The sequence below is a fragment of the Gopherus flavomarginatus genome, chromosome 3, assembly GCF_025201925.1.
Source record: "Gopherus flavomarginatus isolate rGopFla2 chromosome 3, rGopFla2.mat.asm, whole genome shotgun sequence".
NCBI lineage: Eukaryota > Metazoa > Chordata > Testudines > Testudinidae > Gopherus > Gopherus flavomarginatus.
The window spans coordinates 234,713,703-234,857,881 of record NC_066619.1 but is presented as its reverse complement, the minus strand read 5'-3'; the positions used below and the strand labels follow the sequence as shown (position 1 = coordinate 234,857,881).

General features: G+C 41.9%; 2 protein-coding genes and 2 long non-coding RNA genes across 15 annotated transcripts; 3 read left to right on the top strand and 1 right to left on the bottom strand.

Annotated features, from left to right (window-relative positions):
• The first annotated feature begins 4,179 nt into the window (after window positions 1–4,179).
• CWH43 (cell wall biogenesis 43 C-terminal homolog) lies at window positions 4,180–43,374 on the top strand. Its single transcript, XM_050947606.1, has 15 exons — window positions 4,180–4,348; window positions 11,408–11,528; window positions 11,720–11,874; window positions 12,519–12,720; window positions 13,772–13,860; window positions 16,554–16,808; window positions 20,549–20,674; window positions 23,910–23,989; window positions 26,997–27,102; window positions 30,765–30,900; window positions 32,772–32,921; window positions 38,036–38,180; window positions 38,829–38,890; window positions 40,056–40,211; window positions 43,278–43,374. Exons 1-15 carry the CDS (start codon window positions 4,195–4,197, stop codon window positions 43,372–43,374), a joined length of 2,034 nt encoding a protein of 677 aa, XP_050803563.1. The 5' UTR covers window positions 4,180–4,194.
• Window positions 43,375–70,468: 27,094 nt separating this feature from the next.
• Window positions 70,469–143,954, top strand: DCUN1D4 (defective in cullin neddylation 1 domain containing 4). 7 transcript variants are annotated; one of them, XM_050947984.1, is made up of 11 exons: window positions 70,469–70,679; window positions 86,775–86,845; window positions 100,847–100,886; window positions 110,137–110,251; window positions 125,503–125,594; window positions 128,174–128,244; window positions 130,836–130,927; window positions 133,590–133,698; window positions 139,078–139,182; window positions 139,511–139,613; window positions 139,709–143,954. In XM_050947984.1, exons 1-11 carry the CDS (start codon window positions 70,655–70,657, stop codon window positions 139,762–139,764), a joined length of 879 nt encoding a protein of 292 aa, XP_050803941.1. In that variant the 5' UTR covers window positions 70,469–70,654; the 3' UTR covers window positions 139,765–143,954. The 7 variants fall into 7 exon arrangements, with proteins under 7 accessions (XP_050803941.1, XP_050803944.1, XP_050803948.1 ...); XM_050947991.1 differs by having other exon boundaries at window positions 70,616–70,675; XM_050947988.1 differs by lacking the exon at window positions 70,469–70,679 and adding an exon at window positions 108,729–108,810 and having other exon boundaries at window positions 86,818–86,845.
• Window positions 70,863–77,995, top strand: LOC127048375 (uncharacterized). Of its 5 annotated transcripts, XR_007773603.1 has the most exons (5): window positions 71,471–72,715; window positions 72,893–73,615; window positions 75,304–75,403; window positions 76,671–76,724; window positions 77,455–77,995. It is a non-coding gene; the product is annotated as an uncharacterized LOC127048375 (long non-coding RNA). The 5 variants fall into 5 exon arrangements; XR_007773601.1 differs by having other exon boundaries at window positions 71,471–73,550; XR_007773600.1 differs by having other exon boundaries at window positions 71,471–73,615.
• On the bottom strand, window positions 88,136–102,155 carry LOC127048380 (uncharacterized). Of its 2 annotated transcripts, none has more exons than XR_007773618.1 (3): window positions 100,845–102,155; window positions 94,569–94,688; window positions 88,136–93,111 (listed from the first exon to the last, which is right to left on the bottom strand). It is a non-coding gene; the product is annotated as an uncharacterized LOC127048380 (long non-coding RNA). The 2 variants fall into 2 exon arrangements; XR_007773619.1 differs by having other exon boundaries at window positions 88,136–93,093.
• Window positions 143,955–144,179: the final 225 nt, after the last annotated feature.

Below are 144,179 nucleotides of genomic sequence, written 5' to 3'. Positions count from 1 at the left end.
TCCCACGTCAAGCCAGCCGTAGTGGACCACAGTGACGGACCAGCAGCTCTTGTCACCACTGAGGACACTGCCTTCGACCAGTGGACCAGCTTACCTCTCTCAGACATTAGACTTAAATTGACTCGAAAAAAATGAGAGGACCCTTTATTCTGACAACTGTATGTTTTTTTATGCTTTTTTAGTTTATTTTCTGCTTATGAAGAATGCTGTGTTTTTGTAAATGACACCTACTCTAACACTTTTCAACGTACCAAACACCTAAGGGAAATGGCTAAAAACTACTCCTCTGGCCAGCCACCTTATAATTGGTGGGGAGCCTTATGAAATTGGCTGCCTGGATTTGGGTGGGTTAAAAAAAAAAAACTCTTGGTGGGTGTTCTTGGGGCCATAGTAGTCCTTATAATACTGTGTTGCTGTATTCAGTGTGTCCCCTCCCTCATAAACTCATGTAAGTCAGTTTATTCTTTTCCCACTTCAGCTAAAAGCCTTACTCTCTTCAAATTGGCCCAGGCTAAAATTGCCAAGCGGCCCTTGAGATCTTAAAATAGGGTGTAGCTTTTTGATTAATAGTTATCTCAAAGCTACAAATGGAGGAATGTTGGGTCTAAACTTTTGGTGAACTTTGGGGAGCCAAAACACACCCAGACTGACTGTCTCTGCATAATCCTTCCTGAACCCTTTTGAACAAAGCACTGACCTGCAAACTACTCATGACACCCCCTTTCCCTAGTAGCCATTAGCCTTTATCTCTATGCATTTACTTGTTAACTTGCTTTTCCTGTAAAATCTTGATTAATTATGCATGACCATTATCTTTTGTTAATCACTTTGTTTACTTCTGTGTATAAATATTGATGCTCACCCCTAATAAAGGGGCCACACTTAATCTAAAGCTTTTTAGAGCTAAGGATAGTGTGAGCCCGTTGATCAACGCATTGGTGTCTGGTCTCTGACAGAATTGTGTGCCCCATACCAACTCCGCACGAACTCGGGTGCTGGAGAGGTGAGTGAGGACTTGCTTTATTACCTAACATTGACACCTCCTCATCAATTATTGGGAGTGGACCATATCCACCGTTTGGCAACACAGTTGGATCATTTTGGAAACACAGTTCTGTCTGCTGGATGCCTAGTCAGAGTGAGTGTGTTCATGTAAATACAGTCTGGACATGAAGCCATTTCGCCTCCCCAGCTAGCTGTCAGGGAAAAGCTCATTCAGACTTTGCTTACATATTAACTTTATTGCCTTCTGCTTACAGATAAGAAGTTGCTGAGGGTGTGTGCTCTTTGTTTTACTTAACCCAAAGCAATAGTGACAGGAATGGAAAAACTCCACAACCTGCAAAACCAGCTGAAGAAAAAACATGGTGCAACAACTTGAAGGAGGTGGACAGGAGCAGACTGCAAGAAGAATGAAAAATGGGTTGTCTCTGTATCAAATGAGATCTAGCAATTGCAGTTGTAGTAATGCAAGGGGGGCTGGTGTACCTTGGGGAAAGGCGGCAGGAAACACTGAATGATTTCTGCAAAATTCCAGGCTTCTACCTGTGGTCAATGTGACAACTTAATGGCTTGCACAAGATGGGATGCTGCCACGGAAATAGCAGCAGTAGTGTTTACTCCCTATTACACCAGATGGTGCTGTTATGCTCAGCCCTCCTCCTGTTGCCTCTTCCCGGGGAGCAGGCTCTCAGCAGGTGGTGCTGGCACTCAGAGCAGCAGTCAGCTTAGAGGAGGCTTAGCTGTTGAACTGCATTTTTTTCAGTCACTAGGGATATAACCAGTTTCCTAAAAGAAAGAAATCATCTTTTTCTGGAGTGATGTTTCTCATTTGGAAAGAAATTTTGACGGAAACCTTATTGGGTAGGTGTCTCTGACTCTGGATAGGAGTGCAGATGTTTAATTCATTGCTAACTGTTTCTTATGCTCTTATTCTCTTGTTTTAATTCATTTTACTTTTGAAGCTTGTGATTAGCTCTCAGACATGGGTATCTTGTCAAAAGGACATTGCTGCAGCAAACTGCTTTGGAGATTGAGGGATAATGTTTCCAGCTCACACCTGCCAGGTCTCACTCATTGAAGCTAGAGAGAAAGTTCCTCATTTTAAGACTAATGTTAAGGGCAGTGTTTAAAGTCTTTCCTCTTGAAAATGGAATAGTTTCTGTGGGTGTTTTGATGAGATATTTAAAATCATCTGCCTTATTCAAATTGTCCTGGCTTCAGAGTGATTTCAGACAAAGAACTAGAAACAATACCCCCTACAATGAGGAAATAACTGGTGGCTTTTTAAATACTGCTCACAAAATATACTAGAAGAAGAAAAAAAAACTTTTTACCAGATGGTGGTTTGAATAAATTGCTTCTTCTGATGCTCTGTAGTTTCATAGGGTCAGAACCAAGATGAATGTGAGTCACTTGACTAGGTTTCTTTATTGGCTGTCCTGGATTTTTTCTATTGCCTGAAAGCCAATTGAGGTTAAGTTTTATGTTTTGAAAAAACAACAAGCCTATAATGTATGGAATTGACAGAAATAAAATTGTGTAAGGCTTCTGTCTGTGTCTCATGTTACTCTATACTGGGGTGTTCCTCAGAGGTGACTATATTTCAGTGATCGTCTCTAAGGTTGACAGAGTACATTAACGGCTTTAGATGAAAGATACAATGCATCATTTGAAAGCTTTCAGAATAGGTTTAAGTAGGCCATCACTCTATGACTATGTGTGCAGAATATTCATGGCAGCACTGAGTGGGAGAAAGTGCCCAAACTGGTGTGCAAATACGTGCCTTTCTTCTACGACCTCATTGCAGGGAGCAGCTAGTTTTCTGTTTTAGTAGTTAGTGACTTGCAGAGAGCATATGAAAGAGAGTGTGCAAAAGAAAAATGTTGATCTAGTTGATGGTGGGAGAGAGGGAATATTGTGTTCATGGTGTTGTTATACAAATGATTATGGTCCATTTCTTCCTTGGCTGCTCAAAAATAAAAATGGAATAAATGGGATTCTGTCAAGCTCAAATTTGGCTTCAAATTTAGAAAAAGAAAACAAAACCCTCAGCTTTTAAAAACTTTAAATCCACAGATAATGTTTATTGAAGGTACTTTAAAATAAAATAATCCAGTGGAAATATTAATAATAATAATTAATAATAAAAAGACTCCTGCAGAGTTTGTGCCCAGAATCTTACTGGTTCATGAGAACTTGGAAGTGACACTAACTATAAAAATAGTGAAACAAAGAACCTCCCTCTCAAAACAGCATCTCCAAATTGTGAAAATTTTAAAAAGAAAACAGCATGCCTAGTGGAAAAGTAGATTGAATTTTAGTTTTAATGGGTAAGTAAACATGTTTTTAGTAATAACTTTGGTTACAATATCACTTTTTTTAAAAAAGGGTTATGCTGCTTCATCTTAAACCTGATGAAAATGAAGGGAATTGAACTTGCACCATAGAATAGAATTATCACACTGATAATTTTGGAATTTATACACCTGATATCATAATTATTGGAAAATATTTTTAGATCATCCTATGGTCTTCAACTGTTTCCTATCAGTCTGAATCTTTTTAATCTTTTAGGCACAGTCAGGGACTTTTCACGTGCTTCCAGTAAAGAATGTGCATAAGTGTTTGTAAGATTGGGGTCTTACATTTTGTGGGCAGCTGCAGTGTCAGTGCCACACTCTCACAGAATTTCTTTTACCTGTTTAGTATGGTTGGTGTAAACCAAACCATTAGACTCATGCACTGGACCCTGATCCTGCTGTCAGAAATGCTGGTACAGATCCCAGCACCTGTGCAGCGCTTCTGAACAGATTCTGTTTGCAAGATTGAGGCCTTGGTCTATGGTATGACTCTTCTTCATCTGTCTGCATTCGTTATCTGATAGAACAATTGTCAGTTTGAGGTGAAATAGGGTGGCCAACTGCCCATCAGTGTGTCTTCTGATCTGATGAACTGTTAATTGTTTCTTCTCTATCCTTCTAGTTTTTATGGCAAATATAGTTATTTAACATGAAATAAGAAAGTATTTCTCTCCAGAAAAGCCATTGTTATCTAGTTAAAGTTCAACTTTCTGAACTCTAAGCAGTACTTTTCAGGTAATCTCAAATTAGACATGATATGGGAAATATATAATGTATTTTTTTCTTTATTTTAGGCTACATTTCCTGGTCACTCTACCATGCTCTTCCACCCATGATATATTACTTTCCTCTACAAATATTGGCACTTAGTGGTTTGGAAGTTTTTGCTGTTGCTTTCTTTTCTCCAGTATTATTAATATTCAGTCCTTTATGGAAACTGGCGAACAACAAGTACATCCTAGCTCTGCTAAGGCTGACTATGGTTGGTAAGTATAATTTGTGGTTTGCTTAACCTATAATCAATATAAAGTATTTCTAATGCATCCATCACCATAGTATCTAGGTGCAAGACCAAACATTCCAAACTGTCTTAAATTTTAAGTGACCCTGAAAACACATAGACATGGACTGCCCTCTCTGCCCACCCCTCTTTTTCTCTTAAGCTTTTCAGTAAAATATGAGAACTATCTCAGGCATTCATGGCATTAGTTTTTAGAACAGTACTACATAGCTAAAGACAAAGCCAATTATAATTGTTTGTAAATAGAGCCTCTTATTTTATCACAAACCCTACTTTGTAGGAAAAATGCTTTTTAAACTCTATTACAAAAAAGAATTGGCATGCCAGATGGTATCAGTGGTCTATCTACACCAGTACCATGTCTCTGACTGCAGTCAGGGACCGGATGTTTTAAAGTAAGGTGAAAGAAATCCAGTGACGGACAATTACGAAATAATCTGCTCAAGGGAAAAGCTTCTTCCTAACCATCAGTTAGAAGCTGCTTTATGCTCTGAAGCATGAGGGTTTATTTCCCCTCTTTATTATTATTATTATTTATTATTTATTATTATTTATTATTTTTATTTATTTAACTGTGGATGTTCTCATTCTTTGTATAAATATTTAATCCTTTTCTGACTGCTAAAGTCTTGTTTTAGTGATATTTTGTGGCAAACAATTTCTGCAGGTTTATTAGATAAAACGGGGTAAAAAGTATTTCACTGATCATCTTTAAATGTTGTTTTTCAGTATAATTGATGGTCCCTTCCTTCTTGTATTAAGAGAGAGGGTAAACAGGACATAGTGTTCACTTTCTCCATACTATTAATTGTTCTGCATATCTCTATCATATCGCCTGTGTGAAGGGGTATATAGACCCCACACTGATGAGGAAGGTGCCAGAGCAGCCCTATGTGCGAGACTAGCCTTGCCCTTGTTGATCGTGTATGGCAGATGTAGGGAAAAGACTTTTAAAAAGGGAGGAAACTGCAGTCAGCTGAGGGAAGAGATCACCCTGAGCAGATAACTGCTGGAGCAACTCCTGAAGCCACAGGGGGAACTCCCATCCAGGAGATCTCCACCCCAACCCTGTGGGGAGTGCAGTGAACTTCCAGGGTAGACCTGACAGAATGCACCCAATTCAGCAGCCTATCCAGAAGGACTGCTCGATAAACCATTGTGTGGACAGCCGCTGAAGTAAGATACTGTTGTCCTTGTTTTCCCCCTAGAGGGGCTCTGGGAAGAAGTTATTCTCGAGTGTGTGGGGACATTTAATGTTCCTTTTGATCTCACACCAGAGAAGACTTAAGAAGGCCTTCAAAGAGCAAGGTCTCCTTTGCAAGAAGTAAGGAACTGGGGCCTGTGTATAAGCTTCAGTGTTGCCACGCGTATGGCTTTTGACCAGAATGCCCAGTCCAAAAGGGACCCTGGTGGCTCCAGTCAGCACTGCAGACTGAGCCGTTAAAAGTCCGGTCAACAGTGCATCAGGGCTAAGGCAGGCTCCCTGGCTCTGCACGGCTCCCAGAAGTGGCCAGCATGTCCCTGTGACCCCTAGGCGCAGGGGCAGACAAGGAGACTCTGTGCATTTCCCCCCCACTGGAAACCGTGGCCAGTGGGAGCTGTGGGGGCTGTGCCTGCGGGAGAGGGTAGCACTCAGAGCCCCCTGGATGCCCTAGCACCTAGGGGCTGTAGGGACATGTTGCTACTTCCGGGAGCCACCTGAGGTAAGTGCCGCCTGGAGCCTGCACTCTGAATTCCCCTCCCACATCCCAAGCCCCTCATCCCCAGCCCCACCCTAGAGCCTGCACCCCCAGCCGGAGCCCTCACCCCCTTCTGCGCCCAAGCCCTGTGAAAATAAATGAGTGAAGATTGGGGAGAGCAAGCAATGGTGGGAGGGGAGATGGAGTGAGGAGGAGCGAGGCCTGGGAGAAGGGGCAGGGCTTGGGGGAAGGGGCGGGGTCAGGGCAAGGGTGCTCAGTTTTCTGCGGTCAGAAAGTTAGCAACCCTAAGAAGCCACCCAGTGTAAATAATTGGGTGTGGCCATGTTCTCCCACCAGCTGGAAGAAAACCCCAAGGAGACTCTCTTACAGCCTCTTGCTCATCTGTCCTCTGTACTGAGCAACTTGTCTGTTCAATCTCTGATTAAATGGAAGTTGCTCCAGGCCTCTAATCACTTTGTTGCCCATCTCTGAACCCCTCCCCCCTTCGATTTCTGTTGTATAATTTTTAGAGATAGGGCAAGCAGAATAGGACATAGTATTCTAGGAGAGGATTCCGCATCACTTTAGACACATGGCATTATGTTTTCTATTCCATTCCTTTCCCATCCTGATTTGTTTGCCGTGTTTTAGCGGCAGCTGCATGCTGAACAGAGACTTCAGTGAGCTGTGGTGCCCTGGGGGATTTTCCTCCATGATTACTGTTAATTTAGAGCCCAACAAGAACATAGATGTGGTATAATACAGAAGAGCTGTGCTTTAAAGAATTATGCTATATAAACACCCTTCTGAGCATTGTTACAGGGAGGTAGAGAGATTAATCAACTTGGTTAAGGTCACACACAGAAGTTCTGTGGCAGAGAATAAAACAAGAACCTCCTGATTCACAGTCCTGTGCTTTAACCTTTGCAGGTTTATATAAGTCAGCCAGAATATCTGTGACTGGTACAAATAAAGGAAAAAAGGACTCTATTTGCAGTGATGAGTGACCATGTTTTTGCTTTTAAGTGGTGGAATCACAGAACTCTAAATGGAAAATGTGCAGGAGAATAAATTTGAAAAATGAAAAGTATTAGTTAGGAAGGGAGGATTAAAGGCAATTCATAAGAAAAAATGAGAGAAGCTTCTCAGTCCTGTTTTAAGGCATCCTGAGGTGCTGCTTGTCATATGCAGACAACAATGCAGACAACAAAATTGTCTCCCACAAAATTTTACACTGTGGCAAACTGGCAGGGTGCATCTAGTGGAGTCCTGCAGGGATCAGTCCTGGGTCTGATTCTAGTCAATATTTTAATTAATGACTTGGATAGTGCAGAGGAGAGTATGATGATACAATTTGCGGATGACATCAAGATGGGAGGAGTTGCAAGCACTTCGTGGGGACAGAATTAGAATTCAAAATGACTGACAAATTGGAATTCTGTCAAAACTGTTTTTCAGTGAAAAATTGGACTTTTGATTAAATGTAATTTTTCACTGAAAGTGTCTGTTTTCCACAGATATTTGATTTTTTTCATAAAAATAATATTTTGATGTTTGTTCAAAAACATCTTTGTTTTTGGCATATTTTTTGGTAATGAAAAGCCAGTGTTTTCTTTGGAACCTTTCCCCCCACCCTGCTTTGTTTTTTCAACCAGCTCTACCTCTCTCTTCATTTCCAGATCCACCTGACTCACACCTTGGGTATGCTATTTTTAAAAAAAATCCTATATAATATGAGTCCATTTTTATCTATGTATATACACAACACACAGTGTACACCTTCTCATATATTTACACTTAGTAGTCCAGATAATAGTAATGTTAAAGGAAGGGTAAAATTATTCAGGAGTAATTAATACTGCTTATACCAGAGAAGAGATATTTTTCATGTGGAAATTCTGGATCATAACCATAGTCATGCAGTTTTAGTAGTGGTATTAGACTAGGAGAATCTAGAACAATGCTTCCTTTCTACATCTTTGCATTGGTCAATATTTATCTCCTTCATTCAATAAATCTTAATAGTCAAATCTACAGAAATCCATATCTGTTTGATTTGTATAATATCAGAAGTCCCATTTTGCTGTACTGCAAATAGTTGGGATGGGGATAGGGAGCATATTTATCAAATCCAACTTTTTTTCTTTCTTTAAGATATGGATTATAGGTGCGATATTCCTGTCAGATTAACAGTTTTTCCTCCCTCATTTCAACAATCCACTCGTGTTTAAAGGTGGCATAAAAACATTATGGTAAATGAACAAAGACACATTGTCCAATGCAGGCAGACATATGTAACATTTTGAAAGCTCTCTAAGAAATTATTTACTTCACTCTACATACAGAGTAGATTGGAAAAATAATTAAAATCCTAAGATTGTGGTGGTTCAGTAGGTGATGTATGAGCCTTAACAGGGAGCATTATGCAGTGTGCTATGGAAGTTTGCCAGATGTGTAGGACTATACTATTCCATTATGTGTTTCCTTTAGTGTTCCCAAAGAATTGGGCTAGCTAGAATGTGTATGAGTCAGAATCTATATTATGGTATCCACACATGTACCTAAATCTGTGTTGCTTTTCATGGATAAGAGGAACTGTAGTGAGGCAGATGGGCCTCCCTCCTCCGGGGTGAGTGAGGGAGCATTACAGGCCCCTTGGAGGGCGGAGCCTAAGCCTCCCCTGGGGTGGGTACCTCCAGCATCCAGGCTCCTCCTTGTAAACAGCAGTGGGCACTCTAGGCCAGTCGTCATCCGTGTCTGGAGTGTGGACTGAGCTAGGTGGGGGATCCGCCTCGAGCTGCTCCAAAACCAGCGGGACATCCTTCTTTGCAGGTTTCCCCCAGAATGGGCTGTGGGTCTGGTCTTTTATACTTCTGGCCCTGCCCATCTCCTTCCGGCAAGCTGGGTGGGGAGGCTTAGGCTCCACCCTCCAAGGGGCATGTAACACTCTCTCATTCACCCCGGCGGAGGGAGGCCCGTCTGCCTCACTACAGGAACTAATTAATTCTCCCAGGTAAAACCAACCCCTCCATTGCTGGTATGAGAGTCTGCTCTGTTGAGCAATTTTTGCCAATTAGGGCAAGCTGTCACTGTAGTGGAAGACATCTGTAGAGCCATTAGAGGGAGTTGGGAAAGGTAAATTCTTCTAGGTGGAGAGGAACTGAGGCAGGGTTAAAGGCTGGAGTAGGTATTCCTGGAGTAGGGATGGTTCCAGGGGACTTTTGGCCTACTGGGGAGGAAATGAATAGGGTTTGCCTGCTGGGAAAGAAGAGTAGGCTGATACCAGAGCAGGTGAGTCAATGTGTCAGCCTTGTCACAGGGAAATGCTCAGTTTTGTTTCATAGGAAAGCTATCCTGCGAAGAAGCTTCCTGACCTTGGAGAGCTGTTAGAAGGACAGGGAGAGATTAAGTTGCCTTTCTGCGAAGGGGAAGAGCAGATCAAGAATGGATTTAGGTGAGTCTAGGGAGGATTTGCCTGGGAGGATAATTATAATAGGTAGAAGGAACAAACCAGCCTCCTATGAATAAATATGCGAGGTGCAGCCAGCCTTGGTGTTCGAAGGAGCTCGACGGTCAAAAGGGCTTCAGTGTCGCCAAGCTGATCTCACAAAATAAATGATTGAATTGCATGGAAATGTGTGCAGCCCTAACTGGGTGAAATCCTGAGTAACCCCTTTCAGATAAAGCCCTAACCATGCAGTTTTAGAGTTTACTTAGCTCAAGAGTTAGTTCTTTTTAGAATGTGTCACTTATGGAACAGCTGGCAGAACAGATAAGCACCAGATCAAATTGGCAAATCAGTGTGATAAAATCCATGTCTTTGAATGAAGGCTATTAGTCTGTTAATGAAGAGCTGACTAAACAAAAAATGTTATTTTGTGTACTGAAGTTTCAAACAAAGCTATCCTTGCTATTTAGATAATAACTAAGTCTCTTGGTAGCAATTTATCATTTGGCCCTGTGACAGGCTGTAATAATGGGGTTGTCACGGCTAGTTTGGGATTGGTATAGCTCAATACTGCAGATGCCTCTTCCTTTATTATTTGCATGGGGAAAGATGTAAATTGTAAATTTTACGTCCTTTCAAGTGTAATAATATATCGGCCTTTTTAAAAACATGTATTTTAGGGGCATCTTTATTTCAGTTGCAGTACAGCATGAATTATATAAAAGGACATTATACAGTAGAAGAATTTCCTGGTTCCTCTAAATGTGTGAAAGCTGTCTTTTTATGTATACCAGTGTCATGTCCCTACTGCCATATACCCTTGTGCAATGTACTGTCAGTCTCTGATGTATCTTCGTATTATGGAATTATGATGAATTGGCTTTTCTGGCTCTCTTGTGACTGCTCTTTCTGATTCCATTCCTCCAACTCCACTTCTTAAATCAAGTTCACAGTCTGATTGCACCAACATTTTTTTCCATCTTGTAACTATGGTGAATAAGGAAATGTTTGGCATCTAGTTAACTTTTCTGTGCATGCTTACACTTGAGTAGTTTTTGAGCTTCATAATCCAAATGTTCAGGAATAGTTGCATGAGTCAGCAGTGTGCCCTTGTTGCCAAGAAGGCCAACGGCATATTGGGCTGTATTAGGAGTAGCATTTCCAGCAGATTGAGGGAAGCGATTATTGCCCTCTATTCGACACTGGTGAGGCCACTCTTGGAGTATTGCGTCCAGTTTTGGTCTCCCCACTACAGAAGGAATGTGGACAAATTGGAGAGCGTCCAGTGGAGAGCAATGAAAATGATTAGGGGGCTGGGGCACATAATTTACGAGGAGAGGCTAAGGGAACTGGGATTATTTAGTCTGCAGAAGACAAGAGTGAGGGGGGATTTGATAGCAGCCTTCAACTACCTGAAGGGGGGTTCCAAAGAGGATAGAGCTAGGCTGTTCTCAGTGGTGGCAGATGACAGAATACGAAGCAGTAGTCTCAAGTTGCAGTGGAGGAGGTCTAGGTTGGATATTAGGAAACGCTATTTCACTAGGATGGTAGTGAAGCACTGGAATGGGTTACCTAGGGAGGTGATGGAATCTCCATCCTTAGAGGTTTTTAAGGCCTGGCTTGACAAAGCCCTGGCTGAGATGATTTAGTTGTGTTGGTGCTGCGTTGAGTAGGGTATTGGACTAGATGACCTCCTGAGGTCTTTTCCAACCCTAATATTCTATGATTCTATGAAACAAATATACCTATTTTCTATCAACGTGCATTTCTGCTGGTGATTTAAAAGTGTATTGTGCACATGTGTATGTGCAGTTGAGCAAATGCATAGGAAATCATTATTACTTGATCTCTTTTGAAAATACAGCCCTTTAAAATCAGTGTGTGTGTTCGTTTGCAGGAAGTGTAGCTTCATACCAAGCTCCAAATGCTACACTCCGAATACTGATCTTGGCTCCAGGTGTTTTTTCCTCTCTCGTGGTTCAAACAGTAACATGGTGGTCAGGAAACAGTTTACAAAGGTATTGTCCATATTTATAAAAATTACATGACTGTAAATGGCTTCTCTTTATTCATAAATTCATGAACTAAATATCAGTTGAAAAATGCTTAAAATCGAACGTAGCATTGTGCAATAACTAAGGCCTAATAGTCACCATAACACTTGTTACAAAATGCATGAGGTACTCGAGAATTTATTCTGTATTTACAGATACAACAGGATCTGGGGATTCATACTGGGGAAGATTCTTCTACTGGTGCTTCGAATCTGGTATACTTCACTAAACCCAATCTGGAGCTGTCAGACTGCCAACACCATCATACTGATGTTGGGTTTCATAGTAGCTGTTGAGCGAATTTATGCAGGTAAACATATTACAGTAAACAAAAAAACACAACTTCTGACAATATCCAAGGCTTAATGCCGCACATAGGCAAACTTTAATGTCTTTTGTAAAATCAGCTCCTGTGCCTTAATGCATCAGTACATTTGTGTACTTTATAAAGTTCTTTTACCTGGTTTCAGCTGACAGAATTAATCCCTCAGTAAAGAGTGTTTTGGTTTTTTTTCATTTAAATGGGCTGTAGTACATGGATGCTGCTAGTGGCTTAGTCCCAGGAATGGCTGACAGCTATGGGAAGTGAGTCTGGCACCTTTCATAACAACTAAATCTACTTAGAAAAACTTTTGAAAGAAAAAAGTTGTTAATATGTGCCATGTTATCCACATAAACTACCTCCCTATAGTAGATAACTGCACTTCCCAAAGCTTCCTATGCATGACAGATTTGCCACACATTGTTGGCCTCTTCTCTGTGCTTCCTATTTGGTGTCCTGCCACTTGCCTTTTGACTAGCTACATATCATGTTGTGAACAGATTTTTGTGCCTAAGTTGGTAAACTTTCAGGACTGTTTTGCAATCCCAATTGTTTCTTCTTAATAAACCCTGCTAAAAAGATTTTAACTTGTTTGCACACATGTAAAGTGCGTGTTCATGTCCTTATTCTAGGCACAGAATGTATGAAGCAAGAAGCAAACAAGACTGGTGATGCAGCAAAAGAAACCATTCCTAGATCTAACTGGCTTTTGTCAGGAGCGGCTTTTGGCAGTCTGATGTTCCTCACATTATGGATTTTTGGAGAGGTCTCACTCGTTTCTAGGTGGGCTGTGAGTGGACATCCACACCCTGGGCCAGATCCTAATCCATATGGGTGAGAAGCGTTTGTTTTTTTCATTCTTTGTAAAGTAGTAACTAAAGCGCCAATCCTGCAATGAGATGCATGTAGGTGCAGGGTTGTTCCCACACAGAGCTCATTTCAGGATTGCAGCCCATATCTATTAACTGGAGGCGGTAATCAGAGAAGGAACAAAGTCCTTCTCCATTATTCTTGTTCTCAGATATGAAGTGCCTAGATATGACCCTTACTGGTCTGGTCTGAACCCCAAAGCGTGTCACTAGCACAATTAGGCTCTGATCCTTGATGGGGCCATCTGGGTTCTACTGGAATATAATTTGGTATTTCAGCCATACATCTGATTTATGACACTAAAATATTTTAAAATTAAGACACATCATTCAATGACTTATTAATGCAAAAGACTTTGCTATAAGTAAATTAACCCAGTTCTGCTCTTTGTAATTTAAAATGGGAACAGGATCAGGCACAATATAAGTAAACTCAAGAAGCAAATTTATAAGCTAACATGAAATTGGATCACTTTCGAAATACAGATGCAATAAAGTTTGCTCATCAGAGTTCCAAAATCGAGAAGAAACCTGTATTAGTTATCTTGTTAGTTAATTAGTCAACTCAGTGTAGTAGTGGTTTTAGTGTCTTTGATAACTTGTGGCTTAGTGTGCAAAAGGGTCACACTATATGGTCCATTTGTAGAAACTATGAAAATATTTCTCCTCAGCCTGGATTTCTCCCCTTCCCCCCTCTTCTTTTCTTTTTTGTACCTGATCTTGCAGTGATGTGTTAATGATGCTGCTGGACCTGCCTCACATGTATTTCTGTGATTAAAAACCCCTGGATACTCTAAACCGAACACTTTTGGTTTCACTGCAGGATGAAATGGAAAGCGAGCTGTGTCCAGGGTAAAGATGTGTGTGTGCTCAAATAAAGGTCCTCTAATAGCAAAAGAGTCATTAAATATTATTGGTAATTTTTTTCTGCACAAATGTTCTGTTTAATCTGAAAGTCCCTCTTTCAGTGCCATGTATTACAAGATTATAGTGATGTGTATTTTTTTTTTTAACAGAGGTGCAGTTCTGTTGGGACTGGCCCATGGAGTGATGCTTTCCTTTTTGTCTTCGTCTTCTATCACCAGTTTTGGCTGGTGTCTTACAGGTATGAGCAAATCTGGTGTGGACATGCTGCGTTTCTTTATTTCCAATACTTCATGTAAATCCCTCCCTTTTTGTTTGTGCCCCCATGCCTAAAAAAGCATTTTATTTTTCTTCCTTTCATGAGTAGATGCTAAAGAAAATAGTTTGATTAACAAGTGGCATTGGTTATCTATGCGCTGCCTATCTGATCCCGCCTTTCCCCTGTACCAAATCTATCACTTCTATTGTTCCTGAACTTTGTAGGCCAGTGGATAAGAATCATGAGCCAGAGCTCCACCCTAGTGTAAATTACTCCTTCTGTAATTTGCACCAGCTGGGGATCTGGAGCCCTTGAGTGAAGTCTGTTTGTTACCTTTCACAATATGTGTGCACTGTGGGGCTGAGCCAGCAAACACTTAACACAGAGTGTAGTTGTACTGCAAAGTCAGTGGGGCTACAGCTGGGAGTGAATGTTGAAGGTCTCCCCTCACAGGTTGCCAACCACTGGGCAGTACAATAAATGCAAACACTTACTGTTTAATCAGAAATTCACTTTGGGGCAAATCCAGCTCCTGCCTCCGTGGCTGCAGAGATTGTGTCTCTGATTCTGCTGGCATACAGTGAATCACTGGATGCTGGGAAGGCACCAATGGCAAATGGATGCTAGGGAGGGGCTGTTGGATCTAGACCAGGGGTGGGCAAACTGTGGCCTGCGGACTGCTTCTAGCCCTCCAGACATTTTAACCCAGCCCTTGAGCTCCTGCTAGGGAGCAGGGTGGGGCTTGTCACTCCGGACAGCTCCCGGAAGTAGCAGCATGTCCCTCCTCTGGCTCCTACACGTAGCGATAGCCAAGAGGCTCCGCACGCTTCCCCCACCCCAAGCGCTGTCCCCGCAGCTCCCACTGGCCAGGATCCATGACCAAAGGGAGCTGCAGGGGCCGCACATGCAGACAGGGCAGTGTGCAGAGCCAGTTGGCCATGCAGGAGCCAGAGCTGGGACATGCTGCTGCTTCTTGGAGCTGCTTGAGGTAAGTGCCGCCTAGAGCCTGCACCCCTGACCTACTGCTGCGCCTCAACTCCTTGCCCCAGCCCTGATCCCCCTCCCGCCCTCCAAACCCCTCGGTCCCATCTTGGAGCACCCTCTCGCACCCTGAACTCCTCATTTCTGGCCCCACCTCAGAGTCTGCACCCCAACCCCCAATTTTGTGAGCATTCATGGCCCGTCATACAATTTTCCCACCAAGATGTGGCCCTCGGGCCAAAAAGTTTGCCCTTCCCTGATCTAGGCTCATGCAATCCAGTGGCTAGCATCTCCTGCAAACGGGTGACAAATGACATTCTAGAAACCTATGGGAGACCCTGGAAGGGCTGCACTGCTCTTTGGCTGCCTGCTCACTCAGGACAGGCATATGAAGCCCATTCAGCCTTTCTAGAGACCTTGAGAATTTCATCCATAATGAATGTAAAATAGTGTCGAAAAATGATCCCTACTTTATAGATCTCTGTATAACTCTTCCTAGATGTATTTGGAGAGAAGACACAACCATGTTGCCAACCCCGAATGTTCAAAACTAATATCTCCCCTACCCTTTAAGGAGATTTTAAGAAATAATAAAAAGAATCCAGGGTTTAATTTGTCTTCTGTTTTTTAAGCTGCATAGTGCTGTAGGATCACATTTTCAAGTTGTTTTCCACAACCACGGGGGCTAGAAACTTATTTTTATTTTTAATGGAAGCTGAGATTCTTCCTTAATCACTTATCTCCAGGAGCTGGGACTTTTAAGTAAAATACCAAACGTCATGAGTGTCACAATAAAATCTTGAGATGGCAATGCTGCAAACAGAAGTTGTCCTAATAAATTCTATTGTGTTGATGACATTGGTATGGTAAAACAAACACATTCTGGCTCTATTGTTAATATTTTATTTGTGTTGTACCTCCATAACTTGTTCTGTTCAAACCCTGATTGGCTCTTGAATTATATCATGCACTTGCACTGTTAGAAATGTTAGTAATCCAGATTATCATAGAAAAAAGTTACAAACTTTTACTAATATTCATTATCACAAAATAATAGCTGTTTGGGTAGAAAAATATTCACCACCACAAAAATATTTTTAAAATAATATTTTACTTTTATAAGCATATTCCCTGTTATTAATATTGTGTTTCAGGCCAAATCCTACTGCAGTCAGTGGCATGTGATAAGGCAAGTACACTGCAGTCTGTGAAAGGTTAACAGGTTCCTGGCTGTCACATGGCTACTCAAGTGGTGTATGAAAGCAAGGAGAAGCCCAGTGGAGGGAGAGAGAAGAGGAAGGGTGCATTCTCTTCCCACCTAATACATCCTGCACTGCCCTTATGTTATCACAAGGAGTTTTTCTGCAAGACAAACTATATGGCTTTAGCTCTTGATATTTTCTAGATCCTCTTACCCAGCTGAGTGAACAGTTTTTAAGAAAATGAAGTCAGAGTGTCTTTCATTGACTGGCTGTAAGGAAAAGCCATCCCTAATACTACTATATGGAGTGCCCATTCTCACTCCAACGACACTTTATTTTCCATTAAGTACTGTATAGTATATTTCTGGCTGGTACAGGTTTTTTTCTAAGCCTTTTAGAAAACTGAATTTTTCAAAGCAAGTGTGAACATGAGGAGGAAATTAAAGTGTAACTGATCATGACTCACTGATGCCCTTTTGTGTCCTTTCACAGGCATGGCATCTGCAGCTGGTCTCCTTTTCTTAGAGACCTGGGGTGCAGCTATAGCAGGCAACATTCTTGCTGTCTTTACCATGTGTATGTGGCCTCGACTGACTGGACGTTTTGTTAGCTGTCTGCATCCTGGAAAAGCCATGAGTACAGCTATGTTTGTCTATGTCCTAGAGATATTCTTTTGTGTGTGGTGCACAGCTTATAAATTTGTACCAGGAGGAATTTATGCTAGAGAGAGCTCCCATCTTCTTTTAGGTATGTCTGTGATCCTGAATTAAGACAACTAAGAAAATATACTTTTTTTTAGCCTCAGGCAGTCATTTAAAGCAATAAATGGTCCTCTCCATGCACATCTCCCATTGACTTGAATGTGGTGGGAGTTATCCATGTGGAAAGAGCCAGATAAGAAAAATAATTAAAAATTGCAGATCAACTAACTTCTGTTTTGTTTAAAATTAGTTTAAAATATGGGCAGAAAATAAAATATTCAACTTGGGGAAAATGTAAAATGGAGTGGAAATATTCAATGGGAGAGAGAGATCTAGAAATGTTGTAAAAGAGACCTAGAGGTGATAGCTGCCAGTAAATATGACTTGAGTTTGCATGGCAGCAAAAAAGGCCAGTACAATGTAGGCCTGGGTTAATAGGAATGTGATCTCATAAAGCAGGGAGGTAAGTCTGTCTTAATGGCCCTTGTGAAAGTTACATCAGGCCAACCTCATCTTTGCTGTAACTCCTCACCAACTCAGATCTGTGTCAGAAAGATACAGACCAACAGGCAGTACATCGTAGAAGAAGAACAAATGTATGAGCATACGGAGGGACTAGCTTAAGAGTGAAATTCTAAATGCTAAATTTGTGTCTTTTTACAAAGTGACTTTTATGTTAAGGTGAGAAGGGGGAAACAATCTGGTAAAGTGAATGGTATGAACGGGTAAAAATTTCTAAAGCATTATTTAGCACCTATGGTAGACAAAGCAAGCCATGTTTAAAAGTGCTAGCTGGCTACCTACGGCTAACCATGGCCAGGGCCAGGTAAATGGTATTCAAATGTAATTGATTATATTATATATATGTATTCTTTATATACTTTACTTGATTCATGATTGTCCAGACAGTTTTAGGGTGCAGATATGCCTTTGTTATCGCTCTCCACCTTTTTAAATTCTCAGGCTGAATGTATGCTATTTCAAATACTATAGGAATAATTTTCAGCTTTTTATTTATATATGTTTTTTTTTCAAGCTTTCTTTGCTCTTGGAATATGCTGGAGATCAGGAGATTCAGCCTTCACAATTCATTTAAATTTTATTTTAAAAAGGTGTTTGTGAAGAAAGTGCTTATCAGAGAAGTGTCAAATACTTTCAGAAATAATGCTTTTACAGAGCACAAATGGTTATATAATCAATCTCTATGACACTCCCTTGGAAATACACATTTGTGATTCAGAGGGCATGGCCACTGGGTGATAATATAGAAGGGGCCCCAATTTACAGTGCCTTCAGTTGGCAACATCAAAATTATGAGCTGGATCTGTGGCAGTCAGTGGAGCTGACTACATCAATTTACATTAGCTGAGGATCTGGCCCTCTGATTCTTCAGAGAAAGATCTAGGGAAGATATGGTTTCTGGGTATTTAGCACCACTCTGTTGCTTATAAAACTTTTTTTCGTCGTATATCAAGAGACTGTTTACTACTGTATTTCCTCCCTAGCAGCATGGCTTTCGGCAAACGTCTTGTTTCTTCTGGTTTCTTTCAGGTGTCAATGCTATTTCCTGCTCTCTGCCCCTGTCCAATATCCTGCCTTTTTCTCACTGCAACTTGGGTAGGGAACTGCCATTTGGGAAATAATGAAAGTAAGATTATTATGTTCATTACTGTGGTTCTTCAAACTGATGAAACTGACCAAAGGCCTGATCCCAGGCCTACCAAAGTCACTCACTCTCTCCATTGACTTTAATGGACTTTGGATCAGTCCCCAATTGAGAGGGTGGTAGTGTGCCCTCTCATTCATTGAGCAGAAAACTAGCACTGTGCTTTGCAACATTTATAACATTAGTAATGTTCAAAGACAGCAAGGAAGTTGATGGACTGTTTTACTTAAAGCAACAACTCTGCTATTTAACAGAAATGAAATGTCACTTCTTGAGCTAGTTAACTACAGCACAAACATCTTAAGGATGCATGTTCCCTTTAGTGCACATTCTTGTATCCCAACAGAACCCTATGCTGTATGCTTTATGCATCCAAATTTCCATTGCAGCCAGTGGGATTCTTTGATGTATAAGGGATGCAGGATAATGCCTATAATGTTAATCTAAATTACATATATTGAGAAGAAAATATGCTCCTCAAATTTTATTGCAACAGTAAGCAGTTTGAAGCTTCATCTTGGCCTTTTAAATATGTCAATATGTAGTTGTCTCTTCTTAAAAAGCACAGCTCCCACTGTTGGCTGTCAAGAAGAACACAAATACATTGTTTGCCACATTCAACTAGCCTCGAAAGTTGGCTGTTACAGATCACTTACACAAGGTTAGACATAGCTGAAAAGCTGGCCCTGTCAGTTCCTACATAAACAGTGTCTTGATGAGCGAGCAGTGGATTTGTAACTCGTTCTGGATTCTAAATATCCATTATTATTTTCCAGCAGGTTATTTTAAGGTAAATCAAATTTTAAGGTATAAGCTGTTGTTCAAATGAATTCTAGTAAATTTTAAAAGGATTGGGCTGATGTGGCGGTTGTGTTGCTCAGCAGAACCATTCAGTATCATTTATTCAGTGCGTATTAGAACATAAAATCTAAGGCCCTGATATTGCATTTGGACATGGTACCCTGCAGTGCTCCACTGAAATGGTTGGGACACTGCAGAAGGTGTTAGTGGAACTTGATGCAGACTCAGGGTGTAATTTGGTTTTATAAAAAAGTCTCCTTAAAAAGAGCATTGTGGTAATATTGCTGTTCTCCCAATCAGCATATATATGGTGTAAGATCAAATCAAACTTGTACCAGTGTTTTTATAGCAAAGTGAACCTGATAAAATACATTAAAGTTGGAACAAATAGCACCCAAAAAGGCTAACGTTGTCTCAGCATTTCCATTTTAAATAATGAGCCAGATCCTCAGGACTGGCCTTTTCGCACCCAGATGCAGTGTAGACTTGGGGGCTGCAAAGCTTGCTGTAAATTAACTCCCTGGTCCCTGGGCTGCTGGGCATTTGTCTGGTCTTAAGGAACAAACTAGAGCCGCTCTCAGTTGTATAGGCTCCAGCAGCTCCCAAGGGATGCAGAGGAACTGTCAGAACCCAAGGGATGTTGCAGAGAGTAGTAGCTGGGATTTCTCTGTGTAAAGTGATCTTTTGCGGGCTACTGCCAGAGCAGCACAAAGCTGTCTTAAAAGGGATGAGGCTCTGCCTCATTGTCTTTTTCCCAGGAGTTCTATAAATTGGTCTTTCCGTTTCTTCTAGGCATGTTAAATCTTATCTTAACAGGAATTTATTAAAATTAGAGAATATCATTCTGGCTCTCCTTATTTTTTTTGTTTAGAATAGGGTACCGTGAGGTTTTAAATAATTTGTTGGGATACTCTTATTTTGAAATATTTACAATTTGTGCAAGTTTAATTTTGATAAGCAATGAAGGTGTGTGCTCAGTCACCGATGGTTATTGTATACAATACATGTCTACAAGTATTTAAACCAAATGCAAAATTATGTCCAAAGGGTTACATACCTCAGTGAGTATCATGACATTGATAAGCAGGGCCATCCCAGCCAATATAACTTGTGTGCATTTATTGTATTACTATAGTTTGCAAATATAGATAAATGTAATTCTATCTGGGTAAGTTATTGTTGCAGTGGGAGCGAAAGCTTTGACTGTCCATAAACTTTGCATATGTAAATCCTCAGCTATAAGGTTGTGTTATCACAGTCTCATTGCATTTAATAAGTAAAAGGTACATGAAAAACTAATAATGTTATGTTTGTTACAGGAGTTGTCATGTTGTTTGTTGGGCTAGATGAACTTATTGGCTCCAGGAAGAACCTTAATTGTATATTTCAAGTTAAAAGTAGCCATAAGCCACTATTCAAACAAAGTGAAAAATATATCAAACTATGTAAGTATAGTTTTGCTTCCTTTCTTAAACTAAGTACCTCTAATTTAATCGTACTGTTGAATTGGGAATATGATTTCAATAAGAGAAAAGTAAAGCAGTGCAGGATTTTCCTCAGTCAGTTTTTAGAGATATTTGTTCTGATACTTTAGATACAGGGCCAGATCTTCAACTGGTGTAGTTCCAGAGCAATTCTGATTCACATTAGCAGAGGATCTGGTCCACTATTTACAGTATTTTTCTTATCCATTTGCAGGAGAAGTCATAGGTACTGGAATTAGGGGTGCGGGAGGTGCTACTGCGTCCCCTGGCTTGAAGTGGTTTCCATCTATAGCGTTTACAGTTTGGTTCAATGGTTCTCGGCACCCCCACTATACAAATTGTTCCAGCACCCCTGGGAGAAGTAGTCTTAGCTCTCAAAGTGGCATCAACAAAGCATGTGTGTCCTTATTCCCATGGTAGTGACAGTTTTAAAACTGGTCTGAAAACTAAAACAAAATGAGAACATAAAGCTGTTCCCGTTGATCTAACAATGTTTGTTTTTCAATTAACTGAATATTGAAATCATAACTGCTGTTGGCACTTTAAATCTTGCTCAGGTTTCATGCAGCTATAAAACCTACTGTCTGAATTTGATACTGGTAAAAAATGCTAATCTGATAGAATTTAAAAGCAAATAAAACAAAACAAAAAAGCAGACCAACTCAAAGATGATCACTTCTACTGCCAGTATCTTTTGACTGAAGATTCCAAACTTGAAAAATGACCTACCAAAATAGAGTTTTTTGTGTAAATAAGGTGAATTATTGGTTGGCACATACATGTCCTAAGAGGCTTAGAAAAATGTGGAACACTACTATATTGCAAATAGCATTAATGACATACTATAAGGTTTTAACAATTTTATTAGTGAGTATGCTAATGAAAATGATGGAGTGTGATCTTCCACTGATACTAAGTGGAAGTTTTAGGCACAGAGCACAGATTAAGGAGAGACTATGGTCGTAAATTATTAAAGTTGCTTTCTTTGCTGCTTTTGTAAAGAAGCCAATAACTAAACATTTGATATCAAGTAGGAAAATATATAACTGCACAAGCCTAAAATGTATGGAAGACAAATATAAAAATGCCAAGGACATTAACCCTGGGCCGGGAGAAACGCTTTCAGAGTCACAAGGTCCGAGTCTCTAGCCTGTCAAGTTGCCTATGTCAGCTGCACCCCTCAGCCCCAGCACAAGGAGGAGGAAGGGGCATGTCAAGCTTGAGGGAAGAGGGGGCAAGTGGTAGACCAGAGTTTCACTATGCCTCATTTGCTGGAGCTTACATAGTATTGCTAACCCCAAATGTTAAAAAAAAAAAAAAAAAAAGTTAAGAGTCGGACCTCACAAAAATTATCAACCTTTCATAAAAAAAGAGTTAGATTGTTTTTATTTATTTTGGCCTTCTGGTTTCTAAACCTTTAGGATGCATTTGGGTCACATTTTGAAGCTTTTTTTCTGCAAGCATGAGAGATTAAAAACTTGCTTTCATATTTTTTTAAATGAAGGCTGAAATTCTCACAAAATAACATGGTTCTATGAGCTGGGGTTTTAAGTAAAAATAATACCAAATGTCATGAAACTTGCAATAAAATTGTGAGTTGACCACCCTGTTCACCTCAGTGGCACAACTGGACATAGGAGCCTCACTGCTGTAACTTCTGTTGGTTGAGGATCAATGAGCTGCAGCCAGCTCCCTGTGGCTGCCATTCTCTGCTACAACTGAGCACATCTGAGATATAGTGGAGAATTGAGATCACATAGTCCAATAATAGCTTTTTAGTTACATAGAGAATTAGAGAGAGAAGTTGTGTAGAGGTTAGGGCATTAGGTCAGGCTGTAGGAGGCCTGTGTTCAAGTCCCTGCTTTGCCATCACGACGTGCATGACCTTGGGCAAATCCCTTAGCCACTCTGTGCCTCACTTCCCCATCTGTAAAACAGAGATGATGGTACTTCCCTACCCCTCATGGGTGTTATGAATATTATTAAAGATGGTGAAATGCTCAGAAACTGTGGTAGTGGGGCCATATAAGTACCTAGGGTGTAGTAAAATATATTTATAGTCAATGTGAGAAGTTTTACCACCCCCAAAACAAAGCCATTAGCCTTGTTATAACTTCAGAAGAATGGAACAGTAAAATACTCTGTCTCCTGGCTTCACTGGATAGCTGATATTATAACTTATTGCCACATTGACCTCTGGCTTTACTTCCCCAGCATTCCCAGGTTTTACTGCTCTTTGGTCAGTTTCTACCTCAAACACCTTTGTGCTTTATAAGGCATGTAAATATGTGTCTTTTTTTCCCTGCCATTATTCATAGTAAAGTTTGCCTAAATGTGCGGTAAAGTTGTTTTACAAGAGTTTGATATTAATGTAAAATTAATTATATGTCAATTTATCACTGTTTGTTTAAGGATTTGATGAATGAATTGACACGAGTTAACTGAGTTTTTTGGTAGGCATAATGTGCCTTTGTATATGTGAAATGATCACAAAGTGATTTAATCACCGAGTTATGAAGTGCCAAACCCTGAGAGTCCTTAGCTGTCCACTGCTGTGATTTGGCAGACTTCAGAAGCAACAGAGAAGCTATGATTTACATTCTATAAGGTTTTAGTGCTTCTTCAAGAATCTCCCAATTTGTACATTTAGAAAAGTGCTTCTAAGGAGGTTTGGTAGGGACTGCATCTTTCTAGGTCTCGGAGTTTTTAAAGTAAACTGTAGCTATTTGCTTGGCAAGATAATATTAACAAATTAATATTTCCATACTCCAGAAGGATTTCTGGTACAGAGCCAGGAAAAAACAGAGCATTTTCTTTTTGCCTTTATGAATTTCTGTAACACGTTCTTCAGCAGAGATAATTTCAGCTATACAAAGGAAAGTGCTATATGAACCCTGCTGTTTCTGCTTTGTTTTTGGAGGACATGAATGTAAGGCAGATAGATTTTTCTTCAAAAAATATCTGCATGTATGCTGATGGGCAGATACTTTCTAAGTACTTACACTTCCTTGGGACTGTGTTATTGTTGAAATATGTGGAGATTTAACTATAACCAGACAGTATCTCCCATTCCTTGAATATTAATCCCAAGAAGAGAATATATCCTTCCATGTTTAACTGAGACCATGAAATTAACTCTGCACTCTTTCCCTTTTTCTTTCTCACAACTAATTTCCTGTGTTTTTTCTGTTTCAAGTCTTATGGCTGTTTGTTGGTGTGGGTTTGCTAGGATTAGGACTGCGATATAAAGCTTATGAGAAGAAATTAGGCCAAGGGGTGAGTAATATGTTGTTGTTTTTTTAACAAAGAATTATATTTTCAAACATACTGTAACATCTACAAATGATCCCTTAGAAATCTTCCCAGCAATATACAGCAACTACAAGTCACTCAGTATATGTATGGAACAGAGGAAAATGGTCTTGTGGTTGAGTCACTGGACTGGGTCTTGGGAGATCTGGTCTCAGTTCCTGACTTTGTAGCAGACTTCTTTTATGACATTGGGTAAATCACTTAGGGCTTGTCTACACTTCCGCGCTGGGTTGATCTAAGATACGCAACTTCAGCTACTCGAATACCATAGTTGAAGTAGACATACTTAGATCTACTTACTGCGGTGTCTTCATTGCAGTAAGTCTACAGCTGATGCTCTCCCATCGACTCCGCTTGTGCTCCTCGTTCTGATGGAGTACCGGAGTCGACGGAAGAGCGTTCAGCAGTTGATTTATTGCATCTTTGCTAGACACGATAAATTGACCCCGCTGGATCGATCACTGCCCACTGATCCGGTGGGTAGTGTGGACAAGCCCTCAATCTCTGTGCCTTACTTCCCTATCTGTTTTTTAAAAAATGGGGGATAATACTTCCTTTCTCCCACCCTTTGTCTGCCTTGTCTGTTTGAATTGCAGTTGTTTTCATGCAGCAACTGTCTTTCTTGCTATGAATACATATGGCAGCTATCACAATGGGGCCCTGATCTTGCTTGGGACTATTAAGTGTTTCTGTAATACAAATAAAAAATAATGGATGGGAAAAATGAAGACTAAAATTAAGTTAGAATTGCCTCCAAAGCACTTGCAGAGAGTAATGAATAGTGACACTATTAGTATGGTGTAAAACTGAGGAGGGAGGAAAGACAAGTAGGAAAAAGGGAATGGTCCAAAGAAAATGTAGGGCAAAAGAAAGGAAAATTAGACACAGCAAGAAGAGGATGTGGGAAGAGAGAACAAGTGAGAACTCATTGGACTGTAAAGTGTGGATTTACAATATAATGTAAATCCAAGGGCTTTTATGGTGTAAAGATGTTTTGGGGCATCTCCAGGATTGGGAAAAATGTTGAAATTGCCTCTTCTTGAGAGAGTGTCTTTCCACTTTTTCCACCCTCCTTCCATGAGGATGAATGTGAATGGTTGTTCTGACTTCCACTCTCTGACCGGGGGAATGATATCAATCTTTCCAGTGCCTTAGTAAAACTTTTATTATATAAGGTAGTCTGTGAGTACACTTTTTTTCCCCTTCAATTGGCTGATGCAGGGTTACTTTAATTAGGGCAGAATTTAACTCAAGGGGTAATGAGGGAGTTCATGTACTTCACTGATGTTGATGCAACTAGTTGCCCATGTATTCATGACCTAAGAACATGTGATAATGAAGCAAGCAAGTGGTTTTGTACCAAGCAGGCTGGAGACTCTAAACTCAGTGCCTGTAACTTGGCTGGGTCATAGTAGAATCTGTTCAAATTTTGTTGAGCTGGGCAGTGTTGAAGTGTGTGTGATATTACATCAGATTCATTTCCAAGCTTCATACATCCCCCTTCGTGAACAGTACCAAGTTTTTATCCACATTATCTTTTGTCCTGGATAAGGGTTACAGTCTTCAGTTCAGAAATGGAGTGCTTTGATTAGACTATAGGATTTACCCACCTAACAAGCATTTTGTTTAAAACTGGATCAGATGAGTTGGAATAACGTTCTTTATTAGCTGGAATTAAATCCTTGATTTGAAAAGAGGTCACATGCTTCTTGTTTGAAATGCTGTCTTAACCATGACATGTCACTAGGCTGATGTTGCAGTGCTCCATTGCTTGTATGCTCAGCAGTATAGGGTAACCACAGTGAAAATCTAAGCTGAAGCTGGTACAGTGACAGGCCTGTTGTGCTGCCATGGAGAACCAGCTTTTGAAAAGACCATGGGACTCTTACCTCACAAATTCATTTATACACAGCAACAGGTCGGTCACTGTAGGGCTTCTGTGCTGTCTCCCAAGTCCAGGAAGGACTAATGCTGCACTTGAACTCTATTCAGAACACAGGAGCCACCCTACTTCCTGCAGCTCCCCTTAAGCTCTTATAGGAATCACCTGATCCCTTCCCAGTTGGGTCTGGTAACTGAACAGGGCTTGCTGGCCCCTGGCCCCCTGACCCTTAATGAGGCAAACCACCTTATTAGTATGTCGCTCTGAATGGAGCCTTTCTGACAAACTATTCCAAGTTAGAAGCATCCCTTCTCGATTCATTAAGGAGATTTGATTGTTTTTTTTAAAGGGGGTGGGTGGGATCCAAACTTCCTATCAGGCCAAAGAGCTGCGTGTTGCTGTGACAGCTTCAGGTGAGAGAGATTGTTTTATGCTCACATATTTCAGCATGCAGTTTACTTACAAATTTAGTTTTGCTTTGAGTATTCAATAGCTTCAGTTTGAAATTAGAGCTGCTTTGATTGGACACGTTACATGACATGTTTTTGTTCCATGAGTGGATGAATGTTATAAAATCAAGTTTCTGGTGTGAATAATTGCAATTATGAATTAGAAATTTTCTCTCTGTGACTATCCTGAAATATTCACTCAAAACTTGCTTTTATGACAACTGTTCCTACTAGTTTTCATTAGAATAAACACAGATGGCAAATACAAGAAAAGGTCTGAATAAAGGTGATGCAAATACACTGAAATGTGAGTGAATGTCTGTCGGTAACTTTTTTTGTGGTATTTATCCAGGTTTATGACACATCATGAATGGGGAGAGAGTAACCCCTCCCCCCTTCTTATTCATTTGCCTACCTTATTTGTGTGGGTACGTTTTAAATGTCATGACTTCCTGATTTTCTCTATTTGTGGAAATTATGTGCTATTAATAATACCTACAGACCTCTGTGATCTACTTACTTGTGTTAGGAACATGTACTAATTAAAATGTGTAATCTTAGATCTGTTTTATGGCACCTTAGATTAAAAGACATAATAGAATTTATCAGGTTTTTAATTCTTCATTCTCTTTTCTTATAGCCTTCAACAAGAGACTTCTCTGCTGCAATCTGGCCTTTCAGGTTTGGATATGACAATGAGGGGTGGCCAAACCTGGAAGGTTCAGCAATTCTGCTTAATCAAACAGGTACCTTTTTGTGTCAGCCTTATTTTAGGAGTATATCCTACAAGGTGTAATCACAGGAGCTAGAAAGAAGAGAACCTACTGCATCATTGAATCCATCCTCCTGTTAGCACAGGACTGTTCCTCACAGCAGTAGGGTGAAATAGTTTTATTTAAACTTTTGTGTTTTATAGCTGTTCCATTATCATCATGTCAGTGATACACTTAAAAATCCACTTTCTTCAAACAAGTAAGAGGAAGTGATATCACCACTGGTTTTAAGTGGAATTCCCAGCTGGAGAGAACTTTTCAATAATCAACCTCAGATTTTTTTCTTTCTTGTAAAAGAGAGGAGTGATTGTCTAAATACATTTCTGTAAGCAAAATATTGAAGGTGAAGTGGGCAGTTAACACCTCTGCTGTTGTAGGACAAAGGAGGGTTAGTGGATGACAGGTTTATTGTAATGAGCCATAAATCCAGTGTCTTTATTGAATCAATGATTTTTTTTAATGTCTAGCAAAGTTATGGATTTAAGTGCCCAGGCTCTATGCAGGTTTCCTTTGAGGATGAGGACCATGAGGCCACTTTTCACAAGTCAGGCACTCCATATCTGACCTCATCCTCAAAGGAAACCTGCACAATTCTTCCAAAAGATGAGCCTGAGAGCTTAAATTCATCACTTTGATTCAATAAAGACAATCAATTTATAACTCATTACAACAATTTTTTTTGGTTATTAACAATCTGTAACCCACTAACCCTTCTTTGTCGTATTACTGCAGAGGTGTTAACTGCCCACTTCACCTTGAATGGCCTCTTGCAACACGTGGTAACTCCTTATGCTTAACAATCTATTCCACCTTGTATGTAGCTGTGACATTCTAAGTACTTTTCCCAGACCTGAAGTAAAGCTCTTTGTAAGAGCAAAAGCTTGTCTCTTTCCCTGACAGAGGTTGGTCCAATTAAAGATATTACCTCACCCACTTTGTCTCTCTAATATCCTGTGACCTTCATGGCTACAACAACAGTGGAAATAGGAAAATATTTACTTAAAGAAAGTTGAAGTTTAAAAAGAACAGGAGTACTTGTGGCACCTTAGAGACTAACAGATTTATTTGAGCATATGCTTTTATGGGCTACATCCAAAGAAGTGAGCTGTAGCCCACAAAAGCTTATGCTCAAATCAATTTGTTAGTCTCTCAGGTGCCACAAGTACTCCTGTTCTTTTTGTGGATACAGACTATCATGGCTGTTACTCTGAAACCTGTCTTTAAGTTTAAAGACTCTTTCAGATAAACTTGGCTCCAAATTTAGTTTTTTTTAACTTCTCCATTAGTTTTAATTCCAATGGAAACAGTTTTAAAATATCAGAAGGTAGCCATGTTAGTCTGTATCCAAAAAAACAACGAGGAGTTCAGTGACACCTTAAAGACTAACAGATTTATTTGAGCATAAGCTTTCGTGGGTAAAATACCCACTTCATTTTTTTACCCATGAAAGCTTATGCCCAAATAAATCTGTTAGTCTTTAAGGTGCCACCAGACTTCTAGTTTTAAAATAAACATTCCCTTACAATGTCTGCAAGCAAATTAGTGCAGCCTTGTGCATTTCTTGAGTGCCTGAAAATGAAAATGGCTAGTCATGAATTATAAACTTGAGAAATGAACTAGTCTATTTGCATTGTCAAAGCTGAGAAATGTATAACATAAACATTATAAATAGTAGTATGAGAGAGAGGAATTCTTATTAAAATGTACTTAATTTTATACTCTAAGATGTTGGTTTTAACATATATGAGCAAGAAAATTTGCTTTTCTAGCACTACATATGTGTCAGGATTGTCCCTACTGTTCTCATGAATGGAAAGGGCCAAGATCAGGTGGAACTGGAGTGTGTGGGGGAGGCTTTGTAACATTATTCTCACACAAGTTCCTCAAGGTGCACAAAGGGCATTAGGAAGGAGTGATGCTGATGATGGGTTTAGCATTATGGTTTGTGTTCCCCTTCTATTAAAGGAACCAATTGTTCCCCTGAGCAGGTGTTGTCTCCATGTCAATACGGAGTTTGCAGGCACTGATGCAGCATGTCATGCTGACATATGACATGGGGGCTAGGAAGCAACAAGAAGCACTGGTCTATTGCACAAATGGCTCTGACCACTTCAAGTGTCCTGATGGTTTTGAGTTTAGGGACCTGACACTTTGGCCAATTCAGTAGGCCACCCCTACCCTCTAAAAAAACAATTCAGAACTCCGGTAGTTGAAAGTTGGGCCACTCTCTGTCCTCTTAGTGACAAAGAGTCCTGTGGCACTTTGTAGATTACCAGACGTATCGGAGCATAGGCTTTCGTGGGTGAATATTCCCACAAAAGCTTATGCTCCAATACGTCTGTTAGTCTACAAGGTGCCACAGGACTCTTTGTCGCTTTTTACAGATCCAGACTAACACGGCTACCCCTTGGATACTTGTTCTCTTAGTGTTTTTTTCCCCTTCAAATAGAACAGTGTAGCCCATGTTTTTAACCTGAAAGTATCTATATAAGAAATATATTGAAAGTATTTAGTTCTCATGCACATTAAAACCCATCAACTGAAGCCTTCATGAACCAAAAGCATTAATGACTGGATCAGTAATTTACTTATTTTCTTTTGAAAGTTTCTTTGTGCTAGTGAAATGTTTATTTCCAAAAGAAGGAATTCAGATGTCAGTAGTAAGAAATTTCAAGACAAACCTTAGATTAACAAATCTACATCTCTGTCCACTGGTGACGCAGGTTTAATATAAAATTACAGAATTCTATGTTTTATATAAATATTACATAACTTTCTAGGAAATTCATAAATTCACTGGTAATTGAGGTATAGCAAATTTGAGATTCCGCTCTTTGAAAAATGAGCAAGCATTGCTTTGTTTCTGATTAAAATTACCTGATTTTTATGAGAATCTTAGAATAAAAGTATCATGTCTGAGGGCAGAGCAAACTTCTCCCACGTTGTCAGTTACCAACATGCCTCGACCTTGACCTTGAGGGGACATTTCTAATGATGAGTGAGCAGCTCAGTTGCTGTGCTCATTCATTTCTTGTCTCTGATGAGACAGCCAATAAAAGTACCGAATATGATGGTGAGTTTTTGTGAAGTGAACACCTGTCTGTTCTGAACTGGACCCAGGCTAGCTTATTTTACATAGATCAGCAGTCATCAAATAATATCCACTTTCAGTCATTACCTGTGTGAGCTGCATTTGAGCTGATCTCTAGAAAGGAAGAGTTCTGTGTCCCATTCAAATCGTCTGAGCCACCAAGTCCTTCACTCATATTTTTATTGTACTAAATAAAACGCTCTAAAAGTGTTCTTGAAGTAAGGCTGCAATTCCATCTTGGGGGGCGGGGCAGGAGAGACTTTAGGAACACTATTAACAAACACTTTTGTGGAATGGGGTGAATTATTGGTGTAAGGGGTCCATACTGAGGAGTCTTAGGTAGCAAGGGCTGGGAGCACTTCAGAAACAGCGTATACAGCAATGGATGATAGAGAACACCTTGCATCACTCTTTAGTAACCTTTGGTCAATGTAGAATTGCCACTGACTGGTGCTAGAGGGAGTTGCATCTATCCTGTGTGATCAGAAGAATAACTTTGAGGTTTTTTTATACAGTTATAGCTTTTCAAAATTTCGTCTTCCAGGTGCAGATTTTATTACCATTCTGGAGAGTGATGCCTCTAAGCCATTCATTGGGAACATTGATCCAACCATGTGGTTAGGAGAAAAACTGGGTTTTTACACTGATTTTGGTCCAAGCGCAAGGGATCACACGTGGGGGTGAGTTATCTGTGGAAACAGACACAGTGAGTGTGGAAAGAAATGGATTTTTAAAAATATGAATTAAAATGTCACAAGCTCTAATGATAAAAGTTCTTAGCAACTTAATGTACAATACAGCCTTTATTTTCCAAAGGTGGACGAGGGACACTCAGAACCTTGGTAAAATCAGGGAGGCTGGACAGCAGACTTTGAGAACAGTGTGTGCCAAGTTCCTAGCTACAGAATGCAGCGAAGAAGATGCCAGTTTAGAAAAGGCCAGTCTTCAAAGTCTGCCCTCCAGATTCTTGTATCCTGCAGCACAATGAAGGGAATTACTACTGGTTTGTAGTGGGTAGACTGAGAAGAGCCTTGCTCCAAACACTATAGATAGCTGGTGTTTCTCTTCAGTACATTTTGGCCTTGGGGAATTTGGATTCAGGCTTGAGTACAGTATAAATTGTGCGGATGTAACTGTGCTGGGGATGTAACTGTGCTGGGAATAACTTGGAATTTTGATTAACATGAGTTTGAATCTAGCTTGGACTTTATGCAGGAAAATATATAGAGAGATACATCTGTGCATGTTTTTTGTAATCGGGTCTCTGGTATCCAGTTTTACATTACTATCTGACCAGCTACCACTCAAGGTGTACTTGAAGGTCTTCACTGCCTTGAAATAGCGATTTTTATCATACTGGATTGTTTTAAGGGGAATTTTGAGATTTCAATAGCATATGGAACTTCCTAGTAACATTTATTACACTTTACTTTTGATTTCTACCCTGTGACTCAACACTTGGAGGAATCTGGTTACAGGAACCTTCCACCTATTTATTTTTAAAGACTGAGAAATGAAGTAGAGAAAGAAGTAGTTGGTCACATGGTCCTACAAAATTTCCCATTAAAATATTAGGTCATAAAATATTTTGTGAAAGTAAAAACTACACTTAAAAAATCCAAACTGAAGGTGAACGAATGAAAAGTTTTCAATGTTAAGGTTGGATTACTGCTCACTTGTAATCAAAAGTTATGGAAGAATGGTTGTTATGAAGTCCTATTTTGCATGGAGGATATCAACTATTTATTTCAGTCTTCCTTCCTTGAATTACTTCGCAGTGGTGCTCTGAGTCAAAATATCAGGCTTATTTTCACTTTTCAGAAGTCCTCGCCATCCTGTGCTGTGGCTGGCAGGATATTTAGTGAAATTGTGCTGCTTTTCAGGAGCCTCTTGTAATGTATGTGCATTGTCTAGGACATCAAAGCAGCTGCTTCTTTTCCACAATAGATAATTCTTCTGGAAGAGTTGTTCTGTTAAGAGTTGTGGATGACACACTGATTTTACTTTCTCATTTTTCTGTGTGCTGCAGTGCCTGCTGGTAGACTCTCAGCTGTTCCTTTCTGTAGTGGAAGTATATCCTTGACAAAATATTTTAAAATGTTTATTCGTGTTTAAAAACAACTTTTAAAAAGTGTTTTTATATATATGTAAAAAGATATTGAATGCTTCAATATATGCAGATACTTTATTGTATTCTGCTTTTTTTGTGTACAAAAAATATGGCACTGAGCCTGTGGTCTAGTGCCTACCATAGATAGCTAAATTTGCTCAAGGATTGCTGAGGCAATGTGCTGAAGACTGAGTCTGATCCAAAGTCCATTGAAGATAATAGGAGTCCTTTCACTGACTTCAGTGGCCATTGGATTGGGCCCTAAATGCTAAAATCAATCTACATGCTGAATACCGTCCAGTTTCACTTACCTTTCCTAATGCACTGTACGCAGTATTTGTGTTTTGAAGTCTGATGTCTGTATTTGTTCTGCTTGTTTATGGACCATCCTCATCATGTTTTAGAACTGAAAAAATTAAGTTTCCTTCTATTTCACTGTAGGATTATGGCTCTCTCAAGATACCCAATTGTGAAATCCAGCCATCACCTTCTCCCATCCCCTGAGGGAGAGATTGCACCAGCCATCTCCATGACTGTCAACTTCACTGGGAAACTGGTGGATTTTGTTGTTGCTCACTTTGGAAATGAAGAGTGTGTGATTTTTTTTTTTAAATTCAGTTACATTTTGCTTTCCATTTTCTATGTAATTGACATTAAGCAGCGGTTTTTATAAAGTAAATGTCCTCTAAACATTTTCCACCGTAATAATTGCTTTTTAACCAGGCACATCGGAGGAGATAGTATGATAAAGTTAATGGTTTGGGAAAGGATCTTGATTTATTAGTTTATGGTAGAAATGTATCCTGCAACACTCAGCCATCCCTGAGATATGCAGGTTTACACTGCTACAGACCTTGCAAAACTACAATGCTGATTTTGCAGACTATTTAGTGTCTACAGAGTCAGGATTGGCTTTGAAACTGTACTGGATTCCTCCCCCTCACCTCAGCCTCCTCCCTCTCAGTAGATAGAGTTCCATTATGTTCCATCAGAGAGGATAGACTCAGGTACAGACGGCATAAATTGTGGCTTGGTAAGAAGTTATAGGGCCTAAGTATAGGGTGTTTTTTCCCCCTCTGCACGGAAAGATAGCAATCCTGAGACTTCTAATAAGATACAGTGTATAAACAGCAAGAAAAAAGCAAGTTCAGTACCTTTACTGGACAGCTAAAACTGGAGGTGTAAAACCTGACCTCCAGCTTCTGAAATGAAGAATTGAGCTGATAAATCAAAAGCTTGAGGGGATTAATAAATATAGTGTCTTTCTCAATCTTTCCTTAAAGGAATGTCTTGATTATGGCTGTGTACTGTATATTAATAATTGGGCAGGTTTTGTGAATCTTTGAGTAGTTATAATTCATTTTCCTTTAGTTTCCACAGTAGCTAATATTAAGATTCCAATTATTAGATTTAGGGATTTATCTCTTAATTACTGTAATTTATGCAGAGATAACTATACATTCCGATAAGGAATATAAAAGGCAAAAATGCTTCTGAAAAAGGCTGGAGTTAGTTAGTGGGGTCAGGGCCAGAAAGGGAGGTAGGTGGTGCTTCCTCCCCCTCACATGAGGGCTGGCTCAGATCCCAGCTGTCCCTCTCCCCCCACCCCTCGAATGTTCCTCCAGTTTGGGGACCTCTGGCTTAAAACCTAGAAGAGACAGCTAAGCAGTTTTCAGTTTACTCTGTGTTTAGTTGTTATTTAGTGTTGTAAGGTGTACTTGGCACTTTAAACTAATGAATGGGCCATGCTAAAAACAGGATTCTGCCTTGAGGAGATCACAGGCTGAAAGCACAGAAAATGTGAGTTGTACTAGAGTTGCAAGCAATTACTGGTGGCAATTCCATAAACTCCCTAATTATTATAATTATGTTAGAAAGCAAGTTGAAAGTGTCTGGCCATAACCAGCAGGATCCAGGGGAATGTGGGAGGTAGTTTAAAATGATCAGTTTGCTTCCTTCTACCCATTAAGTTCCCTCTCACCACTTTTCCACCTCAGAAGCTTCACTTCTACTTAGCTGGATTTCTTGGAAACTGTCGTACTAATTAAACTGAATTGGTCTGAAATGGCTCCCAATTTGGCCTCTAAAAGAGAGCTTAAAGCAGGCAGCCCAGTCACTTCCATTTTTCTGTTCAACTTTGTGTCCCCACCCCAAAGAATCTGGCTGTCAGGGTAGCAGAGAAGGGAGGAGAAGCACATCCCAACAAGAAAGGAGTGGGAGAAACTGGCCATGGAGAGGGGGAAGCACCTGTGTTTCTCTCAGGCCATGTCAATACTACAAAGTTAAGTTGACATCGAGCCTCTGATTAAAGCTAGTCAATGTTGCGTGTCCACACTATGCTCATTGTGTTGGTAGAATGCATCTCACTAGCAGGGCTTGCATCAACTCACAGAGCACTGCACAGTGGGTAGCTATCCCACAGTGCATGTAGCTGAGTGGAATTTTGGGTTGGGCTTGCAGTGCCTTATGGAACCAAAACATTGATGCGGGTGGTTATGGGAACATGGCATTAGCCTCCCATGATGCGCTTACCTCCCTCCCTGAAATCAACAGCAAACAAACCAAACCTTTTTCGCAAGCCTGGGTTACCCAGGCGGACATCATAGCACAATAAGCATGGACCCCACTCAGCTGTGCACTGTTGTGAGTGTTACAAGCATCTCACACCTTATCCTGCAGTATTTACACAGCCGATACCAGAGCCACTGTGCAGAAAAATGCGATGCCGCTCAAGCAGCCCTGCTGGAAGACATAGAGCGGAGCAATCTGCAATTGCTGGCAACAGTCATGCATCACTTCAGCATGGTTGAGTGCTGTTTCTGGGCCTGGAAAACACCTCCTGGAGGCCAGTTCATTCAAATTGAAAAGGAATAGAAACAAGCAGCCCACCTGGTAGCTGTGCATAGGGAATGGAAGGAGCTCAGTGCTTAGTGCCAGCATTCCTACCTGCTGACCAGCCTTCAGTTCCCTCCAGTAGTATTCTTCCCTGGCCATTCCGCCCTCCCCTTCAGCAGTGTTCCTCTAGTGACCTAAAGCCTCCAGCCCAGCTTTCCATTTATTTAGGGGAGAATATCAGTGTTACCAATTCTTGCAAATTTCTCAAGTCTTATGATATTTGATGGATTTTTCTTAAAAGCCCTAGCTCCAGGAGTCAAGTGATTATTGGGATCTGAGCTTTCACTTAAGAAAAAAAAAATTCTAGCCCTCATAGATACAAAGAAGAGTTTGAAAACATGACCCAAGTGCAGCTGAAAGTCTCGGAAGCCAAAAGCGTCCTTTGAGGGAGGAACTTGCTTTTTCAACCCACCTGAGCACCAGTTCCTTTGGAGAAGGGACACAAGATCATCCCATATTAAGCATTGCTTTGTTTATCAGTTTATAGGGCTACTGTCAGCTTGCTAAGGAAGCAGATGCAAAGTAAATTGTGTTTTGAGACTAATTCTGAGAATTCCTATTCATAGTGGAGGCTTTATAATTGGTTAATTAAAATATAATTTTATTGCTTTTTTTGAAAATGGGGAACGGTAATCAGAAACCATAGCTTTTCTATTAATAAAGGCTTATTTTTTAAAAAATGAGATTATATCAGTGCAAGTCTTCTCTCACAGAAACACATGGGAGGACCTGTGAGGAAGATAGTTCAGCACAGAGCTTTGTATAGAGCTGGATCAGTGTCTTCTTTAAACCATTCCTTTGTTTGGCTTGTGTTAAATGTGTGTTATCTGTAGGAGGAAGCAGACCAACTCCACTACTTGGATCACTGATATTTTTATTGGAGTAATTTAGAAACCCAATAAATGCAATAAGAGAACCGGGGAGGTATATTTAGAAATTCAGTAAATACAATAAGAGCACTGGAAAGGTATATTCCGGCATAAAGCATTTTGATCTGCATCTGTCCAGCAATACCAGTGCAAGGTTCTACAATACAAACATACAGGAGAATAACGATTTTCTGGTGTGGTCTATGCACACAACCTGCATTGGTTAAATTAAAATCAGTCTTTAAATTGATTTAGTTAAATCAGTACATGTTTGTAGCCTGATCTGCAGTGTGTTAGTAATGTTGATTTAATTTATCCACTTAATTTAATTTTATTTAATTAATTTTAATCAATGTTAATAATAGTATTACTAATAATTATTATGGATATTAATTAGTATGGGTTTCGGCTCACCAATTTGTTTGATCAGAAGATAAAGTTCGTCCTGAATCAGGCTTCACAGAGTTTATAGAATGACCTTCGGGGGTATGACAGGAAGCTTAACTGAGACAGATATAGTCATAAAGACTTTTTATTAAAATCAATGAAATAGTAAGCAAATGGTAAAACAGGTAGAATTACAGAGTTACACTTGTATTACTGTTATTTAAGAGATACATATGATAATACAATATTATGAGCTGCAAACGTGGTTAATACTCACACTCCGTTTTAATAACCTGGTGTTGGAAGATATGAGGCCACACCTGTGGCAGTTCCGTTTTCACACCTCTAGCAGAGGAAGCTAAATGCAGAGCTGTTAAAGCTGTTTACTCTTTAACTTAACTCAATAAATCTTAAACTGAAACTAAGGTGTAGGGAAACCAAGCTTAGCCTAGTCCCTTAAACTTACAGTTTGAAAAGAATTAAAGTACGGCCTATTAATAGTTAATCGCCGGAGTAGATGGGTAGCATCGATACGTTGTTGAAGGTGGAGGCAATGAAGAGTAGAGAGGAGTAGGTAGGTGGCTAAATTGCCTCTGTAATGGCGAGATGCATCGCCTTTTATAGGGCATTGGTCGGAAATCCTTTCTCTTATGCCCAAATTTCATCCTTCCCCCACAGAAATGTTAGGGTACACTTACCCCATAGGCTAATATGTATGTCCGTATGGATGACAGGTATGTACGCATTTGTGGTGTACTTGTTAGGTCTGTGGAAAAATCCCCTTTGCCATCCTCCATTGTCTATTGGTTTAGGCAAAAGGTCTCTAGACACCTGCGTGGGTGTTTTGTCTATTATTGCTTTTCTGGGTAAGGGTCGCAACATGTGCTAACTTTGCCTTAGCTTAACATACAGGGTTTTGGCCTGTAGGTCTCTTGCATTACAGCCAGACTTATTTTTAATATAAATCTATAACCCTATTGCACCAAATACTCAAATTTATAAGAAAAGATATATCTATACAAACAAGCAGATTAATCCTTAAGGCTACATGTTCCAGCACCATTTCTGTTGGTAGTATTTGTGGGACACCGTTTTCGAATGGTGTTAGAGAAATTGTTCCATTATCTAGACTTTAGCATGATTCTGTAATGCAATGCTAGGATTTGGTTGTCCTGTCCATGGTACAATTAAAAGGTCATGTTAGAATGTGGATGTCCCAAAATGTGCCACACAGTTAAACTTATAATTTAGACAGATCCAAAGTCTTAACTGCACAAGATACTCAGATGAGATATTCATGGTGACTAGAGCTCTGTATAAAAACTTAGAACAAGCTATTCATGGAGTGTGTTGAGGAGAAAGAAGCTCTTATTTGCAGCTAATTTGTGCCATAGGTCAAACATTTCAAAAGTTTAAAAGCATCCTATTTTTGTAAACTTTCACACACTGTTTTCCACTGCATAACCCATGATTTTCTGTGTTTGTATCAGTGAGACTCTTTTTTGATCCTTTAAAAAAAATTTTTTTTTAGTAACCGTTTCCCACTTCTTACAGAGATGACTTGGACAGGAAGCTCCAGGCTATTGCTGTTTCAAACCTGTTGAAGAATAGCTCTCGACAGCTTGTATTTCTAGGATATATTACTTCAGCTCCTGGATCCAGAGATTACATAGAACTAATTGAAAATGGCAATGTTAAGGTAATGTAGAACTACTACTAACTATAACAATTGACCTATTTACAAAAGATGAATTTAAGATTACAAATCAGTAACCTATGCAGATTGTAGGGTTGAAAATACACATACCTTTTAAAAAACAACTTGTTTTAAAATCTGTTCCATTTTTCAATTACCTGCTAGGAACTATTATTTTAGAAATGAAATACCTTAAAAAAAATCAGTCTTCCTTTACTTACCTGCCTGGATCTAACATCAGGATTGTTTCCTTTGCGACTTTTGACTACATCTCAAGCAAATCATTTCCTTGTTCTGTGTCCACATACAGATTCTGTTACTGAGGCCTGGTCTACATTTAAAATTTAGATCAACCTAGCTACATTGCTCAGGGGTGTGAAAAATTCATACCCTTTAGCACTATAATTAAGTCTACCTAACCCCTGGTGTAGATGCAGATTAGGTTGATGGAAGAATTCTTCTGTCGACCTAGCTAGTGCTGCTCAGGGCCATGGATTACCTACATTGAGGGAAAAAACGCCTTCTGTCAATGTAGGAAGCATCTGCGCTGTGGCACTGCAGCAGCTATAGTGCCCCTAGTGGAGACATGCCCTGACCTGAGGTCCATCTTTAAAGAAATCTTGTCATATTTGCTTTATTTTTTCCCTATAGGATATTGACAGTACGGATAATGACAGGTGGTGTGACTATATCATGTATCGTGGACTAATAAGGTATGTCAGAATGGATAATGTACTTGTTTTAGATATATTACCATTATCATTTTTAGATCTCATGACAGAAACCTGTATAACTCATTTGAATGGAAGAGCTTACCTCTCATCTTTAATTTACATCAAACTTTCTGACCGGCTGAAGGCAAACTACTAAACTACGTGCAGGCAGTCAGGTATAACATGAAGTAATATGGAACCTGATAAGTGGAAGTCAGACTTAGTGTGATTCTACTTTGTAAAGTTACTCTATAAAAATGTCATCATGGGGGTTCCATCTTTGTGTTTCTAAGACTTCCAGGTCAAATCTGCTCGGTTAATACATAAAGACTTTATTTTCCTAAATCCCAGCTCTGCAATCTCATCCTGGAATTCTTGCTCACTCATCACCACCAGTGATACAAATTCTGAAATGTTATCTTGAGGTTTGATCTTGTGAGGTGTTGGGCACTCTGGCCCCTGTCCAGCAAAGCTTTGCATTGACGTCATTGAGAATACTCATGTCCTTAAAGTTAACCCCATGCTAAGTGCTTTGCTGGACCAGGGCTGGATGCTTAGCACCTTGCAGGACTGAGCCCCTAGTAAATAATTCTGTTGGTGATTCATGAGCCAGAATAGAATCGAGCTCACTCTGACGTAGCTGTATAGAGTCTGCAGTGTTATCAGTAATAAAAGGTAGTAAACCATATTGTCCATAAGGAGACTGAATACACGAAGAGAACAACTGTATTGGGTGAGATGCCATTTATAACACAATTTTTATTATTACACATGTATTTTAAGTTCACTTCTCTTCCCTGAATATTTATTGGAAACTTTCAAAATAATTTAATTGAAAAAAGTTGTTGAGACATACCATTATATTCTAATGATTGTAAACTACAACATAATGCTTTCTAAATAATATTCCTAGTCCTACATCTGACTTGCTGTGTAATCTCAGGCACTTACACCATTTCTCAGTTTTTCCATATGCAAAATTGTGTTGTGAAGCTTATGTATGTAGAGTGCTTTGAGATCTTTGGATGAAAGATGCTATAGAAATTAAAAGAATTATATTGGTGGGTTAAAATAACTGTTAAAGGCACTGATTTAAAAAGGCTTTAATGTGGTGATTTGACTTTGAGCTATTTCTTCAAAGTAATTGTGTGTTTGGATGTGATAGGTTGGGTTATGCCCGTATTTCTCATGCTGGCCTGAGTGATTCAGAAGTTCAGATGGCCAAATTTAGGATCCCAGATGACTTGGATAATTATGTTGACAATGACAAAATCATCATTGACCCCAGCCAAGTTCCTGAGGACATCCATTTCAACCCAAGGTCAGCGTATTAGAAAAACATTTGAAGATGATCATTATTTATTTATTTGTATTACCCAAAAGGGAAAATTTGAGGAACTGTCACATTCGGGTGTAATCCAGACCAGTGAGGGGTTTTCACCACCTGTTCTGCAACCTTGGGTGCCTCACAATGCTTTACTGTTGTAGCTCCCAACCAGGGCCACTTACAAACAGCCTAACAGCATGTTACACATACCCTGAGTATCTGATTGTAGGTGCAACCCTGGTTCAGCAGCTCAGACCCCAGCAGCCTGTTGGCAATGTTCCAGTCACTCTCTGGCTTCCACCAGCCTTTCAGGATGACCCTAACACACTCCCCTTCCCAAATTTTCCTAAAATGTGCATTCTGCATTGTCCTACTCTCTCTTGGACAATTAAGTTATTAAAGGTCTGTTCCCCCTGTAAAGGGTCAATATTCAACAGTTTTCTACTTTAACTGGAGTTACCAAACAGTTCAGTTTAAACATAACATGGGATTAGATTAAAAATACAAGTTTATTTAACTACAAAGAGAGGTGTTTAGTGAGTACAGTACTAGTATAAGGTATTACAGTCAGAAATGGTTTAAAGATAAAACACTTTCTAGCAACTAAAACTTAAACACGCTAGACTTGGTTCAAGGTAAAATCCTTACCATGTTTCCAGGCATGTGGCTGCCCAAATTCTTCGGTCAGGGTCACCCCTCAAAGTCAAAGGGCTGGTTCCTTTGTCTTCTTAGGTCTGGTCTACACTAGGGGGTGGGGTCGATGTAAGATACGCAACTTCAGCTACATGAATAGCATAGCTGAAGTCGAAGTATCTTATTTCGACTTACCTCCCGTCCTCACAGTGCGGGATCGACGGCCGCGGCTCCCCTGTCGACTCTGCTACCGCCGCTCGCACTGCTGGAGTTTGGAGTCAACAGGAATGCGTTCGGGGATCGATATATCGCGTCTAGATGAGACGTGATATATCGATCCCCGATAAATCGATCGCTACCTGCCGATCCGGTGGATAGTGTAGACATACCCTCAGGGGAGAGAGAGAGACAGATCCCCCTTTCTTTTGTAGTCCAGTTAACCCTTGAAGTGGATTCTTCTGAGGGTTACCCTTCAAAGAATGGTTTATTCAAAGAGTAAAGAAGGTGACCTGGAGTTTGATGAAGGAGACTCCATGTTCTTTCTTCTCACCAGTGTTTGCTGAAAAACAAATTTACTCTGTTTCTTGCCATCTCCTCTACCTACTGTCTCAAGCACCATGATTATTTATATGTAAATTGAGGTAAACACACATTTCCTCCAGGATACTTCTGTCTGGGGAGGGCTATGTGATTTTGAACATGTGCTAAAAACATCATGCAGGGGGTTTTCAAAACTTTGCATTTAATGTTGCTACACACATTTTACCATGGTATTATTGACCAGTGAGTTCTTAGTTTTCAAATGATACCTAACAATGCATATTTTGTACGATTATTACAGTAGCGTATAGGGGTGAATACACGGAGGTTTTCGGTCACAGGAACAAAACTGGGTTTTATAAATATAACATGGGAGGCAACATGGTCTGCGGGACTGAGCACAAGATTAGGAGGCCAGAGCTCCTTATTTCTAATTAATTTCTTCCACTGATTTGCCATATGCCTTGAGTTATTTAGCCTTTCTGTACCCTAGTGTACAGCTCTGTGAAGTGAAGATACCTACCTCACATTGGTGATGTGTGGATTAATTCATGACTCCTTTTAAAGTCAATGTGGGTTGCGTGTTCCTCTGCAACTCTCAGAATGACATTTTATATAGTAGTTTATAAAATACAATATAAATGCTAAACACATGAAGATTTTTAATTGTTGCATCTGTCTAGAATAGTATGTAGTCATAACAGAACAAGTGTTACAGAAAAAGAGTTTTTGGAGGCAGATGGTGCTGTTTTCCTGCTAATACATAGGAAGTAAGAGAAATAAGGCTAGAAAGGAAATTTGTTCTGCATTGAAATCAGTGGGAGAAGTATTTAAGATTCATGAGGTACATTTCAGTCAGTATTTGTTTTTTAGGTACTGGTGTCAGTTGAGTTATGCATGTGATTGAAGATTTCCACAGTCTGTTCCATGTGTTGAAACTTAAAATCCATATTCAAAGTCCTGATCTTTGTCTATTTATTTCAGTGCAGAGCGAGTTTCTTTCTGTTCTAATTTCTTTAACTCCTGCTTGAAAGCAGGAAAATGACAGCTCCCAAGAACAAGCTTTACCTTTTTAACTATAATTTTTAAAAATAAATTTTCTATTGTTTTTATATGTCTAGCTAATGCTGGCATTGTTAATAAACAATGCTGATCTTTTTGTAAAAGAAAACCTCAGTAATAGTCAAGCAGTAATTAAAATCTACATGTTTAAGTGTGATATGCAATATACTTCTCTCCATTCATCTAGAGCTTACAGCTTTTTGGCATAATTTTAAGAATAGGGAGTCTGGACAAACAGTGAGTCTCAGCCTTCAGGCACTCACGGGTGAAATCCTGTCTTCATTAAAGTCAACGACAAAACTCCCATTGATTTCAATGGGGCCAGGATTTCACTGCATCTGTACAACTCTCATTCAGCTGAAGTTCTATTTATGGAATATTCATAGTATTGGGCCATCACGTAATCATTTATACTGCATATTTAAATGTGTTTGTTATACTCACTCCTTCATAACTAGAGCATATAGGTAATTATGATTTACTTGTACCAGGATGTAACTGCTGATTCTGATACAAATAGACTTTTGTGGCATATTGCTGTGATAGACTAAACATTTTGTTTTCTGCAAGGAACTTTCTATTTTTGCTTCAGACCTGTCATTCTGTGTGATTTGCCTTTCAGACATTCTTGCTTTTTTTCTCCCATCTTTGCTTTTTGAAAAAAAATGTGTTCTCAACAAGTGTACTTTAAAATGAAGCCTAGTTTAAAAACAATTGTTCAGATTAAATGTTAATTACACTATAAAATGTTGTCATTTAATTGCATGGGTTAATTCATTGTAGCTATGTTGTAATGATTTTGCTTTGTTAATTATTTTTTCTTAGGTTTGGATCCTACAAAGATGGACATAACTATGAACATATTCATCATTTTCATATGAGTACTCCCAAGTATTTTACACAGACTAGAATGAGGAAATAACAGATCAGTGTGACCAGAAAGCAAGGTCTGTAGATTTAAATCAAACTGCCAGCTCACAAAAACTACACCTTTTAGAGACTGAGCATCTTCCAGGCTACATAATATTGTCAATGTCTTGCAATATGTGATGACTAATAACTTATGAAATTGTAAAACCTTTTCTTTAATGTTCACTCTCTCCATTTTTTAAAGAAAGAAATTACCAATCAAAATTGTCATTAATGTGGGAGAGAGAGAAGGTTTTGTTAGGGTACATCCAGACTACCCGCCGGATCGGCCGGTAGTGATTGATTTATCGGGGATTGATATATTGCATCTTGTCTAGACGCGATATATTGATCCCTGAACGCACTCCCATCGACTCTGGAACTCCACCAGAGCGAGCGGCAGTCGCGGAGTCGATGGGGGAGCCGCGGCCGTTGATCCCGTGCCATGAGGATGGGAGGTGAGTAGAAATAAGATACGTCGACTTCAAAGTTGCGTATCTTACATCGACGCCCCGCCCCAGTGTAGACCAGGCCTTAGATTTTATAATGACAAGTTTGTCCATTAAGAGGATAACATGTAGGCCATATTCTCTGCTTTACGCTCATCAAAGCAGAGCATGGGGTTGTCAGGGAACTGGTTATAGGTTGTTCCTTTCTCCTGATGCCTTCTACCCACCAGAGGCCGCTGTGGTGCCAGAACAGCCACTCAGCTGACTGCATTCCTCTGCCTGGAATGGGCCCTCTGTGGAGCCAGGCTGGGAGCTGCAGCCAGACACAGAGCCTGCGCATGAGATGCAGAGAGGAGGTGAGGTGGCCCTAGGTGAACAGGGTAGGGCGACCAGACAGCAAATGTGAAAAATCGGGACAGAGGGTGTAGCATAATAGGAGCCTATATAAGAAAAAGACCCCAAAATCGGGACTGTCCCTATAAAATTGGGACATCTGGTCACCCTAGAACCGGGGCTGGTGCTGCTCCTCTCCGAAGCAGAGCGAGCCTGGTGCTCCCCACCCTAGGGTGTTTTCTTTTGTAAAAAGTGGGAGGGACTAGTCCTTCCACTTTTAAAAGTGAGGGGGAAATCGCTCCCTTGAGCCCTCCATTCCAGTGCCCCTCGATTGGTTGGCAGTGGCTACAAAGAGTTTTGACAATGTGCAAAAGGCGCAGGTCCTATGGAGGCAGAATGCCATTTCATGGCAGATATCAAGGAAATGCAGGAAGGAGGGAGGCATGTGGTTTTGGACAGGAGACATGTAAGCAGATGCATTGATTTAGGTGGAACTTTGACATTACCTTCGAGAGCAATTTAGGGTGTATCTGTAAGGAAACCATCCACCAGTTCACTGACCTGTCTGGCTGAGGTAATACCGCTAAGGACAGCACCTTTATGGAGAGAAGGGAGACAAGGTCCATTGCCACTGGCTTCGAGGGTGATGTCATGAGGGTGGAGAGAATGAGATTAAGGTCTCACAGGGGTGTGGGCTTGAGTACTGGTGGGAAGGTATTGAGGAGACCTTTCATGAAATGGACGATGTCATAGGGTCTGCACAGGTTTCCACCTTCTCGCCCTGGGTTGAGGTGGTAAAATAAGAGTTCTCATGCCTTCTTCTGGTGTTTCACCCTTGTGCTTTATTTTACAGTGCCACTGTGCAGTCCCCTCTATCCCCCAACAGTTATCCCCTTTTCAACCCATTCCAGGGTCTCTTGGCCCTTGAGGTTCCCCCCCTGTGGTGAGGAGACAGAGCTGTAGCCTCCTGTCCCCTCCCAGGCTAACCTCCTAACTGAGTTTTGTTCAGGGCTTTTATAGCCCTCCCAACCTTCAGCCCAGCTGTCACTGCTTAGCTCAGTCTATTGCAGTGAGCCAGCCCTTGTCAGGGCTCGCAGCTGGGCTCCCCGCTGGCTGCTTTGCACCTCTGCCCTTGGCCTCTCTACCCGAAAGCAGGGCTTAGCCAGCACTTTAGCAGGGCATTCAAGGGGTTTCACCCGTGCCGTGCCACAAACTTATGGTGTGTAAACACATGGATGGTGCCATCCACAGTGGAGAGAAAAGCACTAAGTGCTGCCAAATGGTCTGCCAATAAAGTCGATAATCTGTGTAGGAACAAGCAATGATTTCTCCTCATTGATGCAGATACCTAGAGACATGAAGAAAGTGTGAAGGGTGAGGATGGCAGAGGTTAGGTCTTGTTGGGATAGTGTGACAAGGAGCCAGTTGTCCAGGTAGGGGCACACTGAATACTCCTGGGAGAATTCTGTACCAAAAATTTAAAAATTCTGCACACAATATTTTAAATTCCACAAAAGTCTGCATATTGTATTTGTCAAAATAACACTATAATCACAAATTTATTTAGGCATAAGCTTTCATGGGCTAAAACCTACTTCATCAGGGTTTTAGCCTACGAAAGCTTATGCCCAAATAAATTTGTTAGTCTCTGAGGTGCCACAAGTACTCCTTGTTCTTTTTGCTGATACAGACTAACATGGCTACCACTCTGAAACCCATCATTAGAATCACACTAGTTTTCAATTATTTTGGTCATTTATTTCAAAATACCTGTCCGCATCGATGTCTTTAACAATAGAGACAACAAAAAAGTTTTCCCCAGGAGTAGAGAATTAAAGAAACTCCTACAGCAGGGCAGCTCGTTTTCTCTGTTACACTTTTGTTGGGCACCTTAGTCTGGATATGTCACATTTGCCAGCTGGGCACATCTTTGGGGGAAAGCCTCTGCCTCTCTGGTCTCAGACACCCACACCCCTCCCCTGCCCCTGAGCCCACTCACACCCCATATTCCTTAGAGTCCAGCTGTGGGGTGCCCCCCAGCCCAGACACCAGCACCTTCTACTGCCCAGGAATCCAGAGAGAGAAACAGCCTGATGCTGGGTCCTGGGCTTGTATGGAGTTTCCTTCATGCTTCCTCCTTTCTTCAGGATGTGCTGGGAACTGCAGCTGCCTGCAACCCTCCAGCTCCCTCTTCCCCTCCACAGTGTCCTATATTTGCCAGCTGGAGAGTCAGGCTCTGTTGGCTCCAGTGGCCCCTAGTGGTGACCAGCAGCGCTACAGCACCAATTCTGTGGGGAAAAATGGGAAATTCTGCTCAGAACATTAATTCTGCATTGTGCAGTGGTGCAGAATTCCCCAAAGAGTACATACAGAAATGTATTTGCCGCACCTCTCAGAATCAGTGCAAAGGTTTGGGGGAGTGAGGGGAAATGGAGGAGCTGAGGGAGAGGGAATTAATTGCTGGGAAGAAGCCTGGGGTGAGCTGTTAGGTGTAGGTGGAAGAAGTATGGAACAGTTTGGGGTTTTTTTGGAGGGCAGAGGGGTTTTTAGGGAGTTGGGGAGTCTCCCCCATCCAGACCCTGGCTGACCCCTAGCTTCTCCCATTCAGTCATACACATCTTCCACTGTCCCTATGTTTCCATGCACTTGCCCCACCACCATATGGCATGGCACCCCCACTCTCATTCAGCCCCTGACTCAATGTTGTCCCCCCACTAGCTTTTATGCTTCTGCTCCAGTTTGTCCTCCCCACTAGCCCTTCTGAACCCATCTGTGTGACCCTCAGCAACCCTCTGTGCCCTGCTCTGTTTTTCCCCCTCCCCCCATATCCTGTGCCTCCTCACCTGACCCCTCAGGCAGGGTTCTGTGAAGAAGGCCCTCTTCCTTTCCGTAACTGGCTGCTTCAGCTGCCTTCTCCTCTGGTGCTACATTAACCCTTGATGAGTAAAAGATGCAATTGCAGTGTGATTCCTCTTGTGGTTTCCCTTTGCCTTCCTGTCAGAATCAATTATTTTGGGGGAGAGGGAAAGTCTGTGGGGAACGTTACTTCTGCACTTGTGCAGTGGCACAGAATTCCCCCAGTACTGAGTAGCTGAGATGTAGCATTAGTGCTGGAACAATTGTGAAGACTCGTGGAGCTGTCACTATGCTGAAAAGGAGGACTTAGAATTGGTAGTGATGGCATCCTGCCTGGAAGTGGAGAAATTTTCAATGGGCTGGATGAATGTCAACGTGGAAGAAGGCGTCTTTCATGTTGAAAGTCATGAACCAGGCTCCCCAGGGAAGGGAGGGGATAAATGATTTCAGCATTATCCTACAGAATTTGGATTTTCTGATAAAGGTGTTAAGCACCTGAAGGTCTAGAATGGGCTCTGCCCTCTGCTCTTCTTTGGGATGTGGAAGTGTGGTGAGTAAAAGCCCCATCCCCTGTATTGAGGTGGAACAGGCTCTATGGCACCCTTGGGGAGCAGAGTGTCCATTTCTTGTTGGAGGATGTATTGATGGGACAGGTTTACGGGGGACATCTGGGGTCAGAGGCGATGAGAGAGAAAAGATAGGAATTCTGTGGAGTATCCATGATGGATGATCTCCAGTACCAACAGTCCATGGTGCTCTTGCCCCAGTTTGGGGCAAAGAGGGTAACACAGCTCCCAAAAACGATATGGGGTGCCGTGGGAAGAATCAGGAGAGGTTCTCGGTTCTCAATCTCCACATTAAAACTGCTGTTTTGACTGTTGCTGGGATAGGGTTGAGGAGGTGATTGTGAGCAGTGCCATCTACATAGCGCCTCTTGCTGGCATTGGTAGTAGACTGGGTAGGGTGCATGCAGTCGGGGATGGAACAGTTGCCCCTGTTGCCGGCATCTTGGGGCTGGAGTGTAAATATCCAGGGATCTGAGTGTGGCCTAACATTCTCTCAGGGAATGGAGGGATTAATCCATCTTTTCATGGAATAATTTGTGCTCATCAAAGGGGAGGTCCTTGATAGTAGTTTGGACCTCCCTGGGGAATCTGGATGATTGTAGCCATGAGTCTCTGCACATCACAATCCCAGTCACCAGAGAGTGCGAGGATGTGTCATCTGTGTCCATAGATGCTTGGTCACCAGTTGTCCCAGTCCACCAGCACCTGGAATTGCTGCTTTTGGTCCGGTGACAGCTTGTCGCTGAACTGTGCTAGCCTTCATTGTTGTTAAAGTCATATTTGGCTAGCAAAGCCTGATAATTGGCAATGCGGTACTGCAGCCCTGCTGAGGAGTAGACTTTTCTGCCTAGCAGGTCCATCCATTTTGCGGCTGTTTGGGGGAGTAGATTTCTGTGGATGTTAGTGCGCCTACTCTGCTGCTGCATAGACTGCAAGAGTGTTGGGCGGCGGGGTGGGTAAAAAGAAAGGTTCTCCCCTCTAACTGGGACAAAATATTTCCTCTCAGCTCTCTTTGGTGTGAGGGCACAGGAGACATGAGTGTGCCAGACTGTCCTTGCTGGTTGCAGAATGACCTCATTGTTACTGAGAGCTGCTCGAGAGGGCCCCTGGGGTTGGAGAATGTCCAGGAACTGATGTTGCATGTCCTGAATCTTCTCCAGTAGGATTCCCAAGTCTGCCACCACCCTCTGGAGCAAGTCCTTGTACTGGCGGTGGTCATCCAGCAGGGGGAGAGTGAGGGAGGAACAAGTGCTTCATCCAGTGATGACTCTTTGTCCAGTGGTACCGATCCCACATTATCTTACTCCTCATATACTGATGGCACCACATGAACGGGACAGTTGATAGGAGGCCACTGATGGTGCCTGGCGTCCTTGGTAGGGATCCCAAGGTGACTAGTACAGCCAAAAAGTAGGGTTCCTGGGCCTCATGTATATTGGTACCAAGCCTCCACAGTGGGATCATAAGCTGGGGAGTATGGCAGTCTGGGTTGCGAGTCCAGACTCAGATGACATATGGAAGAAAATGAGGGCTCTTCCAACCCTGATATTCTATGATTCTATGTTCTTCTCCAGTAACAGCAGCAAAAGTCATCCGCCGGAGAGGGGAGGATGGTGGTGGGTGGGAATCTGGAGAGGAGCAGAGAATGTGGGTATAGGAGGAACAGTTTCTCTGTTGGTAAGAGAGGCTCCAACTGTCCAGGAATGTGTGTTGTCCCTCAGGACATGCCAGAGGGCCCACGCAGTGTTAGCAATGCCAACTGCTCCAAGGGGTGCAGAGGGGCCAGCGGGACAGGCGGTGCATTCGCTGCTGAGGTGCTGGCTTGGGTACCAGGGCAGTCATTGGTACCGCCGGATCCCACTTGTGCTTTGCCTTATCCTCAACATGGGGCAGCTTGGGTCCTGGGCTGGCCGGATCAGTGCGTGACCTTTCACCCGACCTGACTCGGCTCGGGGAGGAAACACTGTGCTCATGAGCAGTTCAGGATAGGGATTTGCTCTTATGCTCATGGCCATGTATTTTACCCTCATGACAGGGCTTGTCTAATGCCTTCGATAACGGAGGAGCTGAAGGAGAGAGCTGTAATGGCTGGGAAGGAGCCTGTGAGTGAAGCTGGTGGGTTGTTGGGTGTGGGTGGGAGAAGTATGGAACAGTTGTTGCTTTTGTTGTGGGAGGTATTGTTAGGAAATTGGGGAACCTTTCCCATCCAGATGCTGGCTGACCCCTAGCTTCTCCCATTCAGTCAGACACATCTGCCCTGTCCCCATGTTTCCCTGCACCCCCACTCCCATTCAGGCCCTGGCTCAGTGCTGTCACCGCACTAACTCTTGAGCTCACACCCCAGTCTGTTCCCCTCAGTAGCCCTTCTGAATCACAGCAGTCCCTGTCCGTGTGCCCCACTCTGTCTGTCCTAACCTGTCTCCACAGGCAGGGTCCTGTGATGGAGACAGTCTGCTGGCTGTTCTGGTGCCACAGCAGCTTCAGGTGGGTGAAAGACAGAACTGCAAAACTTCTTGGGCAGAATGTATTTTCTGTGGGAAATTTTTTTTTGCACTGGGTGTGAATTCTGCATGTGTGCAATGGCACAGAATTCCCCCAGGAGCATTGTGGAGGAACATTCGGAGGTGGGAGAAGTGATACCAGGAGCTCTGCATGCAGGGCAGTTTCCCCCATGTGGTCTGGTCTGCATAAGGGAAGGGCAGGAGGGGAGCGCCTGATGACTCACCGCACAGCCCACTTGGGATAAGTGACCTGCAGGCATAGAGCGTCTGGGGTTGCAGCTCGCCCCCCTCCAGCACTCTTGTGGGGTATGGAGGAACATTCAGGGGGAGGCAAGTGGTGATGTCCCAGGTGCTCTCTCCTAGTAGGTCAATTTCCCCATATGGGCTGTGTAAAGGGAGGGCAGGAGAGCAGACCCTCGCAGAGCTCTAGCTTTGGGGTCATTTTCAAGGAGAGCCAGGTGGCTGGGCTGCTTCCCAAGCTTCTGTGCAGCAGCGTCAAGCCCAGAGTGAACTACTGCTGGGGGAATTCTGCACCTGGCTCAGCTGCTAGTCCTGGCTGGGCAGAGGGAGTGAGGACAGGACATCCTTTTCCTCTGCATGGAGTGGCCAGGGCTGGGGCTGGATCAATAAGGAATCTATTTGTCAAAAAGCATTTCCATAATCTTTTTTGTCTGTATTACAGTCACAAAATATAAGTATTTTGAAAAAATTACCAAAATAATTGAAAATGGTGTGATTATATTGTATTATTTTGACACATAAAATATGCAGAATTTTGGAGAATTTTAAAATACTGTGTTCAGATTTTTTAAAGTAAATAGGGAAGATTAAATGTGAGTGAAGTGTGGTTAGGAAGATGGGCAAAGGATTTGTGTGCATTGCATGTGCTGAAGAAAATCATAATTACTGGACAGGTTGTGTTTTGGGCTGAGAAAATAGTTTAGACTTGTTTTATTGAACAACAACAACTACAACAAAAGATAGTAGTCATCCCAGGAGAACAGGGGATATTTCTTTCTAAAAAGGTGACATAGGGAAAGAAAAAAATCTGATTTACTGGTCTTTCAGAAAGAGTTATTTTTTGAGATATGTCATGTAAGGATTTCATTTCAGTTTAGTAAAGTTAATAAATACAAAGTGGTTATTAAATGGTTGTTCTTGTGATTAACTTTGTGACCTTTAAAAGTTTTAACTTGAGTAAAGTGCTTGGTTCTGTTAATTAAAACATTTGTTTTATGCTAATGTTGGTTTTTAAGTGGTTGTTGGTAAACATGGCAAATAATTAAGGGTGATTAAATAATGAACGTAAACTGTATTTGTGATTTCAAGTATACTGTAATTTAAGTACTACTAAAAATCAGCAAATCCAGAAGATAGACCTATGCCTATTATTAATAGTATTAAGCCTTTTGCTCCCTCCCCAAATATAGAAGTCATACTACACCTATCAATGCATATGCGGGTCAATGGACACTACTAAGAAAACCTTCTGACACATGACGTGCTTGTGCAACCACGTTTAGAATAGGTATAAGAAGCATCACTCACAGAAAAACTATATATTAAACTTGCAGTCCTGCTATTACAGCGAAAAATAAAAATATTGGCTGCAGTCTTTTGAGAAGCTGTAGTGCACTTTTTTCATGGGGGGGGAGTAGGACAATAAAATAGGCTCTAAGCCCTACAGCGGTGCATTTTTGACACCTCAGATTTGCATTTGCAGCTGTTTTAAATTATATTTTAAGAAATATTTTAATTAAGCAGTATTTTAATTGATAAATGTTGACATGCACAGTATATTTAGAAAAGAACGTGATTTTTTAAGCGTAATTATGTTTCCACGTGTTTTTAACAAATTGCCAGACGCTGAAATGTAGTAATGAAAGGTAAATGAGGATGTTACCAAACTGCTGCTGTTATGATTATGAAACACTTAGAGCCATATTTTATGTCTTATGTTAGTACAAAATTCCTATTGACAATTCCTTCTGTGCATGGTCAAAAGGCAGATTATGTTTTGTCTCAATGTTCTGTTTTTTAAAAAAAATTCACATTCCTGTGCTAGCATTTCCTATTTAGCATATCATGGTATGAAATGTTTGTTTACATAAATTGTATACAGCATGTGTGGTTTTTTTGGCATTACAGCAAGTCACCATAAACATGTTTCTTAAAAGCACTTGGCAGAGTTTAAGTTCTGATCCTAGTGTTGTCAGCTCTTGCCCTCTAGTGATTTTGGGGTAGTTTTTACTTGTCTCGTGAAAACATTATAAAAGGCACCAAGTCACAATTGTTTTCCTTATTCCAAATGGCTCTATCACCTATGACTGTCACTGGGGCTGAAACCAGAAAGATGGCCACTATTTCCCTACAGTCTATCTGCACATGGAATTGACGCTGCTCACTTAAGAAAGTTGGCTGCCACCTCCCCCCTGTTTTCAGGTGAGATTGAAGCCCTGCTGCCCCTCATTCTCCCCATCCACCTTTCACAGTGTGTCTCTGCTGCTGAACCAAAGAGGGGCAGCACGAAAGAGGACACATTCTAACTGGAGAAAACGCATGTAATATCAAAATAACTTTAAAAAGTCCCATTTTTGTACAAAAAGCCATGTTTTAAAGGTCTTACATACATACAGATAAAGGAAAACAATAGTACCTGTAAATTTGGTTACAAATGGCCCTGGGTAGATTTCAGCAACATGAAACTGCATTCTGCTACCTAATTATCATTACTATTAAACATCTATCTTGGTGCAAAATACAGTTTAGGAGCTTTAGGACTCAGACTAATCAAGAAGCAAGATTAACCACTGATGCAGGTCATCTTTTCCGTAACTCAGTTGATACAAAGCTGCTGCGCATTGCTTTTCCCCACAGAGTAATTTATATTGGAAAAAATAAAAGGATACTATTCTCTGTTCTGAAATATTGGCATAATTATATTTTTATTATGTGGAGATCAGTCACAAGTCTCACTGTATACCCATTCCAGTGCAAAAAACACTAGCTATATAGAGGGAAGAGAATTAGATTAAATCCAATGATATATCTTCTAGGTCAGTGGTTCTCAAACTTTTATTTTCACGGACCACGTAAAAATTTCTGAGGGTCTCGGTGGACCACTTAATGATCTTTCCAAATGTTGTTTGTACCATTAGCTAACTATTGTAAAGTAAAAAAAAGTAGTAATAATTAACTTTTTTTGTTCTACAAATAAAAGCACACAACTCATATTTTAATATCAGTAGTCTTACCTTTCTAATGCAATGGATGTGCCCTCTCTCCCCTGCCGTGGCAGTCCCCAAGCTGGGGCTGGGAAGGAGGTGGGAGGGTCTCTTCCCTTCTCCCCGCCACGGCAGCCCCTGAGCTGGGGCTGGGAAGGAGAGGGATCTCTCCTTGCCACAGCAGTCACAGAGCTGGGGAAAGTCACCACTTTCTCTGGCCGTTGCAGCCCTGCATGTCCTAAATTCCCCCACCAACTCTTCTCATTGCACTGCTCCCTCCCACTTTCCCCCTCCCACTACCCCTTATTCCCCCCAAGGCCACCACCTCATCTTACATGTGCGTCTTCTCTAGAGTCCAAGCACCTAATTAGTGGAGCCACGTCTGCGTGGCTCCACTAATTAGGTGGGTGGCCCTTCAGTCTCTTATGTGCGGCCACCCAGGCACACACCTTAGTGGGAACCATCTGCGGGCCACCTGAATGGAGTTCACAAACTACTGGTGCTCTGTGGACCAGTTTGAGAACCTCTGTTCTAGGTTATACCTTTTATAAAAAGTGCTACATGGTTCCACCTTAAGCGCTCAACACGTGTAAGTAACATTGTAAACATTATTTGTAGCATTTACACCAGACAATTGTGCTAAGCAATCTGCACATATATAACATACAGTCCCTGCCCCAAAGATCTTACAGTCTAAATATTAGACAAAAGGTGGATCTAACAAACAAGCAGTGACAGTGCAAGCTTCTCCATGTTGCCATAACTAATATGCTTTAACTGTGCAATGGGGCTTCCCAGCAGGGCTGTCCAGAGGATTCAGAGGGCCTGGGGCAAAGCAATTTCGGGGGCCCCTTCCATAAAAAAAAGTTGCAATATTATAGAATACTATATTCTTGTGGAAGCCCCTGTGGGGCCTGGGGCAAATTGCCCCCCCTCACCCCCGGGCTGCCCTGCCTCCCAGTCATGAGATATCTTGATGCTCTTGATTCACACTTGTAGCTCGTTGCTGGGAGTGCCAGTTATAACAAGAATGTGGGACTGAACCTAGGGCCTGATGCTGCAAGTCCATGTTCACATGATTATTCTTATGGAACTGAATGAGACTTACTGGCCTACAACCTCAGCTGGATTCATACCCTTGAGCTGGAGATGAAAGGGTCTGGATCCTGTTACCAGTTCTCTGAGCCATCTAGTCTCCCAGCCCTCCGGTGTTGTGAGACTGTTCTCCACACTAATACAGCATAGAAATGAAGAATGAACTTGCAATGTGTCAACCATTTCTAATTCCTTTGTGTTCTGCTTTTCTGATTTGAAAGACCATTACAATCTACTTCTGAAGCTGTTGTTGCATCCACTAGAGACCCAGTGATTCACACACAAAAAAGAAACTGTACTATTTGTATTGGTTCTCCATTATTATGAAAAAAATTGTCTCACAAGCTCACAAACTCTTTTTTCTATTCCTTTTTTTTTGGAAAGTCATTAATAATTGATATTTATGAGCTGGTTCTCCTATCATTTCCACTGGCATAAAGTGGAGTTGCTACATCAAAACCAATGGAGCAGATCTTCAACTGGTGTAAATCAGCAGAGCTCTGGTTTTTGATGTTTTTGTTTTGTTTTTTGTTTTGAGGTATGCTACTTTACAATAGCTGAGGCTCTTGCCTAATAGCATTATACCAATGTAATACCATTGTGTGAGGAGAATCAAGCCCTTGAATAAAGTTAGCATTGACACTTAAAAACTCTTCCCTCCTTTTTTTAAGCTATCAAATATTATGAGGTTGCACATAGTTGCAAGGCCTGCTTGGTGGAGCTGGCTGGGGCTGGGCTGCTCCGCTTCCCGCTGCCGGTGAGTGCAGGGAGGTTGGGGAAAGGACGCCCTCCGCACTCACCTGGAGCGGGAAGTGGAGCAGCCCAGCCCCAGCCTGCTCCACTCTGCCACCTCCCAGCTGTGGCGCTCCACTTCCCACTGGGCAGGTGTGTGCAGGACCTTTCCCCAGCCACCCCCCAGCGACATGGCTGGGGCAAGGCAAGGTAAGCAGAGCAGGCTGGTGCTGCGTTACTCCACTCCCTGCCGCAGATGAGTGCAGGGGGGCATCCTTTCCCCAACCTCCTCGCACTCAATGACAGCGAGAAATGGAGCGCCATGGCTGGGAACAGGCAGAGTGGAGCGGGCTGGGGCTGGGCTGCTCCGCTTCCCACCGCTGCCGTTGAGTGCCTGTCAGGGGGTGGGGGAATAGGGGTCGGAGCAGTCAGGGAACAGGGGGGTTGGGTAGGGGGTGGGGTCCTGGCGGTGATTAGGGATGGAGGTCTCTGGAGGGGGTGGACAGGGAACGAGGAACGGGGTGGGGGGCAAAGCAAGTTTGATATAACGCAGTCTCACCTATAACAGGGTGAGATTTTTTTGTCTCCCGAGGACCGCGTTATATCGGGGTAGAGGTGTACTTAGTTTCCCTGTGTAATCAGTTAGAGGCTGACTCTGCAAATACTTAGTAGTTTTACTCCTGTGAACTTTGCAGGAAAAGACCTTCCTAAACATCAAAATTGGATCAGAAAATCCCTTATAAAGAATTTTTAAAAATAATTTTAAAAATAAAGAAAACCAGGACATTCCATTTAAAAACAGAATTTTCTTTGCGTTTTGTCAATTTGAAATAAAAATTCAAGTTGAGTTGTCCTTTTAAAACAGGAAATTATTCTAATCTTTTCAAACTTTAATTACCTAATCTAAAAGGACAACTTTATTAAGAATAAACCGGTTCTGAAGTCAGCCATCAAGTTCTAATTTATAGTTATAGATTATACACAATACTGTTTGCTCTATAAATGTCATCCTGGGGGCTTGTATGCATGTTCATACATGGCTTTTGTTCTCTGTGTATTATATGCAAAATTTCCATTAAAATATTCTCCCAAATCTCTACAAAACATGAAGGAGTTTGAACATCATCCTTTTAAAAATAACCTATGCCTTGAATATGAATTTTTATAAATGATGCATAGGTATATGTATTCAATGCTGCAGATAATAACGTACATGTATAAACTACTATTTTATCTGAAAAATACAGTGTACAAATGTGAATATACTGAGTAGTAGATGTATTATACGTTTACAGTTATATTAATTCAGGATCAGGCTCCAAACAGTTTAGGGGATGATAGAGAATACTATTATGTGTATCTACTCCAACTGCTAGAGCTGGAAAGATAAAATTACTGCATGATTTTCTGAATTTGCACATCAAGCCTAATCAGCTATCTGTGAGATCTTTCATGCTTTTTTCAGCAGGTAGGATAACTTGATTTATGACTGCCACCAACCAACTCATTGTTTTAAAAACCAATAGACACCCAGAGATTGTCCAGATATGAAAGAGTTGTGCCAGTATGAGTCCTGGGTGTAAATCAGAACAATGCCTTTCCTAGTACTGTGGTACATGACTGATCTTGCTATTTTCTCATCAGTAACATATTCTCTGATGTCACAAGTAGAATGCCATGTGAAATTGAAAGTTTGTGTGTATGCTTAATTGTACATTGAAACAGTATAGAAGTAGGAATTACATACTGTATACTGAGAAGTGATGACATTGTGGCAAGGTTAATCTATCTTCCCCTCCCCCCTCTCCCTCATTCCATGCAGAACATAAGACCATCAGCAATGCCTTTCATTTTTGTAGGTGTCCTACTGCAGTCTTAGCTTCTTTCCATGTCATTTAACAGTTATTATGGGTTAATAGGGTTAACTTATTCTTTCCATGATTCATAGATACAATTTAGGTTAGAAATTTATTGTATTCATATGTATCTCAGTTGACAGAAACCATATTAAAATACATCTTTTTATTGCCAAAGTACTGTTTATCTTGAAAATATTAATTGTGTTGGACTGCTCCAATTCTACTGGCCCTTAGTTCACTCCATTCTGATTCTTGAGGTGTTGAAGAGGATTTTAGATTTTTTAGATTAGAAGGCTTTAAATTTTCCTAACGTTAGTACATCTGGATTTTATGAAGGTGCATAATTCCGACCCTGTGTATTCTGTGTCTGACTTCCTAATATGGGGCAAAATACTGCCCTCCCTTAAACTCTCTGCAACCTCATTAAAGGCCTAGTAATACATGGAGTTACAGGAAGGCACAAACTTAATCCATGATTTATTCATTTGTCTCTCCCCGCGTGGTTTTACTGTGTTGCATTTCCAGTTCACATACAAGAATTCATGCCCTCTTCTGCTCTGGATGTGCAGTATTTATTCATGGCTGATATTCCAGTGGTCCCCTCTCATGCTGGTATCCAATATTTCTGCAACTAATTCAACAAAAATCCTGTTTTTGTTCTGAGGTCATTACTTTTTATTAAATATTAAAGTACATTTTAGTGTTTGTTTGGAGTGTATGGATCTAAATTCAATGGGTGAAATCCTAGTCCTATTGAAGCCAATGGAAGTTTTGCCATTGATTTGCAAGGGGCAGGATTTCACTCCATATGTTTTGCGAGGATGAAAAATAGATGGATTAACTTTGGCTCTAATGTACAAATATTTGCTTTTCTCTTATTTTGTTTCCCTTTCAACAGATAGAATATGTTTATTCCCTTTCAATTTATTAAACATATTCTATCTGCTGTATGACCAAATATGTTCTTGATTAAAAAGTTTAAACCAAAGTAAATCTTTAATAATAATTAATAAAAAGCGTGAATAAAATACAGCACATATATATTGATATTGGAGAGAAAGTGTTCATTCTACTAGCTCACTGTAATTGGGGGATAATGCTTTCATATCTGGAAACCCTTTGATTATACCCAAAGATCTCTGCTGAAAAACTGGTTAGCCCACTGATCCAGATGTTGGAGGGAGGGATGAGGAGTACGGGGAGCCAGGAGAAATTAAAAGCAAAGCTGTACAAAATAAGGGAAAACTCAAACCATAGCTTGGCCTTGGCTTACATTAGGAATGGATAATTCTGTAAAGCTTACTCTTTTCTGTGCAACACAGTGCAAGTGATTTCTTAATAGAAAGTATTAACTTGGTTTGTTCCTAAAACTACTTGATTCAAAGGTTTGGTGGCAAGGTTTGAATAAACCACTGAACACGGGGGTAGGGTGCCCATTATTGTAAAAGTCTAGTTAGGTGCTATTATGTGATGTGTGTATGTATTATATTTCTTCCTAAGGAGAAAAAGGACACTCTGCTATATGAGATCACTAACTCTCAATCACTTGTTTTTTTGTGATTTCAGAATTTTACCATGTACATTCAGTCCATACATTCATATGGAATTAACATAATTGGGGGCTGTTTTTTCTCTTTATTGTGTCTGTTTTTGCCTTTGCCTGTTACATTGTGTGCTTTGTTAAACTCTTATTGGTTCCTTTTTAAATGTGACGAGATTTTTTTTGTAAATTGGTAAGGTTTATTGCATTACATCTTACTCTATCTCATGGATCATCAACAGTATAGCCAGCTAAATGTTGATTGTATATAATGACCAGCAATAAAGATTCTGCAAAGCAGTAGGAATACAGCTTGACTTTTTTACATATCAGGTTAAGCATGTGCTGTGCTGATGAGAAAAAATCTTAATTTGTAAATTTGATGTGGAAGTCACTGATAGAAAATAAATATGGAACAGCAAGAGATCATCGTTACAAAGTCACTTTATTGACAGGAGTCTCATCTTAAGACTGACCTTGCTGAAGTCATGATCAATTTCCATCCATCTAACTCTGTAAATGTGGGTTAATAAAAATCCTGAAGCTCATTCATAGAGTCATAGACTCATAGACTTTAAAGACAGAAGGGACCATTATGATCATCTAGTCTGACCTTCTGCACAATGCAGACCACAGAATCTCACCCACCCACTCCTGTAACAAACCCCTAACCGATGTCTGAGTTATTGAAGTCCTAAAATTGTGATCTGAAGACCTCAAGCTGCAGAGAATCCTCCAGCAAGTGACCTGTGCCCCACGCTGCAGAGGAAGGCAAAAAACCTGTAGGGCCCTGGAGGAAAATTCCTTCCCGACTCCAAATATGGCGATCAGTTAAACCCTGAGCATGTGGGCAAGACACACCAGCCAGCACCCAGGAAAGAATTCTCTGTAGTAACTCAGATCCCACCCCATCTAACATCCCATCACAGACCACTGGGCATACTTACCTGCTGATAATCAAAGATCAATTGCCAAATTAATTGCCAAAATTAGGCTATCCCATCATACCATCCTCTCCATAAACTTATCAAGCTTAGTCTTGAAGCCAGATATGTCTTTTGCTCCCACTACTCCCGTTGGAAGGCTGTTCCAGAACTTCAGTCCTCTAATGGTTAGAAACCTGTGTCTAATTTCAAGTCTAAACTTCCTAGTGTCCAGTTAATATCCATTTGTTCTTGTGTCCACATTGGTACTAAGCTTAAATAATTCCTCTCCCTCCCTAATATTTATCCCTCTGATATAGTTATAAAGAGCAATCATATCTCCCCGCAGCCTTCTTTTGGTTAGGCTAAACAAGCCAAGCCCTTTGATTCTCCTTTCATAAGACAGATTTTCCATTCCTCGGATCATCCTAGTAGCCCTTCTCTGTACCTGTTCCAGTTTGAATTCATCCTTCTTAAACATGGGAGACCAGAACTGCACACAGTATTCCAGATAGGTCTCACCAGTGCCTTGTATAATGCTACTAACACCTCCTTATCGCCGCTGGAAATACTTTGCCTGATGCATCCTAAAACCGCATTAGCTTTTTTAACGGCCATATCACATTGGCGGCTCATAGTCATCCTGTGAAGAACCAATACTCCAAGGTCCTTCTCCTCCTCTGTTACTTCCAACTGATGTGTCCCCAATTTATAACTAAAATTCTTGTTATTAATCCCTAAATACATGACCTTGCACTTTTCACTATTAAATTTCATCCTATTACTATTACTCCAGTTTACAAGGTCATCCAGATCTTCCTCTATGATGTCCCGGTCCTTCTCTGTGTTAGCAATACCTCCCAGCTTTGTGTCATCCACAAACTTTCAGTCCTTACATGCGTGTTTTAAATATTAGGATGGCAAGTTCTCAAAAAAGCATCAGTGATACATATTGTGTTACATCTGCACAACCTATTAAGGCCATTTAAAGACACAATTCTGAAGCCATTTTTAGGAGATGTTATCGCAGGTTGGTGGTGAAATTCCTTATGTCACAGTAACTGGGCAAAAACCCCTCAAACCTTTTCTTCCTTCAGAGGACTGGGTTAGACTGTTGTCTCCAGTGCAGGTCTGTTGCATCTTATGCTGGGATTACGTTCCGCAGTCAGCTCGTAAAGCGAAAATCGCCTATAGTCAAAATGACCCTTGAAAATCCCTTAAATCACCCATAAAGTACAGTTTTGTGTATACAACCCTGTACAGTACTATGTATTGTATACAGCAATATACAGTACAGTATATAATAAAGACTACATATGCAAAATATAATTTTACAGTATTTGTAATAACATAACAGAGAGATAGAAGAATAAAAAATGAAAACAGTACAGTACTGTAAATCTGAACAGTCAGCAGTCATCCTGGATATTCTTGCTAGGCTTGTACTGTACACACTCCAATGATTAGTCTTCTGCTTCCACTGACAACACTATCATTGAGTCATCAGGGCTTGATGACGATCCAGGAGACGATGGGCCAGGCTTGGGTGATGGAGAGCAAGTCGTAGAGGAAGTGGATGGCTCTGGTTCAGCTCAAGAAGTTGATTGTGTAGGCTCTGCTGCTGCTGGTTGTTTTTTCTTTAAAAACATGGTGATTGGCAACTGTCGCTGTTGTCTCTTGAGCTCCTCAAACATTTCTTGGTACAGTCTCAAATCATCCGTAATACTGTGAAAGTTACTGGTAGCCCTCCTAACAACTAACGGTTTGGCCATTAGGGGGAAGCAGAAGCCTCACGTACAGAGTAACCTGAACTTTTGAACTATCTTTTCTCTTCTGCCTCAAAGCACAGAAAACTTGCTTCAAACCAGTTTTTACTAACCAGATAACAGAGTGCGGGGTTTGACACCTACTAATCAAGTGTTAACACGCAAGGGTCTTTGTCTCAAAGTGTATAAAAGGCATGTGAAATTTGTATGGAACAGAGTCTTTTGTACCAAGATACAGGGCTCTCCTTTCTTCTGCAGAGTAAAGCATCTTTTACTTATCCCTGTCAGGCTGTTATTGGCTTTCAGCTAGGCAGACCCAATATTTTGTTAACAATACTATGTGTGATTTTGAGGCTTCGTTCAATAGAAGGATCATATTCAGAAATTAAATCATTCAAGTGCTTCACTGCTTGGAATACTTCATAAAATTTATGAAGATTCCAAGTTGCTGGCTCTTCCTGTTCATCATCATCTTCATCTTCTGTAGATGATTTTATCAGTTCCTCTAACTCTTTGTTAGTCAATGTTTCTTTATGGCCCTCAATTAATTCCTCAATTTCGTCCTCGAGGATGTCGATGAAGCCATCACCACCCACTTGCCTGGCCACCTGAACAATGAGTTTCATTTCTTTGTCAATGGTCAGGAAACTCTTAAAATCATTCACACAGTCTTCCCATAGGTTTCGCCAACATGCATTGACTGTTTCAGGCTTGATTGCATCCACTGCCTGTTTAATATAAGTGATGCAATCAGCAACGTTGAAGGACTTCCAGCACTCCATCACATTAACATTGGGATCAGCATCCATAGCGGTAAGGATCCATGAGAATGTAAGCCTCGTACGCGGCATTGAAACAGCTAATGATGCCTTGGTCGAGAGGTTGGAGGATGGAGCTGGTATTGGGGTGGAGAAAGATGACTTCAACGTCGTTATGCGCAAACCAGAGTGCCGCAGGGAGGCCAGGAGCATTGTCTATGATCAGCAACACTTTAAAGTCAAGTCCTTTCTCTTCAAGGTACTGCTTGACCTCCAGAATGAAACACTTGTGGAACCAATCCAGAAATAATGCTGCCATCATCCAAGCCTTTTTATTTGATTGCCAGAACACAGGCAGGAGATTTTTGTTCTTACCTTTTGGGCACAGGGATTTGCAGCCCTGTAGAGCAAGCCTAGCTTTATTAAATGCCCAGCCCACTTTGACAATCAGAGTAGAGGCATCCTAAGGAGAAAACAGAAGGTTTAAGCACCCCAAAATAAGCAATTAAACCAACTGACTGCATACTGTCATTGTACTATCAAAATGTCAAGGTCTTTTATGAAAGCTTGTTATGTTCTGAGCTTGACGGTTATTATGAGATAGGTATAGAGACCATGGTTATGAATGTATGTATATGTATGTATATATAGAAAATAGTAAATTGTAACTGGTGCAACTTTAGCATCACCTCATAACAGGGTTGTGAAACAATGAAACCAGCTTCAAGTACCCAAGCATCCATTGTCCAACCCAGGAAAAGGCAATGGAGGACCATTAAGGTTAATGGGAAGGCACTGAGACATCCTGGCTGTCAACTTAAGAGGGAATTTCTGCCACTCTGAATAACCATGAGTCACCATGCCAGAGGAGGGTAGGGGGTGAGTGGGGATCCTTTTAAAAAAGAGGCTTGAAGCTGAAGTTTTCATTCAGAACTTAAAGGACAGTCTAAAAGGTGGAAGGCTGTCTGTGAATGCTGGATCTTCTCCTACCCCAAGCTAGGGGGTATGCTGGAAAACTGTTTGAAAGGAATAAGTAACTTGTGTTCGAAAAGGGATTTTATCTACTATAGAAGTGTAAAGCCTGAAGTTGCATCTTTATGTTCATTTACTGAGTAACTTGTATGTGTTTGCTCTCCCCTACTATTTCATCTTTGAATCTGTATTTTTTCTGTTAAATAAACCTTTTGTTTATTTTCACCCCTAGCAGGTCTCTGTTGTGCAGACTGTATGGAGTATGTATCCCAAAGTAAGCTGGTGTCTGGGGGATTGGTGTCATGCCTGCAGGGGTGATGAACTCGAGGGGGAAAATCAGAGTATCTGGTGCTTAAGAACTCGTGAAGGATGGAATTGGAGAGTCTCAAGACTGGAAGGGCTGTTAGTGTCATCTTGCAAGGAGTAAGCAGGCTGGTGGGAGTCAGGGTGAGACTTTGTGCTTGTGAGCAGGCTGCTGGTGTCAGGGATCTGAGCCAAAGCAGCACAGCTTAAGGCACTCCAAGATTACAGGGCAGGCAGTGACAGAACCCTTTCCTGGTCTTGGGTGATCCCCAAAACATCACACCTACATTGGCCAGGAAGCCATCAGGCTTTGGACATGGTGTCATTAACAAGGGGTAACCCCACTGGCTCTACATCTTCCAGGAGTCAGCAATGACCTAGCAGGCTTCTTGAATAGACATGTGGTAACCAACAAAAATGATCGCTGCAAAAGTCCATCACGGAGCTGATTTCATCAGTGGGGGACTCACACAATAGACTTGTTTGTCACAGACAAAAACACCAAATGCTTGACCTTCTGCTCCATAGGAGACTTGAGCCTGGGATCACCAACAGATACTTCTCGCCTTTGGTGGTCTCAGGTTCTCCTATATGCCTTTCCATTGATTTCCCTGAGCCCCAGGATAATATCCAAGATCAGACAGGACAAGGCTATAGTGATCCTGAGAGCACCCTACAGGGCAAGACAGTTTTGGCTGTTATATCTATTGCAGATGTTCAGGCAGCCTCCCAAACTGTCCGGACATAAAATCTCAGCACCTTGGTCACAGACTGCATCCAGACCCACAGTTGCTGCACTTGATGGCTTGGACAGGGCTGGCCTTACCATGAGGCAAATTGAGGCGGCCGCCTCAGCTGCCACACTGTACAGGGGTGCCACTGGGACCCAGAGTATAGAAAATTGTTTCTGCTGCTGGTGCACATGTATTCTCTCTGCTCTAGATGCACAGAGATGGTGGAGGGCTGTGCCGGAGGTAGGAGGGCACAAGAGACATAACAGGCAGGCAGGAGAAAAGGTGAGAGGGAATAACAGAAAGCAGCAGGAGTTGCAGGGAGAGAGAGGAGGAGGATGGTGCTCTTTAATGAAAAAGTACTATACGTGTGCTCAGTTCTATAAAGGGAGATCTCAAGCTCAGAACAGATAATAATTCAGAACTCCTACGCCAGTACTGGGAAATAAGAGCAACTAAATAAATGAATTTAGTTGCTCCCTGAGTGGGGAGCACGAAGTCGGGCAGGGAGCAAGAGAATTAAGACAGGCTGGAATTACTTAGCTGATGAGAGTATGGCTACACTTACAGCTGTACAGTGCTGGGAGTTACAGCTGTCTTCATACAGCTGTGTAGGGAAAGCGCTGCAGTGTGGCCACACTGACAGCTAACAGCGCTGCAGTGTGGCCACATTTGCAGCATTTGCAGCGCTGTTGGGAGTGGTGCGTTATGGGCAGCTATCCCAGCGTTCAAGTGGCTGCAACGTGCTTTTCAAAAAAGGGGGGTGGGATGGAGTGCTGCTCCAAAATGGACTCCCCTCTCCCCGCCCACCGTGTTGCTTCTCATCTCAAGCAAACTGTGAACATTCCAAAGGAATCCCCCTGCCTGCCTCTGCTCGAGCAAACGAGCTGTGTTTGTTTTTTAGATAAGCACCTCCGGGAGCCCGGAGTTCACAACAAAACAGCAGAGTGGCTGAACAGGCATTCTGGGATACCTCCGAATACCTCGGAGGCCAATTACAGTGCTTTTGGTGGCCACACTTGCAGAGAAGCGCTGCATCACCAGCGCTGCAATCCTTATACCCCAGGCAGAAGAGGAGTACAGCCAGCGCTGCAGCCAGGGAGATGCAGTGCTGTATGTCACTTGCAAGTGTGGACGGTGAGTAAGTTGAAGTGCTGTAAACGCACCACTAGCGCTGCAACTCTCCAGTGTAGCCAAGCCGTGAGTGATTTGGAATCAGTTACATAAATGCAGTTGCCCCTTTCAACCACATGAGGTCTCCTTTATCCATAATTCAGTAATAGAGCTTGTGGAACTCTGTTGTATTTCCTAAATTAAATCTTTTCAGCAGCATTATGTAAAACTGTTTTGTTTTTACCAGGGATTCATATATGTAAATGATTGAGATCTATGATTATTAGATTTTCCTGGATGTATTGTATCTCAATTCTCTGATCCACCCCTTTGTTCTGTTTCTGTGATAAGGGTTCTTTTCCCTAGTCAGTTCACTTCGTATTCTTAATTTAAAAAGTGTAGTGGTTTGTAGCATATGGATTATGTTTCTGGCAGTCAAAATTATTTTTCAAGGCTGTCCTTTAGCAAAGCAAGATAAGCAAGTACTTTGGAGCCATGTGGTGGCCTCAGCAATTCACAGCCTGATTCCCTTGGTCATGAATGGTCCACCCTACTAGGGACTCCTCCCCCTCCCTCTCCCAAGAACTTCTGCCTCAATTTTCTACTCCACATTCCTGGCAGCTAGAGGGAAGGTGAAGACAACGCGCAGTATGGCTTCTAACACCAACTGCAATTTGGCCAAGGACATTGCATAATATGCATTTTCCTTTATTTGCTTGTCATTTTAACTGTCAATAAGAAAATAAAAGCAGCATGAACCTAAAAGGACAAAAGTCCTCTTTACATCTAGAGTAAATATCATGTGGAGGGGAAGAGGGGTAAGAAAAAGACAGAAAAATGTAGATAATTTTCCCACATTTTACCAGAAAGTTGAAGAATTTCCCAATTTCTGTCCTGTTTTTGTTTGCCCTACATGGTGAAGCTAATTCACACTTTATGTGATTGATTTCCCATGCAATTATGCTAGACACGTTTTGCTTTTAATTTATGTAGAGCTAGGAGAAATCTGAAGGGAAATGTCAGAATCCACTTAGCTCTCAGTTAACGCACATTATAAAATATAAGGGATGGTCTCAAAGACTTGTAATGCCACAAGAGCCTTATATCTAAAATATAGTATTTATGCAGTAACAGCCTCAGCAATGTAGAAGACCAAAGCTCTTGTCAGACTCAACAGCTCCCACTCCTCAGCATACAAAGGAGCTGGGAACCACAGAGATGTCTGCTGAGTCTCTAAAAACAAAATGCAGGCTTGATCAAACCACAGCACCTCGCCTGGTGATTTATAGAGCACTTTACAGCTATAATTAACAAAGGAGACATAATTCCAGCCTGGAGGACTTGCATAAGGTACACATTATGATAATGGCCCTTGCTCGCAGGAGGTGGACTCTGAAAATTAAAGCAAGTTTTGACACACAGGAGGCAACAGAAAAGGAAGTCATTTCAGTGTTTATCTACGGGTTTCTTTTGCATTGGTAGCTCAAATTTTAGGGCCAGTACCTGGAGGGGAAAAGAAAGAGAGAGAATTTATATGCATGTGTGTACACCAACTTGTTTAAACCATCTTGGATCATTGGGTACAGTCTCTAGAACACATCAGAATTTGTTTTTTTGTTGTTTGTTTGTTTGTTTTTTTGATTTACAATATTATTTGTTTTATAATTATAGAAAGGTCTAAGCAGCACAATTTTGATCTGAATTTCTGCAATATTCAAGAATATTCAGATCTGGGAATTACGATTCTGTCCCTCCCCTCTTTATCATGAAGTCAGTTCACATCTAAGTAAGATATAAAAAGTAAGAGTTGCTGGTTTTGCCGCTGCTTTTACTTTATCATTTGGCTTTTGTGTCAAGGTGGTGATGAGGATTAACGCCAATTACTAAGAGAAAAGGAAAATAGTGGAGAAAAATAACTAAAGGAGAAGAAAAATTCCAGTTTTGCCAGGCTTGGCAATATGGCAGAAAATCCTTGCTTGGCAATATGGCAGAAAATCCTTGCTTTTACAAAGACTTTTTATCCATGGGTATTTGGATTGTTCTCTGATTTCAGAGTTAATGTATAACATTGCCCAACAAACATTAGGAATGCATATTCTGAAATGAAGCTTATCTCGTGGTTAGTACAAGAAACTAGGAATCACAAGTAATGAGTTCTATTCCCAGCTCTGTCACATTCTTTGTATGACTGTTGATGAAGTTACTCAGCCTCTTGGTGCCTCAATTTCCCTTTCATTAATAGGGAGTTAAACTTAATCATGTTGCCTATGCAACCTTATCTACCCTTTTGTTAGTCCAAGTATCTTGTGACAAATCTAGTATGTGATCATGTAATTAAAGGTTGTATCATAATGCATATGCACAAGGAAGCAAAATTAAGGTTGCCTGGGCAACCATAAATCTGGTGTTTCCTACCTTTTGAGTCTACTTTAGTTTACAAAGTTTCTTTAACATAGTTTTTTTCTTAAGTAATTCCCTAAGATTTTTTCCCCCAATGGTAAAAACAAATTCTATGGTAGGCACAGCTATCCCTCCACCCCACATTATATATCACTCACAGTCCTAAATTCAGAACCTTCAGCATTGTGGCTGCTTTCTTCCACTTGAGTTACAGGACTAACTATGTTAGCTGGTAGCAGAAGGCTGTGGGCCAGTGGGTCTGTGCGCCACTGGCACCATATATTGGTCTAAAAGGATGGGTGTCAGGCTTTTGGACTGCTGGCTGTCTTTCTCTCTCTTCCTCCGTACCCAGAAATGGGGAGCTCCTTCTCTGTGTGTTGTCCTCAGGAGGTAGCTGTATCGGGTGGTGTGGGCCAGGTAGAGGGAGAATGACAGGCGCGTGGCCTAATGGCGCGTGGGGAATGGAACACTAGATCTATTCGTTGGAGTTTAGTTAGGGGAAGGGAGGAGTGACCTTTGCTGTTTTGTTGGTCTTCAGATGTTCCCAGTACACTACCTACTCTTGCTTTGCAATATGCCTGACTCTAGCATGATTGGGAGGGAGGGTGGGGGGGTAGCGGTGAAGGTTGTTTTGATGGGCTGCCAGAATTTTACCACAGAACACAACAGGAAAAGGAAAATAGAAATTTTGAACAGCTTTTAAGTCAACTAAACCTGAATGATGTTTCATGAGACAAATGAATGCCACTCCTCTATGCCAAGGACTTTCTTCCCTGCCACATTTTCAAATGCCTGTGTTAGATATTTTCCTCAAAAAAAGTCCAAACCAAAACAAACCCCAAAACAACCCACCTACAACCAAAAAGCTACAATAATATTTTATAAAGGAAAATTTTATACAACCTAAATACAGGAAGTTCTTGAAGCAGGAATGGCTTGAGGTAGTTTTTGGCATCCTGTGGAGAAGCCAAGCCAAGTCCCTCTAGCCCCCCAAAAAAATGCTGAGCAGAATGGCAGCATGACACCCCCTGGAGATAACACCCAGGGCAACCACCCTGCTCAACTGCCCCAGAACAGGTCCTGTCTAGAAGCTCCCATGTCATACTAAGGGCTTGTCTACATGTAGAGGGCCTTGCAGCTTATTGAAGATGCTACCTACACCAACAGGAGAGTCTCTTCTTGAGAAATACGAGTTTCTCCTGTCAGTTTAGGTACAGGTATTCCACGTCCCTAGCGAGATGGCACTATCACACACGAGTTTTGGTTGGTATAACTGCATTGCTTAGAGGTGTGGATTAAAGTTGGTCTCTTTAATCAAAGTTGTACTATAGATTACATGGATTACAGATATGGCTAAATAATACAAGGAGGTTTATTTATTGCCAGAAATTGCGATAGTGCAAATTTTATTTGACATCTGAAAATGTTAAGAATACAAAATCTTGGCTTGCTCAACGTGCTATTTGACCAAAAGTTAGCTCTGACTTGTAGGTGACTGCACTGTTCAGTCTCCAGCTCCATTTGGTACTATGTGTCTCTGATATTACAGCCAGCTCTCTTGCTGGCAGTAGTACAGCTACTTTTATAGCCAGTGACCAGGAACTTATTTTAGGTGTAAGTTATTGAAAACCAGCCACTCTTGTGCTGGCCCCGTCATGCTCAGGCTGTTCACTTATTTCCAGATACTTTACTGGTATGACAATAAGTATTGCCAGACTGGAAAGGGCAGATTTCTGTCAGAGGTATGTACGATAACTCACCTAGTCTAACCCAAGGCAGACTAGGTTTTGCCTCCTCATATGCCATTCTTGAGCATGCCTGCTGTACCTATAGATAGTCAAGAATAACAAATGAACAGAAGTAGTGCTCCCCCCCGCTTTTTTGTCAGGTGATGCACAGTTGTTCCTTGCTGATCTTTCTTCGAAGTATCAGACATAAAACCTTCATACTTTCATTGAGTGTTAGAGCCTTCATTCTATTTTCAATTATAGCTTCTGTTGTCCATAGTTCTCCAGTACTTTTTGTCCATTTGCTAAACATCAAGTTGTGGTGTTTTTTCTATGATAAATCATATTTCTCAAGAGGTAACTGACCTTTTGAGACATAAGATAGTTCTAGGATGATCATGTTTCTGAAAGAGAAAATGGGACACCCCCAGCCGTTCTCCCGAAGCCCTCCACCCCCGCAAGGCTGTCGCCCTTTGCTGGAACCCTACAGGGGCCCCCTCAGGAGGCTGCTGCCCTTTGCTATAACTCTGCCATGCCCCCCCCCCGCACTGGAATGCTGCCTCCCCGCTCACCTCCCCCTGCAGGGGGGCTGGCATCTTCACTCCTGCACATGTTCCTCTGCACCCCCCTTTTTTGACAAAAGGGGGCACGTCTGTTTGCTCCTGCCAACTGATCCAGTCAGCAAGAAAAAACGTGACAAATGCCTCCTTTTGAAAAAAAAAGTCGGGATGGCCGGAACAGGACCTAAAAAGGGGCTGTCTCGGCTCCCGGCCAAAATGGAACATATGGTCATCACCCTGGCTAGTTCTGCTTCCCCAGCCCATTCTCTGCTTCTAGGGTGGAAGCCTGTTCTTCCCCTTGCAGCCTTTCCCTGAGCTGCCGCAGAGAGGTCGGCTCTCAACAGCTCTCGCAGGCCAACTCTGCGCAGCTCCCTGCTGGATCAGCCTAGGTGTGAACCACGGCCAGCTACACATCTCCTGCGCTGCGCCACCTCACGCAGCCTCCTTGACCCAACCCCATTCACTGCAAGCCACTGGTCCGGACTCGGCTCTCCTTAACCAATGACAACAGACTGTGGGCGTGGTCCATAGCCTCTATGACCAATCAGATTCACGGGAGACACAAAGTAGTGTTCTTTGCACGCGCTTTCAGAGCCAAAAATAATTGACTTAGGCAAAGCCCAATCACTATGGCGGGGAGGCGGTACTCCTTGAGAACTATAACCAATAGGACGGTGGAGGTAGCCGTATCAGGTGGTGTGGGCCAGGTAGAGGGAGAATGACAGGCTCGTGGCCTAATGGCGCAGTGAGGCAGGCGTTAGCGCAACCCAGCCCGGGCCAATGGCGTGCGTGTGTGGGCGGGGCAGGAGGCCCCGAGCCCGGGCTCTGTGATTGGGAGATAGAGACAGAAAGAGCCAGGTCGGGCAGTGTGTGCGCTGCACGAAAATGCACTCGGATGCTGCCGCTGTCAGTGAGTAGCGACCGGCCAGGCGGCGGGGCAGGCTCCGGGGGTCTCTGCCTGCGGGGTTCGGGGGGTGGGTCGCGCAGCCTGTTCTGGGGGCGCTGCCTGGGGCCCGAGGGGGGGTCTTTGGGGGCATTTGCGGGGGCATCTGACAGGAGCCCGGTAAGTGCTCCCCGCACCTGAGAGCCGCGGCGGGGCTGGCTGGGGAAGGTCGGGGGGACCCCGCAAGTGCCGGGGGTGGCGGGCAGGCCGGTGCCGGCTCTGCGGCATCGGAAATTCTGCTGCGGAGCAGTTTGTGCCATTACCCCGGGCGCTGACCGAGGCTGTGACGCAGTTTCTTCAACCTTGCCCAGGAGCCCCGCGTCCGGCCCGGGCCCCGCAGGATCCCACTCTGGGACCGGGCGTGCTGGGAGGGGAGGGTCCCGTCCGGGCGCTGCCTTGCGGCGCGTTCCACCGGCGGTAATTTAACAGGTTCAGTGTCAGCCCGGTGTGAGAGAAACGGGCTGTGAAGGGGAACGAGCCCGGTGCATTGTGGGGGCGGGAGTCTATCCTGCTGCAGAGCGCGGTTGGGCTCGGCGCCCAGGGGGACTACAACTCCCAGCGTGCACCGCGCCCCAACTCCTCTGTTTGGGTAACTGCAAGTTGCTGCCCCGTGCTCTGGGGCCCCGCCGTGGGGCTCGGCCTAGGTACCTTGCGAGGGGGGGAGCGCAGGCGGGGACGTGCTCTTCACATCGGCGTGGGAGTCTGGGAGACGAGGCTAGAGCTGTCCCAGAAATAGCTCTTTTGGGGTAGGTAGCGGGAGGGGAGGCTGGGCAGCGTGCTGCCCACTGCAGGAAGGGGGAGCACCCCCACTGATTGGGCTTTGTCTCTGGGGTACGATGCCCTCCAGGGTAGGGTGCAGGGGGCCTGAGCACAGGCAAGGCTTTATTTTAGGAACAGGTTGCCTGCTGAGGTGCGGGGAGGCAGGGATGCTGAGCACAGATAAGAATGTGCTTCAGGAACCTGTTCCACCTCTAAAGGGTAGGAAGGAGGCTACAGTCTCAAGCACAAGACTGTCTCAGTAACATGAGGTTGCTGCCTGTCTCTGATGGGTAAAGAGACACAGCACTGAGAACAAACATTTATCTCATGGCAAAGGCTGATCATCACTATTTCTTCATATGTTGTTTCTTATTTTGGGTGATCTCTACAAGTCTGAAAATAGCTTATTAGAGGAGAAACTGTACATCTTGTCAAGTATCAGAGGGGTAGCCATGTTAGTCTGGATCTGTAAAAAGCGACAGAGTGTCCTGTGGCACCTTGTAGACTAACAGATGTATTGGAGCATAAGCTTTCGTGGGTGAATACCCACTTTGTCAGATGCAAGTACGTCTTGAATTTTTTGATCCCATCTTCTACCTTTCAAAAATTAGAGGTTGGAGAAAAAGGGCCTGGCATAGGCACATAGTGTATATTTAACCATATAGGGTTGGGTCACTGCTCCAGCAAGTCTGATTATTATTAATTTGTATTGTCATAGCTTCTGGGAGCTGGTAATCAGCACTTGTTACTTCAGAGGAATGTAAAAATATACCATCCCAAAATTTACATAGCTAATAGCATAGTAAAATGTACATTGGTAAATAAAATTATCTTGAGCCCTACAGTGCACAGTTTATACCTTGAAGCTTGAGGTTACACTCACCCTGTTTTAATATATATAATGCCATATATTTATCATAATAACATAGACAAATAGTGGGATAATTTCCCCCCAAACACATTCTCTGCAATACAGATATGGACACATAAACATGTGTATCATGTTCTGTTCAATCTTTTCAGAAGTTATTACTAAGAAAAAATAAAAGTGCAAACCCTGACTCTGAAGATGTGTTAGCTGCATCTGATAGACACTTCCCTGTGCTCCCTCATTTGGGATGTTATAAGTTATCAGTGCCCACTTAGGTCTTTTTTTTTATTTCTCAGTAGGGAAGTTTGAGAGTACTGTTTCAGGTTTTCCAGCTGTCACTGGCCTCGGGTTCTCCCCGTCTTTCTCTTCCATAGTGTGCCCTGAAATGCAACTGTCCCTGACAGTTCTGTGGATTCTCTTCTCTCCTCTCCTCTCTCTTTTTTTTTTTTTTTTTTTTTTTTTTTTTTTTTAACTCACTTCCATAAAATCATTTGGGTATAAGAAATCTCTATGCCAACTAATCAAGCCTTGCAAAACTTTTCTTCTCAAGTGTGAGTAATGCATTTTCAGTATAGATTTAAAAAATAACTGTTTTTTATCATTAGTATTATGGTTTGAGTAAGTAGATGTCCTGGGCTGGTAAGCTTTTATGGTAATTTTGCAAGACTTATTCCTTTGACTTTTCTTCCCTCTTCCACCTAATCAGGAAGGACTTAATTATTTCTCAAGCATCTCTGATATTTTCAAGACTACAGAAGATATTAACATCTTTAGTGATGGCCATTCTTTAACTCCTTGACAATTTATAACCTTGCATGTCTACTTACATATAAATATTTTCCTAAATTAACACACTTTGTTGTCTCTAGTTTTACTTCTGTTCTCGTTGATTAAAGAGGATGATTGAGATGAGAATTAACTGTTCTCTTAATAGCATACCTGTACATATATTGATATGAGTCTAGAACAAGACTAAGATGAGACATTAACAATCCTCATTCTTGCATTCTTTCCTCAGAGCTTTGATTTTGCTAAACTCCATTGTTGCTCTCAGGTGATATGAACTCTGTCAATCCAGTTTCTAACTTGTCTCCATTTTTTTTCAATCCTTCTTTGAGGATGAAACATTCACTATAAAAGATGTGAGGTATGCTTGCCCACCTCATCCCCAGAACAAACATGTCATCTCAAGATTTCTTACTAGTTCAGTGAGTATAACTGGAAATCACTTCTGCCTTCTGTATTGTAAGGCCACATAATGAGTTTATTAATGGTAAGTGGAGTGGCTTTTTCTCCTCATCACCTCTCTCCATTCTTTCAAACTGAGTAGTGTTAGATGTATGTGATTCTAACACTTTAGTGTGGTGTGTTCCTGTTTGTGATCTTCTCTGACATTTTCATCTAGAGGTACTAATTCTCTATTTCCCTCCCTTTTTTGTCCCTCTCTGGCTTTGGGGACATTGAAAGAAAAAGATTTTTCTTGTTCTTCCTCTTTGGTCCTGTTTGAATTCTTATTTCTCCGTCTTAGGGGAAGACTCCCTTAGGTACTATGTCTTCTATGCTTTTCTAAAGGCACTGGGTTACAGCTAGCTATAAGTCTGGTGATTTTGCAAGAGCTTTGTGCTGGAGGCGGGAAAAAAAGACAAACTGGAGGACCCACGACAATATGCAATTCCTATATCCATTGTAAATACTTGAGCACTCACCACTACCACTGGTTCAGTCTACCTATATAGTGGTAACTAAAACTAACAAACTGTAAACAAAATGCATCTGATAGGGTGAAAAATCTTTTTTTGTAGTTATGGAGGCTTATGTATTCAAACAACTTCTACAGTTTTTTACCCTTCTATTTACATTCCTATATCATCTTTTATAATTTGAACCTGAAATTATGCCTTAAAAATGCTAAATAAAGGGAATTCTGCATCATAATAAGATCAGAAGATCATTTGCAAATTATGCACTCTTGTTTGTGACCAGTTTTCCAGTGGAGATGGTAATTGCCACTTGAGTTCTATATTGCTTTATCATTAATGAGTTACAACTGCTAATACTACTTCAGTCTAGGAAGGAGTCTCTGGATATTCAGCTAAGTAACATGTCTCACACATCCAACTGGAACATTGTTTGAGCCAAATTGGATGGTGGAAATAGACTTTTTCCCCCGCCCCCCCCAGGTGCTCATTGTTGGCACTGATTTTTACTAAACCATGGCCAATATTTTTACTCCTCTTTACATTTTGTTAAGATTATTTCAGTTAGGAATGTATACAGCCATTTTCATATTTTATATGTGTGCAAGGCATGGCATATTGCAAAAATTCATCCAGTATTAGGCCTTGCCTACACGTAATCTATTTTAATTAAACCAGTGAACCCCTGTGGTGACCCTCTTTATTTTGATTGAAGAGTGAATTATTTTGCATCAGCTCAAACCTGTTCTTAATTAATTTAAGATAAACTGAAAAGTTTGGTTTAAACTAAACTGTCCACATAGCCTTTTGTATTGGTTTAATTAAGGTGTGATGTCAAAATTTAATTTTATGTTTAAAGTAGTGCAATGCTGTAGGTAGGCCAGCTGTTACTGTTAACATTTATCAGCTATCTAGTGAAATAGGACTTTCTCCATAGAAAAAAGTTGTTGTTTGTATGCAACATGCAGATTGAAATAAGTAATCTTGGAATCCTGAGTTGTAGGTGACCTGTGAAACTGATTAGCAACACTTCACACTATAGCTTAGTTTAAAAATAACATATTATGCTTTTAGTCTGGTGTAAATTAGTGCATCAAATGACTCGCCTCACTGAATCAAATTTTGGTTCTTTTCTCTGCTTTTTAATGTTAAAATGTATGACTGTATCTTTAAAACATACCAGAACAAAATATAGTAAGATTCTTTAGAAAAAATAAACCCTAATCTTCATCTTTTTGTTTTCTGCCTTTGGTTATGAATATAGGGTTTCAAAGCTGTGCATTCTGGAAATTGTGGGTTTTAGCCTCGTTGAAAATCTTGGTGCATTTCAGATCTGGGTTCTCATTTTAAAGTGTCTTCACAAGGTAAACTAAGACACTGTTATGAGTCTGTAGGCAGACCTAGGTCTTTCTCAGTGCTGAAACTTAACTATTTTTAAAACTGATTCCAGTTAATGTGGTTTGCCTGAGTGAAGAGAGGTAATTTTTTTTTTTTAAGTGGCTTTGTTAGATAGGCTGGTATGAAATTTTGTAGTTTGGAATTTTTTGTAAATAATTCTGTTTCTCCACTGTGCAGTCATATTCTTTTTAAACTAGGTTCAGGGAGTAAAATTTAGAGCATACTCCCTCTTCCCTACCTTCTTTTTTTCTTTTCCTCAGGGGATGTTAGGTTCAAAGTCAAATTATTATAATCTGACTGCTGAACAATGTACTGGGTACATCCAGCAATTGGATTATTTTACTGTGTCCCAGTGTTTCATAGTACACTGTTATCATTACATCTGTGTTTTGGTCTGATCTACGCTGCAGAGCTAGGTCGATGCAAGGCAGCTTATGTCAACCTAACTCTGTAAGTATCTACACTAAAATGTCGCTCCTGCCGATCTAACTTGGTCACTATGCTGGCTTAACAGTGCTTAGGACAATGCAGTAGGCACTGCATTATATACGTTGACGTTAGTAGCCTTCAGGAGGTGTCCCTTAACACTCCACCATTACCGCTCCGGTCACCATTTTGAACTCCACTGGCTGGCTGCCAGGTGCACAGATACATGCCCCTCTCCTTCTAAAGCCTCTCAAATTTTTGAAATTCTATTTCCTGTTTGCTTGGTGTAGAGAGCTCACCTAACAACTGCCTAGCTGACCATGCTGGCTCCATGCTGCAAACTCACTACTGCCTGGTGTACTCAGGAAATGGTGGCTCTCTTGAGTCTGTTGAGATAAGAGGCTGTGCAGGCACAGCTCTGCTCCAGCCAGAGAAACATGGCTATCTATGAGCAGATTGCTCGAGGTATGGGGGAAAGGGGCTACAAGAGGGACCTGCCTTACCTGCAACAATGCTGTGTGAAAGCCAAGGAGCTGTGGCAGGAGTTCCAGAATGCAAGCAAGGCTAATAGTTGCTTTGGTGTGAGCCACAGACATGCCACTTTTTACAAAGAGCTGCATGCCATCCTTGGCAGAGACTCCATTACGATCCCCAAGAGCTTTATGGATACTTCAGGAGAGATGGAATCACAGCCCTTGGAGTGAACAGCAAGGAGGAAGTGTTGGATGAAAAGAGGGGGGATTATGGGGGGACAGGCAACAAGGGGATCCAGTGATGCAGCGAGTCAGGCCTTTTTTTTGACTCCAGAGCAGTCCCTACAGTCCAGCCTGAGTGAGCTTGATCCAGAGGAAGGAACCTCTGGTAAGTATGCAGTTTGCTTTTGTATTGCAGGGACACATCTGTTCATTTACTCTTTTTTAATCATGTTAGAAGAGGTAGTGAAATAACCCATAGAGACACAGTCACTATCTGCTTCTCATTTCCATGTACAGTTAGGCAGAGGGGGCCCTGTAGAACAGTTTGTTTCTGTGCACTGGGATGTCCCATGAATCCTCCAAAGAAATCTTGAGGAAACTTTCCTGAAGGTAGTCTGCAATCCTCTAGGGAGGGCTGCCTTTTTTCTTCCGCAGCCGTAGGACACTTTTCCACGGCACTTTGCAATTACTTCAGCAGGCACCATTGTAGCACACAGGGCTCGCAGCATATGGGCCCAGTCTGCAGCCGGGGACATGCAGGACCTATTCCCTTTCACCCTCAGTTACCCTCAGGAGTGAGATATCAGCTAAAATCACTACTGCTTGTGGAAAATGGTGTCAGTATTCAGTTCATTTTCCCTATCTGCATATACTGATGCCTGTTTGTTTCTTTCCCCCCTGCCCTCCATCCTGTATTGTCCCAATTTGCTCCCTTCCCTCTGGGCTGTACTCAATATGGCTGGGACTGCCACCGTGCTCTGTGAATCTCAAAGAGAAGTGAGAATGTAGTGTTTGTAACTTGTGTGGATCAAGGGGAGTGACTTCAGTATACCAACTTTGCATTTATCTTGTGAATACACTCATGGTAGTACCTCTGTGCATTGTATCTTTTGCAGCTGGAAATGTGGCCTCGAGATCTTTCCATCCACACTAGTGGAGTGGCTCAGCCAGATGAGATGGAGAAGGAAGAGGAAGAAGGATGACACGTTCCAAAAGATCCTGCAAGCCTGTGGTGCTTCGGATACCGAGCACAAGGCTTGGAGAATCCCCTAGCAGAATGAATGGACAGGGATAGTATGAAGAATAGAAAAGAACAGGAAAAGGAGAGACACATCCAGCAGGAGATGCTAGCACTTTTCAAGTAGCAGACAAACATGCTGGAGGCTCTTGTTGACCTTCAGGTTCAACAGACCCGTGCTCTCCTCCCTCTGCAACCCATAAAGAACTGCATTCTGGGACCTACCTATGCACCCCCACATTGTGTCTGGGGCTGCTTCGGCTATCCTTACCGCTCCACTCTGGGGGAGAGTACAGGCAATCACAGCCGCCCGTACACTGACCTGTGAGAGAGACTGTCGATGTATGTGTTGTGAATTGACTATTCTTTCCCTATATTTATAAAGTTTCATTCAGTTATAAATATGTCTGTTTACATGAGTTTGAAATAAGTCTGTTTATGGAAATGTAATTCGTCTGTATTAGTTCACAACATATGCTGTTTGGAGCTGACATCATTCACAGATCATAGCAGTAGGTGCATTTGCTGTGTTATAGGACTACACACGCAATACTTCTTACAAGGTTCATACCAACGTGCAAAAAAAAAAAAAAAAGCCAGGTAGAGCACACTACAGCAACACACATTACTGTGGCTCACAGTTAAAAAGGTCTTTCAAAGCCTCCCTGAGCCACATAGCTCCCTGTTGAGTTCTTCTTATAGCCCTGGTATATGGTTGCTCAAAATCAACAGAAACTTTTCCCCCTTTGCTCTGTAGATATTGTGAAGCACACAACAGGCAGCTATAACCACTGGGATATTTTTTTCACTAAGGTCTAATCTCGGGAGTAGACGTCAGTGTCCTTTCAAGCAGCCAAAGGCACATTCAACTGTCATTCTGCACCTGCTGAGCTTGTAGTTGAAGTGCTCCTTGCTGCTATTGAGGTGGCCAGTTTACAGCTTCATGAGCTGTAAGAGTAAGGGGTAGGCTGAGTCTCCTAAGATTACTATTGGTATTTCAGCATTCCTAATGTAATCCTCGAGTCTGGAAAGAAAGTCCCTGCTTGCAGCTTTCTGAACAGGCCTGTGTTCTTAAAGATGCGTGCGTCATGCACCGTCCCTGACTATCCCATGTTGATCCATCTGTGTTTGCAGTACCACAGAGAAATAGCCCTTTCTATTTATGTACTCTGTGGTAAGGTGGTCTGGTGCCAAAATATGGATATGCGTGCCATCTATCACCTCACTGAAGTTGGCGAACCTCATTGCTGCAAAGCCATCCACTATATTAGCACATTGCCCGGAGACACAGTCCTTCATAGTAGGATGTGATTAATAGCCCTGCACACTTACATCATAGCAACTCCCACCATGGATTTCCCAACTCCAGATTGATTCCTGACTGGTAACAATCTGGTGTTGCAAGTCTTCCCTACGCTGATTTCCACTCACTTTTGCACTGTCAGTGCAGATCTCATTTTGGTGTCACTGCTCCAGAGGACTTAGGCAAGCTCTGCACACACTTCTGGGAATGACATGCATCCAATGAAGTGGGTATCCACCCACGAAAGCTCATGCTCCAATACATCTGTTAGTCTATAAGGTGCCACAGGACTCTTTGCTGCACTTCCAGGACTGTGGCCTTGCCCATCCAAATGTTCTGCAGCTACTGCTCATCATCCCATACCCACATAATGATGCAATCCTACCAATCAGTGCTTGTTTCTTAGGCCCAGAACCGGCTCTCCACCATCTGCAGCTGCTCCATGAATGCCAACAACAACCTTGAATTGTTTCTTTCTATGTCCCACAGCAGGCTAGCCACCAAGGAATTGTCATGTTCCCCACTGCTCCTCTGGTGGCTCTGCAAATACTGCAGGATCAGGTGCATTGTGCTCACAATGCTCATCACAGTAGTGCAGAGCTGTGCAGGATCCACGCTTCACACAGAGATGGTGGATGTGTGGGGTTGTGGGGCTTTTGAAAAGAGATGCAACACTTCATGGGGTGCAGATAAAATTATGGGATGGTGAAAAACTGAACCATGGCACATTAAAATCATGTTTTCAGTCATGCCTTTGCTGCTTGTTTACTCCATGAAGCATTGCAAACCATTTCCCAGACACCCAGCATTAGATGGTGTCAAGTTGCACAGCGGAATAGATACCCACGGTGCACTGTTCTCTGCATAGATGCAAATGCTAGTAGTGAGGATGTGCAGCACCAACACAAGAAGCATAGTGTGGATGTGCAAAAGCCATTTAATTACCATGGCAACTGTACGTCGACTTAACTTAGGTTGATTTAATTTTGTAAAGTAGACTTGCCCTCAGTAATAGAAAACAATTAGAGGTGTCTCTGATCTAGATTTTAAATAAGGGTACACATGGAGGGGAAAATAAACAAAACAACCACATATGAGGATATTAGTTGGATACTTAACTTTTCAATATAAACTGTAGATATAGCAGTTAATCTGCATATCAGTTTAATGAAATACTTTAGACTCAGTGGGCATGAATGAAAGAAAGAGAGAGTTCATGTAGATTCTTCCTCACACCCAGATAAGCATTCCAAAGTTTTAAGGGAGGTCTTACTTGTTTTTTCAGTTACTAATCTCTTTAAATACCAGTGTTAATTGATAGTGAATCAATACTGTGTGCAATAGTTACGGTTCTATTTTAGTTTCAGTTATGAGATTTTAATTACTCAGTTTTGCAAACTAATTAGTTTAGCCTTAAATTTTCTACTCTGTTCAAACCCTGAGGTGACTTCTTTTTTTTTTTTTTGGAAAGCCCAAGCAAAATAAATCCGTTTGTAGTTCATGCAAGTGCATGTGGGTAATACTCTTGGCTGTATGTTCTAATCCAGTTTGCACTCGGGTAGCTTAACAACAACTAAAGGTAGGTTAGATTTCTAATGAGAACTGAAACACAAGCCAAGTTTGAAGAAAATTGGTTCAGTTTTAAACTTGAACACTTAAAGTTGGAAATTTCACAAATGCACAGTAGAATTTTTCTCTGTTTTAAAATCCATTCAGCCTTTTGGGTTGGTTTTTACGCATTGAGTTGCTCAGGCAGATTTTCCTGGGGGATCTTTAATCTTAAACTAACTCTCACCTTGACTGTAATCTGTTTTCTCGAGAAACACGCCAAATATATTGCAGGTTCTTTTGCTTTGGCCATGATTGTTAGATAGTTGATGAAGGGCATTTTGCAAATGCTATGTAGTTTCTTTTCTATCTTTGTTTTGTGGATTTTTGGTTTTGGTCACATCATGAATAATTGACCTGCCCAAGCCAACAATGTCAACACTTGTTCTTAATTCAGGCAGCATTTTCTACAGAACTTCATACCAAAAAGGCTTGAAACACCTAGGCTTGGAACACTTCTTTTTCTCAACTCTTTTCTCCTTGTTACAGTTTTGGGATTGGAAAATGTTAGCAGTATTTCCCTCTTCATCTGTATTACATAATTCATTCTGAAGCATCACAAATTTCCCTCTTCATCTGTATTACATAGTTCATTCTGAAGCATCACAAAGTATTTTAGGAAATCTGAAGTTAGCAATTGCTTAACTCACCAGTGAAACACAATTAGCCCTAGGGTGGAAACCAGTGGACAGATATACACAGTACATCAGTTTTGGCAAAGGACACTAAGGCAAGCCCCATATCTTATTGAAAGTGCCATAAACTAGTCTTTTTAGTGGCCACAGAGCAAGCAGACTCTCCGGTCGGCTACTTGCATTTAGGTCTCATGCATTTGACACCAACACAATAAATTGCATGGAATTCAGCTGCCATAGACTACCTCATTTTCCTGCTGGAAAAAAACTGAGTAGTGTCTGACAAATTGGTGTGTTCTGAGACCCATCAATCATTCTAGTGAAGAATATCCTGTGTATTAGCTGTCCCACATAAGCTTAAGTAGTGGGCTATTGTGTTAGCAGACTTCTTCTGAATGTATAAAAACCCTTTCACTATAAATTTCCTTTCTTGAAGGAGTATTTCCAACTGCTGGAAATTAGTCTACTTTCAGTTAAGGTTTAAGTTTTGTTGCAGCTCCATCCATCCTCCCCTTCCTTTTTCTGGGCAGAATGGGATGAGGTCTGACTGCATTTTAGCTTGTTCTCTCTATCCTTCCCTCCAATTTTGACTCCAAGATAATTGGTCTTGAGAAGGGGAAGGCGATAATAGTTGTGAAAATGTTTCCATCTCTGTTCATGTAGAGCTGTAGTGAGTAATAAAATCATTCTAGATCTTGTCTTGCTTTCACTTCTCTGAGATGTGAGATCAGTTTGAAAAGTGGTGTATAAAATCAATAAGTATTGATAAAACCACGTCCCATCCTAAAACTACAGCACTGGTTTTGTGACTGGTTAGAGGCATGGTCATCTTAACAGGTCACATGATTCAAAGTGTGGATACAGCAAATCTTCTGCCATCATAGTCAGAGTTCCATATCCACACACAACTTTTTACCTTTTTGTACGTTACAGTCTGAGAAAATCTGGGCAGCTATCCCTAAATGCCTCTGCAATAAATGAAGTACCCAGAGTTCGTTGTCACAAAATAGAACCATTTATCATGTATGGTAATGCACTTTAGGGATGTCCCTCCCTACGTAGCTAGGAAAGAGGAAGATTGGCTAACTTGGTGACACAGTCATGCTTAGGGTATCCTGTTAACACTCCTAGGCTAGCAAAACATGATCTGCCATGATTATTACTAACAAAGTTTAAGTCAAAGGGTGTGTGTTGTCAGATGCTACCGGTATGGTGCTCTGCTGTCTCCTTGGTGGTATCACTCAGCTGCGTGCGTGTGTTCCCTCTGTGTGCTGCCCCACCTCTGTGCAGATAGCTGACACAGCAGACCCAAGAGAACCCCCAGTGACCACAGAGTCTAGTAAGGTACGAAGGCACATTGGCCAGGTTTATTGCCGTATTGGACACAACGATAGTTCCCCTAGATTGTTACTCTAGTAAAAGGCATACTACTAATATGTGTCCATGGTCAATGGACTTGGCTCAGTTAGTGGCGGGACTTTCCACTGTCCCGTCGGCCGGACAAAGATATCACCCCAGGGATGCATTCTTATACACAGGTACAAACAAGTTACACATCACTCCTGACGTATTGAGGTGCAACCCCTTTACGTAGTAAGGTACAACCCCTCTACGCAGTAAGGTGCCACCTCTCACCTTGTACAGATTGGTTCGATCAAAACAACTCTATCCATCATATTACCCTTTTGCCCCTGTCATTGGGATGGGTCAGTCTGTTCCTTGTTATCTGTGTGGAATGTGCAAGTGTGAATGTTCTGATCTCTAGTGTTCAGTACCTTTTAGGTACGTATCTCCTTGCAGCATCAGCCCTTTCCTTGCCAGTTTCTGTGAGCAGGACCTGCCTCTGGCTCACAGCTTAACTTTGCTTTATGTTAGCAAAGTCTTGACCATTACTTTAGTTCAGGCCTTAGGCCTCATACCAGGCCTCTGATACCAAGGTTTACATCTTGGGGCCTCCTCTTACTACAGGGACCATGTATAAAGCCAACAGTACTATTCATTGTAAAACTCAGTTAAAGTTGTTGTATGGGCAGGACCTTAGTCTTTCAAGACCTACTTTTTTTCCAGGTTTGGAAAACTAGTCAATGTTGACTTAATTTCTTTTCTTAAGATGTTTTCAAATGCTTTTAGATCCCCAACTCTACTCTTATCACTAGTTTCAAAGACACCGACTTATGGCAAACTGGGAAAATGTCATATAGGAGAACTTGAGACCACCAAAGGAGAGAAGCATCTGATTGTGATCCCAGGCTTAAGTCTCTTCTGGAGCAGAAGTGCGGGCATTTGGTATTATTGTCCATGATAAATAAATCTATGGTGTGAGTCGCCCACTGATGGAATATCGGCTCTGTGATGGACTTCTGCAGTGATCACTTGTAGTTGGTTAATACATGTTGTTAACACGATGTCCAAAGCCTGATGGCTTCCTGGCAGATGTAGGTGTAAGGTTTAGGGATCACCCAGACCAGTAAGGGGTTCTGTCACTGCCTGCCCTGTAAGCTTGGGGTTCCTAAATGCTGTGCTGCTAGTTCAGAAGGAGCTTTGAGAGCCTTAACGTGGTTCCCTAGCCTACTGCTAGCCTTTACTTTTCATAATTAAATCCCTCCAAACTTTCTATTATTTTGATTTTGAATGTGTAACACCACTTTACCAATATGATTTTTTTTTTATCTTTTCCCTTTTGGTTGGAGTTAGAATTAAGATGTCATCTGTTTTCACATTATCATCAATAATGTTCACATGAATACAGAAAACTTGGGATGGACTAGAGTTTAACTGCTGCTGTAAAAAACAAAAACAACCTAGAAACATTTTTGTGTGGGTCCCATCAAATGTGATAGCTTGAATTCTTGATTTTTTTAAAAACATTAATTTAAAATTTGAAGACATTTCCATCAGACTATAACTATGAGAAAGTATATTAGATATTAGGATAAATTAAGTGTATTTGAAACTCCTAATGTAACACATTCTTTCTTTTAATGGGCACCAATTTAAATCTTATTTTAGATTTGAAAATATTTTGCCTAGTATTGTTACAAGTACCACCACAATTACTGTAACTCTTAGTTTAGAATAGAATAATTGTTCAACTTTTTCAGCTCATTTACTCTCTACACTCTGTTACTCTGGATACTCAATTTCACTCTGTGTGGAACTTTCACCTAGCAACAGAGAAAAGAAAAATATTTAGATTGTGAAATCCTTAGGGTAGGGATTGTGTCTCACTATATTTGGACAGTGCTTTGTACATTATGGGTGCTGCTATAATACAAATGTTCAGATTTTTTTAGTAGGAAAACGGATTATAAAAGTACAAATTGTAAGGGGCGGCTCAAGAAAAAATTTAGTACCTGAAACTATTTTTTACTCATTTTGATTGAAGTGTCCAGATCCTTTTTGAATTGACTTGCATTACTTCTTTTTCGCATCTTTGGAAGGAAGGTATGTAGGTGATCCCGATCCAGTGGGTAGTATAGACGTACCCACAGTTGCAGCAGTTGTCATTTCAGCAAATGATAAACGAAGAGATTCTTCTGAGACCATCAGCAGTATTGATTTCACTCTCATGGTAGGAGTGTGCTTCAGGTGTATGGTTTCAGTCCCCAAAGGATTTTAGATTGAGACTTCTTTTTAAACAAGAAGTCACGGCCAAGTCTGCTGTGTAGCAGTATGTGTACTTACCATCATGTCTCAAAAAGGTTCATAAATGTTTATTTTTACTGAGTTTGGCTGTTGATATTTCAGCTAGTCTCTTTTAAAGGAATTTCTTCTGATTTTTCTGTTCTGTCCCTTTGTTTTTGGAATTACTTACTATATTGAATAGATTATTTATATAGAGTAACTCAGTTTTTGGCTTTCACGGTGCAATTTTTTTTATCAGTCTTATTTGGCTGGAAAAAATCAGGGTAAATCAAACAACGTGAGAGAATCTAGCCAGCATAGTTAATAGGGTATAGTAATAAAATGTGGTCTGCCCTTGAATTAAGCTATACCAGGTGTGGTGAGGAACAGAATTACAGATCAAAATTATTCCCCAGCGAAGGTACTGAATTAAAAACTATGACTTTGTCTCTGAAATGTTAAAAATGCTATTATGAGAGAATTCCAAATCCATGCATAATGTAGATTCTTAAGAAGTTGGGACTTCCCTCAACTATACCTTTTCTCTTACAGCAGTGTTCCTCCTATGAGAATAATCGGAATTGTACTGTACTTTTACATAGACTTAGTTTTTAATGTCTCACATACCTTACCTCTGTACTCTGGTTTCCATAGAGTGTGTGTTTTGAGGACTGTTTTGGAATATTAAAGATGGAGGTGTGGAAATTGTATTTTTTTGCTTTTTTCTGTGACTGTTGTATTTGTGTAGAGGCTGGAGAGAGACAAATGAAATGTTTCTGTGCAGAAATGCTTTACTATAATGACTGGTATTAGTAGGGCAACCATATGTCCTGACATTAGGAGCTTTGGCTTATACAGGCAGCTGTGCTCTCTCCTCTCCCCAGAAAGTCCCAGTTTTTCACACTTGATATCTGGTCACCCTAGGTATTAGTGGATCCTCCAAGTAAAATTATTTTATACGAGAGGGTTATGCTGGTTATGTGGTCCATATCTCTTTGGCTATTCTGAGAGGGCTGTTCAGATAGTGTTACACAAATGTTCACTACCATTTTTGGTCGCATTTAAGTTCATAGAGCTACATATCACTACATTTGGTAATGTTTGCATGATTAGTCCCAAATTCGATGCTTCTCAGGTTATGAACTTTGGTGCTGGACTGTGCTTCACTACTGACAAGGGTTAACTTTTGCTAGCTTTGGATCTTGGCATACTTTTATTTTTAGCAAGAATATTACACTTTGCATACATGGAAGAATTCCATTGACTTAGTTTTGGACATGAAGGAGCCTTAGGCATGAGGGAGGAGTTTTAAAAACCTAAATGTAAACTCAGGTTAAAAATCTTGCATGAGACATCAAAAGTAAGGAAATACAAAATTATTTTTTTCGTTCCTTAGCTAGGTATTGCTGCTTTTTGCCTCTTGTATCTGTAGGCAAAAGTCGGCATAGGTCTTGTATAAATGTTTCCCATCGCTTTCTTTGGACAATATGTACTTGCATTTATAGTAATCAGACTAACTTAAAAATGTAATGTTTATGATAGTTAATCAAATTCTCCTAGAAGGAATGTGCTTTGGATATTAACTTACCATAGGGATGGATGGGAAGGGGATAGGATATGTAGAGTGGAGGGCAACTCTGTTTCATGGATCCTGTTTTTTGTGGAGCGGGGGTTAAATTTGGCTTTATGAACTTAAGTGTATTCTGATTTTTTGTGAATTTAATTTTGCCTATGCTGGAGGAGATCTGTGTGTATGATAAAAATACATAGAATTTCTTTTAATGAGTTGCACTTACTAATTCCCATGCTGTGGCAAAAATTGTACAGTCCCTTTCCTCAAAGAGATGGGAGGGATTTTTATTGATGTTATGAAGCCTGAGTGAATACTTTTTTCATCAGAGCCTGGTAGTGGGTTTTTTTAAAAAAGAAGAGAATACATAAAATCTTGTTTCTAGCCATAAAAACTATATTCCATAGTGTAATTTAAACTAGCATAAGAAACACAACTAAATTTTATTTTTTCTTTAGATTTTCAGCTGAACTCTCATCTATCAACACTGGCAAATATTCACAAGATTTACCACACCCTCAATAGGCTGGTAATGACTTGTAATCTTCTCTTTATTTGATAGCTAGTTATTTACTCTTGAATGCATTTATTTGTGCTATGAAATATTTAGATTATTGTATTTAAAAGTTTGGGGAACTCCACATTAAGGTTTCACAGTTAACTGTCACTTCTTGTACTTTGATTGCTTAAGGTTGCATGTGTATGCGCAAGAGGTCAACATTAAGATGTAGCTGTGTCCAGTGGAGCCCTTGTCTCCGTATGTGTACATTATGGTATGCATGGAAGCATGTGTGAAAACTGCATGTTCCTTTTGCTTACAGTTTTTATCAGTGTCAGGCTCCTTACAGTAAATGTGGGAAAACATACACTGTAAACACATCTGTCCATTTAGAGCAATCCAGAGAATGAGTCTTGGGCTGTTGATGATCCTTGTCTCCTTCACTGAACAGTCACACTATTTTCCACAGCATAGCTAACCGTGCACATACTTACAGTTGAGGGCAACTGCACCTGTATTTCCTGCAGTGGTCCAGCAAGGCCACCCACTCTCAGGCCTTCAGTTACCCAGTTGTTTCTCCTGGATGGAGACACATGTCTCTCTCCCTTCTGACCAGAGTATTTTTAGGCTGCACAGATGCCTGTGTTCACTCTGCAGGTCCCAGCACAGATAGGTTGCTTGAGAACACCTGTTTGCTTTTCTTTTGAGATGGTTAACACATTTAATTGCTGCAATTGTAAGGTGCCACACAGCACTTTCTGTGCAAGCCTACTTTATTTGTAAGGTAGAAAGCATTACAGAGAAAAGGTTTAAAACAGTAAAAGAACCCAAATGGGTGCTAATAAGCTTGCCAGAATTAACCACAGCCCTAACATGGATTCTGACAGGAGCTGTTCTTTAATCTCCTCACCTAAGGAGATTTCTTGTGGTTTTCAATTTATTATAGCTTCTCAGAACAAGCAGCCAGTCTTATATGACCTCAGTAGGCCAACTCTTTCCAAACCTATCTTAAGGATTGGGGCTTTCTGTAAACCAAGGGCCCTGTCCATTTGCTGGATCAGGAAGAAGGCCATGAGCCAGTCTAAAACCAGGCTATTTATTTAAAAACCTTTTTTGATCTGTTGGTTTCTGGAGGAAGTAGTTTGAAGTAGTATGTATGAACTTTTCTAGGGAGGTGGCTTCTCTGGAAATGTTAGTCTTAGAGAATTTGCTGAATTAGCCCCTGGTGTTCTCCTATTTACCCTTCCTCTGGAAATACACACAATTCCACAATAACACATACATAGTTGATTTTTAATGAAACAGTGAACTCCAAAGATGTTAAAATGAATTAATTAAAGTTTAATTTAATAAGTTTATTTAGAGTATTGCAGGAAATTAGAGCATTCTATCTCCCTCCTACAGAAGTAGGTTTAACTAGGATGCTGGCTAACACCCTAGGGGATCCCACTGACTGAATCAGGGGCAATGCATTCTTCTTGAAAGTGGGGGGGCCATGAGGCCCCACCTCCCCTGTGGCCCCACCCTTGTCTCCCTATTTCCTCTGAAGCCCTGTCCCCTGGCCAAGCTGGAAGCTGGAGCCTGGCTTGAGAGCCTCCACTTGCCCAGGGTGGGGAGGAGCCTGAGAGCAGCCCCTGGCCTGTGTCTTTGCCCACCAGACTCCTCATCCAGGGCAGGTGGAAGGTCTGTGGCATCCCACAGCTGCCTGGGCTCCCTGGGCTCCTCTTACCCGGGCCAGGCTCCAGCTTCTGGCCTGACCAGGGTCGGGGCCTCAGGAGCCGAAGAGCTGCAGCCAAGCCATGGTAAGAACTGCTCTGGCAGCTATGGGGAGCTGCGGACCCTCCATCTGCCCTAGGTGGGAGTCTGGGGGGAGGGGCACAGACTGAGGGCTGCTCTCGGCCCCCGCATCCGAGGCAGGTGGAGAGTCCCTGGCTCTCCACAGCTGCTCGAGCAGCTCTTATCTAGGCTGGGCTGCAGCTTCTGACCTGGCTTGAGGGGAAGAGGAGGTGTAGAGGGCCAAGCCCATGGCAAAAAGTGGATAGGCCAGGTCCGTCTATTTTCAAAAGTGGGAGGGCCATGGCCCCTTGGCCTCCCACACCCTGTTCTGGCGCCCCTGGACTGAATGCTTGGACAGGTTTATTTCCTGGATGGTGGTTTTGTTAGTACCTTTTATAATTTCACAATTAATTTGTTTAGGTAACAAACATTTTGCTATCAAGCCAGCGTATTTTCTTTAAATATTTGTACAGTGTTTTTTCATAACCATTCTTCAAAATATAGAACCTATGAGGCTGATCTTTTACATGCCCCTTCTTGCTTTTGTTGCTCCCCAACTTTTGGGTGTAAACTTGAGACCTAATTTTTCTCACATCTCCCGTGCCCTTTCCTGGGAGTATATATGGTGTCTCTTGGTTCCCCAAGTGGTCAGCTGCCTTAGCTCTGGATTGAGGTTCCCCAACCACCGTGGGAATATTACAAGCAGACATTCTTTGGCTCAAAGGGACAAATATGTCAGGGCTACCTCCTTGTGCAGTGGCTCTCAAACATGTGCTGCTTTTATTTTGCTCTGTCCCGTTACAGGTCCTTTTGAAGAGCTGGCAGAGAGCTTAATTTCTTTATTTTGGGCCCAGTGAATTTTCTTTCAAGTCAGTAGTCTTCTCCTTTCTTTGAAGCAGCAGGCAGTCTCATCCCCTTCCTCCTCAGGTGTTTGTAGATTGCAAACTGGGATTGCAACCTGATTCTTTTTGGACCAGAGGTCGGCAACCTTTCAAAAGTGATGTGCCGAATCTTCATTTGTTCACTCTAATTTAAGGTTTCGTGTGCCAGTAATACATTTTAACATTTTTAGTAGGTCTCTTTCTATAAGTCTGTAATATATAACTAAACTATTGTTGTATGTAAAGTAAATAAGGTTTTTAGAATGTTTAAAAAGCTTCATTTAAAATTAAATTAAATTGAAGAGCCCCCTGGACCGGTGGCCAGGACCTGGGCAGCGTGAGTGCCACAGAAAATTGGCTCGCGTGCCGCCTTCGGCACCTGTGCCATAGTTTACCTACCCCTGTTTTGGACTCTAATGGGGAATGTGACTCCCTCTTCCCTTGTTAGCTATTCTATTTACATTTTTGCTTACATACTGTCTTCTCTGTCTTAGGCTAACTAAGAGAGTCGTTTACTCTTTCTGTTTTCAACGCTATAACATTTTCTAAAAGCAACGAATATGGAATAACTGAAAATACACCTTACACTTTCTGGGTCTGTGTAGAAATTTGTGCTGTAAGTAGAATGAAGGCATTCACACCAGGAACCTTAACCCACATTTCACACTGTGGCAGCATTTGATGGGGCTTCACTATATCGGACTAAACTATAATCCTGGCTGGCCCCATATCTCTCTATACAGTGAATTTATCTCCATTAACCACTACCTTCTGCTGCCACTGTTGATTGGATGGATTTGCACCTATGAAGGGGCAGCAAGACATGTTTGCAATGATATGGATTGTGAATTTTGCCATTTGCAAACTGGCTGTGTGACTTTCTCCCTCTGGAGGTTCAGTCACACAGCTAACTCTATGAGGTTGAGGTGCAGCTGGCGTTCCCAGCGCTGCAATGTCACTCAGTGGGTGTTGTGAGCATTCTTGGTCGAAGTGATCCTGCTGGCCACATATGGCACACCATTATTCTTGCTGATCCAGGGCTTTTGAGAACTTGATTTCTGTCCCCCGTGGGTGCAGGTCTTTGCTTCGGCTCGATTCCTGTCCTCTGATCCTGTTCTCTTCCTATTAGTCAACCTGGATTTGATAGAAAACCTATCTGCATATTGGTCAGCCCATTTCCCAGGTATGGTTACTTCTTTGAGTGATTGCTCATGTGTATTCCACAATAGACATATGCTCGCCACATGCACCAGTGCCGAAAGTTTTTCCCCTAGCAGTACCCGTGGGGGGGACCACCCTCCGCGACCCTTGGCGTGGCACCTGCCTGGCACGGTATAAGGGGAGCTGCGCTCCCCCCCCCCCGTTCCTTCTTGCTGCCAGTGAAGGTGCATTAGAACTGCTCTGCTCCAGCTTCGTTGTAGCTTGTCCCCAGAACTGTTCCTTCGTTCAGTGTTAGTACCTGTAGTTAGTTAGCTGTTTAGTTAATCAGTGAGCCCGAGCCCGGGGCATGCCCTGTGCCCCGGGGTTTAAGTCATGTGGCTCTTGCAGGCGTTCTGTGCTAAGAAGTGACCTGCACACAGACTTTTTGCGCTGCTTGGGAGAAACTCATATCAGCGAAAGGTGCAAGATTTGCAAGTTGTTTAAGCCTTAGACCAAAAGAGAAAGGGACGTTAGGCTCTGGGTCATCCTAATGTAGTTGGGGCTGACCCCGACCCTGGCATGCCACTCCAAACCAGTACCTGGCACCGTGGTGTTGGTACATGACAACCTTCCAGTACCATTGACCAGTCGGCACTGCTCCCCGTCCATGGGGCACACCAAGAGGCCCAAGAAGACTCCCTCTTTGCAGCGGCACTGAGGGAAAGCTGGGCCAGAGGCTAGATTCATGTTGGGCAGTCCTCAATCCCCACCGGGCCCCAGGCCTCCGACTCAAGCTAAGCGGAGTAGCCCGGCCTCTTTGGAACAAGCCTCTCCGGATGTCCGGATGCCTTCCACCCCTGAAGCCCTCAGGCAGCCTGGGCTGTCATATGCATGCTGGTGCCTGGAGTGCTGCCGATGTTGGCCCCGTGCTCCAGCGGCAAGCTACTGTTGAGATCTCCGCAGTTGCCTCCGACCCGGTATTGGTCTTGGTCGAAGGAACGTTACCGATGCTGAGCACCGCCCAGCATCTGCTTGGGGCAGAGTCCAGGTGGATCACCCTCGACGCCGACCAGACTGTCGGGCTGGGTTTTGTCTGGCCAGGATTCACAGTACTGCTCATCCTCAAGGAGCAAACATTGATGAGACTGCGGTGGGCATCGCCGTCAGTCTTCGTCTTGGAAAGGATACTGCAGTCAGTCACGGCACATTCATTGATGCCGTTCCCGTTTGGACTCCCGCTCCAAGTCTCCGTCAAGACATTGCAGCCCCGGGCATCGATCGCTGGCATCTCGCCGTCGTGGGTCCACCTGTCGAGGCCGTTTGTGGAGCAGCTATTACCATTGGTACCAGTCCTCTATGTCGAGATCATGGTCCCGTGGCTGTCGTAGATCATGACACCACTGCTCCTCCTGGTCCAGGGACAGCAGTGGATCGTACGCCAGCCTGGTTTCCATCTGTGGCTGTCCTTTGATGGTCCGGGCCAGCCAACCTGGACAGCTGGTCCCGCCAGTGCCACAGCAGTTGCAGTGGCACTGAACATCGTGGCCGGCCAAATGGTACCAGTGGGCACTGTGGCCTCCGGCGCACCCCTGGTGGGACCTTGCTTGGAGGCTGGAGCTTCGGAAGCACCGTCGACCTCCCTCTCCAGACCCCCGAGAAAGGAGTTGGTGGGACGTACGTCCTCAGCACCATGCCTGGAGTCCAACCAGGTGGTGGACCTTCTGGTGCCAGCTGACACCCAGAGCACTGCACCGGCCTCTTTGCCCTTCCCGGAGGAGGCGATTGTGGCCCTGTGTCCTGCAGGAGGACTCCAGGGCCCCCCCAAGAACCCTTAAAGAGAGTGGCAGTAAGCCTACACCTCCAGGCAGAGGAGATGGAGGAGCCCTTCCTGTTTAACCTATTGTCCCCGTTGGCAGCGGGAAGGTTGGCCTTGCCTCTCCACGAAGGGGTGGCTAAGATTTCTAATGCCCTGTGGCAAACACCGGCCTTGTTGGCCCCCATCTCAAAAAAGGTGGAACATAAGTACTTTGTACCCCCTAAGGGTATGAGTACTTGTATACTCACCTGGTGCCCAACTCCTTGATGGTCGAGCCGGTCAACCATAGGCATCGGCAGGGTCAGCCAGCCATTACTCCAAAGAACAAAGACTCTCAGAGACTGGACTCGTTCGGTAGGAAAATTTATTCATCTTTGAGCTTCCAGTTATAAGTGGCGAACCATCAGGCTCTCCTGGGCCGGTACGAATGCCATTAGTGGGGCTCCCTGCCTAAGTTTGAGGACTCCCTCCAGAAACATGATAGGAAGGAGTTTAAGGCATTAGTAGAGGAAAGGACAGCGGCTGCTAGGGCGTCCCTGCAGGCAGCTTCGGATGCTGCGGCCATGGCCACACTATCAATGGCCTCCACGGTGTCCATGAGATGGACGTCATGGCTTCTTCTCTCTGGGCTGTCCAGCGAGGCTCAGTCTTCCATGCAGGATCTCCTGTTTGATGGGAAAGCTCTGTTTGCGGAGGAAACAGATACAAGGCTGCATGGCATGAAAGACTCCCACACGACCCTCCAGACTCTGGGCTTCTGTATCCCAGTTCTGGCAAAACCTAAATTCAATCCACACCAGACTTCCGCCCAGGCTGCCCTCCCAAAGTACAAGGCTGCCCATAAGAAGCAGAGGGACTTTAAGAGACGCTCTCGCAGGCAGTAGCCTGCCCCTGAGCCTGGGTTCTCCAAGGGCAAGCAGGTGGGGAAAAGGCGTTTTTGACGGGTTTCTCGGGGGCACCCCCCCAGTCCTCATCAGGGATCTACCCGCAGTAAAGCTTCTCTTCTCCAACTGGTTGTGTGCTTTCCTCCTGGAATGGTTGCGGTTAACACCATTTCCCATTTCCTGGGGTTACACCCTCCAGTTTACTTCCTCCCTGCCCAACCACCCCCTGCCCCTGTTCATCTTGGACCCCTTGCACGAAGCACTGCTTGAGCAGGAGGTGGGGTGGCTCCTAGGACTAGGAGCAATTAGGATGACCAGACGTCTCGATTTTATCAGGACTGTCCCGATATTTACTTGTTTGTCCCGCATCCCAACTGATATTCGGTCGGGATGTGAATTATCCCGATATTTTGCCCTCCGGTGCACAGGCGGAGGGGGCTGGCGCCCCCTCACCCTAACTTCACCCTGGCCCCGCCCCCTGCCCCATCCTCATTGGATCCCTCCCCAAATCCCCGCCCTGGCCCTGCCCCCAGCCCCACCTCCTCACTGCCCTATTGAATCTCTCCCCAAATCCCTGCCCTGGGCCCGCCTCTTTCCCAAGCATGCCACATTCCTCCTCCTCCTCATCCCTCCCTCCCAAGCTTGCGCTGATCAGCTGTATGGCGGCGCAAGCACTGGAGGGAGGGGGAAGAAGCAGGACGTGGCAGCCAGCTTAGGGGAGGTAGAGGCAGAGCGAAGGCAAGCTGGTGTGGGGGGGGGCGGCAGGATGTGGAGCTGCCGGTGGGTACTCAGCCCCCACCAATTTTTCCCTGTGCTCCGGCGGCTCTTGTTGTTGTTCCACCAGCACCCCCTTGCCCTGATATTTCACGTTGCTCATCTGGTCACACTGGGAGCGATAGAGGTGGTGCTCAAGGAGTTCATGGGCAGAGGGTATTACTCCTGTTATTTCCTTATCTCAAAGGCCAAAGTGGGGCTCACACCCATCCTGGATCTCTGAGGTCTGAACCAGTACATGGTGAAGCTCGAATTCTGCATGGTCTCCCTGGCCTCCATCATCCGCTTCCTGGACTCTGGGGACTGGTATGCTGCCCTCAATTTACAGGATGCATACTTCCACATCCACATATTCGAGGGGCACAGACGGTTCCTCCATTTCATGGTGGGACAGAATCATTACCAATTCACAGTCCCTCCTGTTTGGTCTGTCCACTGCCCCCTGGGTGTTTACAAAATGCATGTTGGTGGTAGCGGCCTACCTCAGGTGGCGGGAGGTCCAGATATTCCCCTATCTGGACGATTGCCTTGTCAAGGGCACCTCCTGGTCGCAGGTGAGGGATCCTGTGGTGCTCCTCCTGTTCATGTGCACTGCCTTGGACCTGTTGGTAAACAACACCAAGTCCATGTTAGTCCCAGTCCAACGCATAGAGTTTATCAGGGCGCTTCTGAATGGAGAGTTGGACAGAGCCTCTCTCCCGCCAGACAGGTTCGAAACCCTGAAAGGTCTCACCGATTCAGTCACAAGGTTCCCGGTGACAACAACCAGGGTTTGCCTGCAACTCTTGGGTCACATGTCGGCATGCACATATGTGGTCCGTCACACCAGACTTAGGATGAAGCTCCTCCAGCTCTGGTTGGCCTCAAAGTTCTCCCAGACCAGAGACAGGATGGCCAAGGTCCTCACTGTGCTGGACTCTGTGATCACCTTCCTACGGTGGTAGTTCGCCTCAAACAACATGCTCCAAGGGATCTCGTTCAGGGACAGGACCCCGTCGTTGGAGCTGGTGTCTGATGCGTCGGACCTGGGTTGGAGGGCACACGTGGGGAACTTTCAGACCCAAGGCCTGTGGTCGGCTCGAGACCTGACCCTACATCTAAATGTCAAGGAGCTCAGGGCGGTGCAGCAGGCATGTATGGCCGTCCGCTCGCACCTGAAGGGCAAGGTATGCAGGGTCCTCACGGACAACATGGCTTTTATGTTCTGTATCAACAGGCAAGGCGAGGTCCGATCCTCTTCTGCGAAGTCCTCAGGTTGTGAGACTTCTGTATAGCCCATGACATCCACCTGAAGGCCTTTCAGCTACCGGGCGCCCAGAATGAGAGGGCGGATTGCTTGAGCAGGGACTTTTCCGGCCAACCAGCTCTACTGAAGGTGGAGAACTCCCCAGCTGGACTTATTCGCGACTCGGCAGAACCGGCAATGCCCCCCGTTCTGCTCTAGGGGGCAGTGTGCTGGGGAGGAGCACTATCTCCAGTGCCTTCCTCCTGTCCTGGTCAGGCCGGCTTCTCTATGCCTTTTCCCCCATTTCCCCTAATCAGCAGGATCCTGGAGAAGATAAAGTTGGACAAGGCACAGGTCCTCCTGATTGCCCCAGTGTGGCCCATGCAGCATTGTTATGGGACTGGCGGTAGCTCCACCGTAGCCGTTGCCACTCCACCTGGACCTGCTCTCTCAGGACCAGGGCCGCCGCCTCCATCCCAGCCTAGCAGCTCTTCACCTCATGGTTGCTCAGTGCTTAGGTGGAGAGGAAAGGACATGCTCAGACCAGGTTCAGCATGTCCTCCTCGAAAGTAGATGGCCCTCCACTCGTCACACTTATTTGACGAAGTGGTCCCGGTTTTCTAGGTGAGCGGCAGACCAGAGTGTCTCCCCGGTGGTCACCCTGATCCAGCTTATCCTTGATTACCTCCTCCACCTGAGGACCCAGGGCCTGGCGCCCTCGTCAGTTAGGGTGCACTTGGCAGCCATATCGGCCTTTCATCCGCCTGTGCAAGGGCACACGTTTTTTTCCCATGATATGACTGGCCGGTTACTTAAGGGTTTGGACTGTCTTTTTCCATATTCTAGACCCCCAGTCCCACAGTGAGACCTAAACCTAGTGTTGGCTCATCTCATGGGGGTCCCATTTGAACCACTGGCCACATGCTCCTGGTCTCACCTCTCATGGAAGGTGGCCTTCCTGGTTGCAATCACGTTGGCCAGACAAGTCTCGGAGCTCAGGGCCCTGACCTCCGAGCCGCCGTACACAGTCTTTCATAAGGACAAGGTCCAGCTTTGCCTGCACCCTGCGTTCCTCCCAAAGGTGGTCTGTGCCTACCACAAGGGTCAGGACATTTTTCTACCGGTCCTCTGTCCCAAGCCCCACGCGTCCAGTGAGGAGTGCTGTCTCCACACACTCGATATACGACGGGCTCTGGCTTTCTACCTTGAGTGGTCTAAGCTGTTCAGAAAATCCTTGCAACTGTTCGTCACCTCAGCTGAGCGTGCGAGGGGCCAGCCGATTTCCATCCAACGGCTTTCCAGTCGGATCACTTTGTGCATCCGTTCCTGTTATGAGCTGGCGGGTGTCCCTCCGCCACCCATCATGAGGGCATACTCGACTCAGGGGCAGGCCTCGTCGACTGCCTTCATGGCCCATGTCCCCATCCAGGATATTTGTAGGGCCGCCACGTGGTCTTCAGTTCACATGTTCACCTCGCATTATGCGATCGTCTCCCAGACCAGGGAAAACGCTGGGTTCAGCAGGGCTGTCCTCCGTCCTGGGAACTTGTGAACTCCTACCCACCTCCAACAGAGATAGCTTGGAATCACCTATTGTAGAATACACATGAGCAATCACTCGAAGAAGAAAAGACAGTAACCTTTTCCATAACTGGTGTTCTTCGAAATGTGTTGCTCATGTCTATTCCACATCCCATCCTCCTTCCTCTCTGTCGGAGTTGTCGGGAAAGAAGGAACTGAGGTTGGGGGGAGCATGCAGCTCCCCTTATACCACGCCAGGCAGATTCCACTTCAGGAGTTCCAGGGGGTGCTCCCCCCTACAGTTACTGCTAGAGGAAAAACTTCCGGCACCAGTGCATGTGGCGAGCATGCACACCTATTGTGGAATAGACATGAGCAACATATCTCGAAGAACACCAGTTATGGAAAAGATAACTGTCTTATCTCTGGGATTTTGTCTGTTAACCATGATTTCAGGTTAGGGTGCCAGAATTTATAGAATTGTTATATACCTATTATTCATAGGCCTCATTGATAGTGGTACCCCTCCCATATACTTCCCCATGTCTATACATAACCATTAATTTGATTTGAAACATCAGCATAGGTCCTGTCTTTTTTTCTGAATTCCCTGCACTCTTGTAACAAAGCTTGTTTACAGCTTTCATAAACTTTATAGTCTGCCCTTCCCATTAGGATAAAAATGTCCAAGACCTTTGTCTCAGACAGTAGTGGAGCCAGGTACCTTACAGTATGCTCCTTTCCCACCTTATTCAATTTACATCCTATTTAAAAAATGTGTTAGAGCACATCCATTTCACCCCCTCCCTAAAACAAGGAAATAGGTTGGACTCTACACCATTCAGCAATACTGGTACCCGGGGACTGACTCCGCCTGTTGGACTCTGGTTCTGCTAGCGTGGTCTTTCTGTTTCACAGTGATGTTGGTGCTCCTTATCCTTTTCTCTCTTCTCCAGCTGTTGCTGGTGCTCCTCATACTGGTGGTGATTCTCCTGTTTTTCTTGTACTGAAACTGCCTTCCTTGGTCTGCCAGCTGCTGGGTTTCCAGACACATTCTGTCCCTCTTCTGCGCCAGCTGTGGAGCTGTCCATCACTCCTGTTGCAGTGGTGTGGATGGAGCACAGTTGCTGTCATTGCCAGCTTCTTCCCTCTTTTAGGCGTTGGCTCCAAGACTCACCCCGTCTGCTGGACCCTCTGTCAGCAGGCTGGAGGTTCTTTGTGAATCTGGACCATCATTCCTTAACTGGTCATTAGAATACAGCAAATTTACTAGCTGTGATTTTGTTTGATCCTCAATATTGATCTGCCTTTTTTTTTTTGCCTAACTCAACCACGTGATTTTTCTTCAGCTATTTATAATTCACTTTCCCTGTTTTTTCCCCATTATTCCTTTCCTGAAAAGACAGTTGAGACTGGTGGGGTGAAGACTTACTGGCACAGCGCTGTCTCCTGGGAATTAGTTCTTCCAGCCCGGAGTGCCCTCTGCAGGCTGGTGTCTCGCCTGCTGCTGGCCCCCATGTCTCTCCTGGACCCCAGTGCCCCTTTACATCAGGGTTCTGCCCCCAGCAGCAACCCACAGTGTGGGTCTCCCCACCCAGGGGACTCCCCACAACCCTCTATCCCCACCTTGCCTCAGTGGTTACTGCCAGTCACCATCTAGCCCCTGCTCACTGGGGCAGACTGAAGTCTGTAAACCACTCATCATCGGCCAGTGGGGTTAGGACCTGCTACCTTTGCTTATCTCTGGGCTGGCCCTCTGCAGTCCCAGTACCTTTTTGTATGCCCTTTTACAGGCTTGTAGCCTGGTTTTTTTTTTTCAGGGTGGAGCTCCCCAGCTCCCTTTACCCTTTCCCAGCACTGCTCCACCTCGGATTCCCTTCTGTCCCAGGCAGCCAGGTCCTTCTCTCTCAAGAAACTAGAGAGAGAGTGTCCTCCTGAGCTCCTGGCTTGCAGCCCTTTTATAGGGCCAGCTGGGCCCTGATTGGGGTGTGGCCCCCGCTGTGGCTGTTTCCCCAATCAGCCTCTGCTTTTCTCTCAGCCCCAGCCCTCTCCAAGGGCTGGCTTTTAACCCCTCTTTACTGGAGTGGAGCTGCCCCACTACAGAGACCTTTGTGCTTTTTTTCCCTGCAGTACTTGCTTTTCCTGTTGTTGGCACTTACGCAATTTACATTGTCGCAGCATTCCACTACTATAGTTCAGGGTAACTGCATCTGTATTTCCCTTCAGTTGTCCAGTAAGGGCACCCACTCTCAGGGTTCCAGCTCTCCAGCTTTTGCCTCTCTTGGACGGTGACATGCAGCCCTCTCCCTTCTGACTGGGGTGCTTTTAGGCTGTACGGTTTCCTGCCTTCACTGTGTATTTCTCAGTGCAGACAATTTGCTCAAGGATGCCTGCTTGCTTTCTCTTCAGAGATGGTTAACAGGTGTAATTGCTACAGTTATAGGGTACCACACAGCACTTCCCATGCAAGCATACTTATTTTTAAGCTAAAAAATTACAGTATAGAGAAGACATTAAAAATAGTAAAAGAATCTACATGCATGCTAATAATAAGCTTACCAGAATTCAAATGGATTCTGACAGGAACTGTCCTTCAATCCTTCATGCAGCAGGATTCCTTATAGTTACTAGTTTATTACAGCTTCAGCTGAGAACAAGCACCCAGTCTTATGTGACCTCAGTAGGCCAAGTTCTTCCAATCGTATCCTAAGGATTAGGGCCTTCCATGGAACAAGGACCCTGTCCATTTGCTAGATCAGGAAGAAGGCCATGAGCCAGTTTAAAACCAGGCTAGTTATTTAAAAAATTTTTTTTTTCTTTTTTGGTCTGTTGGGTTCTGGAGAAACTAGTTTGAACTAGTGTATGTGGAGCTTTCTGTGGAGGTGGCTTCTCGGGAGATGTTACAGCCTGAGTGTATTTGCTTAATTATTCCTACTTTCTCCTATTTACCTTTCTCATGGAAATACATACAGTTCCACAATAACACATTCATAATTGCATTTTTAATGAAACAATGAACTCTAAAGATGTTAAAACTAAGTCAGTAAAGTTTAATTTCATTAAATTAAGTTTATTTAGACTACTTCAGGAAATTTAGTCTGTTATATCTCTCTCCTACAGAAGTGCATGTAACTAGAATTGGCCGGCAGCTTAGGAGAACCTATTGAATTGGGCAGGTGTATTTCTTGGATGGCAGTTTTGCTATTTTATACTTCCACATTTTCCTGTTTAGGTAACAAACATTTTGCTAGGAAGCCAGCATATTTTTAAAAAAATGTGTACAGAGTTGTTTGATGATCATTCCGCATAATATCTTTTTTTAGAATTTATGAGGCTGATCTTTTACATTTTTAATACAATGAACTCCAAAATATTTAAAGTAATTCATTAAGGTTTAATTTATTTAATAAAGTTTATTTAGGACATTGTAGGCAACTCTTAGTCTGACACACATACACACACACAGACACACACACGTTAGCTTAGTGGAAAAGGTATTGTGTGTTCAGAGTATGATTTTTCAAAAGTTCATAACTCAGTCAAATCTCAGCTGGTTTTCCTGGGAACATATAACAGTACTTTTCCTCAAGACCATTTTCATGTTAAATTTTTGCTGCTAGCTGCTTCAATGCTAAAGCTGTTCAAAATAGCGTTGCCAAATTTTTTTCCCCCTACAGTGAACACATTTGTGTTTCACTATCTTTTTTTCTCAAAATAACTGAACATTTTTTGCTTAATCTTTCAAATATTTTAAAAAGAGCACTCCTGGGTAGATTCCTCACCTGGAAAATTTCAACTCATAAGGGTAATGCTTCGGAAAATTAAGAACTGAAAACTGGGTTAGAATGGAAACCATTATGCAGCCCCAGCTATTGCAGTTGCTAGTACTTCTGTGACAATGAAAATTATTTGGAGTACTATATCAAGTGATAGTTGAAAACACTGTTATAGAGCTTTATATTGTAAAGGCTACCATATCCCTTAACTGCATTGATGAAAATGTCTTACTTACAGAATCTGACAGAAGACGTTGGTCAAGACGATCACCAGACAGGTACTTGATAATTACTTAGTTGAAATATACTGTAGGAATTTAAGCATGCATTCTAAGAGAAAACTAACTAAAATGATTAGTTCTAATATATTAAATGGCTACAAGGGGGATATCTACTAGAAAATAATAAAACCAGTTTGTTTTCAAAAGCAGTGTTTTGAAAAACAGCAGTGCTTCTAATTTCTCCAACTATGAATAGTTCCTATAGGTCTCTATGACATCTGCCATTTTACTGTTACTTCCTAATAGGAATTCACTAGACCAGTGTTTCTCAGATGCGGCTACCAGGGGCTTTTCTTGTGGTCACAGCCTCCGGAGTGATGGTTGCAGGGGTGGGAGATGGAGCAGCAGTCCCTCCCTTGGGGCTGCTAGCCGGGTTTGAGCCTTGTCCCCTCTGGAGACACAAACACTGGAGGATCAAGCAGCCAGTGAGTTCCCCACCTTTCTGGGGGTAGTGGAGTCCGGCTTCAGTCCTGGGGTGACGGGTGGTAGGCTCCAGCTGCAGAGCTTCAGACTCCATCTCCAGGCTCTGGGATCTGTCTCCGGGCTCAAGGCTTCGGGCTCTGCCCTCCAGCTGCACAGTCGTGAGCTCTGGCCCCTGGCCATATGACACTTGGCTCTGGCCCTGGGCTCATCGCCCCCCATTGCCCCAGCCCCTGCTGCCTCCCCCGGCCCCCATTCATTCCCCCTATCATCCCTGGCCCCGCTGCCTCCCTATCTACCTCACCATTCAGGGCTTAATTTGTATCCTGGCATGCCAGGGTTGAGTAAGTCTGCTGTGAAAAGTGATAAATGTATGTTTGTTCATATCACTTTTCACAGCAGACTAAGGCTATATCTACACTAGCACTTTTGTTGGTCAGTGTGTGAACAAAACATCCTCGACTGACAAAAGTTTCACAGACAGAAGCACTGGTGTGGACAGCGGTATGTTGGCAGGAGAGTGTCTCCTGCGAACATAGCTACCGTTGCTCATTGGGAGTGGTTTAATTATGCCAGCGGGAGAGCTTCTCCCACCAGCATAGAGCAGCTACACAGGAGACCTTACAGTGGCACAGCTGCAGCGGTACAACTGTGCCATTAAGGTCTATAGTGTAGACATAGCCTTAGTAGCTAGCTGGGAGGCTGTGAAAACTGATATTAACATACAAGTATCACTTTTCACAGCAGCAGATTTACTAGCCAGCAAGTCTAAAAAAAAAAGGCAACCAAAAAAGCAAAATAAAAAACAACAAAAAAGTCAAGGCTGTGCAAAGCACCTTATGTGTATTTCTGGTCTGTTTAGGTCCAGTAAAGAATAGAAACAACTGTACATTATTATTGCAGAAAATCCTATATAAATAAATTACAACGATTTGGACATGTATATGTGCATATTTATTCATTTTTCCTAGAGTTAATTAAATATTTTAGGAAAAATTGTCAGAGCGGCCTCCAGCAAGAGTTGGTGGTTGCACTCTGAGGCCACCAAAAATTTTGTTGTGATAACCCCTGACCTAGACTCTATCTGTACATGACTCTCACTTCTGGGATATAGGTTCTGAGCACAAGACTAGCAGAATCTCTCTTGCTGTTAAGGTTTTTGGACTCCTGTGAGCTGTAGTGGGAATAGAGCACAACTCAGGCCCCCGCTGGCCATTATGTGGCCCCCTTTGCTTCACTTTAGACACTCCGGTAAGCTTTTTCTTGACTGAGATTGAGGAAGGAATCTTGCTTACGGAGATGAATCTCTGTCGGTGTTGTTCGAATTCTTCTCCATATTCCAGTGATATTTGTTGAATACCGCTTCTTGGTTCTAACTCTGCCTTCTAATTGGGTCCAGCAGAGTTCTTTGAATTCCTGAGCCCTTTGTTTTGAAGGCTTGGCACAGTTGTTCTGTTGTTCTGTGTTCACTGGCTCCAACATTTTTTTACGTGGCTTGATGTCTTACAGTTTGGTGCCTGCATTAGTGCTTGTTTCTATTGAGCTGGTGCTATCTTTGATATATAGTCCTTTTCTCTTTAATTTTAGGTATGGTATCTAAAGAGGATCACTTAGTGGCCTCACACCTTGATCATGTAGTAGAACAGTGCCTTTGTCATGTTATCTGCTTCAGAAGTGCTAGTTCTGTTTGCAGATGTCATCTTGAGCACTGAAGAAAAGTGAAGAGTGCCTGCAGGTTCTCAAGACAACCCAGGAAGATTCTTGTAAGCCTAGTGTATGGTCAACATAGAGCAATTAAAAAGGCAAACTCTTGAAGTTCAGGGCTGAGTTGGCCAGGACTAAGTGCTAAGATTCAGAGCAGACCTGTCTTCCACCCTCCCTGGTAAGTCTAGTGGGATCACCTCACCACTGAAGTGCCTTTCACCATCAGCAGAGAGGGCTTCACCAGATGTTGGGTCCTGAATGCACTCAGGGCCTTGGCATTTGGAGTTGTTGATGAAATGAAGCCTCTGTATGAGAGGCTGAGGCAGGTGATGTTGAGGAATCAAAAGCTTCCCAATGACAAAACCCATAACATCATCTCCACATTGAGGTCTCAGGATTTCCTCCTCCTGCATCCATATGCTGGAAGTGGAGATGGGTAGGTTGATTCCAGGTATTAGAGTATGCTCTGTAATTTGGCCCGGTCACTCTTGGTCCTTTATATGGCTGTCGAGAAGTCCACAGTACCTATTTTGAGGTAATTCTCTTGCTCTGCATCATCAAGAGTAGAAACTCTGTATGCATCTGGAACTTTTCTTCCTCCCAGGCTAGCGCTTGTATCTTGAGAGTCAGTACTGTAAACTCAAGCCTCAGTGCTGCTTCTGCTTTCGTGATGGGGATTTGTGCGCAACCAGGGTTAGTCCTGCCAATGTCACTTATGATACTCCAGGTTTCCTTGTCACCTACATAGTTCTAGCCATTTGAGTTGAGACAGGCTGAGTAGTAAGGTGGTGAGAGGTGCTATTGGAACTCATGTTAGCCAAAGGAGTCTTCTGCTTCAAAATACACATCTACTATGAGGAACATGACAATAGAGAAATCCTACCTTATATCATTTTTCACAGAAACTCTCCAAGGCAGCTGATTTTGAGTTAAAATCAGGCTGGAAGTCTACAAGGGTTACTTCTGTGCAGTAGATGGGCCAGTCATATCTATCCAATAGATTTGCTATACTTTTGCATCCTGTTGTGGGTGTGTTGGTGGAAAAAGGTTTAATAGATCCCTTGCATATTTTTCCCAATCTTTAAGGCAACTGAGAGAGTGTTTGTTCTCTGGAGACAAAGTGTACATCATGTAAGGTGCTATTTTGGCCTTTCAGGAGCTAGTTAAAAGTATACTAGTGTGTATGTCCCCATGTTGTCAGATTCTTAGGGGTTTTGGCACTTCTGAAACATCCTGTTTAAAGAGGCTTCTAAAAATCTAATGAAAGCTCTTTTTGAACTACTCTGTTCCTGTGAGCATAAGTTTCTTAGATGGAATGTCACTTTCCTGGTGGTAGTGACTGCAGCTGGGAACATTTCAGGGTGTAATGACTTGATTTACCTTATCCCAAATTGCACAAGGGTATAATTGGTGCTGTGAACTCCTCTGACGTTCCATTCTAAGGTGGTGGTTGAGGTGTATTTTGACCTTAATGAGTTTCACCTATCAAAATTCTCCCATGCTGGCATGCCCATGCTGAAGAGAAGATCCTTCTCTACAGTATGCTTAATTAACCGAAGAATCTTTTGACTCTTTGGAGCAAACAAAGCCCTTAAAGTCCATTCGACTTTTTGTTTCTTTTGAGAGCAGTCTATTGGGCATTGCTGTTAGTAAGTGGACCCTCTCCTTAGGATGGAGTGATTTAAAATCACTTGATTTTTTTCTTTTTTCAACCATTGGTTAAGATTTTATAAAACTATTTGGAAATCTTTTGCTGTAGTAGTTTTAGACTAAAATTTGTAATGAACCATATTATAAATACTTTTCTTAATGCCACTGCAGATGGGATGTTTTATTTGAAATTTACAAATCTGATATAGACAAAAACCAAAATACTGAAAATTTATATTTGCAGGGTCAGGGCCTTAAGCAGGTACGTAACTCTACTCACATGAATAGTCCCTTGACTTCAGAGAGACTACATTGTGCTTAAAGTTAAGCATGTGCACAACTCTATGCAGCCTTGGGTTAAAATTGGATTTTTATTAAGAACTTTTCTTTTAGTGGCATAACCTCATTGTTGCTGCAAAACTAAATTACTTCAGCGTTAATTTTTTCATTGTTATTTAGAGGTTCAGTATATTAACAAAGTTATTGTGAATTATTTTATACACGCAGGTCAATTTTTTCAAAAGTAGGAGCCTAAAGTTATATTCCTAAAGATGGAATTTGCAAAAGCACCTAAATGATTTGGTGCCCGAAGTCCCATTGAATTCAAACTGCAAACCCTAACTAGGAGAATATGGCCTGACTGAAGCATTTTAGCTTTCATGATATATACAGTTGGAAGATAGTATTGGTTGCAAAGATAGAATGGGCTTTTTGCTTATCAATTTCATATGAGTTTGTGGCAGTTCTCACATTAAGGATATTAACGAGGTGCCGGACTTGTCTCTTTCAGCATAGATGAGTATTAATTGTGAAAGTACTATAGTTAAGTAAGTCTTTCTAAAATCTGAAATTATACTAGCAATTAAGTTGAAGTACATAATCACTTTAGCAATTTAAGACTCCAAGATGCGAAGAAAGTAAACTAACAGCGTGTTTTTTAATTTAAGCTATATGTTAAAATTAAGATTTTTATCCACTCTCTCTAAATGAATGTGAGTGTACATTTTGTCTTATGGCTCTTCTAAAACTAGATGACAGATGCACAAAGTTTCCTGGATCAAAGGCAAAGCTACATCACTCCCCATATTAGCAATGGGTGTGTTGCAGGTATCTGTTAAAAAAAACAGTATTATTTTGTCTTCACACACTCTTATTGCATGAATTTGATCTCCTGAAGAGACTCTGCAGGGGTCTGAAACTTTTCTGGAGCATGGAATCCAATATAGGGAAGTCCAGACTCTCTCCTTCCAAAATAAACAAAGATGTCTTTTAAATATTCCTTATTTTCATTTGGCCTTTTGCATGTGTTTCCCTGCACTTTTGGTCTCATTCTTCAGGCTTGTACACTGTATTTCATGTTTGGGTGAGTGTCTTAGTGTTCTCATCTAGTTTTTAAAAACATAAAACACCTTGCTTATTTTCAGCATTGGCATTAGTTTTGTTGTTATTGCTTGCTGAAACTTTGCATTTATTTTATTTTTAAACATTCCTCAAGTTGCTTGATCTCCATGAGTGTAAGGATTTGCACAGATGTTATCTTTGGAGAAAGTAAAAATTATATATCTGTAATTCTACTTTTCTAAAGACATCCTTTGCAGATTCTCATTTACTTGGCCACTTTCCCTTGGTTCAGAGGTTTACCACTCTCATTTTTAATTTCATATCTTGTTTTTCATTTTTCTTTGGGGTGTGTTTTTGATGCGAGGTTGATCATCCTGAGTTGGCTTTTTTTTTTCTGGGAACTTTAATCTCCTGCACAAGTGAAGGAACTGAAGGGACTATTTGGCAAGCAACATTAATAGTTGGCTGTTCTTGAGTGGTGATGGCACATGACAGACATTTGTGGTATCTTCCTTGCAAATGTTACCTTTAAGTGTCAAAAGCCATTAAGAACTGCCAGTCTTGGGCAGATTTTAACTCTCGGAGGCAAAAGTTTCTGGGACAGCCTTCTAATGTTGTGAAGGGAGGAGGCAAACAACCTAACTTGTGTTAAAATGGAGCTGGATATGTTTATGAATAGAATCATATGATGGGGTTGCCTGTGATAGCAAGGAATCATACTTGATGACCTGGGAAGTCTTTCTTTTCCTATGTTCAAGATGATATTTGCAGAGAAGCAGTTATATGTAAGTAAATTTTCTGTTAGTCTCAAGCAACTCCTATTGAAGACGGAGTTGTGTGTGCATTTGTAGGTGATCAGACCTGTAACTGATTATTAGTCAGGAAAAGTTGGAGATAGAAATTACCTTAAAATAAAATGATCTCCTAGAAAAATCTCTGCAGAAAATATTCATATTAAACCAATACTGAGCTAACAAAACTGTTAGAAATTGCCTTTAAAGAACTGACAATCTTTACATTCAAATGGGCACACAACATAGCTATATCTTGTTTCTTTGTGAATTTTCATTACAAAGAAGTATTTAATAACAGCTGTGTACATGTATCACTTTTAAAATAAATGGTACTTCTGTACTGTGATTTGTTAGTTTGTAGGTCATCATTCAGCAATTAGAAGTGCAACAAAAGATCTAATTAGAATGGAAATAGTAAGATCATAAATAACATATGCAGTTTGTGAAGACTTATACTTCTTGGAACAATATTTGAAAATATATTCCTCTTTCAGGTGTGTGTCTTTTTTTTTAAAATAGTCACTTTATAACTTCTGTGCCCTCTACTGTTCTTCCCATTCACTCAGTGGCTGTAAATCTGAATGTAGACAAATTCAAACTAGGGATAATGTGCAAAATTTTAAATTAGGGTAATAAGCCATTGAAACAGTTTATCTGGGATATGATAGTTCTGGGCTTGATGCAGGAATTCTTGAGTTAAATTCTTTGGTCTGTTTTATTGAGGAGGTCTGACAAGATGACCATAATGGTCCATTCCGGCCTTGAAACCTATGAATTATAAGAATACATAGTGTTCTCCCCTCCCTCCATTGTAGGACCAGTATTATTTCACTTCTCCTCCCCTAAGCATCCACATTCTGAAAAGTCATGTATTGAATTTTGCAGTCCCTACAGTTGCTTTGGCAATTTACTAGGAACCCAAGGCCCCTGCCTGTGTTTCATATAAATTTATATATTTTATATCAAACCCAAATGCCTATAGTCATATTTGTATGTTTATTTTTATATATAGTAATAGTTGCCTGAGTGACCTAGAAATAAAAAATCCACAATTCATCAGCTTTGTCTTTAAACTAAAGTTAGAGGGGAAGGAGTGGCCATGGGCTATATTTAACAGTAGCATGTATTTTGGGCAGTCACATTAAAATTTAAGGGTACCCTAGAATCCATACTCCATTGACTAAGTTGTTTTGTACTGCTCTAGTGTGTGTGTGGTGGAATCAGTAAATCTGCGCCTCTTGTCCGTCTCTAAACAACCGGTCAGTCCTGCTATCACCTTAAGACTTTTAGTTTGTGCGAGTGTTTATCTGTCTATTCACTTGCTGACACAACCTCTAAAAACTTGACTTAAAAGGTCATAAAAGAAATTACAGCCTCTATAATTTATAGGCATTTCAAGATTGTATAAATGAAATTCAGCAGATATATTCATGTGGATTTATCACTAATAAGATGACATAGTTTCTTTAATCCATTTTGTATTATGCACACTGAAGTATATTTTGGAGCTTTTGACTCAGTTTAAAAGTATGTTCCTCTTCTCAAATAGCTTTCACTAGGACTTTCATCTTTTGCCTCACAACACCAGCAATGTATTGCTGCAATTGTCCCCAGCAATGTGCTGCTTGGAGTTCTTATTACTTAACTAGCTCCTTAATGTGTATTTTAAGTCTGAGACAGTAATTTTAGTATTTTAGAGCTCTTTTTAAAAAAAAACTGGAGTAAAAGAATTTATTCTTTTGGAAGCCTTCCTCAGAACGTTTAATATTTGCAGCACACCTTCACTTGTCCCTTTCTTTCAATATTGTCTTCTATTTTTCTTGTCTTTTTAGTGGTTTTCTTTCTTGTTTTTTCCTAAGCCATTATTTGTATATTTCCATAGATGAGATTTTTTTGTTTTTACCTCTTCCCACTTTGCACTCCTGTCCAGCATAGGCTTGACCAGTCATTACTTTCCTGAATAAAAAAGATACATGAATGCTGGGGATTTCAAGAAGACTTGAACATCACAGGTAGGTCAGTGTTACGAAGAATTCCTGAAATGGAGAGAACTGCCTTCTTCTCTAAAACAATATGGATGGGAGGGCAAGACCAAAAATGGATAATAGGTAGGAGAGTACAATCAACTAAACCAAAAAATTGTACATCTGAAACTATCGTGTAAAGAACGTATTGCAAAATCTAATAACTTCATAGGATCTGTTGTTTGTATCTCAGTTGTGGATCTGAACTTCCTTCCTTATATTGCTTTCAGAGCACTTGGGAGAGATTTTCAATGGCACAGAAGGCAGTTAAGCACCAAACTCCATTGCCTTTTTAATGAGAGTTGAGCACCTACCTTCATCCTGTGCCACTGTAATGTCTAAAAATGGAAAGTTTTATGGTTGGATTTTCTGAAGCGTCAAGCAGTGAAACATATTTGGAGGATTATATGGGATTTTATTACATTAAGAATTATCTTGGATGCCATAGGAGCTACACAGAAGGTGAATTAAAGGCTTACTATGAAGACTACCCTGTTCTGCAGTTCCTTGCAATTACCTTAAGTTGGCTTCTCTGCCTTTTCTTACCCTTAGCTTCTCTCTATTACCTTTTAAAGTTCTCTGCATGCTATTCAGAGCTGTGCTGACTCTTCCAGCTGGTCTTTATCTTGTGTTTTATACACAGCTTCTTCAGGGTTCTGTGCTGTGGTCATTATTTCTAGTTAAGAAGGGTTGGACAAAACTCCCTCTCTGGGATCAGTCGTTATTGCTCCTAAGAGAGTCAAAGCAAAGTGACAAAGGTGCTCCCTACCAGTAGCTGTTGAGTATGCCCCTCCCTGTAGAGCACTTCCTGTTCTTCTTGGGCCAGAGAACAAAACATTGGGTTAAGAAATCAAACAAGAGTGTCTATTAGAAGTATTGTGCTCTAATCACAGGACCAGCCCTTTATTTTGACAAGTGATGGGCAAACCTCAAAAATTCTGGTTTGGACAAGTAAGTAAAAGTTAGGATGCTTCCTGAGGCTCTAAAGCAGATTTTCCCAGGAGGTTTGTAGCCCTAATTTATACTAGACAGATTGAAAATAGTACAAGAGATTGGTCTTTGATCCTGTAGTATTTTTCAGTGCTTTCTGTCTTCACAGAAACCAAGAAGTAGAGTGAGAAACCAGGAAGTAGAGTGGCACATAAAAATGGGTGGTGTTTTATTTTGAAAGGAGATGGGGGGATTTTGTCTAACTTTGAAATTTCAGTTCTTTTATTCGAATCAGTTCACCAGTCTCTAATTTTTTGAGGAAAATGCACATGGTTTCACTGCCCTGTAACTATATTTATTCCTTGTTTTTAATACTCTCCATAGGAAGTCTCCGATCTTGCAGTTCATCAGACTGCTTTAGCAAAGTGATGCCTCCAAGGAAAAAGAGGAGACCTGCAACCGGAGATGATTTATCTGCTAAGAAAAGTAGACATGATGGGTATGTCATCTTAATGTGAGCTAATAATAATGAAATAACATTATTGATGAACAGTTGGGGTGATCATCCACTTATGAAATGGTAAAAATGGCACTAACTGTGGAAATCTATGCCTGTGACTGAGTGAGGAATGCCGCCGAATTTCTGCGGCGTTTCAGTGGTGACGACTCTCGATGACGTCACTTGGCGGCAAGTAGCGTCAGAAATTCGCCGGCAACGCCTCTTGATGACGTCTCTTGTCGGCGGCAAGTGACGTCATCGAGAGGCGTCGCCGCCGAAACGCCGCAGAAATTTGGTGGCATTTCCGCAGATGCTCCACCGCCGGCCAGGGTGCGGGCGCATTTAGATGGAAGCCAACGGGCACTGTGTTGGGGACCCCTGAGCTAGACAATGGGGCTTGTGCTATGATGCTCTACTGTATAATAAGTGTCTCAAAAAGCAAATGTACCCATAATAAATGTCCTCAGATGAAAAAAGATTTTTTTCTAATTGCCAGCCTGGAATCTCAGCATAATATCTTATTCAGACTAAGTTCTTTCCATTTTGTTCACTGTCACTAGTAATAAAGGTTCTCCAAGCCAAATTAGGCACCTAATTATGTCTGGGCAACTCCATTGTGTTTAATGGAGTTGCACGAGTGTAACTGACTTGGAACTTATTAAAATAAATCTGTTGATGCTGATGAAAGTAATAGAATCCAGGTCCCCTTTTCTTTGCTTTGTTGGCTATGCAGTACTAACAAGAACAAAAAGCAATACGTATGTCTTTTTTTAAGCATTTTTTTACTAATTTTCAGACATAATAAAATTAAAAAGTAAAACAGGATGCACAAAAAATACTACAACATTATCTATAAGAATGTGGCAAATGTACCCATATAAATAGCAAATAGAATAATGAAGTGAGACCAGAAACAATACTTCTTTTTCACAAAACCTAATAAAAGTTTTTATATTGAACATTTCCTCTGCCAAAACATTGAGACAGTACATGAGATCCAGAAAGTAGTGCTGTCTGGAAACAAAGGAAACTGACTTTAGTGCAAATAGTAAAGAAATAGTAAAAAGCTAATTACATTTCTAACATTTTTCTGTTTTAATAATCTAAGGTAGTGCTAGTGTGTGTTTTATACAAGTAAAGAAGTTAAAAATACTCTGCAGGTGTAATTTTAAGGATCTTCATTGTGTCTCTCCACATTTAGATGTGTAACAAGTAGCTCTTCATCTTAAACTCTACAAATATATTTCAGGTGGCTTTTAGGTCTGATTCCACCCAAAAGCTGTCATTCACTGCCAGCAGGGGACTGTCCCACTATTGAAGTTCCTTCCAGTTTTATCTGCACCCACAGCACCAATGGCTTAGCCTGACCTCCATGCTTCCGAGCTTCTCTGAGGAAAATTTCACCTTTTAGTTCATATTTCTGACTAAAAATGTGACTGACTAATTTGTCGATAATTCCCAGCTGTGTCTCAGGACTACATCTGTCTTTTGAGGAACGATTTCCATTGTCTGTGCTTTGCCCTCTGAGTTGTTTGTTGTGATGTCTGGCGCCCCTGCAGGCTTCAGGGAGCAAGTTATGCTGAGAGGCAAAGAGAAGACCTGTCTCTCCTGGTTTTACGCACTCTTTACCAAGGATCTTGTTGGGGAGTTCAGTCTTCTCTGTTACACAGTTCAGTCATGTTCCTTTTGCCCCCAGCGCAGCCTAGGTGGGTTTGCCTTACCTCCCCCTCCTACTACCACCACTTTTTCCCAGGCAGGAAAGGAGGCAGGTAGGATTGGCTCCAGGAGCAAAAAGCCCTTTCCCTCATTCTCTCCATCGGGAGCAATGCCAGAAGAGCGGTGTTAGGTGGAAAATTGTTTCTCAGTGCCTAGAGCTCGCTGTGGAACTCAGCTGCCTTCTGCCCCTCCATCTCCCCTCAAGTTGCAGATGGAGGGCACTGGAGACAGCCCTGGAGAGTATAGTAAAGGGGCCTTTGGGCCAAGTGTACTACCCCATTGCCATCCTGGTAACAGGCCTTCTGGTGTTCCTTATTGATATTGCAGACTAAGGTCTCCAGGAGAAACAGACCCATCTGGCCCATATAGACTCCATACAATAAGAAGTAGAGTCTCTGGGGAGCCTATTCTTGAATGCCATTACCTTCCATGAAAGATGCAGAAAGACCCCATGTAGAGGGTGGGAAAGACAAGAAGCCCAGCCTCTCACAAGGCAAGGAGGTTGCTAGCCGCTTAAAATATTTTGACCCATATCTGAGTCCAATTTTAATGTCTCCTCTGAAGCCTGTTCATAGGGACAAACTCCCAAAGTGGATATTAAATAAATTAAGTCAGTGCTGGTCCCTTGCTTGTCTTCAGAATGCAGCACGGTGGATAATCCTCAGTGTCTTTTTACCCTGCTCCACTTCATGGAGTGTAGCATGACAGATTAATGTAGAAAAGACCAGATTACAGACATGCTGATTATCTGGGTGCACAGGTGTATGCACACAAAAAAGAGGGATTTCTTCCTGCGTAGGGGAGGAAGATCAGCTGCCTGAATCAGAGCTACAGGATAGCATCACCTCAACCCTGGGTGTGAAAGCTCTTAGGTGGCATCAGCACAACAACAAAAACAAATAAAATAACATAGAATTATGAGGTCTTGTTTGACACCATCCATGTATTTCACAAGCAGTGCTAACTGTGGGAATAATATTATAAAGATAGTCCTTCAGCCTAAAAATCCTATAGCCTAAAGGCTTCCCCCTGAAAATGATGATAGGAGCTGAATCTGTTTCATGTACATATAATGGAATCTTGCTCATTGAGATCAGATGCTCAAATAAATCTCACTCTTTTAGTGCTACAGTGGGCAACTTCTTGAGGGACTCGAGGCTATTCATAATCACTGGAAAAGTAAATTTACAACCCTGGCTTCTGACAGATTCTATAGAAAGGAATACAGATCGCATGGCAAGCTAAAGTAGTTCCTAAAAGTGCAACAAGGGAGAATGTCACTTTGCATCTGGTAGCTGGAGCAAATCTGGGGTGCTGAGGGAGGTCAGTTGCAGTGTTCCCTCAAATTTTTGCCACCTATGTGTAGAATTAATTTTGTTATGTGCACCAATATGGAGGTGATGTGTGACATATCACCTCCATATTGGTGCACCTAACAAATTCATGTGGCGGGAGTGAGGCTGAGGGGTTCGGAGTATGAGAGGGCTCAGGGCTGGAGCACAGAAGAATTCAAATACCACTGACTTCCTTATCACCGACGGCCCATTTGAGACAGACCGATTACCACCACAGTACTGCAGGAATTCCATTTCTCCAAGGGGACCTCTTGGCTTCAGAAACACTGTAATCCCTACTACTTGGTACCAATGTAGTGGTACTAACCACATCTCGGACTCTGGAATACCCTGTGGTACCAAGCTATTCCCCTCCGTCCTCTTTATCATCTCTACTTCTATTGAGCGAAGAAGAAGAGGGCAATAATGATAATTTATCTTCTGTCTCAGTTCAAAGCTTCCCAGAGCATTGTCAAGAGACATATCACCTAGAAATACAATAACTAACAGGACAGACAAGGCCCAACCACTTGGTTTGGACACCCTTGGGCACTACTACCTATGCCCTTTACCCCACCCCAGTGGCTATATTGGGACCCATAGAATCATAGAACTGGAAGGGACCTTGAGAGGTCATCTAGTCCAGTCCCCTGCACTCATGGCAGGTCTAAGTATTATCTAGAGCAATGTTTTTCAAACTTTTGTATTGGTGACCCCTTTCACACAGCAAACCTATGAGTGCAACCCCCCTTACAAATTAAAAACACTTTTTTTGTATTTAACACTATTATAAATGCTGGAGAGAAAGCAGGGTTTGGGGATGTAGGCTGACAGCTCGCGACTCCCCCGTGTAATAACTTCATGACTCCTTGAGGGGTTGCGACCCCCAGTTTGAGAACCCCTGATCTAGACCATACCTGACAGGTGTTTGTCTAACCTGTTCTTAAAAATCTCCAATGATGGAGATCCCAGAACCCCCCTAGTCAATTTTTTCCCATGGGTATCCTATAGATACCAGTTCTCTAGAACCTTGAGTGTCTCCCATATAGATAGAGGAATGCAATCTCCCTCAGCTTCCCTTTCTAGACCCTCAGATCCTCAAGAGGAGACCGTTGAGGACCAGGAGGCAAGGCTGAATAAAGAAATTAATTCAGCAACAAACATTTCATCATCCTCTCCAGAGGAAGCCACAATGCCCCCTCCACCAACTATGGCAGACAACATCAAACAATTTCAGGACTTTACCAGGAGAGTGGTGGACTGACTTCACATCCCCCTTGAAGTGAAGACGTTGCAACACAAGCTGCTGGACGTCCTGCATGCATTCTCTTTAGCTCATATTTCACTCCCAGTCAGTGAGGACTTCCTATACCTAACCAAAATCATTTGGCAAACGACAGCCATGATAATACCAACATGCAAATGAGGAGACAAAAATATGCAAATTATCAGGCCTTGATGGCAAATATAATCGTATCAATTATGGGAAATTTTAATGCCTTTATTGAATGTCTCCCAAATGATCAAAGAGAGCAGAACCAAGCCATCATTCCCTAAGGCCAGCCTCTGGCAAGGACAGTACTAGAAACCACAATTGACACCGCGGATGCAGCTGCCTGCTCCGTATCAATGGTGTTAGTAATGAGGGGAGCTTTGTGGCTTCACCTTTCCAGTCTCCCAAGAGAAGTCCCAACAGCTGTGGAGGACCTTCCGTTTGAAGGATCTGAACTCTTTGCGGAGAAGACAGATTCTTCACTGCACCCATTGAAGGACTCAAGAGCCAAGTTGCACTGCTTAGAGATCTACATGCCTGCACAGAAAAGGAAGTACAGCAAATCGCAGAGAAAAGAAAGATCCTAACCTGTCCAGTTCTATCCGTCCCCATCTTAATCAATCATTCACATCAGCCTCTCAGCAGAAAAGACAGCGGATGGAACGAAAGCCGGCAGCCTGCCACACTTAAACTGTACAGTCCTCAACGTTGAAACATCAATGTTGAGACACTGATTGAAGCCCCAGGCTACCACTCCCATCATCAGTTGCTGCAAAACTCAAACTGTCTACATCCCTTCAAACACTGTCCTGTTCTTTTTCGACAAAACTGGGAAAAGATAACATCAGACAAATCTGTATTGGAGATCATCTCCATTGGTTATTCAGTCCACTTTACCTCCTTCCCGCCTACCCATTCCCTCTCTCTGTTCCTCTTCAGGGACCCTTCTCAGAAGAGCTTGCTGCTTCAAGAAATAAATCATCTCCTAAACCTTGGTGCTATAGAACCAGTTCCCAATCAACACAGAGGGAAAGGTTTCCACACAAAATACTTCCTGATACTGAAAAAGAATGGAGGATGGAGACGCATTCTGGATCTGAGGTTTCTAAACAAATATGTAAAGTCACAGAGATTCAAGATGGTTACATTAGCAGCAATAATTCCATCTCTGGACCAGGGAGACTGGTTCTTGGCCCTCGACCTATAAGATGCTAACTTTCATATCGTGATTCCACCATCCCACAGGAAGTTCCTGAGATTCACCTTGAGTCAAGACCATTTTCAATATAAGGTGCTTCCATTTGGCCTATCATCCACATTCAGAGTGTTCTCAAAGGTCCCATCTGTTGTACCAGCCCATCTTTGCAAATCATGGATCATGATACATCCATATCTAGACAACTGTCTACTCAAGGCACAATCCTTCGATGATACCCTGTTACCTGTGCAAAAGACTATAAATCAGTGGTCCCCAAACTTTTCAGGCTCATGCCTCCTCTTGCCCCTGTCTATGCCTCCTCTGGGGCCAGGAGCAGGGCCGCAACTGGCAGGGGTGCACAGACAGAAGTAAGGGGGTTGAGGCTGGACTGCAGCTGAGGGTGAGTTTGGGGCTGGGGCCGGAGCAGAGTTTGGAGCGGGGCTGGATGGCATTCCTTCCCTGCCTCCCCCCCATGGGGGCAGGCCTGGGCCCTGCTGTGCCCTCCGAATGTTCTGCTGTGCCCCCCAGGGGACCGCACAGTTTGGGGACCTCTTCTATAGATGTATTCACACAGTTGGGACTACAACAGAATGCTCAAAAATTGACTCTGACTCTAGTACAACAGCTTGAATTCATAGAAGCTGATCTCAATGTGGTAAAGGCCAATGTCTTCCTACTATTACACAGATTCAACACCCTAACCATCTTAATCAATCATTCACATCAGCCTCCAGACCTTAGCCAGAAATTGCCTTCAAATACTCAGACACCTTTGTGATAAGTCATGCAAGGTTCCACGTGCGTTGCCTTCTGGCATGACTCAAAATGATATATCCACCAAAAAGAGACAGATAGAACAAAGTACTGTCAATGTCCTTGATAGCCAAAGACTCTCAAAAGGTGGAAATATCTGCAGAATATCTGCACAGGGGCCTCCTCCAGTGTTGATACAGACAACAGATCCATCTTTACTGGACTGGGGAATTCACCTAGACGATCACATGGTTCAAGGCAAATGGTCCCACTTAGAATCAACACTACATATCAACCTATTGGAGCTCAGAGCAGTTAGGAATGTTTGCCTACCATTTGATGAAGGCAAACATGAAAGTCATGGCTGACTACATAGAATGTATATTCCACATAAACTGCCAGGGAGGAGCAAGATCACTATCCATTTGCGCAGAAGCAGTGACACTATGCAACTGGTGCATTCAGCAGAGCATCATTATATCATCAGCCTACATGCCGGGTGGAGAATACCACTGTGGACACACTCAACAGAACATTCTTGCAGAAACATATATGGGAAATGGACCCAGTTGTTCTCCACAATTAATTTTGGTGTCGTGGAGTCCCAAAAATTGACTTATTTGCCATGACCCCACTCACCAAAATGCTTTCAGTGCTTTCCTGAAATATGCCAGGAATAATATAATGGGGAAGGAATAATGTGGTAGCCCTGCTATTTTCCACTGTTAGAATGGTAGAGCAAACACAAAACAGTGAATCCTCTGCAGTTCTAGACCAAAATATTTTTTACCTAGTATCAGCAGGGAAAGATGAAGAACTTACTTTTGTCCATGTTGAGCTTCAGTTGACAGCTGGTGGACATCTGCCGGGAGATGTTAGAAAGACTGGGCTAAGATTTAATTTGATTGGAGGGAGACAGATCCAGAGCAGAGAGAGAATGAGGGCTCAGGGATTCTGCATTAGCAGATCTTAATGCAGGATCTGACTTCTGTTGCTGTTTTTTTTTAATTGTAAAGCATTTAGCCTGCTTTTGTAGATTAATGTTGTTAATCTGTCCTCTTCCTAGAGTTCTGAGGAGGTTATATCAGGGGTGAGCAAACTTTTTGACTTGAGGGCCACATCTGGGTATGGAAATTGCATGGCGGGTCATGAACGCTCACAAGATTGGGGGTTGGGATGCAGGGGGGGTGAGGGCTCCGGCTGGGGGTGCGGGCTCCGGAGTGGGGTTGGGGATGAGGGGTTGGGGGTGCAGGAGAGTGCTCTGGGCTGGGATCGAGGGGTTTGGAGGGTGCGGGGGGATCAGGGATGGGTCGGGGGTTGGGACATGGGAGGAGGTCGGGGTGCAGGCCCTGGGAATGTGTACCTCAAGCTCCTCCCAGAAGCAGTGACATGTCCTCCCTCCGACTCCTACATGGATGCGGCCAGGCAGCTCTGCTTGCTTCCTCGTCCACAGGCACTACCCCTGGAGCTGCCATTGTCTGTGGTTCCCGGCCAATGGGAGCTGCAGGGGCGGCGCTTGGGGTGGGGACAGTGTGTGAAGCCCCCTAGCTGCCTTTATGAGGGGGGGACATACCGCTGCTTCCGGGAGCCATGCAGAGTGGGGCAAGTCCCTGATCCTGCTCCCTGGTGGGAGCTTGAGAGCTGGATTAAAAGGTCTGGAGGGCCGGATGTGGCCCCCAGGCCATAGTTTGCCCACCCCTGAGTTATATGAATATTTTTGAAGAATGAAGATTAGGTTGCAGTGAGATCTTGATCTTTCTGTTGTAGCCATCTTATGTAGAGCAATCCAAGGTTAAAAGAAATAGATCTGTGATTTTATTTTGATTAGTGTGGCTTTAAGAAGCTGCTTTCATGCTATTTACACTCTCTGAGGGCACGTCTTCACTAGCAACATTAAGGTGCTGCCGCGGCAGCACTTTAACGTTGCTTGTGTAGTCGCGGCACAGTGCTGGGAGAGAGCTCTCCCAGCACTCTAAAAACCCATCTCCATGTGGGACATGGCTACCAGTGCTGGGAGCGCTGCCTATACTGGCACATTACGGCGCTGAGACTTGCAGCGTTGGGGAGTGTTTTTTCACACCCCTGAGCAAGAAAGTTGCAGTGCTGTAAAGTGCCAGTGTGGACAAGTCCTTAGATACTGATCCTGCAAACAGTTATGCATGTGGAAGGCTCCCATGCATACACGTTTGCAGGATTGGGGCTTTAGTGAATGGATACTGGAGCAAAAACGTGGATAGGGCTAGCTCATGACATTTGCAAGGTTACATTTCAAACAAAGTTTACAAAGGTGTTAATGGCTTACGATAAGAGAGAAGATGATTCTTTTAACAACATAATTCTTTTGGAGTGTTGTAGACATCTGTAAACTGATCTTATGATTTTTTTTAAAATATCCTGTTACTAATTAATACATGGTAAATTGTTAAAACTGGAAGAACTTCACTATGGATGCTGTTTATTAGTTTGGCCTTTCAATTAGAGTTGGATTTCAGGCAATGATTACCATTAAGTTTTAGAATTTGTTTGGGGAGAGTTACTGGAAACCATTAAGGCCTGATCTTTGCTATCTAGTGTAGTTCTGGCTCTTCAGAGTACTCCGATTGACTCATAAGTAGCAAGCAGTAGGTGTGGTGCTAGGTGTTTTGTAGGATGAAGACCTTATTTGCAAGCTCTTTGAAGGAGGGATCTGTGCAAACTCTGAAGCCATGTGTTTATGTGCTCCAGGGCTGCTTCTCTTGAGTTTTTGAGTTGGGGGGACACACACACACACACACACACTCTCTCTCTCTCTCTCTCTCTCTCTCTACCCATAACCAACCACTTGATGTCTTACTTTCCTTCGTATTTTCAACGTTGTCACTTGTTTGTTTGTAGTTTTGCTTGCTGTGTTATTACTTTTTTTACTGTTCTTTGTGCATGCAGTATTAATCAAATTAAGAGTTGACATCTCAGAGAAATTTTATAGCCTAAGTGAATGCCTTTTACTCTGTTTTCTAATATCAGAAAATACTGTATTAATATTTGCGATGAGAGCATGACTATTTCTAGTTGACTCATAGATTTATTTAGCATCTTAAAGCTGAGCTATGTGTGCAGATAATATGCATGCAAGAGGGATAGTTTTGTGTACTGCAAAAGTTGATAGCATGCTAGTGTTTTGGCATATGCTTCATTTTTGAGAGCAGCTTTCCCTGAAGATTTAGTGGTCTATGGTAGGAGTAGTTTATTAAATTGGGCGTCTAGTGCATATTTTTTATCATCATCATCACTCCCATAATCGCATAGGTTGTTGGGGCATCATCACTGATGAGCAATCAACCAATTGTCTCCACCCCTGACGATTGTGTGTCAGTGCTCGAGTCTCCACAAAGTCCATTCCTGTCCACACTTTTATGTTGAAAATCCATCTCTGCTTCTGCCTGCCTCTTCTCTTCCCCTCTACTGTCACCATATGATGAGCATGTTTTCTGTGCTTTTACTTAATGCCCATGACTTTGTTTTATTTATGTTGCTGTTTTCAGTATGCCACATTTTGGTGTGTTTACTAGCTTGAGTTGTTAGGATGATAAAGTACATGTACTCGAAGGGCAGTGTTAATTTTCTTTTTATTTGATTTCATATTAAATAAACACCTTAAGCAGTGCACCTTGTTAATTATCCCTTGTTTTAATATTCTTCCTTCTTCTTCCATACCTATGAACTGTTTAAAAATATATATTATAGCTATGTTCTTTGTTTGTATGGTGGTGCACATCTGCATATTACCTTGATATTAGTGCTGCACATAACAAAATTCATTCTGCACATGGATGGAAAAAATTAGCGGGAACATTGGATACCACTACCCCGTATGGGGTTTGTCACGGAGTCCCCGGGCAGTGCTCTGGAACTGCTCCCTAATAAGCCAGTCAGGACTTTGGGGAGTCTCCTCTTCCTTGGAGCAGACTGTCTTCAGGGCAAGAAGATCACACGGCTTCACCTTCCTGGATCAGACCTTGGAGCATTCAACATATGCCCCTCCGTGCACTTCCCACAGCGAGTCCGCCCAGGCAGGGTCCTGGTGAAACCAGAGGGTCCTGCACACCCCCACTTCGCAGTCAGACGTGACTCTTAGCCAGCCAGGAAAACAGAGGTTTATTAGATGACAGGAACGCGGTCTAAAACAGAGGTGGTAGGTACAGAGAATGGGACCCCTTAGCCGGGTCCATTCTGGGGCCCAGTGAGCCAGACAACCCTGTCTGCCCTCACTTCCCGTCCCCAGCCGGCTCCAAACTGAAACTCCCTCGAGCCCCTCCTCTCTGGGCTTTGTTCCTTTCCTGGGCCAGGAGGTCACCTGATCTCTTTGTTCACCTTTAGCCATCCCCTTGCAGGGGGGAAGGGCCTTGAGCATTTGTTGCCAGGAGACAGAGTGTCAGCCATTTATGCATGCTGGAGACTTAAGAAATGCATATGGGGAAACTGAGGCACCCATACAGTATTCAGAGGAAACATTAAGAACAGTCCCACTTCGTCACAGGCTTTGATTACTTCTACACTCACCGCAACCTAGGCTCTTTAGTTATATCAAACCATACAAGAAAAGTTGAGATTGAACAAAAGTACATAGAATGGCAAAGACCCCAAATGCCTCAGCCTGTTTGGGAGGAAATTGTATTCCTTGGCTTTGCTAAAAATAATGGTGGATAATTGCCAAGCACTGCTAACCAAATATGACTGGTTGACACTTTTCTCTGCAAAGCTGCTTCATGACAGCAGAGAGTAGCTTAAGGCTATAATTAAGACGTCTCAGACAGGTCTATGGCCATCACAGTGACCATGCACAATGTATTGTGGCTCCAAGTTTTGGACATCCTGAGAAAGGAGTAGGTCATGATTGAAGACTTGCCTTCTGAGGACTCAGAGCTGTTTAGCAAGAAGACAGTGGTGTGCACATGCTGAAGGACTCCAGAGATACTCTACATGCTCTAGGGATTTATACCCCTTCTCTGTAATTCAAACAGTCGCATCCCCAGCTACAGCCCAGACTCAGTGCACACTGTCTTACCACCACTACGATGGAATATCATGCCAAAAAGAGCCCAAGATATGAGATTGCCAGCATTTCTCTTCCTCAGCAATGCACACTACTTCTTCAACACATGAACAGATTTGATGAGGTGTTTGAGAGCTGCAGCAGACTCAGTCTAGAGAGCAGAACTTTCAGAAGCTCCTTCACTCTTTTACACTGAGCTCAAATTGTCTTGATATCAGACAGACGGGTGTTTAGGCCTGGTCTGCGTTACAAAGATTTGCTGGCATAGATGTGTTGGCTAGGAGTGTGGGAAAAAATCACACCCCTTCTGACATAGCTGTGTTAGCTAAATCCATGGTGTAGCTGCAGCTATGCCAACAGGAGAGTGCTTCTGTCAGTTTAGCAAATGTTATTAAGGGATGTGGTGTAGCTATGCCAGCAGAATTTCTCCTTCTGCTGGCTTATACAGCATCTACACTAGGGGACTCTGCAAGCATAGCTATACTGGCCCAGGGTCTGCAGCAGTAGTTCTCAACCTTATTTACCTTTGTGGCTTGCATATGCAGCTCTCTTTGTGTTACTGGGCCTCATCTGCACAATATATATATTACCTGTATGGCCCTGAGGATGTCACATGGGCTGCAGCTGTGTGCTGATGGGGCTGCAAATGGCCCGTGAGCCACAGGTTGAGAACCTGCTCAAAGCTCTAGGTCCAACCTGCCTTACCCATTCTTTTACAGAGAAAAGGTGTTGATGAAGCTACATCCCAAAGATGGTTTTGGAAATCTGCATGAACCAGTCCAACAGCATACCTGTCTTCTCTCTTGGCATTGAATGCAGCTTTGTGAAGAAGACGCTGCATGCTTTTGACATCTCCAGAGTCTTGCTCTGTTACCTCAACAGGACTGCCTTTCTGTCCCTGCCTCCTTGTGGCCATATTTAACACCTTGAAAGGCCAAACTATCTCTTTTGCAGAGAATCTCGAAGTGGATCACACTGTATTTTCACCTCCTATCTATTGGCAGGTGTGTCGCTCGCTCCAAATGTCAAGGCACATTCCACCTGGGCACAGGCAGCATTGTCGGCCTGCTTCAGAAATGTTCCAGTCTCTGAGATCTGCAAGGCGGCTACATTGAGTAACTTTCTGTACTTTTGTTAAATGTTATGCACTTGACATAGCAGCTAGGTCAGATTGCAAGTTTGGCAGAGCAATCCTTCAGTGTGTTTTATACAGTTGGAATTCCTGACTCCCACTGTCCAGGGGGGATACTGATTGCCAGTTACCTACAGTGGGATTTATATTGACACAGGCTGAAAGGTAAAGTAGTTGCTTACCTTACAGTAACTGTGTTTCTTTGAGATACTCATTGTGAATCCCATGACCCACGCTCCATCCCCACTTTTCAGAGGCCTCAGCAACACAGACTTTGAATTGCAAGGAAACTGTGGGAGCATGGTGTTGCCTCCATTCCTCCCCCCATTTTGCTCGTGTGAGAGTATGAGGAGGCTTATGGTGCATGTGTTGCCCTAACAGACACTTTTAATCAAACAAAAAAAGTACTTGCATCAACAGTGAGATACATACTGACATCATCATCTCCCAAACCCCTCATCTTCACCCTCCCATAAAAACCCTAGTTACTTTAGTGTAACTAACTGTTCTGTTTTAGCACTTGTGATGGCTTTCCTGTGTCACCAGTGATAGAAATTCACAATACTCTTGTTTTGCTGCTGAACAAATACAGTAAAGATAGAGACACTTCAAATTTTTCTATATTTCTTTACCCAGAGGCCTAAGCCTTCTTCTAGATAGTTTTCTGTTTAGGATGCAGCGAAGTTAGTTGTCTCCTTTGTTGTGGATTTTCTGCAGAAATTGCCATTATTGTGTGTATTGTTAAAAGGGCAGTTCAGGAACTGAACTGAGATCACCAACTCTTTTAGGAGTGCTAGTGATAATGCAGGATTCAGGCTTGTATATTCGCATGAGATAGAATTTTGGGTCTTGTTTGATTTTTGATACATCCATATCCTTACTAATATGTGCGAACAAAGACGCTGTGTGTTGCTTTTGCCTAGCCAGATGGATTTGATAGTATAATGGGAACAGATAAGAACAGTTAAAGTGTTACTGGGGATGGTGGGAGTTTGTTAGATGAGCATACACAGGAAGGCTGGCTGGCTCCTCTCTCAAGCCAAGGTCAAGCTGCCCATTAGGAGGGGAAAGGAGGCTTGGTGGGGAGGCATTAGACACACTAAGAGCCGAAGAAAAGCCTGACCTTGGTCAGTGTACAACATCACTCCGTATCCCTCCCATGGGATACAAAAGAGGTGGGACGAAGAGCCCAGACTCATGACCCTCCAAAACGGAACATGACCATAAGTTGTAAGAAGTGGGACCACGGGCATGCGTTGCAGGTATATATGGGGCTGCTAAGAAGGAGGCAGGGGGGAATAGGAAACAGGGACACAGGCAAAAGCTCTGCAGTGTCAGAGCTGGGAACGGGGACATGCATAAAAGCTCTGTGACCTCAAAGCTGGGAATGGAACATTTGGAAACAGACTGCCAGCGTGTAGAGCTATGGATTTGCTTGCCTGAAACTAACCCCAATACATATTGCATTGCCTGCTCTTCGGATTTCTTGTCTTCTGCTTTCTGTCTGTGTTACAAGAACCAGGGTTGGGCACATGCACCGCTTCCTCCGGGCTCACGGGGTGCTCAAACCCCCTCTCCGCCACAGGTCCTGCCTCTACCCACTCTCTTCCCCCCAAGCCTCCACCCGCATCTTTCTGCCCCTGCTCTGTCCCAGGCCCCATTCCACCCCTTCTCCCAACTCCCTCCCCTGAGCATGCTCCTCCCCCTTCCTCCCAGAGCCTCCTGCACACCCCACTGATTGCCGGAGGCAGTAAGTGCTGGGAGGGAGAGGCAGGAGTTGATTTATGGGGGCTACCAGTGGGCAGGAGGCATTGGATGGGGGAGGAGTTGGCTGCCAGTGGTTTCTAAGCAACCCCTAAGTTCTTTCGGTGGGTGCTCCAGCCCTGGAGCTTCCACAGAGTCAGCACCTGTGGGTGTGAAGGAAAGACCTCTAACAAATTCACATAACATTTGGTTACCCTGCAGGTTTTTTTGATGGTCACAGCCTGAGCTGGATTTTAAACCAATGATCTGTAGATGAAGGTCTCAAGAGGTCATTACAGTTACTTGAGCCATCTAGTCAATGTTGCTGAAAAAGTTCCAAATTTTGAAAGAGCAAGCTTTATTTGTACATTCAGTATTTCTAATATTTAGTTTTATGGTACTTATTCTGTTAAGCAGTTGTATAAATAAGTGGATATCTGCGGGCAAGATGTTAAGTAAAATGCTAAAGATTAAGTAGGGCTTCTGATTTGAGATTTTAACTGGTAAACCCCAATAAAACACCCCTGATTCTGGAAAAGAAAAGAAAACAAACTGGTGTTTATGCAGTAAACCTGGAAATGGTTACTTGTATCTAAGGGCTTGTCTACATGGATCAGTAATGCACACTGTCAGAGTGTGATTTCTAAAGCGCACTTATATGTTGCACATTAACTGGTCTGTGTAGCCCCTGTTAATGTGCATTAAAACTTCCCTAGTGTGCTTTAATGTAGTGCTGGTTGAAACAGTACTATGTTTAAAGTGTGCTAAAGAACATTACAGAGAGATTACTCATTACAGTATATACTATTATAATGACTAATGTGTATAATATACTTTACTCATTACAGTATATACACATATTTGGACAGCTACATAAAGCTCAAAAATTTCCAAAAAATAGACTTCCCCAAAATGAAATTACCTTATTAAACCCTGAAAAACAGAAGCCCTAAGATTAAACTATCCATATTAGGAAAATGATATTGCATTTGTATTGGCTAACTGTATCTTGACTACAAAGCTGGTTTGTTAAATGTAAATTACTTATTAATTATTTTCTCCATTTTTAGCATGTATAGAAAATATGATTCAACTAGAATAAAGACGGAGGAAGAAGTCTTTTCAAGTAAGAGATGCTTAGAATGGTTCTATGAGTATGCAGGTAAGCTGATATATACCAATGCCTAATCCTGACAGTTGTCTAAATTTGTATTGAAATTTAAAGACATTATTAAATGAGATTTTTCCTAGAAATTTAAATCTGAATACAGAGGTTTCTTGGTAAAGCAAAGAGTTGAAAAAAGAATCCTTGAATAAAAAAGAATCTTGTTTATAGATAGATGCCAAAAGAACTCAAGATGTGCCAATGTCTGAAAGAATAATTAGCACACCGAAGACAGTATTTTCCCTAAACAAGAAACATTTCAAATGCAGATAATAGATCACTATTTTGGTTTTAAGTTACACACAATTACAAATAAATTAGTAACTGTACATTAAACAAAATCAATCTTTAATTGTGGTTTATTGCTAAAATCTATACCAAAATTTATTGCCAATATCTGTACATTAAATTATGTTTCCAACTGAAGTTTGTTTAACTCATTGATTTAGAGCTCTGACCCCTTACCATTGAGCAGTGTAGACACCTGGTGACATGGGCCCCATTTTAAAAGGGGAAAGAGGTTAGCCATATTTAGTTTGTCACTTCTTAATCTGGTTCCAATTCTAAGCAGAAAATGGAACTGATTCCTGAGATCATATTTCCCCAAGGAGTCTTTCCTTAGAATATTTTTCATCACTAAGCATGAGGGTATATTTTAGCCTCATTCTCGCTATTGTATATTGAACAGGACTTGACTTGGCAATTTCCTCTAGGACCACCTATTATGATATACTTTATCTTCTGACAACATACAGGCAGTGACCTGCTATTTTTGCAGAATAGTACACAAAACTCTCCTAAAGGAAGCTATTTGCAATGGGAGAAAATAATTCTATAGTACAGTACTGCAAAGAGCACTGAAGGGGAAACTGAATAGCTGATAGACAGAGAAATGGGGACCTTAGGCAGTTTCTCTGAAAGCATACCTAGAACTTTAGGTAGTAAATGACGTAGTCTTTTTTTGCGGCTGCTGGTTTGGATGCATAATATTTAATACTCTCATCTCCATTCCTTTTTGGCATCTGTACAGCTAATAAATTACCACGTAATTTTTGGTGGTGATGCTGTTAAAGCAAAACATGATTTATATGAACCAGACTAGTCTGAGTCTTTGTGTCTGGCAGGTTGGGAGAAGAGAGACAGACGAGGGAGAGAGAGAGAGAGAGAGAGAGGGGCAGGCACCCTATTGCCAGATTGTGTGCCTTTCTTGATTGCTGTGTGGATTTTCTATTCTTGTTCTGACTACTGGAATAACTCATTCTTGACAAGAGTTCATAGAAAGGATGAGTGGATGGCAGTGTGTGAAAGAACTTTGGTTTTCCACTTGCTGCATCTGCAAAAGTGCCAAGAAGAAGGCAGGGAGGAGGGGGTATAGTTTTGTTCATAGTGGTGTTATAACACTCCAAGTTTTGAAATGGGGATCTTGTTCGTTCACTTCATATGTTTTTCTCTTTTACACAAACCCACTGTTGATACTGCCCTTTTCTTAATGTGACTTTCCCTTACAAAAGAGCAGCTGTATGTTTTGAGGTGGCTAAATTGGGGGGGGGAGCAGGGATAATGAGAAGATAGGAAAATAAAGATGGGAAATGTGTATAATTAAAAGCCTGTTACTTCTAAATTGAAGGCTGAATATTTAAGACTGATATAAGATTGACTATAACACAATAGTGAAGAGTCAGCTGCTGTTCTCATTATAAAGCCTTGTTTTTTCAAGCCTGTTTGACTATTATTTGTATATGCCTCTAGTATTTTTCACACAGCATATTGCAGAGATTGTGAAGTAGAGTCTTGATTTGATTGCTGCTTTTCTTCCTGTTATATTTTCTGAAGCCTGTTTACATAGCAATTACTTTGCAGAGTTTTGTGTGTGTGTGGGGGAGGGGGGTTGTGTATGTGGAGTCTCCATAATGTGGTGTGATATGATATTGTTGCAATGTGGAAAAAATAGAATCTTATTTCAGATTTTGTTTTAAATGACTCAGAGAAGATAGTTACTGTTAATATAAAGAAGTAAATTGTGCATTAGTTTCTGGGGGTGTCAATCCCGTACTAGTATAATATATATTTATTAGCTATATTCTCTTCCTTTAAAAATTTATTGTATTCTAATAAAACTAAGATTTATTATCTGCTTGCTACTGAGATAACTTTAAAACAAATTTGTTTCCTGGCTTGAGCCTTTAGAAAGTTCTAATAACCATTGTGTTCAGTTCACCCAGTATAGCAGCACTTTGGTACTGAGCCAGTTTCAGAAGTCTTTGTCCTGCAGTACCTTCCTTACTCACTTTTCACAATTGCTGCAATTATTGGGTACTGTGGTACAAGTTAAAAAAGAAATGAAGGATAGTGTTGATATTTTCTTTCTCTCTTCTTATGCCTTGCCAGAGGTGTAAACTTTTAGTGTAGTTTAATATCTTCTTGTAAAGGGTAAATATTTGTATATGTCAAAAAGAAAACTGAATCCTACAGAAGTTCAGCTTATGTTGCATGAATACTTCTCTTTTACAGCAGTGATGTGCTTGCAGTAAATTTTAATTTAAACAACAATATTGTGAAATGTCATTTGATTGCAGGGACTGATGACGTTGTAGGTCCTGAAGGCATGGAGAAATTTTGTGAAGATATTGGAGTTGAACCAGAAAATGTAAGTTTATGCTTTTCCCAAAATATGCCTAAGCCACCAAAGTGAGCCTGGTTTCTATCTCTTAATCTTTTATCATCTGAGTTTGAAACATTTTGAAATGGAAAATTGAAGAAACCATTGTTAAATGGAGAAGCATAAACCAGGCAGGTTTATTTTGTTGCTTTGGCATGGCAAACCTTAAAATCACTTGCCTTCACTGAAAATGGGTAAATTAACCTCTGAAAGCTCAAACCTTCCAAAAAGTTAGTGTTTATTTTAGTGAAACTATCCTAGAGTTTTAATTTAGAAATGAAGTGGATATGCACATTATTGGTCTCATATATTTGTTTCATATTTCTGAGGGGGGAAATATTGTCCTGTTTGAAAATTTGCTAATCTCATCCACCTGATTTTGAAACACAAGTGATACAGAAAACATGTATATCTTACAGTCAGGAATGTCTTGTGAATTAGAAAAGACCTTTTAAAATTCATACATAATACACCTGTCATGTACAAGAAAACAGGACAGACTAGCTTCTTGACTTGACTTTTGTGGGATTTTTAAAGCATTAAATTGGGCTAGATAAAATTATAATTTTGTACTAAGTGATTTGTGTGAAATACAAGACACGACTCAATTTTGTAGTGTAATAACTCATAAACCCTCGTGGCTCATGGTGGGACTCAACTTTTGAGCTCTTCGGAAAATATTATTGTAATTGTAATTAGCAACAGAGTTTTAAACTGCATTAATAGCTTTTAGAAAAGGCTTTAGTGGCTGATCTTCCTTCACTCTGTTTCCCAGGGACAGTTGCCCTGCACTTTATCCCAAATGTATCTCAAAAGTGGTGTCTGAGTTCCTGAACTAAATCTCCTGATATTTTTTTTCCCCAAACCTTCTTTCTTACCTGGGGAATCTAAGCTTCATACCAGAGATCTCAAAAAGGACTTGAATTTTTGTTTGAATAGGACTAAGCTATTTAGGAATTAGTCTATGTTTTTTGTATCTTTTAACATTCATTCTAAAGAGTGCCGTTTTCACTCAGCATCTCTGGGTAGGCCTACACTTCAAGCTGGAAGGTCTCAATTTCAGTTCAAGGAGATTTACCTGTGGTAGCTCTGATAGAGCTTGTGTACTGAAATTAGAATGTAGCTGGGTCCTGCAGGTGGCAGGAGGGGCTAAATACCTTAGCTCAAAGGGCAAGCATATCCTAAATGGATTAGGCTGTGAACTCAGATTTGTTATATGCTACCTAGGGTGACAGTATCTGAAATTCATAGGATTAAGGCAGCAGCAGCTGCAGCCTTGAAATATTTCCATTTTGAAATACTGTAGGACTGCAAGCTGGCTTTTCATTTAGACATTTACTTGACACTACTCTCTAGATTTGGTGTCTAGATTTCATGCATGTTGTAGAAGAACAATTCTGCAATCTTTGTTTAATTAGAACTTACCAGCCCATGTTCCTGTGGCCAGTGGTGCATGGTAGACTCCCCCAAGTGGGAGTATGCAGTGACCACCATAAAGAAAAACAGTAGATTAGCAGTAACTATGATTTTTGAGGATGTTGGCTCTGCATAGTTGTGTTACCAGTACACTATTCTTCAGAGCTCTTCCCTCATGGGACCCTCAGATTAAGTAGAAGGAATTGAGGCAGTTGGGGCCACGTGGCCCTTTTTAGCCTTTAGCTCCAAATGTTTAATGTGTGAGGGCATTTGGTTGAGCCAACGGCTGTAGTGTTTAACAAGCTTTCTGAAGTTTTGCAACACTTGGGAGGCACAATCCACAAGTGAGATACACATAGACAGTGTTCTCTCGAAGAACCATAGTAACTGACAAACTTTATATTCACAGGAGAGCCTTTATGCTGTAATAAATCCTACCTACATCTAGGTAAAGGAGGGTTTCAGTCACCTTAAATACTTCAAAGTTGGAGTAAAGATTTGGACCACTCTTTATGTAAATAGCCATTGCTGTTTGTATTACAGCAGAGTTTTAGGATATATCTACACTGTGATAAAAGACCTGCGACACAGCCTCGACTGATCCAGGTCAGCTGGCTTGGGATGCAGGGCTATAAAGTTGCAGTATAGACTTCGAGGATTGGGCTGCAGCCTGGACTCTGAGACCTCACTAGAGGGGAGGATCTCAGAGCCTGGGCTGCTTACACCCGAACATCTACACTGCAGTTTTATAGCCCCATAGCCCAAGCCAGCTGACCTGGGCTATGAGACTCAGCACTTCTTGTTTTTTATAGCAGTGTTGTTGTACCCTTTAGGGCCCAGTCATGCTCGATGCTGTACAGACAGTTCCTGCTCCAAAGCTTAAGGGTGTAGGTTGGTGAGCTTAACAAATTGAAAGGTAGGGTAGAAAGAGTGATTTAATACAAAAGTGTTTCTGAATAAATGAGCAGTGTACTCAGTTTGTAAAACTTTTTAAAAAATTTTAATTTTTCAGTAGTAGAAGTTTCAATATCTTGCCTGTTTCACTCATATTTGAATGGCTCTTACTCTAAACTAAATAAAAGGATTTGGCAAACGGTCTAGTAATAACTGTTCAAGAAATCTGTTGTCCCCCTCCATCCTAATATTGTCTCCTTTTTAAATAGGTAGTTATGCTTGTTCTAGCTTGGAAATTGGATGCACAAAACATGGGTTATTTCACATTGCAAGAATGGTTAAAAGGAATGACATCGCTGCAGTAAGTGTCTTTTAAAAGGTTATAAGTCCTAATTTTGCTGTTGTGAATGTAATAATGTCAAATAATTTTTTGTCCAAAAAGACATGTTGGTTTAGCGCACAAAGTGGATGACTCTGCTCTGGAGAACTAGACATAAATGTTTATTCTTGACTATCTACAGCAAGTATGGCTCACTTGCAGACATCTTTAAAACAATGTGTTCTTGCAGTTATGCTGAGCATACTTTGCTAACTTATGGCTCATGGCTTAAAATGTCTGCACATTGGGCAAAATGTTCATGTGAAAATGGGGGGTTAATATGTTCCAAACTGAAGGAACAAGGCATCTGTAATCAGGCACTCTTTTGCCTCAGCCCACTCCAAATAAGACTTCAAACTCTTCAAGTCTTAACCAAAATCACCTCTCCTTGAAGTTGCTTTATTCATACAATGCCGAATCTCAAACATAGTGACACTTCTGGATTCTAGTGTGTCTACACAAATTATTCCCACGTGCAGACTACATGCAAGCATTCTCAGTCACTCCTTGACATTCTTGGTTCCTTACAGTACCTACTTCCAAATGCACTTCTGTAGGAAACCCTTCAGCCAAGCTTCCTCCCTAGGCTTTTTCCTCTTGGGGCTCCTCTTGACAAGTCTGGTTTATCCCACATCCCAGATATATCTCTGTCATTTTAGAGTGGACCAGTCTGTTCAAGCCCCAAGGTTTCAAAATCAATGTGGATGTGTTAGGCCATATTGCCAGGCTGTTACAGCATGCAGGATTTAACAATGAGTAGTAATAGGCATCTTCAGTCTCATGAGACCATGCGTACGCGCCCCTGAGAGGTAAAGAATTTACTCAATTGGTTTTATGGCAGCTGTGCCTGAAGAGACCCACTTAAGACAAACAATCTCTGATGCATCTCTCACATTTAAAGGTGATGTTTTGATCCTTTGGGCTCTGCCTTCTGCGAGCTCTTTTCTCCTTTGCTAAGGCAGACTGCTTCCTCTCATAACTGTGAGACCTTTGTTAAGATCTTGTTTCCAAAAGCTGCGGTCCTGAGTGTGATCTTCCCAGTTATCCACATCCATGTCCATTTCTTTGAGGTCTCGCACACATCCTTGAAACACAATTGTGGGCATCCTTTGGGTCGTTTTCCAGATGCCAGTTCGCCGTAAAGGATGACCTTTGGGATGCACTCATCATTCATTTAGCACACATGCCCAAGCCAGCGGAGGCGTTTGTGTTTGCATGCTGGGTATGCTGGTTCATTTGAGCACCTCAGTGTTGGTGACGCCGTCCCTCTAGGAAATTCCAAAGATTCAGTGAAGGCAATTCATATGAAAGTTGTAGAGCCTCTTTTCCTGATGAGAGCATAAGGTCCATGCCTCGCTCCCATACAAAAGTATGCTGATAACACGTGCACAATACACACAGATCTTTGTGTGTTCTGTCAGTTTATTGTTTTGCTATATCCTCTTGCTCAAGTCTAAACATCGTTGTGGTGGCTTTTCCAGTGTGGATGTTGTTGAGTTCCATTTCAAGTGAAACGATGACTACGATAGTGGACCCCAAGTACGTCAACTTGTTCATCACTTCAAGTTCATAGTTGCTGATCTTGATGGAGCGTGCTTCTTCAACTCCTTGGCACATTATGCTAGTCTTTTTTAGACTTGGTAAGCCTAAAGTCTTGGCAGGCTTTGGAAAAACTGTTCATGCGGTTTTGGAGCTAGGCTTCTGGGTGGGTGGTCATTGCTGCATCATCAGTGAAGAGGAAGTGTTGGGTGAAGACCTCCCAAATCTTGGTTTTAGATCTGAGTCTTTCAAGATTGAATAGCTTTCCATCAGATCTTGTGTGCAAGTAGATTCCCTCAGTTGAGGAACCCAAAGCTTGTTTCAGTAGCAAGGAGGAGAAGATCCCAAACAGAGTTGGGGCAAATACATAACCTTGCTTGAGCCCACTATGAATCTGGAAAGCCTCAGAGACTAAGCCATCATATTGGACTGTGCCATACATGTTTTCATAGAAGGACCGAATCGTGGTTTGGGGGGGCATCCAAGCTTTTCTATAAGTGCAAATAGTCCGGTTCTACTGACAAGGTCAAAAGCCTTTGTGAAGGGGCCTTTTTTTCTCCACATTTCTCTTGTAGTTATCTCAGTGAGAAGATCATATCAGTAATAGACTTTTCGGCTTGCAAACCACACTGTGATCAGGATAGATTTTGTCTATAGATAACTGTCAAATAACAGCAATATTGTGATAGTAGTCAAAGCCTTGTAAGGACAGGAAAATTGCAGTGATGTAACTTAAATCGGTTTTTAAATTGGTGCAAACCCTGTGCAGATGCTTTTACTTCAGTTTGAGTGGCTTATTTAGGTTTAACTTAAACCTGCTCCCAATCAACTTAAACTTAAAAAAACCCCTACTCTTAAACCAAAATAAGTGTATCCACACAGGGATTTGCACCAATTTAAAGAAATTAATTTCCATTCACACCTTAGGTTAAACTGGTGCAATGTTCTTGTGTCGATAAGCCCACTGATATGTATTTAACTGTCATGGAGGCAGCATATAGAGGTGGGGGGATGAAGACAAACCTAAGGATATTTGGGATATCTTTTTCTAACAATTCAGATGAAAATCTAGTGTTGGATTATTAAAATTTTCTCTTTTTTGTAGATGTGATGTTACAGAGAAACTGAGAAATTCCTTGGATTACTTGAGATCATTATTAAATGAGCCTACAAATTTTAAGCTAATTTATAGATACGCATTTGATTTTGCACGGGTGAGTAGTCCAGGACTCAGTCTGACTTTTATTTGTATTGTTTTCTGTGGGTTCACTTTCACATACAACAGCTACAAGTCTGGGACTAGTTGTTCTCAGGATGCCAATTAAGATTGCTTCCAACGCACACAAATGTTCACTCTTTAAAATTGACTTTGCATGTTTCCAGATACTATATATGCCAAATATCAACATTGCAGAGGGAAAAAAGGGTGAGTGAAGGACAAGTCCAGTAGCTAGTGTTCATTTTGAATGCGGTAGATTACAGGCTCAATCTTCTGCTTCACCAAAGACTTTGTGTATAATCTTGGACAAGTCAATTGGGCCCTGATTCTGTGCCTGTTGAAGTAAATGGCAGTTTCCATTGCCTTCAATTACTCAGGATCAGTGTTCTGGTCTCTATGCCTTCATTCCCCATCTGTAAATAGGAATAGTACAGTAGAACCTCGTGTAACCAAGCCTCTGTTATCTGGCTTTCCATATTAATCGAACCACCAGCTACCTGGGGCTGACAGCGGGAGTCTCGGGCTCTCAGCCCAAGCCCCACTGCCCATTCTCCATCTTATCCGATCTGGTCCCAGTCCCAATTAGATTGGATAATTGGGGTTCCACTGTACTTCCCTACCTCACAGGGATTTTGTGGGAATAAATGCAGTAAAGATTGTGAGACACTTAGCTACCAGGGTAATGATTACCCAAGATAGACAGATATGTTACATATGATTGGGTTAAACCAGTGATTCTCAAACTTTTTGTACTGGTGACCCCTTTCACATAACAAGCCTCTGAGTCCCGCTCCCCCCAAATTAAAAACACTTTAAAATATATTTTAAACACCATTAAAAACTGGAGGCAAAACGAGATTTGGGGTGGAGGCTGACAGCTCGTGACCCCCCTATGTAATAACCTCGCAACCCCCTGAGGGGTCCCAACCCCCAGTTTGAGAACCCCTGGGTTAAACTGTACCTTACTGATTCACACACCAGTCCTCAAAAACTTGCACACTTATCTGAGAAAATGTCTTGAAGGCTTAGAGAGTCTTCACCTATCTTATTTAGTATAGCAGTTGACAGCTATATTGGTTTAAAAAATCTGATAAAATACTTGTATTTCAAAAGAAATTCATAATTGCTGTTTCTGAGCCTGTGCCTGTTCATGACTATCTTGCAGAAAAGTCAGACATTTGTGACACTGAGCAATAACAGAGCCCAAAATAAGTTATTTAAGCTGTTAAAGCAGGCTGAGAGCTGCTCTTCAACTAAGGAAAAAAAACCCTAATCTTTAAATGTACAAAACCTAATGGTAACTTCGTTCCACTTACAGGAATATCAGTGTCCCCAATGATACTCTTCATAAGGTTGATACAAGACTTAGGAATGCCAGTTATTTTTCTTCTCTGATGTTTTCCATATGCTTATCATCATGGAACTCCTCGATTGTTCTATTCAACAAAATGGGCTAGAGCTTTCCTTTAACACTTAAATGAGGAGGAAGTGCTGTGTTATCACAATGAACTTTAAAAGCAGAATGATGCCAAGTCCGTTACAGTACACAAAGGAGGGGAGAGAACATCTGACAAAACCCTCCAGCGTAAAGCCAGGATTTCCTTCACTGAGCCACAAATTGATCTTTGTCAAGACAAGCATTAGACTTTTTTCTCTTAAAACCACACACCCACCACACAACCCAAGAACCTGATGTGGCAAAAGCTGGCTGTGATATAAATACTGATTCATAACTCTTTCAGAAGATTATGAATTGTGTTCTCAATACTTGTTAGATAGGCATCCTGATCTGATTTCACTCTTCCAAATACAAAATGTGTACTGGTAATACTGTGTTTGGTATCAGGACTCATAATTGATGGAATGCTATTCCCATGCAAAAACGTAGATTAAGTAACTTGGAACTTCTCAGAGACACCAGGTATAAAGCCTGTTTGGAATTTTTTTGACAAAACATTTTTTCCATCAGAAAATACTGATTTGACAAAACCAAACTTTTTGCATAAATGTGTCTGTGTTTATTCATTGGACCACAAAAGGAGAGTGACTGTATAGCCAGTTGACCCAGGGTCAAGTCCCTGCTTTGTCTGATTCAGAACAGGGACTTGAACATGGATCTCCCATATCCCAGCTGTGTGTCCTAACCACCAAACTACTGGCTCCTGTGTCTCTGAAATAGTTGCGAAAAGGATCTTTTTTTTTTCCAATGCAAAATGAAACTGTAGTTTTTCACAAAATGGAATTCTTGTTTTCTGACCAACCCTAACCAGGAACTAGAATGATCATCTATGCATTGTAAGGGAATTTAGATCAACTCTTCGTGATGTTAGAACATACATAGAGGAGCTTACATCTGAAGTGATCAGTTTGTGTGGCAAGACTGAAGATGATATTCAAGAAAAACAAAAAAATCCCAAAGCACCAAAAAATTGGCAGTAAAAGGCTAATAGACCAGGCATTACAAAAGCAACTTCAGATTGAACTGAAACATAAATTTTAAGTTACAAAACTTAGACCCACCACAAGATGTCAACATTGACATGTCATGGTCCTGCATGACGGTATCATAGATGCTGCAACAACTGTAGTTGGTTCCTAGACAAACGAACCTAAAATCTGCGAAAGTGAGGATGCGTGGAGGAAAGGAAACAAGCCAAAGCAAATACAGTAGAACCTCAGAGTTACAAAAACCTTGCAAATGGAAGTTCTTTGTAACTCTGAAATGTTTGTAACTCTGAACAAAACATAGTGGTTGTTCTTTCAAAAGTTTACAACTGAACATTGACTTAATGTAGCTTTGAAACTACTGTGCAGAAGAAAAATGCTGCTTTTAATTATCTTAAATGAAGCAAGCACAGAAACAGTTTTCGTATCTTGTCAAATCTTTTTGTTTAATGTAATTTTCTAGTAGTTTACATTTAACTCAGTACTGTTCTGTATTTGTCTTTTTTTGGGGGGTGAAGAGAAGGGGTGTCTCTGCTGCTGCCTGATTGTGTACTTTTGTTCCAAATGAGGTGTATGGTTGATCAGTCAGTTTCGTAACTCTGGTGTGCATAACTGTGAGGTTCTCCTGTATATCCGTTCCTCAAAAACATTTCCAGAAAAAGTAGCAGCAAAATATCTATATAAAACAAAGGACAAAGTAGTGAAAAGCAGCACGAGAAGAAACGAGAGGAGGTACATGGATAACATCGCCAAAGAAGCTGAAGTGGCTGCTGAAAGAGGAAATATTAAAACACGTTATCAACTCAGCAAGGTTCTTACTGGCAAATTTTCACCAGCCAGAGGGCTTATTAAAAATATACAAGAAAGGACCTTAAAAGAAAAAGAAATGAGAGCAATTGGCCAGGCACTTTCAAGAGGTGCTAAACAGATGAACAACACAAGAAACTATTGACTTTGATTAAGAAATTAAGCATCCAGTGTAATGCTACCTGCAATGACTCAAGAACATGAGTACCAACTTCAAGGCAAACTGTTAGAATGCAGGGCACAAACCCCAAATTGGCTGTGAATTCTATAATTAGATTTCACCAAGCAGTTATCAAGTGAACTCCTCAGACACTATAACAGCCTCAACAAGGAGTCACAGACAGTCCCTTTGGGTACTCTGATCTGGCTTGACATCTAGGGGAGCATACCTTTGTGATGATCTGTTACACCAAGAATCACAGCAATATTCAGGTTAGTCCCTGTCCCAAAGGACCAGACACTTACACCAGGTCAGTTGCACCTTAAATATCACCCCAAAGACAAAGCTTGTAACCGATCCTACAATGAGTATATAAAAATTATGCAATAGGAAAAGGGAAGAAAAGAGTTATTTACAAGTTAAAGCAGGTAAACATATATACACAAATGAGTTGCAGTCTTAAGTTTAAAAAAAATAATAGAAGCTTCTATAATAAGCAGACTCTGTATGTCCTCTAGGACTAATCCAGGCTCAGCAGCTGAGGATCTCTTGCCTATACCTGGAAACACATATCCATTCCAGAGTCCAAGCGTCATGTAGATAATCAGTTACTTCTTGTTAGGAGTTTTATTCTCTTCTTCTCATATCCTCGGAGCTGCAAACACAGCTGATGGGAGGAGTCTATTTGCATTACTCATCTTCACAGAGAGGAAAGCAGGACAACAAAAGTCTTTTGTCCTCTTGTTGATGGTACATAGGGAAATTCCGGTTGCAATATCCCACAATAGATCATATGATATTGAGGGAACTTTCCTTTTGGGAAGGATATAACAGCTTCTCTTGAAGATCAGCCCTTCATGCTAATTAATGTCTCTGTCCTGTCTGGTTATTTACAGTGTCACAGGAGCTCACAGTGTAACCATTCAAATATTGCCTTACAACATGGGCACAGATGTTATAAGTGAGATTAATGCATGTAGAACTCAGAAGCATCCAGTAAAATCTAAACACTAAATACATTCTTAGAATTCTAATATGTGTTTTAATAATACTAACAAACAGGGGAGCCAGACTGATTCCAGCTATGTATTTGTCAGTGTTCAGTTGAGACATGGGGGCCTTGACCTGAGCTGGGACCTGGTCTTCCAGAAGCACACTCAGAATTAGAGAGAACATCTTGTGGCACAAAGTGAAAGACAATAAAAAATGTAAAATCTGAGGAAGCTACAGGCGAAGACCAGGTCTTGCAGGAAATGTTTAAAACTTGCAATAATGACCATTGATAGAATTACCCAATTTGTCAACATTATAATCAAAATATCAGAGAGGTGACCTAAGCAACTGCAATAACAGAAGGTGCCCTTTAGCAAAATATACTGGGACTTTCAACATAGAAATGCTCTGCACTGCTACTAAGCGTAAACTCTGAAATTTAACCACATTTAATGAATCAGAAGATGAAGAACTCTGAATTACATAGGCATAAATGCATCTTAAATCGGTGTTGTAAACACTTGTTTGTCACTGAAAGAAGTGTTTTTGCAATATCATCTTAAGCATTATAGAGGAGGTGGCTGAAGCAAAGCTAAGGCAAGAAGAGCAGGCTGAATTTCTACCCAGAAGATCATGTGTCGACCAGATTTTCACACTTAAGTGGCTGCTGCTTTCCAGAAAGTTCTGAAATTGTACCCCAAGAGTGGCTGCTTCATCTACAGTAGGGATCCTTGAACTGCAGTTAGTATGAAAAGTAACTGGTGTTTCTATAGCATGGCCAATAGCGGTAAAGAAACAGAGTTTTCATTGGGAAGTCTTACTTTGTTGTATGTGTTAAAACAATGCAGTGCCTAATATACAGGTTGCCTGCAAATTAGCAGTAGTTTTCGTGATGTGCCAAGAGTGAACAGTGGTGCAAATGAGAAATATTCAGATAACATTTTAACTTTCTTTCTTTGCTTCCAACAGGAAAAGGACCAGCGCAGCCTAGATATAAATACTGCCAAGTGCATGTTAGGACTTCTATTGGGAAAAACATGGCCTCTTTTTCCAGTATTCCACCAGTTCCTAGAGGTATACAACAAAGTTTCAATTTGAAACAGCTTCATATTTTACTTGGTTTTTCTCTGAAATATTAATACTTTAATGAAGTTAGTACTAGTAGATTACTGAAATACAACTCAGTGCTTATTTTCAAAATTGTCATTTTGTAAATTCATAACACTTAAAATGCAGCGTCCAAGCCCTAAAACTACGCCTTCCATTTGTTTAGAGCTTCAATAATTATCCTTTATTGCATTTGAGTTCTATTAAAAACCTGCAAATATTAAAAACCTGTGATTTCTTTCACATTGTAAACTCCAACTTTGTTTTAGTAACTTACACTTCTTACCTTAAACAGCAATCAAAATACAAAGTTATCAACAAGGACCAATGGTGTAATGTGCTAGAATTCAGCAGAACAATTAACCTTGACCTCAGTAATTATGATGAAGATGGAGCATGTAAGTATTCCTTCGGTTTTCTCTGTGTGCCCCTACTCCTGCAGCCCCTCTTCCAAGATTTATGTAAAATATAATTATTTGATATCTTTTTACAGGGCCAGTGTTGCTGGATGAATTTGTGGAGTGGTATAAAGGGAAACAGATGACATAGGAGTTTACTATGCACAGCCGCTCAAGAGTCACTGTTACCACAGTTGTCAACCATTAGCCATAAACTGCTGTTTGTATCAAAGCGCATGCTGCTTTTCTTGCACTGTATCCCTTTTGCAGGGAACTTTTGGTGTTTGCTATTTAACTGGCCAGCTATGCTTGCTGTGTAGCATTGTTCTCTTTGAAGGCTGCTTTGCATTTTGTATTTACACTACAGATTGGTGAGCTTGCCAGCATCCTCACTGTGATTATGTGTATATTGCTGTCTAAATTTTGTATATGTGTATAAAAAAGCTTCACCTAGGGATTATTTCTGGAGAAATGTATTGTAAAAATAATTTTGTGGCATATTTCTAGTCACCTTCAATGAACATGTAACTTCTAGTTTTTGTTTTTCATTTGGTCTCAAATGTAGCGTTTCAGAAAACAAAATTAAGACTCTTTGAACATAGTTATCATGAGGAGGAACTGTTGGCAGTTCTAATTTTAGTGTTTAAGATGCCAATTTTTGAGACAAGGACAGGTGCATTATGATTTTCTTCACAGGCATATGTCAAACATCACTTTTGTTTAGTAAGAAGTATTGATGTCTTTTTTATTATTATTATTATTATTATTAAAATCATAATAGTTGTACATGCCACAGATGATTTCCATTTGGAGAAGAAAGTACTGGCTTTTTAATGTCAAAACTGCAGTAGTTTGAATATAGGTACAAGTGAACAAATTAAAGTACCTTTTAAAAATGGGTTTTAGACTTTTGTAAATTGCCTTTGGCATGTTCTTTTTATTTTTGGTGTATCAAGACTGTTTGAACTATGTTGCTACAAAGTGAAATTTAAACTTTTTATCTAAAATTAGTGTTTAGCTGCGGAATTAAGGCTCATTATTCCCAGCCAACAGTTAAACCTATGTTTAATTTCTGTTTGTAACTTTAGTTAATCTTTCTCATGCTATAATTTGTGTTTCTAAGTAAGTAAAAATTATATTGAATAGTGAAAGCTTAAGTACTTTCATGCTGAGGATTGGATTTTCCTGGCCAAATGTCCATTGCAGGCAATGGACACATTAAACACCAGCATTAAGGAGTTAAATATACAATACCGTTAGTAAGGGCCACTTCTTAATTTCATTAATTTGATTATCTGTATGGGAAAGTTTTAGCCATTTATTTGAGGAATATGAGTGACTGGGATGTGTTTTAAGTTCTGTATTTTGTCATGTCATCTTTGACTTCCGTTTCATAAAATAATATCAGTATTAATTTTTTTCAAATAGATTGTCACAGTTTTTGGTGCTATTAAACTTATGCTTTGGTCCCTAAGGGTTTGTGAACATGGTCCCAAAATGGTATATTTTAACAAAGTCGGCCACTGAATATTTTGGAATAAAGCAGTAACATTACTTTGCTGCAGAAATATTTCTAAAGGTATTAGTAGTTTTGAAACCTTTCTAGATTGTGATCGAAAAAAGTACCTAATGTTGAATGTGAAATTTTCAGCTGTACTGAAGGCACTATTCTGCTCTTACTAATGTCACAGATAAAACTCGTGTTCACTTCAGTGTGTGCAGAATTAAGCCTGGATGACCAAAAGCATACTAATCTTACTGCTCTGGACCAGAGTCACAGTTCCTTTGCTATTAGTGGTCATTTTATGTTTAAACTTGTTTTTTCCCTAATTCAACCACCTAAGTCAAAAGTTACATATATGCGCATATACAAAATCTATAATCGTGTTATGGTAAAATGCATATACTGCCTTCCCCCACCATGTTTTGTCAGGCGATTAAAAACAAATAGAAATCTTAAATTTCATAGTGACAAAGCATACATAATTGTTGCCTGTTTGTAAGCTGTTATGTTATAACATAATTTACGTGTTTGGTGCCAGTTTGCACAAGTCAGTAATTAAATGGTGTGTGGTATTTAATGTTTACAATAAGTCTCTTATTAAAACACATGTGTTTTAATAAGACTTCTAATGTAAATGTATATATTACAGTGAGTATAGCCATAGGGAAAATATCTGTGGAGCTACTGGTTTAGTTCTTTTAAAAAGTAAACTTGGAAGCAATATAGCTTGTAAAATTAGGCTAAATAGTGGTTGCTAGAAAACTAGGTAAAACCCTATAAGTGTTCTTACATGTTAGCCTAGTTACAATTCCAGACATGTTTTTAGCACAGTGGCACAGTTAAAATACAAGATTTGTTGCATAATGAATTTTATATGTCATGAATAATCTTGCTTCCAATAATGGAGGCAGAAGCCAAAGAAACTTGTAATCATTATAGGTATTACTCTCATAATCAGGGTCAACAGAAATCTGTTCAGATCACCCAGATGTTTTTTGTAGATTTCACTGTGTTTAACGGAATCTAAAATTTAATTAACCCCTCCCTTCACACGTGCACTTTTTATGGTTACTTGTGCTGGGTAAATTGTTATACTGCTCTCATTTGCGTTGCATACTGTTCATGGGGAGAAGGGCCCAAGAAACTGGTTTGAATGTGAAACAGGTTAATAGTGACTGAAAATATATACTTTTTCATCTGCTTCCAGTTGCTTGTATGAGTCTTTAGTGAGTTTCTAATAGAGGTCCTCTTAAATCAAATCACTAATATAGCTGCAAATAATTTTCACTTTTGTTGGCATTTACAGTGTAGAGGCCAAAAAAAGAAATGGACCCAAGACTGAACTAAGCCTATCCATGTTGACTAGTTAATGTATGGAAACTTGCACTCCTGTTGCTTGAGCTGTATCTGGTCTGTGGATAAACAGAGGACTTCATGGCTTTCAGTGATAAATCTCAAAAGCACTACCCTTTTAAAAAAAAAACTAAAAATGGTGGAAACTCGCTAAGCAGTTTGCTTTGCTTTTTGTTCTGTACACTTTTCTTTAAATGTAATGAAATGACTGGTACTTCAGCTTATTCCTTGTTTTGCAGGAGAAGATGCACAAAATTTTCCAGCTTCTTGGCCTTGAAGCAAAATCTAAGATATAGGTCATTGTGGCAAAGTGTTGCAAGTTCTGTACATGTTTTTCTGATGTAATATAATTGTGTAGTTGAGGTTTAATGATCTGTGTGTTAACTTTGTTTGGTATTAAAGAGAAATGAGGCAGTGAGTTGGTTAGTGAGGAAATTAGTGCCCAGATATTACAGTGTTTGGCATCCTATAAATACTTAAGATGGATAGATGATGGGATTTGTTAGAGTTCCTTATTTAATAGATTTTAAGGATAATATTAATTACAGGAAAATGTAACAATATCAAATTTACACATATGATTCCTTCTATTGCCAAATAGACTAAAACAATCTAATACTAACAGACAGGAACTGGCTCCATTTAATCCTATGTATTACTTTTATTGCCTAGTCTAGATCAACCTTCCCCTTTCTTTCTTTAAGCAAGTCTGTTCAAGAAAGTGGCAGCCCTAGTTTTCAGTCTAAACAACCTATTTTTAAACTACGATACAAATTTGGAATGAATCATGTAGTGTATTTTAACCTTTTAATCATTAAGTTTTTGACTTTTTATATAGAACTGTAGTTTCCCAGTTACATCACAAACTCATTGTTTCATTATTTCATCACAGATGTGCCTAGTGCAATCAGTTAGTGAGACCTGGTGTGGGGCTACTGACTTAATGTTCTGCAGCCTTGTTTTTAGAGGGGTAGAAGTATACCTCAGTTTTGCTAGGATTTTTCCAGATTTCTGTTGGCCCTTGGTCACAAGCCTAACAAATTGTTAAATACTCTTGAAGTTTATACAGACAGCTTTAAAAGTTAGCTTGTGCCCCTCATTTTAATTATAACTGCTAAAATACCTCTTATAAGCCTTACTTTCTCCTTTCATATTGTTGTATATGTGTATAGACTCCATCCACTAACTAAACTGTAGGTTGTCTGTAAATGAGACCAAAATGTGGTTTGGTTTTACGTTATCACAAAATAGTTTCTACTGACGCTGCTGTTATAGGAACAGCAGTTAATCTATAACTGTGAATGCTTTTATGTCTTAGGTATTTGCATCTTATTTGAGGTGTGCTAAAGTCCTGTGACTCACAACCTGACTAAAGAACTGTTACGCCACCTTACCTGAGTTCAGCTGATTGGTTTTTAGGTTTTGCTGGAGTTAATGTAAAATGATATCCCACAAATAAATGGTATTTGTGTTGGTTTCAGAAACTGACTTCAGATTTTTCTGTGGCTCATGTTTCAAATATTCACTCATCTGAACTTGCCACACAAGGTGTTGGTCTAGACCTGCTCCTTAAATTCATCATCGCTGAGTTTAATTTCTGTTTACAACACCGATTTAGGATGCATTTATGCCTATGTAATTCAGAGTTCTTTCTCTTCTGATTCATTAAATTGGGTTAATAGCAGTGCAGAGCATTTCTGTGTTGAAAG

Excerpts from the sequence above, each read along its gene's own strand:
- CWH43 (XM_050947606.1), top strand. The coding sequence starts at position 4,195 with ATGATATATTACTTTCCTCTACAAATATTGGCACTTAGTGGTTTGGAA. Across the intron at positions 20,675-23,909 it reads TGAAAAATATATCAAACTAT|TCTTATGGCTGTTTGTTGGT; the intron begins GTAAGTATAGTT and ends TTCTGTTTCAAG. Across the intron at positions 32,922-38,035 it reads GCTCACTTTGGAAATGAAGA|AGATGACTTGGACAGGAAGC; the intron begins GTGTGTGATTTT and ends CACTTCTTACAG.
- DCUN1D4 (XM_050947984.1), top strand. The coding sequence starts at position 70,655 with ATGCACTCGGATGCTGCCGCTGTCA. Across the intron at positions 86,846-100,846 it reads ACCACACCCTCAATAGGCTG|AATCTGACAGAAGACGTTGG; the intron begins GTAATGACTTGT and ends TCTTACTTACAG. Across the intron at positions 100,887-110,136 it reads TCAAGACGATCACCAGACAG|GAAGTCTCCGATCTTGCAGT; the intron begins GTACTTGATAAT and ends TACTCTCCATAG.